General features: G+C 41.5%; 3 protein-coding genes across 3 annotated transcripts; 2 read left to right on the top strand and 1 right to left on the bottom strand.

The window, feature by feature from the left end:
- The first annotated feature begins 8,448 nt into the window (after positions 1–8,448).
- si:dkey-191m6.4 (rho GTPase-activating protein 22) lies at positions 8,449–41,876 on the top strand. Its single transcript, XM_056365714.1, has 10 exons — positions 8,449–8,574; positions 15,961–16,160; positions 20,315–20,402; positions 31,877–32,005; positions 35,243–35,450; positions 35,546–35,678; positions 35,810–35,883; positions 36,212–36,333; positions 36,490–37,528; positions 38,186–41,876. The coding sequence occupies exons 1-10, from the start codon at positions 8,532–8,534 to the stop codon at positions 38,406–38,408; spliced, it is 2,259 nt and encodes a 752-aa protein (XP_056221689.1). The 5' UTR covers positions 8,449–8,531; the 3' UTR covers positions 38,409–41,876.
- A 1,675-nt stretch (positions 41,877–43,551) lies between these two features.
- On the bottom strand, positions 43,552–71,903 carry mapk8b (mitogen-activated protein kinase 8b). The gene is given in 13 exon segments (XM_056365715.1): positions 43,552–48,327; positions 48,330–48,415; positions 49,979–50,056; positions 51,091–51,154; positions 53,009–53,133; positions 54,492–54,674; positions 57,693–57,764; positions 58,775–58,940; positions 60,756–60,894; positions 63,014–63,072; positions 63,514–63,643; positions 64,804–64,985; positions 71,603–71,903. Coding segments are annotated over 12 exon segments (1,326 nt in total). The 5' UTR covers positions 64,926–64,985; positions 71,603–71,903; the 3' UTR covers positions 43,552–48,225.
- Positions 71,904–76,052: 4,149 nt separating this feature from the next.
- frmpd2 (FERM and PDZ domain containing 2) lies at positions 76,053–91,735 on the top strand. Its single transcript, XM_056366642.1, has 30 exons — positions 76,053–76,183; positions 76,515–76,678; positions 77,139–77,204; positions 77,309–77,488; positions 77,630–77,705; positions 78,360–78,447; positions 78,796–78,952; positions 79,180–79,251; positions 79,889–80,063; positions 80,159–80,294; positions 80,404–80,542; positions 81,209–81,361; positions 81,474–81,659; positions 81,779–81,938; positions 82,040–82,238; positions 82,441–82,541; positions 82,855–82,935; positions 83,024–83,131; positions 83,609–83,725; positions 84,771–84,952; positions 85,189–85,287; positions 86,291–86,384; positions 86,656–86,741; positions 86,931–87,126; positions 88,415–88,629; positions 89,475–89,541; positions 89,634–89,771; positions 89,902–90,007; positions 90,211–90,313; positions 91,401–91,735. The coding sequence occupies exons 1-27, from the start codon at positions 76,063–76,065 to the stop codon at positions 89,669–89,671; spliced, it is 3,456 nt and encodes a 1,151-aa protein (XP_056222617.1). The 5' UTR covers positions 76,053–76,062; the 3' UTR covers positions 89,672–89,771; positions 89,902–90,007; positions 90,211–90,313; positions 91,401–91,735.
- Positions 91,736–112,681: the final 20,946 nt, after the last annotated feature.

The following is a 112,681-nucleotide window of genomic DNA, read 5'->3' as shown; positions in this document are numbered from 1 at the left end:
CATGTGCAAGAAAAACAAGGAATTTTATGAACAAACCACAAAACACAACTACATGTGCTGGTTTGTAAACAGACTAAACAACCAGGTTTTTACTAATGAAACAAATACCTTTAAAAGGTCAGTGGGAGAACAAAAAGAACAGGTAGGTTAGATCAATCAACACCCTCCTTCCCGCCCACAGCTCATACGCTGCCATGCACCGACCCACTGCCCCGCCCCCCGACTGGGCTCCCTCTCTCCACCTTCATGGGCTACGACTGTTGATCAGTGGGTGGAATCACCCCGTTTAACTTATTACCAGCTCAAGATCAATCCTTTCTCACTCTGCTGTCATCTGCCTTCCTGCGTCCACGAAAAAAAAAAAAAAACAGTCAATACAATCTGAAAACAGAATAACCTCAGAGGTCCGTGTCGTTCGGTTTTTACCACTGAGCTGAGCTGAAGAGTGCTGAGTGGACTGGATTAAGATCTCAGTAGATAGACTCATTAAGAGGCGAGCTGCCTGGTATTGACTCGGCCGCACTGTGAGACTGAGCAGAGACACAGTAAAACATGAAGGACAGCGAGCAGAGGCCTGGAGTAAGTAGCAGTACGCTCCCTCTTAAAAAAAACAAAACAAACCTATAGAGTTTAGATTATGATGGATGTGACAAGTCGACCACGCTGCCGAAAATAAGATGTTACAGAACTTGCTGTACCCACTTTTATATTTATAGCAGTGCAGCATCAATTGAATGGACTTTTCTGGTTTGTCTGTCACAGTTGAAAAATCTTTACACCACATTAATGCAGCTTCATGAATATTTCTGTGTTACCAAGTTTCAGGTTTAAAATCTAATATTTATGCATCTATTATCTTGACAGCACAAATTAAATAACCTGTACACCTTATATGTGTATTATTCATTTATTTTTCATGGTGCTTTTTCTGTTGTTAACCACCGCTTGGTTTATTATGTGATCTTTATTTAAATAGCTCCTGCAGCTAGCTGGAGGTCGGTCACAGCTGAGCAGTCTAATGCTCCTTGCCTAGCGCTCCCTTACAGACGGACACCGTCAGAGCTATTGAAAATCAATTCACACACATGCACGCACATATAGATGTGCTGTCTGTTTGTTTCGCCCTGCTTTTTCACTCAGCCATTCCTTCAGTCCCTCGACCCCACCCCCGTCTCTCTCTCTCTCTGGGCATCAATCAACCCCAAACACACAGAGGAAGGCTGAATGAATGCAATAGAAGTGCTGCAGAGGCAAAGCAATGTGGCCACGAACAGAATGCAATTCATTTTCATTGCATGGCCCTGGCTGTTATTGACTGAGATAGAGGGCACTTGGACCTTGTTACATTACAAGAAATGAAACGAGGAACTCAAATAGTCATTGTGGGGCTTTCAAGTCAAGTCAAGGTCCTTCCAACATTTACATTTTTATGTATCAAAGGTTCTATTTGTATCATTTGTATAATTGCAAGTCAAAATCAAATTGACGTAATAATGCAAATTTCTTAAACGTGCATTAATTGATTTTTTTTTGTTCACTTGGAAGCATCACAACTGACAGTGCACAGCTTGTGCTGGGCAGTTATTCTGTGGAAACAGATGAATGCAGCGTTGGGAATAAGGTTCATGAGAGAGAGAACAGTAAAGTTGTGGGCCATAAAACCAAAACAATGATCTGAAAGACACTAAAACACCATGTAGAGTCGGCAGGGATGGCAGAGACGGGTGGTAAGTTTCTCACTTTCACATTACAGCAACACTTTTCATATAGTCACTTGATGACCCAACAGCATATATGCTGGCAAGAAAATGTGAATGAACCTTTGGAAATATCTGAATTCATGTATAAATTTTCCCTAGATCATCATCCAAGTTATAATAATGATCTATTCTAACTAATAACACGCAAATCACTGTTTTGTTCTTGTCCATATTGAACACATCATTCAAACATTCAGTGTGGGCTGGAAAAAATAGTGAGCCCCTCAGCTAATCACATCAACAAAAGCTAACTGAAGTCAGGAGTTAGAAAACTGGGACACCAATCAATGAAATAAGATTGCAGATGTGGGTTCAAGTTAAATTGACTTATAAAAAGAAACTTTAAAAAATTTTGAGTCTGAAGAACACGGCTGAAATACTTTCTCTGTAGACATGCTGTTAGCTTCCTGACAATGACATTAAAGTCGACTAATTGCATTACGCCGTCAGAGCAGCTCTTGTTCCGAAAAACGCCTCTATGCTGCGACGGTGATGTGACAAAAAGACTGAGTAAGAAGATTCAGACAAAGAGACAGAAACACAGTCAGACAGGCAGAAGGCTGCCATCCATATTGCATACGCCGCAGTCCTGTCTGCTCCTCACATAACCATTAGCGGATGACATCATGGCCCCGTGCTAATTGTCAGTGACAGAGCAGGGAGGGAGGGTAATGGGGGCAGAGGGGGGGGTTAGAGGCAGAAAGGCAGAGGCAGACGGACAGACAGAACTCGAGGGAAAACACCTGTCTGCTGAATGTCTCTTCAGTCCGTCACACCACTCTCTGACCCAGCACCAATTTAATTCTCTTTCTCCTAATTAAAGAACAAGAGCTTCAGTCACTGGACTGTTACTTATTAGAGAGACGAGGTTTTAATGAGCAAAAATGTGTTTTAGCTTATTAGCTGAAGTACCATTAACACTGCAATGTAATTAAACATTTCTACTTTCAGGCTTCTGCTGCTCACACATTGTTATTTGGTTACTGCAAGTGGAACAGTTTACCTGAATTAAATATTTAACAGAATATAACTTGTCAGAACCTTGACATACGAGCAGCTGCATGATCTGATATTTTTAAACTAAAACACAATTTGTAGCATAAAATCTTTCATTCAGCTTTTTTAAGGTTCATCACATCACGGCATGCAGACACTTTATAATGTGTAATTAACATTCTGCTTCCTGCTGTAAGTTTCCCAGCACCGAGTGTAAATAAAGATTTCCTCATGCATTTCTTTTGAAATGTATGTATATTCAAAAATATAATAGGTTTGTGTTGAATAACACACACCAAAAACTTACAAACTCACCATGTGCTATAATTAACACACTCCATTTTGACACTATTTTAACATATTTCTAATATCTATATTTACATACTATACTGCCATACTATATTATTGTTAATTTATTAATTTTCTAACTATTTCTGAACTTTCTTTTGAATTTTCATCTTGCATTTCTTTTTACTGTCCACTTTGCTGCTTTAGCACCAACTTCCCCACTGCGGGACTAATAAAGGACTATCTTATCTCTTATATTAACAAAACCCTCTAACCCTTTCTATATATCTTTATCTATTGTCATGTTGATATCAAAATAAAGTCTGTTTTATGGAACATTCATCTAGAAAATGTTTATAGATACAACATGATACCAAGTATGTAACAAATGTAAGTCCATCACATTAATGGAAAATCTCCACCATATGTTGGTATAAATGTAGGAAGTCATACCCTTAAGTTATTTATATAAAATGTACTATGGAAATCAAATCTGATTATAATACATGTATGTAGAGAGGCAGAGCTAATGTCAGTACAACCCCTGTCACTGACTGAAGCGTCCCGTCACAGTCAGTTGCTGGCGATCAATAAATAATGCTAAATCAACAGTCACACCTTCAGCAGCCACCCACGGGTCCGTTTTAGTGTAGCCCATCCCTGCCAATATGAAACTTTAATCATCCTCGCTATCAATATTTCAAAGGGTTTTTTTAAACACTGTGGATCTTGAGGACTTGTTAGCATTCTGAGTGTGGTTCATCCTCTGCGACATTACTTGACCTCAACAGAGGTGACGGAGGAGCGAGAAACACAATAAGTAACGACAGAGAAACAGGATTGATTTCATTTTCAACATGGATGCCACATGAGTTCAGTTTATACATACAGGGTTTTGTTATTCTGCAGGCCAAACAGCGACTGTGTGATGACAGCAGAATGTGTGTCAGGAATCTTAAACCGTGGTCACACTGTAAGTGGCGGAACCGCGGTTCATGTGTGTGACCTTGTAAAACAGGTGGTGCATGAAGCTTCATGACAGGGCGATACTCGCAGGACTAGCTGGAGGACTGCTGCAGACAGGAGCACACGCCAAGCTAGCTGGCTTTTTCACCGACAACAAGCGCGGTTAGCTCGGCTGCTAACCGCACAATAGTCATATGTGCACCATTGACTCCTTCCTGTTTGTAAATCATCACTCTTTAATGGAGCAGTTTGGAACAGGATGGTGCAACACAGCAAGTACAATCTAGAGCATTATCACAGCAGGTGGTTTTGCTTTTCACACCAGGAAAATCACAAGTATAATACGACAATCATGTCATAAGGGATGGATGGAAGACATGGGAAAGATGTGGATTTCAACACCTTGTGAGCATTAGATCATCATGATGGTTGCATGATTATAAAGTTACTCATCTGAAGTGATGATACAGCACCACAACTAACGCTCTACTCACAAAAGCAAGAAACACAGCGAAGGTTTTAGGCACAGCCGCTCTTGTTACTGATTTCTAATTCAAGATCTACTGTTTTCTCACACTCACACTCTCTCACACAAACGTTTTTTGTTATAGCTGATCCAAAATTAATGTTTCTGGGTTATATTTGAGTCAATGCCATTTATCCGTCTCCCACATTCCATAGAGACTGCATGCATCACTTACACTAAGCTGTTCATTAGTCATAATGCAAGACACAATACGTAGAGAGATTTCAGTATTTTGTGTGACTTGCTCGAAGAAAAAAAAAAAAGACAGTGGAAAACTTATAATTAAGTAAAACTAATTTATTGATGTGATGTGTGATGAGTAATAGATGATATACAATAAATGGTAAATGTTGAACTCTTCAGGGCCTTTGGAGTCTATTAGAAAACTCTTGATTTGGACATCCAGATACATGTAAATATCAACCACCTTTGAAATTAAATTTGCATGGTTCCTATTTATCTTGTTTTTCGCCTGTCGTTGATGGTTACTCAGATACACACCTGTGTTCTGTTATACTGTCCAGTTTCTAAAAGTTAATCCACATCTTCCTACCTGAAGTCACCAGGTTTTACTCTTCACGGCTAATTCTGCTGCCAAAGTCCAGATAACTGTGGTCTTTGTTGAAGAAAAGGCATTCCACCTTACAATATATCACATCTGTCAGGATCCAATCAAGTTTTTATCTTGTGTAAGCAATTAAGTTATTGTCTTGTGTGCACAAGATAACAACTCAAGCAAACAAGATTGGTATTAGCTTGTGTGAAGAAAGGTGTTTGTGTGACTTAGATAAAAACTTGCGAACAAGATCAATATCTTGCGCGAGCTAACGTGCGGAGACAAGATTACACCCTGTGTAAACTAGATAATAACTTACGCACACAAAATGGTAACTTGTGTAAACTAGACAATAACATACAAACAAGATTTCAACTTGTGCACACTAGGAAAGATAATAACAAAAGAAGGTAAAAAGTTGGTGCACACAAGTTAAAATCTTTATACAAGATTTAAAAAAAATATTACCATCTTCTGGGGCTTCTGACAAAAGCCATTCTGGCAGACATAAGAATTCAACAACTTAGCTAGGACTAGAATACCAAAAGCAGATTTCACAAACACGAAAATTACAAACCTCAGTCACAGTGCTCCACCCTAACGGGGGACTTATTCTGATACGAGCTCTCTCCTTCACATCAAGCTGGAGAGAACAGCCTGACAATCGAGCAAGCTCTGAAATAGACGTGGAAGCTTATATATACAAGAGTTATGGTGTCAGTGAAGTGTATACAGAGAGCAACCCAATGTTTATGGCTAAACAAAAACAGGAAAGCTATGGTTGAGTACTGCTCTGGTGGTTTGCAACTCTGCCCCTCGTCTTGGTGTGTGGCTTCAAAAGTCCGTCCTCTGAGCCCGTGTTCCCTCCTTTTCTCACCTTCCTGTCTCCTTTGCTTTAGTTCAACATCCAGCTCTGTGATAACGGAACAAAATGATGATAATTTGGGCGATAAATTCAGAGTGGAACGACTCCCAGAGCCACACCCAGGCACGGTGTGGCCACATCGCTTTCACCCAACCTCAGGCTTAAACCAAACACTGGCACTGAATGCTTTTTTATTGCTGTCTCATTTTGGCTTCTTGGTGTGTTTGTGTATGTGTGTGTCGTCCGTCCCCCCCGCCCGCCCGCCCCTCGCTCTGCTTTAGCTTGGTTTCTTGTCAGCGTGGCCCTCCTATTTCACTCTTTCAGCTCATTTGACCCCAATCTCTGTTTCTGTCGGACTCATTTTGGCTCCACCTTGAACGGCTCCGTGTGCTCGCATTAAATCTATCTGTTCATTTGCTGCTTCATTTTAGCTGCTTGTTGCCTTCTGTGTGTATATGTGCTTGTATGATGTGTGAGGGCGCGCGCACACACACACACACACACACACACACACACACACACACACACTCCTCCACCCCCTTTGCGTCTCTTTCCCTCTTTGCTCTGTAATAAGAGCAGCTGTGGCTGACGTGAGGCCAGCTCTGATTCAATTGCAGTGCAGGACTTAAGGCTATTATCCTCTGCACACTGGAGGAGGAGGGAAACACAGCACAGCTGCTACAGCCACGACAGGTCTGATGCTGCCTTCCAGAGAGGCCTGAGAGTAAGAAATTCAGATGGGGGGGGGATGCAAAGAAGCTCCTTGAAGGCAGAATAATGTGTTAAAGTTTTGAAACAAAACATTATAATTATTCCAGGACGCATTTGGTGACATTCAGTGTTAACTTCATAAACCAAAACTAACCTCAACCACAACGAAAACATTAGAGGTGCTATTTGTAAGTTTTCTCTGCTGCCGAACGTGGTTTCTGTGGTGGTGATTGTCGCTTGACAAGCTCTTCAGCCATCGTACAGACCAAAAGGTTATAATAGCATCACACATTTCAGTAGTCTTTTTGTCTCTGCCGCTAATGTTAACGTTAGCTAACGTTAGCGGTTCAGTCAAACTGAAAACAGGCAGCAACCAAGCAGCTGGGACAAAATATGAAAACACACACACTCTAGTAGCCTTCATTTATTAAAAAAAAAAAAAAAAAAAAAGGGAAGTTAATGCTAACGTTAACATTGTTAATGGCTGTGGAGGTTGACAGGAGTGAGTGTAGGTTTTAATGTAGGATGTCAACCATTTAAATCTACCTCTACAGTAAAAGTTCACTATTAGATTATCCACTGAGTTAATGTTATCTGGCCATGCTATATGAGTATGTGTAGAGCACAGAGCTGCAGTAATGCTAGAACAACAAAGAGTAAATGGCTCTGGGAATGACAACTGGATTCACTCATATAAAAAAAAAAAAGGTATGAGAATTTAAATGTATGGAAAAATTTTGACTAAAACTTTACTGAAAACTAAATTAAAATATCTTTACCTTTATTGTATTGAAAAATGCATCGTGACATTTTTCCTCTTAGCTATAGATTTGTCTTGCTACCAGAGCCACTACACACTTTGTTGTGTCAGTTACAGGCCGCTGTAGATCAAGGCAACAGGACATGTTTGTTACTGGGGGAATTGTATGTTTTTCCTCTCCTGGTTTTTTCTGAGTTGTACCACTGGAATGCCTGGAGGATGTAATTCTAACCTACTGTACGAGTTGGGAAATTCCCACGTCTGACTTTGAATTGAATGCAGCATTATTCTTAGAAAGCCAAAGGGGATTAAGACAAAAATGGTTAAGGGAAGTGTTCAAAGTGAAATGAGAAGGGGAATTGATGTGAGAGATGTTGAGGAGAAAAGGAGATCAAATATTGATATGATATAGCAAGATAGAGATAGAGATAGAGAGAGGTGTGAAGAAAATGTGAGAGAAGGCAGAAGAAGGGTGGGGGAAATGAGTGATTAAGGGAAGGAGGTGGAGGCAAGCTGAGGACCTCGACAGCTTAATTAGGTGCAGAAGGAGGAGACACCTGCCAGATGAACACCCCCTCCCCCCTCACACACATGGAAATCTTTAAAAGCAGTCATTGTAAAAAACAATAAGGACACTTAAAATCAAGCATCTGTTAGTTGGTCAGATGTGCGTGCTGCTGGTGGGAGACCTTTCCCAAAAAACCTCCTCCTCCCATCTACACCAGGCGCATGTACCACTATGAATAATGTAACAGGGAGGGGTGGAGGCCACTGAGCGTGTGTGCACAGAGAGAGAGAGAGAGAGAGAGAGAGAGAGAGAGAGAAAAAAAGGGGGGAGTTCCTCCTCCTTTTTCCTTCACCACCCCCTTCTTTTTCCATTCTCCTCCCTTCCCCTGTTCACCCAACCCCCTAGCTGCCGGCCGCACTGCAGAAGGTCAGAGAGAGAGAGAGAGAGAGAGAGAGAGAGAGAGAGAGAGAGAGAGAGAGAGAGAGAGAGGAGGAAGAGGAGAGAGGCAGAGACTCAGAGAGAGGCAGAGGGAGAGACAGGGGTGGGGTGCTTGGATGTACATGAACATGCCGACAGGAGAGTGTGCGGACGAGCGATGACAGCAATGCTGAGCCCAAAGATCAGACAGACCAGGAGAGGTAGGACATGGTTTGCTCCCTCTACCTTCATATCTCCAGTACCTGGCAGCTGCATTAGCTGCCTATTCATCCTTAACTCTGACACATAATGTCACATCTGAAAGGGACTGAGATGTGAGTGTATCAGATTAAAGAATGTGTTAGTGATGCTGTGAATCTTGCAGAACACTGACCTGCACTTTTAAAAACACATAGTATTTTTTTAAAAAGTGCTTTTTTCCACTATAATTCTGATTTTACACAGGAATATGTCTACAGAAACACTTTTCCTCCACTCCTTCTGTTTTCCTGCATGCATTTCTGAATGATCTGCCCACGCAAGGAACCTCACGCGCACATTAGCATGCTACTACAGCTGGCCGATGCTGCCAGCGTGAATTCTATTAACAGGAGCGAGCAGCATCTCTAGTTTCATCACTGCAACGCTCAGCACTAACAGGCTGCCGTCAGCTGCTGCTGCGTGTGTGTGTGTGTGTGTGTGTGTATATGTGTGAATGGATATATTAATATGTCCATGTGTGCAAGTGTGTGCGTCCTTCCCTCCTTCCTTGACACTAATCTCCATGACTGCAATTATATACTGTAGCTGGATCTGATTAAAATGAAATGAATAGTTCCCAAGAATGGGAGAGTGATGTGTAAATCCTCCACTGGAGCAGATTGAAATTGGTAGCAAAGTGGATTACAGCTGCATTTGCATATATTAAGAAGGAAAAGCAGATTCAACTGACTTAATGAGTAAGACTGACTCACTGTGTGCATTTTGTGCATTGCACTTAATTGATCGCAATTAGGCTGCATAAAATAATTTTAAGAAACATGATGGCTTAGCATTAGCAGCATTAAGCTCCATTTTTGAGCTCATTAAGTGAGAAAGAAGGTCTCATGTGGATCTACAAGAGGCCCAAATACATAAAAGCAAAATGCAGCTGTCGTTTTGAAAAATCAAGGACGCGGGAAAACCACTCATCCCGCATTTCTGTTAAGAAAGTGGAAATTAAAGAGAGTAAAGCGACTCTGTGATTCTGCATGAGAAGCATTCTCCGCATACCTTCTGAATTATTGGTGCTTCACCGCTGACAGCATCACATTTGTTGCATGAAGCCCATGAATAAACGGGTATGTGACAGATGTAGTGGTGTAGTACGTACTCGTTTAGGGTCAGAGCGGGTCATAAAAGGGACACAACACTAACCAGCATGCACTGCGGGGGGACTGCTTGTGACGAACAAACTGGAATGTCAAAGAGTACAATCAAAGTATAAATTAATCATATAAGTTTCATTGACAATTTTTATTGATCTGTCATGGCTGTGACAATCATGATGCTAGAAGGACAGTTGACAAGCTAACTAGCTTACATATGCTGTGTATAAACTGATTTGCATGAATTTGGAAGGTTAGCTTGTCTTCTGTCACATCAGTCAGTTTCATAGCTTCATAAAAGAAAAATCTGACTGCTGTGCTTCAGTGACCACTACGAACATCGACATATTAAAACTATAATAGGGCTCTGGCTGAATTTTTCTTTTGGCTGGCATCAGAAATCTAGTAGCAGCTTTAATTGCCCACATGTCAGCTGCTTCATTCTCTTGCTGTGTCTTTTTGATCTGCGTTACCATGGTTTTATGATCAAAGTCCTGCAATGTAGCAACACCCTGACATTCTGCCTTTTTGAGGCATATGAATGAAACACACGCACCTCCACTAAGATACTGTGAGCAAGAGCACGCAGCATGGATAAAAATAAATAAATAAAAAAATGCACACACTGACACACTCGGATAATGTGCATGTGGAGATGATAACATGCACAGAAATGCACAGATATGCACACACCCGCTGCTGCTGGATCAGTTCCACTCCACTGCAGCTTTCACATACAGGCCGTATGTTATTGGCCACACCCCCCCACAGCCTGTCAAGGAAGGCTGCCACAGACACACACGTACACACACACACACAGAGATACACACACACACACACACACACGTATATAATGGTTAACACATTAATCAACAGTGATAGGCTAACTGGAAGTTACGCCCTGATGCACCTGTAACTCTCTGCTATTTTCCACGAGCCATAAATCATTATACAACAACCAAATTAATGAAATTGAATTCCTCCAACATGCTTGTGTGTGTGTGTGTGTGTGTGTGTGTGTGTGTGTGTGTGTGTGTGTGTGTGTGTATGTGATATAGCCATCAGTGTAGCACTGTCTAGCTATTGTGGAGTACCCGCCTTGCCATGCTAATGGATGGGCTTCTCTGTGATGTGCATAAGAGCCATAAATCCATTTCCTGCTGATGATAAATATATGGCTCCGAACTACTTTAAGTGACATCATAGTAGCCTAGAGTGTGTGTGCTTAGGCGCGTGTGTGTGTGTGTGTGCGGATAGAGCATCAAGTGTTCCCTTCATGTGCCATACCAGTTGTGTTTTGATTTGACAACCATTTGTTCACATTGTAACATTACTCTCATACTTGGACGTGACGTTGGTGAATCCAGCTTTTTATGGGCAGAGCTCTCTTCTGTGCCCTTTTTTACAAGACTGTCCCTTCCTGTTTTCAGCATTTCTCATTTGATTTGTCAATTCCTGTGACAGACCGAGCTTGGACATCACCTTCTTCAAATATTATTTGGGTGAAATGACTGACTCCCATCTCACAACTGTCTGAAAACAACGTCTCTCTGTTTAGATTCAGTAATACTGAATGGTGCAACACAGGTAATAAGCTATGATAGCTTTCCTGTGTTGAAGTTCACCAGAGCTGAACTCGATGTGAAAAATCCACACAGATTTACTTCACCCTCATGAGCTAATCCACTGATCACAATAACAACATTTTAAATTTTTGCCGTTTTAAATCTGGTGTGACTGGGGCTGTCAGGACCTCTGCGTATTTCTCTGCTGGTTCAATTTAAGTCATTTTTAAAAAACTTTTGCTGTAAATGATAGCTGAAGTTAAAAGTTTTATGAAGTGCTCTTACAATATACGGTCTGCTTGGCGCATGCCCCTCCCCACCGACACACACACACTCGTTCATGATATCATGTGTGAGCTCATGACTGAATGAGCAGCCAGTCCATCTGGTATTCCTGGATTTTCGGCTCCATGCTCAGAATTATTCAGCTATGATGCTAACATGACACATGGGCCAGTTTACATAGATTATCACTGGGGTGTGTCATGATAAACAAATGTGGGCAGGCTGCACATCTGCGCACACAGCCGGGCATGATGTTGAGCCCTATCATTGGACTCAGCCCTTCCGTAACTGCTAGCTACTCTAAATGAATGAGCCACAATTACGCTCCCTACAGCATTGAATTGCAGTGATTGTGCATAAAGTGCACATTTACAGTAAAAAAGCCTCTTTTCAGCGTTGCGGTTGATAGTTGTAGAAGTGACCACAGAGCAGCTCCACCCAAGCCAAGGAAGGTCTGAATCACTCTGAGCAGAAGGTCCAAATTGGCGCGGCGGGTCGTCTGTGCCTGGCACACACATTCACACACACTCAAAAATCAGTTGTTGTGACTCAGGCGTGAATCATCGGCCAGTGTACGTTCCACTCAGTCTGTGATCCAGGCAGCTGATGTGTTGAACAGCGGTGCTCTTTTATGCCAACGCTGCGGCCAGGACGGATGGAAAGACGCGAGGGACATGATGGGGTGAGGAAAAACAGAGGGGTGAAGGAGGACAGGGAAGGTGACCGACACGTTTAGCAGCAATGTGACAGAAAGAGCAAGACCCCGAGAAGCTGAGAGGTCGTGACAATTCACTGTTTTGCCACCTCAGTAAATATCATTTTAAAATGATGAATTGTTTCAGAAGTCAGCTACAGATAAAGGACACATTACTTCTATCCAGGGTCTCAGAGACTCCAGCTGTATAACATGTTTAAATACCATGGATTTTAATATGTACGATTGGTGTTTGTAGTTTTTACACAGGACTATCCATCTCTAGTATTATAACAGCTTATTCATAGGAGATCTACAAAAGGAGATGCAGCTTCAAAAATAAGTAAACAATAAAATATTGTACATTTCTTTTTATATGAATGCACTTCTTGTAAAAGCACTATATATTTGTTTATTCATAGCCAATGTAAAACATAAATCATCAAATATTTCCTTATTTGGTGTAATACCAATGCTTTATGCTCGTTTCTATAGTTTGTCACCTTAATCAAATGAATTCAAAGGGATATAATAACACTTTTCACATATTCTTTTTTTTCCCCAAAGTCAGGGGAAAAAAATAACTTGTTTATTTTGCAATTAGTATTCTTACATTACACATTTACAAGTTGGTCTGCTGGACTCTTACGATTCAGTCTGGTTTTATTAAATGGTGAATTTAAAGATGTAGTATTTAGGTTTGGATTTCTTGAGGAAAATCAAACAGAAGAAAATTGTAGCCTCATACATCACTAACAGCTGACAGACTATTGACAATGGTAGAGTGCGTAAGCATGCACTAGGGACGAGTCCGTACCACAGAGGTCTGGGTTCGAGTTTAGCCCAGGCCCTTTGCTGCAAGTCATTCCCTCTCTCTCTCTTCCCCGTCTATCTCAACTGTTGCTATAAACATAAAGCAGAAATGCAAAAAAAAATAGCTCTATTGCAATACCTAAATTACCCATGTCCTCAAAAACAATAGAAATTATTATATTTTTAAAAATAGCCAATGAAAATGCGCCTCTAATCCAAGAACTAATTTATGAGACAAAATCTGCTTTAATTAGCTGCCAGTGGTGAGAACAATGATCTTCTTTTGTGTGTGCGTGTGTGGTGTGTGTTTTTGCATGTGTGCATGTGCCCTGAGTGCTCTCGGTAATGACAGAGCTTTGATTCAATGGGACCAGCAGTGCTGAACGTCAGGAGGGGGAGAAGAATTAGAGCGAGTCAAAGTAAGAGAAACGGAGGGAGACGAGGCCGAGGAGTGAAAATACAGAGCTGGAAAAGACTGGAATTAGCACAAGATGGATAAATGAGAAAAACCAAGGTAGTGGAGACAGAGGTAAATAGAGACAGAGAGCAGGAGAGGGGAACAAAACACAAAGGAAGAATGTCTGGCTTGTTCCATCAAATGTTTTAATATTTTTTTTCCATGTTTGGCGTCATCTCACTCAGCTCAGAGCGGTAGCCCTAAACCAAACATCAGACATCAAGAATTTCCAATTCAAAACAACAGAGGACGTCATGGACACTACTCCCACTGTTTTTTGACTGTCTAAACACACACACACACACACACACAACACACACACACACACACACACACACACACCATGTCCTTAAAGGAACAACGTACTATGACAGCGTGGACCAGGGAAAACCAGGGAACTTGAATAATGCTTAACCACTAGCAAGACACATAAAGAAGAAATTTAAACATGAACGTGAAATGGAAAAAAGCAAAACGATAATGAAATCACACTGAAAACTACACACTGAAATTGAGAAAGTCTACAACCAAACACATTATAAACTCTGACAAATATTATTCTTTACATTCCTCAGTAAAGATTTAAGGAACTACTGGATTTATAGAGATTTAGATTGAGACTTATTAGTTGCACTAATAAATATCTCTACATCAGCAATGGATGAGATGATTGTGTGACAGATGTTGCTCATGGTGACCGGGAATTATCACTTTGCAGTTCCCCTCAACTCTACAGAGCATTTTAGCATCTTTAAGCTCTTTGTTTTGGTTTTACAACTCACAGCTTCACCCACAGCTCTCACCACTGTAGCAGGCAGTTGTTTTCAGCAAAAAGCTCTGATAAATCCACTGTAAGCTACCTGCCCAGCACCAAACAGCTGGCAGGCAAAACCAAAGACCAAAACAGAGCAAAAGAAAAAAAAAAAGTTAACATTGTTAACAACAACCAATTTTATCTTATTTTCATTTACTTTCTGAGGTGGCACTTTTTACTTTGGGTATTGATATGTTTATCCTGATATTCCTTTCATTAATAAAAAATAATATTCATATATCAAAAACCAACTCACAATAAAATAAATGGTTCACAACCATAGAAAAATTATGCTGGCCAAAGAATTCTCCACCTTTTCTTCATTTAACACATTTCTGAAGAGCAACAGGCTTTGCAGACTGACAGGTTGCGACATGAAATAAAAATGAGCCGTGTCCTTTAAGCTCAATGTATGCCGGAGAGAGAGAGAGAGAGAGATGAGACAATAGAATGGTATAAACATTGATTTTCTTCCCCCTTCCCATTCATCCACCCCCTTCCTCTCCCATGCGCCATCTGAACATTGATCATATGTGTGTGTGTGCGTGCACGTGTTAGTGTGTGTGCGCGCGCGTGTGGCACAAAATGCACACCAGCAGGGAGGATGTCTGCACAATTGATTTCTATAAATTATACATGATCATCAAATGGCATTGCCTTGTTTGCCTGACCAGAATAGAGCCCTATGGCGAGAGCTTAAAACCTTCAGCCATGTTCTGTGAGTGTGTCACTAAATATATCTTCTTAAAAAAGAATGAAAGGAAAAAAAAAAAAGACACATGCTTGATGGTCATGTAGTTTTGAAGAAATCATGCTTAAGTGTCAGCTGTTGTAAGAAATGTCAAAAATTATACGTGTCATTGTAATCGATTTTTTCCCCCAAAGCTGATGTCATGCAAGGACGGAGTGAGAGGCTCAAACCTGTCACACAGCCATCCCTTCCCTTTTAAACCTGTCCTCGACTGAGTTCAGGTTACACACGTTTGTTGAGAGTAATTCAGTCCACCGGCCAGTCAGCCAGTCAGCCAGCCAGCCAGCCAGCCAGTCAGTCAATCAGCCGATCAGTCAGTCCCATGTGGTCCTATTATCTCTGCTCAAAAGCCTCCCTTATTCTGTTGGCAACACACAATAAGTCTCTTCCAAGGACCTCCGAATGCGACGGGGGATCCCTGTCACCTGAGGCTATGTGTTCTGTATGAGGGTGCGTAAATGTGTACGTGTGTGTGTCTGTATGTGTGTGTGCATTGCACCCCCTCTTTCACAGTCTCTACGTTATCTGCTTTCTGTTATTATTCGTGCCTGTAGTCCCTCTCCCCCTTCATCTAAAGGGGCGTAGCAGCCCGGGGGACAGGAGGTTGTGCGTGTTCATGACTGAGGATGCTGGCAAGAGCATGTGTGCGCATACAGCATACAGAATGAGGGTTAACACGACCTTCTATTAGAGAGAAAATGAAAAGACACGAGCCAGACAAATGGAAGATATATAGTAAATCAGGCAGAACAACCCATTCAATCCTCTTTGACCTACACGACCCTTTTGCTTTCTGACTGCTTGTATGTACGCAGAATAAAAAAAAATACTGTATATGTGTGTTTGTATGTGTGTTCGCAGCCCGGTCCAAGAGCATGGTGATGGGCGAGGTGTCGCGGGGCTCATGCCGGCCGGCCTCCCCCAGCCTCCAGGAGGGGGCCCTGAAGGCTGGCTGGCTGAAGAAGCAGCGCAGCATCATGAAGAACTGGCAGCTGCGATGGTTTGTGCTGCGCTCGGATCAGCTCTTCTTCTACAAAGACGAGGAAGAAACCAAACCACAGGTAACGGCCATGTTTGCACACAGCAAAGCACACCGACAGGACAGTGAGAAAAAAAAAAAAAAAGAACTGGGAAAGGAAATGTGGATTATTATTTTATCAATGTGTCTGTTAGAACCAGGTGTAAAATCTGCAGCTGCTCTCAGCTGATATCTATTTTATTTTGGATGAGACATCAATAGGGTCAGATTAGAGTGTGAAAACGTTTCGGGGTGGCTGTAGCTCAGGTGGCAGAGCAGGCCGTCCATTAATCATAGTCATTGGTTTTGATCCCAAGTGTGTGTCCTCAGGCAAGATCCTGAGCCCTGTTTTTTTTTTTTTTTTTTTTAATTTCTTCCATCCAAATATCTTTTTTCTAGTTGGAAGACGAGTCACAAAAGTTAATACGGAGATTTAAAGCTCAGTAGCAGAAAACATGAATTATCTGTTGCCCTCCATTCATTGCCATATGCAGTATGTGGCATGGCTCTGTCTGTTGGGCAATCCACCACTCTGGTCCAATATCTCAACAAATAGCTTGACAGCTATTGAATGGATGGTCTGAATTTGGTCCAGACATTCATGGTCCCCAGAGGATAACACCTACTGACTTGAGTGATCCCCTGATTTTTCTCCTGGCACCACCATGAGATTGATGTATTTAAATGAGGCTATAACAGTGATATTTTTGGCACTGAAAAGGGTTCAAGCTTTGGTTTTCAATGTCAAATTTTATTTTCAATTCCAAAATATGTCACTATTCTAGCCCCAGACATTTGTGGTTTTGATTTAAATTTATTCATTTCCCCCTCAGGATGAACTTTAATAACTTAGACGATGCTTTAACCTCTAATTCAGCAACTGCACCAGTTCTCCTCGGTACACTTGCACACAGTTATTCAAGATACTCGGCAGGTATCTTGAATAATTCTCTGAAAATTTGCCACAGTTCTTCTGTGGATTTAGGCTGCCTCACTGTCTGTTCACGCAATGATGTTGAGACCAGGGCTCTGTGGGGGCCAGACCATCTGCTGAAGGACTCCTTCTTCTCATCTCTTAAAATAGTTCTTTATGACTGTGTGTGTTTGGGCTCATTGTCCCGGTGCAGAATTAATGTAAGAGCGATGCTTGATGCCTCCCTGATGGTACTGAGTGATGGATAAGAATCTTAAACCTTTGCACAGTATTGTAAATGCATCTAATACATAATATGTAAAAAGTGTATTTCTTAAATGCTAATCAGTGTTATGTTTGAGTGTTACTTTTGCTGAGGTGGCAAAGACTTGCTGTGTATTTGAAGAGTCAGCAGGTTTCAGGCGGTTAAGGGAGCTACCTGAGCCATGGCCACAGGCGGCACGATTTAACAATAATCGAGTTACAATAATACAATTATGCAATTTTACCTAACTACTCAGCATTGCCCGAAGTCACAAAGAAATATTGCCAAGTTTAGAAAAGTCCCACTTGTGACCTTTGAAATGTAAATATGATGTTGACAGCTGGAGCAGCAGCAGCACACCGACATGTCAGTCACTGCTGGAGCCCAGATTTAATATCCTCCATCTGCAGACTAAAACAGGCCCTTCATTCATTCCTGTCAGCGGTAATGATGACTCACCACACTCTCAGGACATTTCAGTGCATCAGTACAAATAGAAGGATGTGACGCTTGGTTTCCCCCTCCATTAGTACACCATCGTAAAAATATTTACAGTGTAAATCTCTAATCAATCCCATTGCTTCTCTGATGAGACGAGCACATCGTTTGTGGCCAGGTGCTGACTCATATTTTCCGATCACAATTGTTACTGAAGTGTTCAAAAGCAGTGCGGTAGCTGGCCGGGACTGACCTCACACACACACACACACACACACACACACACACACACAAACAAAACAAATAATATTGGGATGGGCAGTCAATGTAGATGACAGGCTTGTATCGTTGTGATAAGAAGCAATGATGTAATCCAACAAAAGACAGCAGGGGCAACCATGACACACACACACACACACACACACACACAGAGAGAGCATAATAATCATCTCTTTACATTCCTTGTTGAAATCATGACACTTGTATTGATTTCCTCAGTTTTCACTCTGTGTGACGGCCAATCATTTAATGCAGGCAGCATCCGTCTGCCATCACTGTCTTTTAGTCCCCGTCATTGCATGCCTGCGGACACACACACACAGACACACACATACTACATACACACAGAATGACATGTCCTCCTCGCAGTCTCCATTCTGTGGAGAACAAATGACTGAAGGCTTCGACAGACTGTCTTTAATCAGAGGCTGTCAATACTCATTCAGCCTGCATTGATTTGCAACTCCCAATGGATTCAAGTAAAACACAGGGCTGAATGCACTATACACATACACTCAGAGGAACGCACGCTAATGTACACACACACACACACACACACACACACACACACACACACACACACACCCACACACCCCCTCTGAGAGCAGGATGTGTGAGAAAGTGTCATTCTGGCCTTTTTTCTCCCTCTCATCTTCTAATCGATTGGAAATTCGAGGCTGGGAGTGGTGGTGGGGCTTGAAGGGGGGGGGGGGGGGGGCAAATCATTGCGATAGAACAAGACACCCCCCCATTCCCTCCTCCCTCTGTACCAAGATGAAAGGATGTGATAATTGGTGGAAGGAAAGGCAAAACTGATGCAGGATCCATACAGGTTTTCTTTTTCCCCTTTCATCACACAGGGATAAATCCACAACAGAACAAATGGACTTCATTTGTCAGATGTTAGATTTCCGTAGCTCCAAGACAAACACATGGGCGGTGGTGATGGTGGAGGAGGAGGGGATCGTTAGTTCTCCGAATACAAAATTAATCTTCATGACACACATAAAAAAAAGCATGGCGTAGTAATTTATAAAAAGTGATAAGTGGATGCTCGCAGTGTGGAAGGTAATTTCTCTCCCTTTGATTTATCTGTTGATTTAGTTTGAGGTAGTTTCATGCTAACTAATGAATTCCAGTTTCAGTTGTTTCATGGAAAAGACCAAAGCAACTCCAGCAGCCAGATGCATTGTTCATGGCTTTTTGCGACACATATAGTGCTTTTTTACCATGCGCTTACTACAAAATAATTAATTCATGGTGACATTTTCATGGGATTTCTCAACAGAAAATAAACTAATACTTTCATATATGCACCATTTTATGTTTGCTGCTCGCAACCTGACCTTGACTTCCTAGTTAACGCTAGCAAACATGGTTAAATAACATCAGTTGACATTTCTCTGGTGACGCTAGGTACCGCTGTGTGTTTCAGTCAACCAAATGCTAACATGCCTGAATCGGTTGTCTTGGAGATGTAGCTTCTTGGAGGGCACATTGGAATGATCTAATGACTTCCCTCCAAACATAGTGCGAATGAGTTCACTCAAATATTGGCAGGGGACGATTCTGTCCTCCCAAAATAACTGACATTTATGAGCAAACCATGTGAAACCAGCTGGTTGAAGTCTCATAGTTTTATAACGATTGTAAGAAAACGTGAGCTTTACATCAGAGTCATTATGTCTCCGTGCTAAAATACAGAATAAGACAAACTATCCTACATTTTCATCTCCCACAGCTTGACCGTGTGATTTCTGTTCTCGGGTTACGTGTTGCTTTTTCTTATCCATTCATCCCCGGCCAGCTACTCCTGTGATTCCAAGCACACAGCACCCTTGGGAGCCCCCCCCCCCCCCGGTTCCTGCCCTGCCCCTGTGCTCCATCCATCCCCAGCACCCGCCCCTTCCATTTGTTGCCATGGCGACTAATGCTGGCGACAGCCCGGCCCTACAGCTGAGGCGGTTTTGGCAGACTCCTCTCCCTATTTAATGGAGGATGCCAGTGCGCAGATTAACAGGGCCGACCTACAGACGCTGGCATCCCTTCACAGCTCACTTGGCCTCAGTTCTCAGGGCTAAATAGGTATTGATCTGGATAATGTATTCTAATAATCTGTGCGGGTCCCTGTTCAGTCCTGTTCGGTTTTAGAGGAGTTAAGAGTGGAGCGATAGGAAGGAAGGAAGGAAAGAGGGAAGGAAGGAAGGTCAAAAATGTCGAAGGAAATGAAGACAGAGCAGAAGGAAGAACAAAATTACATTTGTCCAATTTCAGTATTTAAACACCTCTACCTCTTTTTCAGGGCTGCATTACTCTGCAGGGATGCCAGGTGAATGAACTCACAGCGAACCCAGATGAACCAGGAAGACATCTATTTGAGATTGTACCGGGTAAGATCCACTAGCTCCTCCTCTTCCTCCATCCTCCACCATATCTTCCTCCCAGATTCTCTTCTCAATACCTTGCAATCTTACTAAATACAGATCTCACTTGTTCCCAATCTTTGTTGTCATGGTAACAATAATACAACCTAAAGATGCATACAAGATACAAGTGGCAGGTATAAAGGGACCTTCATAAGCATAATAAACATGTTGTTAAGGTTGTGAAACAGTTGGTTATGTTTAAGCACAAAAACTACTTGGTTAGGTTTCGGAAAAGATCATGGTTTGGGTTAAAATAAGTTCTTCCTTAAGGTTAGAGGACCTTTTTCCCGCTGGTTACAATAATGAACACCCAGTTGAGGGTGTGGATCAGATCAGCAATAAGCTCCTGCACAGAAAATATAGGCTTGTGTTTTGTTTAGTTTTTTTTTTTTAAAGGATGATGCACTACAAACAAAATCATGGCTTATCATTCTGATGTTTGATGTTTGATGTTTGATGATGATGACGACTGAGATGTAATAAACACACAAATCTGATGAATTACTGATATGGGCAATGTACTGGAAGTAGCCACAGCAATGGTCAAGCATGATGACTGCTACTCTACTGTTGTTGTTGTTGTTGTTGTTGAACCTCGCCATTGTGGCACAACGCAGGAGAAAGCAGGGCGGGAAGATGTTTTAAGTTGGGTGTGCTGTAGTGGAGCCTTTTACCCAAACAAATACAACATAGGCCTACAACGATACTAGTGCAGCACAGACTAAAAAAGCAGCAGCAGTAACAGCAGCAGCAGAAGTCAGGTCTATAAAAGTCAGACTCAGTAATGTAAATATGGCACAATAATGGCTCACAATAATGCCATGACATTGCAATACACATGTCCAAAAGCCCATTGCTCATGGCACACAAGAACATATCCAAATATGCACATTGTTTACAACAAAGGTATATCAGTGTGATGTTAAAAGTAATTGACAACTGAATATTAAACTGCTCGGCGGCAGTTTATAATAAACCAAATATCTTACCTTGAGCTGCAGGTCAGGTGCTCCAGTAGTTATAATAATCCAAAAGGTGTTGTGAAAATGAAGTCTCTCATAAGGGCATGGGTATCCAATGAGTTCAAAATGTCAGTGTGGACATGGATCAGGGAGAGGTCAGTCAGTCTCTTCTGGGTCATGGTGTTGCTGGAGCCATGTTTTCACGTGATACAAGGTGGAGAAGGTCCCCCTGGATGAGCCCACAGAGATGAACAGGCCCAGAAATAACTGAGTTGTTCAGCTTCTGTAAACAGAGCTCTTGTTTGTGGATGGAGATTAGGTAGACATGTTGTTTCATCTTGAACTGTGACAGGAGACTCTCCGTTGAACCGCCTCGCATCTTGAGCTGGAGATCAGGCCGGCCTGGGTCCAGCTCCTCGGGAAGGTGAAGTGGCACCAAATCAACCGTTTTCCCCTTTGCTGCCTCTTCACGCAACCAAAACACACAACCTGACCACACTCCGCCACGTGATGAAGACACTTACAGGTAGCAAACCAAGATGGTGGCTGGAAGTTTCTTTCCCAAAACATCTGGCCGGAAAATTAAAGTTATGTGGCTGTAAAAGCTCCTCAAATGCCGCAAAATCAGTCTTAGCTTGACACCTGTTAGCAGGCTCCTCAACGGTGGCGGTGCTAGCGCTGATACTTCGGTGGGTCTCCGTCTTCGAGGAAAAACTACAACCAAACGGAAACGATGTAGTGCAGGTGGAGCTGCTCTCCTGGGAAGGCTGGACTTCACCTGTGCTCTCTTTAGCTGGTCTATTTTTTTCCTCCATTGTGACTTAATCCTTCGGTTAGCTGTCAATGCTACAGCAGCCGGATGTAAATTTACGAAACCTAACTGGAGTTCACAAGCCCCGCCCTACGCCGCCTCTGATTGGCTAACGATCGTTGCCTTCGCTGGTTGGATTGGTTGCTGAGTGGAGTTTGCGTGTTCCTTCTGTGTGCAGCTCTCCTACTTCCCGCGGCCATGAAAAGTATTCATATTCAAACAGGTGATTGTGGGCGTTGTCCCCATTTATTGATAAGTGTGGCAGTGGAAATGAGGCTCGGGCACGTGGAGCCAGTTCAACAGTGTTAGAGATTTATAGAGTGGAGTCATGTGTACGCAAAGTTTTATATGAAAACAACTTCGTACGTCATAAAGTGAGTAAAAATGATAATGAATCCAATGTTTTCAACATGCATCTCAATGTAACGTGGAGTTTAAAGTCAAACATAGACAATGTTTATTAAGCAGAAATTAAAAAAAAAAAAAAGTTTTTGTTTGCACTTCCTCAGTGTTGAACAAAAAAGGAAAAACTGCAGTACAATCACCTCCATTCTCTAGTTGCTATTCACTTTTCAGACAGCAGGGAGCACTATTAACCAAGGATTAAATGCTGTAGATCTGGTGACATGTCTGGTACCAGTGTTGCATTTCTAGCTCCTGGAGTGTGAACGTCAATTCCTGCAGCAAGCAACATAAAGTAAAAGGAAAAACAAAATGGCATCTCCATCAGTGCGAGCTTACTGTGACTGTACATCTCTGGACTGTTTGTGAGCCGTCATGCTCCACATGTTCGACCTACACAGAAGCTTCGCCTGTGGCTGAGCAGTCGAGCGATTAGATTGACCTCATGTGACCTTTCATGGTTTTACTCAATCAATACAACACTCACTTTTGGATGTCTTTAAATGCATATTTGTCAGTGTGCATTTAACCGTCTGTGGAATATAATATCTAGTAAGAACTGTACAGTACAGTGATAGTATGGACTGTACTAAGCGTTACTGTAGTCCACCCCTCTGGTTCTCTATATCACTCATTCCGTGAGTGTTTGCTTGGAGGTCTCTCTTTGTGTTTAGAATGGCTGCTAGGCTTGTAAGTCTCTGTGTGTTTTGTTTATGGCCCGTCAACATAGCAGAGGGGTGCGAACCCCAATGAGCTTCTAATTTATAGCTTCTTGCGGGCAGGCCCTGAACCCTGGGAGCAAAAGCGAAAGGCAGATAAAAAATACAGACAGTTAGAGTTGCCAGGTGGGGAAGACATAAAGAGAAAGGTAAATTGGAGACTTGACAGGAGGAGAGATGGGCTTCAGACAAATACAGTTTCTAAGACATTTAATAAAATTGCATTGATTAGATTAAGACTTTAGGGTTTAAATGTTATATCACATACAATTTTAACAGATTAGCTGTTCTTTTCAGTGCAGATGTCCCTTAGTTCAGATCAAAAGCAGGAGTCTGATTGTATTTCAGAACAACCCAAGTTACATTCTTCTTCTTGTAACAACTCGATGCCGACTTCATCTGATGTTTACAGCATATTAGATTTGTCGGCTCCTGGGGGAGAAACACATGAGTTGCTCTCCTCTTTCTGTGGTCTATAATCGGCTTAAGAGCGATGAGGGCTTTATTCGCTCCTGTTGTATGAAATGAATAGACTTGGAGATTTCAGACTTCACAGTAACGCTTCAAGGAGGATAGTGCTTCTTTACAAACAGTCATTATGGTGTCCAGTCAGGAACAATGCAGCTTCAAACAGAGAGGCTTATTGGTAAAAAAATCACCTGATGCAGTGACTCAAGATCTTGCTCTGGCAAAACACTGATCAGCTATTGGCACAATGAGCACCGATGCTTTTCCGTCAACTATGAACTTCTCAGAGGAGACGCGTCACTGTAGTCTTTACTGTTGGCCAGTGAAAAAACTTACACTCGAGGACACTTCAGACATCATGGACTACACAAGTACTCGAGTCCTTAACTCTTCATGGTTTAATCAACTAGGGATGTTATTTGTATGCAAATACAAGAATTAAGCAATGGGATTTTGGTTCGCTCATCTTCGTCAGGATTAGTTACAGGTTCTCAAATTACATTACACACATCATAGTAAATTTAATATTTTTGGGTTTTTGGATGGTGATAACATTTTAATTTCCCACTAATACCTTGACTACTTAAAGAACTTGTTCATTTTCATTAGGGTAAGTTAAACATTTCCTCTCCTGGAAAGGTTTATAAGTGCACCATTGTACAGGCCTGCAACAGAGGGTTATGAGCAGTAGTAGCTTTGCTTTTGCTGCCACATAAATGGTATAAAACCACACATCTGAAAACATCTATGAGGACTCCCAGGCGGATAAACCCTCAATTTGAGGTCAAGCCAGCCCAGAAATGAAGGGTTTTTTTTTTTTTTTTTTATCAGGGCTGATAAATCAGCTGCTGGCTCTCTCTCACTTTCAACTCTCCATTGTCCACTGTAATAGTAGCTTTGTCCTTCAAAGGAGCCCGGGGACCTTGACCGTTCATCTGGGTCACGTCATTGACTGATGGACTTTGCTTTTCTGAGACTGTGTGTGTGTGTGTGTGTGTGTGTGTGAGAATTCAGCCACAGGGTAAATCCATTGGTCATGTTTATTGTGCAGATATGTTGTATTGAGCCCTGTTGGAGAAGGTAGATACAAGACAGATAGCAGCTACAAGTTGATGAACCCCTCACACACACTCTCACACACCCACTCGATATATAGTGTGTTTGTCAAATGTCTTATTTATCCATGTCTATGGGTAAAAAAAAACTAAAAAAAAAAACTATTAAAGCAGACTGGGAATATTTTCTCATAAAGTGAAGTTGGAAAAAATTAAATCATCATTCGGTAAACGTCTTGTGGGCACACGATCTCAAGGTCAAAGCCACATTAAAATCTCCTTGTGTGCGGTACCTTTATCCTGCAGAAATCTTTCTTGAACATTGCTTAGTGGAAGCAGAAGGAACACAAAACTCAACTTGCCAGTACTTGTAATTTCCTCTTGGCTTTTGAGTGAAACAACAGCAGTAGTTCAGTGTGCAAGCAATTAAAAATTGGACTCCCACCATGGTTTTTTATCAGTATGTACTGCAGACAGAGGGAGCAGGGCACCCAAACAAAGCTGATTCCACAGTCATGTGGCTGAGTCTGAATTGAGCTTGTCCTAAAGCCTGGAGGAATTAAGGAAATGGGCAAATAATTGGTTATTTTAAAATATTCTTTGTATTTAATGGCTGACTCAAGGCTATAAGCCCTCTGTTGTGGTAGTGTGAAGCAATTAAGCCATCTGGAAAACAGCACACACACACCCACAAAACACACTTGTGCCTGTGCAAACGTGACAGCTTCTGCTAATTCATTATTGTGGGCTAGGCCACACACTCGTCCATGCACGTCCCAGAAATACAATTTTCCCAAGGTACAGCAACAAACCCACATCAGAGTTCAGAGTCCTGTTTTCTGACCTGGAACACAAAAACACATCGTTAACTTTAGCCTTTGACCTTTGTAACATTAACTCAACTGTACGTGTTGGCCATTATGTTAATCCTAACAACATTGCAGGGTACACAAAAGAGGGTGTAAAGGAAAATTTCACAATGAGATCCTGTGGCTGGATATCATGAATCTGAGATGTACCAAAGGAATAAGTTTTTGTTCTTCTGTTAAGGAATAGTTTGACATTTTGGGAAATACACTTATTCGCTCGATGAGAAGATTGACACCACCCTCATGTCTGTATGCTAAATTTGAAACTAGAGCCAGATTAGTATAGCCTAGCTTAAAGACTGGAAATGGAAGGAAACATCTAACAGCAGCTTACATTTCGGTTTGTATACAAATAATAAAAACAAATAACGTATTCAAAAGTAAAATTTAGATAGAAAGACGGATACTACCCATGTCTCTAAGCTAAATAGAAAGCTAGTGCCAGAAAGCAAGTAGCTTAGCCTAGCATAAAGACTGATAACAGCTAGTAGCATATTACATTTTGGTTTGTGCACAAATTATACAACATATTAAAAAATGTAGAGGAAATACACTTAATGGCTTTCTTGCTGAGCATTTGATGAGAAGACAGACACCACTCTCATCTCTGTAAGCTAAATACAAAGCTAGACCCAGCAGGGTTAGGGTTAGCTTAGCCTAGCATAAAGACTGGAAAGAGATGGGAAACAGTTAGTAGCAGCTCACATTTTGCTTTTGTGAAGCTACAGATTAAACAGACAAGATGTAACATGATAATGAGTAAAATTGAGATGTTTTTTTTGCTAACTTAGTTTGGACAGAGCCAGGCTAGCTGTTGTTTCCAGTCTTTGTGCTAAACTAAGCTCAAGCTTCAAATGACCGTACAGCAATGTAGTAATTTTTTTCCCAACCTGTCAGACTATTACTTGACTTGACTGACATGTTAAGATCTTTTTTTACAGTGTATACACAAACACTGACAGTAATGCTTTAACCACATTCTAAATATGAGTTAGTGGGATAATAAACATACAGTTCTGTAAATACAAACACTTTCAAGAATGTCATGTAATGAATGTCACATACTGACTGCACAGCACATTGTATACACTAAATTTGCAAGCGAAGAAGTTAAACTAAACCAAAGGCCTATGAACCTCTTAGGTGGCACGTGTTTCTTTGTACTGTATGTTCAGCTGTTGTGGTTTTTGCTGCTTTTTTTTATAACAACCTAGTTTTTCTTGAGTTTATTCCCAACGTCACTGCTTGTTGCAACCATTTACAAAAAAACCAACCTCAGACAGCTTCTGCTTGTGATTGGTAAATATTTAGAAAAGTTATGACTGTGCTTGTTTATCAATTTAGATAAAGCTATGACGATCGGAGAGTACGGTCTTTGGCAGTGTTTGACGTGCTGTTATCATCATAAGATAAAATAAAAATAAGATACTCAACCCACTGTCTTCATGAACTGGTTACAGGTTGAATCCCTTTTAGGTTATACTGCAGCAATCTGTGATAGAAAGCAGAAAATTAGATTTTTAAATACAGAAAGTCACAGATTATTGCGCTCACGCAGGTCTATATGAGCCTAGATCCTATCTGACTGAAGGAAGAATCCGAAGTCTGTACTGCCTGTATCTCACAGAGATTGATTGGCATTGTGTGTGTGTGTGTGTGTGTGTGTGTGTGTGTGTGTGTGTGTGTACAAGTTTGTTTGGCAAAGATTGGAGGACAGCCCATCTCCAAGTTGCTGCACACACACACACACACACTCAGGGAGAGAGAGAGAGAGAGAGAGAGAGGGACAGACAGAGAGAGAGAAAGCCTTGTTACACTCCTCCTCAGGGATTTGCTTCTCCCCAGGGGAGCTGAGGGAACGGACCTGCTGCCCACACTGTTGAATGAGAAAGAGACAGGAAGAGAAGAGTGAATGAATGGACAGAATAAACGAGTGAGGAGCAAGAAGTGGGACTCGTTTGACGGGTTTTGTTTCCGCTGGCATCGAGCATGCCTCACTGGCAGGTTCTGGCCGTCAGTGCTACCTGCGTACTGATCTGCTTCCAAACGGGCTTTGTGCCGGCGGAGAAGCCGCTTCTTCATGCTGCAGCTTTAGGCCAGAGCCAGTCCCAGCTCCAGCCTGCACCGCTCACTCAGACATGGGGCCGGTCTGCTGCAAGCCGGACAGACTGAAGAAACAACATCTCCAAGGTAACGGGAAACAGATGCTGGAGATTTTTTACAAGAGTAGCAGAGACTGAAGTGGAGCGCCTGAGTAGCTTTGAGACTGATGGGATCTACAGCTTAGAACAAACTCTTATTTATGGCTTCTTTTTTTTTTTTTTGCATAGTATTAAGGTACCGACTCCTGTTGCTTATATGCAAAATACATCATATATTGAGATTATTACACATTTGAATAAAATGTACTCTTAAAAGATGTATTTTCAGATGTTATGTGGATTAGTGCAGATAGAAACAGACTGCAGAGTGAATTTTTGTGCAAAGTTTTGCTGCAAAATGAGTTTTACCAGAAACCTATCTACTTCTGCAAAATGTTTGAATGTGCAAATATTTGGTTGATCCCTATCTAGCAACTTTATTATGTTCTGGTTTACTCTTCTATTTCTCCTTCCCCTTTTTGCTTGAGTCTTATATCAAATTAATGTCATCTGTTCACAATATCCTTTTTAAACAGTCAACAGCTACTTTACTTGGCAGTTATTTGCATGATTGACAGGTCACTTATACACACAGCTACTGGTACAATATAACTGTGGTTCAGTGTCTACTGTGCTGTGTGTCACACTAACAGTAGAAATATTGTGGTGGGAGCTTGTTTTGTCCACAGCAGTGCATGCTGGATGAAAAACGTGAGGTTAGATCTTAGTGACAGCAAGGTCAGGAAGTATTGGGTCCGTGGCTGTTTTCACTAGGAGGATATCCACAAGCATCACTGGTCTGGTTAATGTGTATTTTTCAAGTTTATCAGGTATTTTTTATGATTTCATACTTTTGCCTCCCCTCCTTTTTTATTGTTCCATCCACAGCTTTTAATACAAAAATCATATTACCACCACTGTCCTGCAAAGCTAATCCAATCTGGTCAATGCTATACCAACAGCTCGTCATACTACCTACTCAACATAAGTGATTCCTGTAAACTGATATATAAGATAAGATGGTGTGCATTTGCAGATCATGCGTCATGAAAACATGAGACTGAACATGAAGTTATACGTGACTGCATATTGAGTATCATCAGTGCTACTGGCTGCACCTCAGTTGTCTCTCTCTCTCTCCCTGTTGATATGTCTCTCTGTCTTGTTCATTAACTTTCCCTGTATCTCTATATCTGTCTCAGTCTCATTCTCTCATATATACCAATAACAAGCTGCGCAGAGGTCGTATAAAGTTAATCCCCAACCAATTCACAGAGCCCAATCATCAGTCACATTATTAATACAGGACGAAGCCTGAGGGACAAGACACACCAACACACTCAATAGTGTAGAATAACTGCACGGCTGTTTGCTAGGTCAGTAGTGCTTGAATAGACCTGTTCATTATGATTTGAAATTTAGTAAGTACGGCGACTTATTCTGGTAACACCCTGTTACTTTGATGTGTTTTGAGAGGGAGGGGTGGGTCGATGTCTGATCTGATATTATGGTATTCTGTTTTTAGGGAGGGTTGATGGTCCATGACGTGTTAGCTTGGCACAGGCGATTGAGGTAATGAGAAATTAGCCTCCTGGTCCCTCTGTACATGTTGCGTGTTGTTAGCCAACTTGCTAATGTTAGCCATGGGTAAAGCTACGTTCAGGAATCACCTGGTTTTGTTCAGAGTTGGACGGATACGAACAGTGTCGCTTTTGAGGACGGGACTTTGACAGTGCGTCATGTAGTCGACAGGGCTAACGTTTAGCTAGCTGTTGATGGTTAGTAAATAGCTCCAACATGTAGGCTTGCTGCTAACGAAACAAAGGTAACAAATGTCTTTCTGTGTGGCATAAACAATTGAGTAACGTAATTACTTTTTCAATGATAGCCTAATATTTGTAATAAACTATATTTAATGCTATTCATTAGTATAGGCATGATAGCAACGCGTCATGGTTTTGAATGCTAACTAACATATTTCATACTTGTTGAAATAAAGTTGACAGCAATGACTAAAATTAAAATGTGATTGAAATGTAGTTCGTTAGTGCTCAAATCAGCTCCATGGAGACAGTTAAGGTTTTATGTGAAAATTACCCAGACTGCCCTAGTAAGACCTCACCTAACTGCTCTCTCATGTCGACTCCAAATATCCCATCCCATACTGACAATTTAATAAGTTCAAACATCAGTAAGAAAATGGCTCTTCCTCTGCACTTTTAAAAACTACCTGTCCCCTCCTCCCTCCCTTTCCACTCCTAATCTCCCATTCAACAGTGTCTATGAGCCGTCTGACATTTAAGAACTGCAGCTATAATTATCAAGAATATATCTTCAATAAACAGACACTCAAAAGGCAGCAGCTTTATGCAGCCATGCTGTAAACACTTCCACCTCCTCGCAGACTCAAATGTCAACCTCCGTCTCATCGGCGTGAGGAGGAGCTAAAATCAAATTCATCACTGGGACTTTGAGAGGACAACTCAGTTTAATGTTTGTGTCTGTAAACCCTGCAGACACCGTTATCTTAATTGGCTCCAAAAGGGACCTTTGTAATGCTCATCCATCCAGGCTTGGATGTTCCAATGATTTTGGTGTCTGTCAGCTATGTTGAGATTGATTTTAAATGGCTCTGCGTGCGTGTGTCTTATCAGGTCATGATTCACTGAAGAGGAAGTATTGGATGTGCTCAGGCTCCTTGATGTCTGAGTCTCCTCTGTTTTTGTTATTCACACATTTAAATGCCTCTTTTCCTGGGGATGAATTAAAGGACTCTATTCTCTATTCTACATATGAATTAACGAGGCCAAAATATCAAATAATTATAAATCCTCGGTTCAGTATTTCAAGACAGTGGAGCACATGTGAGGAGAGGTTGCAGTGTGTTGTTCATCATGACAGTGTGAGTTTGCAAAGCTGGGTGACAATGGCACTTAACTTTATGGCACCACTGTTTATATTTGGATTCCCTTCTCAGAGCTAAATGACTGTGACAACACTGACTGTGACTGTGGCAACAACACCATCCAACACTAATGGATGGGCCAGAAAACGCAGTTCATTCCCTCCAGATTATTTAAATGTATAACAGAGGAACACAGTGTACGGTATACACAGTGGTGTGGGATTATAAAGTGTATTTAGTGTCTGTTGTGGTTTCTGTGTAGCAGCTGATCATGTGTCACACCTTTTTGTTTTAAAAGAAAAAGATGTCTAATTTTCCAACATCACTCTGAAATGTTTTGTGTCATGTGTTGGCGGGCAGCTGTGAGCTTTGCTAATGTTTATGAGTCAAAAAAATATATATACATCAGGCACAACATATTCTTAGTGTCAGCTAAATGCCTTACAGGAAAATGTGAACTGCATTTACTGGTGCCGTAATTACAGATTACAGGACAGGAGGGTTAGAGTACAAATCTAGAGCATTTAACGTGCAGCAAATGTGCCATCTAGTGGTGAGAAGCCCCTATAGCACATAGGATTTAACCTGGTGTCAATCTCAGACCAATCCAGCTGGGTGGGCATTAGATTAATTTATTTTTTTTCTTTCTTCTTCTGTCTCAAAACATTAATTATACATTCATTAAAACCATTTTTTTTTTCCATTTAAATTCATTGTCTGGTGAAATTCAGGCATCTATATGTGAATTAATTGGTGGTTTTCTAATCTTATCAACCACTCAAAGCGCTTTACATGTCAAGCCACATTCACCTATTCATGTATTGATTTTTCTCTGTGCCAGACAAAAGTTTGGACAAACTTTAACATTTTGAAGAACTGGTACTTTAAATCCAACGCTTCTCTATCACACACAGAAAGTGCAAACACAAACTAGCTGCCACAGTGGCAACCTGCAATCCTGCTTATCCAATAAGGTCCCTGAAACATAATTAATACAGGTATATAACATAGATTGATGCTTATAGGCTGTAGTAAAAAAAAAAATTAGGACTCTACTTACCTTTACTTTTTTCAATCTCATTTTCTCCCCTTGTTTGTCCCTGTAGGTGGAACAGGAGACAAGGACCGGGCACCAATCAGCCATGAATCCTTCCTGCTCATGGCAAACTCCCAGACAGACATGGATGACTGGGTCAAGGCCATACGGCGGGTCATCTGGGCGCCGTTTGGAGGAGGTAAACCCAAACCTTTGACCTGAAACATGAGAAATATGATCACAGATTCTCATCCTTGAACACGCTTGACCTCATGAGAATGAATGACATGGTGGAACATATAGTAAAAGGCAGAATAAAACCAACAAAAGTAAAGGCCAGAGTTTTTCCTCAGTGAGGTTGAAAAGGATAACCAGCAGTTTCTGATGATATATTACTCAGTTTTCCTCATCAGTAACCATTTAAACATCTCTTTAACTTGGACTGAGGCAGTTCCTTCCGAGCCCTAGCCAGGAAGTATTTGCATTTCTTTGCAGCAGTTCCTGCAACAAGATATTGCTGCTGATATAAGAAAAGATCTCCCTGGTGTATCTTCATTATACTGTATAAGTTACAAACACGAGCCCGGTCGTGCAGAGTATCCCCTTAGCCCCCCGTACTGTGTTTCATTTATTTAGCCTGCAGTTTATTCTCACCCTGATGTCTCTATTCCTGGTGTCAAACCACTGTACCTGATTGGAGCAATGTGGTCAGAGTTTTCTTTCTATTCCAGTGTAGTGATGGTTTAAATTCAAAAATAGAGGAGCAGGTGCTTCTCTTAGGTTTCTGTCTGTGGTGGCATCTGTTGAGGTGAGCTTGATAAAGGAGCAGCACAGTATATGTACTGAATGCAGTCTAGCCTTTGCACTGTGATCCAGTCAAGAAGAGGTTTTTTTTTTTTCCTACAAAGTCTCTTTTCCGTCTCCAAGGAGCGCTGAGCCTGTGGTTAATTCTCACCCTGTCTGCTCCAGTCTGGATGTCTAACGAGTGTACTTGACAGGGGGCCAGAAATATAACCTGGCCTGTCTGGGTGTGAAGTGGGACACAAGGAGCAGCTGAACAGCATGGTGTTGGGTTACAAAGGAGCAGTATATTAATAGGGGTATAAATGTAGAATAACACACCGATGATATAGTGTATGATGTCACTGGTCTCATTTTAAACTTCATTTTTTAGTCAGCCGGGTTTAAGCTCTGCTGGCACGGCAACAGCCAGCTACTAGAGCTACGACTAATGATGAATCAAATTCATCATTAGTCAAATCACATTTTCACAATTAAGAAAAATGTCATGTATTTTTTATTGAAATTAGTAGTTATAAAAAATGTCTGTTGGTCAACTAATGGACAGACTAACTGGACTCCAAGGTGAGATCCAGTCCCTAAAGTGAAAGGTGAAAGATTTTTTGCTGAATTAAATGACAAGAATCATCATCCAGCTCTGTAGCTGCATAACAATCCTAATAAACTAACTGTGGCTTGTGCCCGTCATGTATTACTGTTGGATTTCACAGAGCTGCACATTTGCCATTTCCGAAAAATACCCAGAGTTCCTTGAAAACCTAGAAGGTTGTTTAACACTTATCTATATCCTGGAGGTATTTCCACAATCCCCACAGACCGCTGTGATCATCTGGATGAAAAAAATATTCTGTCCAGTGCATAATAATAATTTAAAGAAAGATTTTTAACCTGTTTCCCAAGTTGCAACTCTTTTTTTCTTATACAAACAAAAATGACATATCTCCATGCTCAACATTTGTATATTAAAATCAAAATTCAGTTTGTCTGTATTTATTTATTTTTTTTTACAAACAAGTTAAAACTATTTCTTATCATGCAGTGGACTGAATATTTTTTTATTCAAATGGTTAGAAGACGAAGACGACTTGGCTCATTGCCATGAATATAATAAGAGGCAGAAACAGGAACCAGGTTAACGCAGTGCGTCTCCTCTTTTGGCCTCTAGTGACCAAAATGTGTTCATTCATGCGTCTTTACATTTGTAAACACCTGCAGGCTAAAGTATTATTTCACATAATTCCCCAGTTTCACATTACCGGGTTAAAAGAATATTGGATTTACATTCACCAGGCAGATAAATAGGCAGCTCTTATATCATGTCCTGTCTGTGTTGTGTTCTGCTTGTTTCCGCTGCTTAAAGTTTAAAATGTAGAAAACTACGAATATGATTAATTCTGGCCCAGCTGTGGCACAGATGATGGGAGGCGGGGGGGCGAAGGTAAGGGTCCCTAAATCCTACCTACACCTGTTTAACAGATGCAATACATTTGAAAAAAATGATTTCACAGTGAGACAGAAACATCACAATCAGTAACATTCATCTATAAAGTGTAGTAGTACTCTGTTATCAGTCACTCGGCTCGGTCATATTTCTGTCTGCCCTCTCAGATTCTCAGGGTAGGGGGGTGTCCGTCTCTCAGCTCTCGGTCCAGAATAGATCTGTCGCCAACATATAGACCTGTCGTTAACGGCAGCACTGTGGTCACAGCACACTGACCCTCGTCTGCCAGTCACATTGCTCTGCTCTGTCAGCTGCCGCTTGCTTCAGCCACGGTCGAGTAAGAGGACGGAGGAGTTGGTCTCTTTGCCGCGGGACTTTGTAAATGCAGGGTTAATCTACCAGAGGAAGTCAAATGCCTGAGCCAGAATGGATGAACTTGGTGAAATGTGGATTTGGGATTTATGAGAAACGCTCTCTTCTGCTCTGCAGCTCTTGCTCTGTGAATTACCACGATTATTGTGAGCTGTCTGCCAGCTGCGACTGCTGCAGCCAGTCACCGGGTAACAAACAACTGTGATTAATTGGCCAATTAACCAGGCTTAACCTTATGTTGTCTAATATGTTTTAAATGGCTTAATTAGTGTGTAGTGTTTACCCATTTCTTCTTCTGTTATGGCCAATTCAAAATAAGAGTCTTTTGAGGATCTTTAATGAGGAATAACACTGAGGTTCAGTTCACAGTCACAGGTAATCAGGCTTTGACATTCTCCTCAACCACTTCAAATTCTACACAAAGGTCGTATCTGCCTGCAAAGGACAGGACAGTTTCATTCATGCTGTGATTGGAGGAGCTTTATGTGAGACACTGGGCCACAACTGAGACTGCTTTGACTTTGAGACACACAGATTCAAGATTCTCTTAGGAATGAGAGCGACAATATTTTTGTGTCAGCTTCATTGTTAAAGGCCTGTTGTAAAAATAAGAGTATAAAATATAGGGGAGACCAGGGATGGTTGTCTTGGAGCCAGTGCGTTCAAAATGTAATAAAAACTGTTTACATGTGTCTGCTATTAAAGGGTGAAGGTGTTATCTCTGCAACACAAACAGAAAATGTCTCAAATACAAGGAGTGAAATGTTACAATACACCCCATTAAATGCAAAGATATTTTTTGTTTCCTCCATCTCTCACCAGGGATATTTGGCCAGCGTCTTGAGGACACGGTGCAGTATGAGAAGAAGTTTGGCCCCCGGCTGGCACCCCTGCTGGTGGAGCAGTGTGTGGACTTCATCAGGGAGAGGGGTCTGGACGAGGAGGGTCTCTTTAGGATGCCAGGACAGGCCAATCTTGTCAAAGAACTGCAGGAGGCCTTCGACTGCGGTGACAAGCCCCTGTTTGACAGGTAGACATGGGGGAGTGTTACAAGGGTACAACAGCTTTTTGAGAGTTAAATGAAAGAGCATGCAGTAAACAGCGTTTTTCTGTGCTCCCTTGCAGTAACACAGACGTCCACACAGTGGCGTCCTTACTGAAGTTGTACCTGCGAGAGCTGCCTGAACCAGTCATTCCCTTCTCCAAATATGAAGACTTTCTAACCTGTGCACAGATTTTGGCCAAAGATGAGGAGGAGGTATGTGCAGTATCCCACCTCTCAGAGAGAGAGAGTGTGTGTGTGTGTGTGTGTGTGTGTGTGTGGTGTGTGTGTGTGTGTGTGTGTGTATTATTGTGTGTCTAAAACTGACACAATCTGCCTTTTATCAGGGGGTCCAGGAGCTTGGAAATCAAGTTAGCACTCTACCTCTACCTAACTACAATCTCCTCAAGTACATATGCAAGTAAGTCCACAGCCTTTTTTGTCTTTTGATATTCTCATTTCAGTTAAATGTGTGATATCTGAAATACACACCCAGGCATAAAAGGGATAAGAACAGGGCCACTGACATATTCACACATGTATAATTTTTTATGCCTCCCTGCCAGCGACAGCCGGGGCCGGAGGCACCATGTTTTCGGGTTGTCTGTCCCATTCTCGTGAACGCGATATATCTCAGTAACACCTTAAAGGACTTTCTTCAATTTTGGCACAAACAACTCAGGAAGGGGAGATTGTGACTATGTTTCCTGCAACTTGGCTCTGGTATTTAACTCTGTATCTCTCTTTAGATTCCTTGATGAGGTCCAGTCCCACTGTAATGAGAACAAGATGAGCGTCCAGAACCTCGCCACAGTATTTGGACCAAATATCCTTCGACCCAAGATGGAGGACCCAGTCACTATCATGGAAGGTATGGACAATGTTCAGTGACTTGGGAAAAAGTCAACACAAACTAGATAGAAATGAATCATCATCATCAAATGTAGCATAAAAACTTGAAAAAAATAAAAATAAAAATCTTTGTAAATTAATAGTTTTCTGTATGAATGTGGTCCATGTCATCCAGGCACCTCTCTGGTCCAGCACCTGATGACAGTGCTCATTAGGGAACACAACCGTTTGTACTCAGGGAGGGACCAGGAGGGACCCACCATACCGCAAACAGAACTCCCTGTCCAGGGACATCAGCTCCAACATCGTAGCCTGGGAGCCTGGATCTCTGAGGAGGACCTTCAGAGCTGCCCAGTCTCTAACCCCGACCAAGAGCTGCACAGCAGTGCCTCTTCTCTGGATGCCAAACTGTGTGCAGCCGTCACCCCGACCCAGACCCCGAACCCTCTACCAAAACTGGGGTCTTCATCAGGGAAGGGAGACACAGTGGTCAGCCCAAGTAAACAAGCCAAGACCATGCCTTCCTGGAAGTACTCATTCAAAAGCTCCTCAGCGCCACGTTCACAGACACAAGGAAAGCAAAGCGGAGGCGGCGGCAGCTCTGTGGCAGATACAACTAGTGTATCTTCTGGTGGGGGAGGAGGTGGAGGTGGAAGTGGCGGGGGAGGTAACTGGCTCATGAATGGTTTGTCCTCTTTGAGGGGACACCGACGCACTTCTTCAGGCGAGCGGTCTGCCCGTGACCGCGACTCCACTGGCTCCTCACAGAGACTGTCCACGTACGACAACGTCACCTCCTCCTCCAGCATGGGGAGTGTACCGAGCGTGTCCAGCACACCGTGGTCCACCTCCTCCTGCGAGATCTCCGTCCCCGACTCTGGAAGTGAGCCTTCGGCGAACCAGAACTGTGGAGCAGGGAGTGAAAGTGGGGAAAAGGGCGAGTGGATGGAGAGCCAGAGGGAGCTTGACAGAGGAAGGGATGGAGGGATGATGACGGACCCGAGCTCTGAGCAGGACAGCTGCGAGGCCATGGAGCTGTGCAGCAGCAGTGCAGCCTGCAGTGAGAATGGAAACATGGCCGTGGCAGCTGGTGTGCCGTCTATTATCATGTCTGAGGATGGGGACGGAATAAATTTAACACTCAGCAGTCTGGTGGAAGGACTGAAGGATGAGCTGAGGAAACAGAAGACTGTCTACGAGACAAGGATACAAAAGTAAGTCTGTGTACTAGGATCTCCTAGTACTATAAATGAAAGGGTCAAATTTAAAAAAAAAATGCTCACAAAACCGCTTTATACCACCTTCTTTGTTGTATTGGTAAAATTCACCTATAGACTAGATCCTACATTTCCCATAATGCAACTCAGTAGCATCTTTTTATTAGACCCTCTCTGCCTGGTAAATGCTCACATTGCTCCACACGCTCGGCTGGCTGGACCCGAACAACAGGGCTACAATCCCAAATGTCCATGACTGACTGACTGACTGACTGACTGAGTGATCATAGTTGTACCATTGTTGAGCCGAATGCCACATGACTGAGTTGGAGTTTCCCCATTGCTGCCAACTTGGTGCATATGTCTTGACTTCTTTCCTAAAAAGCACCTAGCGAGAAATCTAGTGAGCTTTTGGACGAACCAAAAAAGAGGGTCTTTAAAAAGTAAATGAGATGTAAAACATGGGGCTTGTTTGTGGTGGTCTAAGAGCAGCACCATGTAACTGCAGTACATTTAATCTGGGAACCTTTGTTGTGCTTTTCTCTGTGAGCAGTTGTAGTATCTAATGTTTTAAGGTAGAAAGTACTGTACAAAGAGTAAAGGTGAATTTCAATGACCTTTCCTTTCTCTCTGTGTTGTGCTGCATCTCCTCAGACTGGAAGAGTCCAGTGCTGCTCTGTGTGCACAGATGGAGCGTTTGGAACAAGAGATGGAGCAGGAGAAGAAGAAGCAACGCATGCTGGAGATCAAACTACGAAACTCTGACCGAGCAAGGGAGGATGCGGAGAACCGCAACCGGCTCCTGGAGAAGGAGATGGAGGATTTCTTTTCCACACTGGGAGATCTGGCCCTGGGTGCAAGGACTAGCGACATTTGACATGTCAAGGCCACTCGTCCGTCTGTGGCCAAAACTGTGGCCGTCATCAGGGTTTATACTTTGGGGGTTGAGTGTCTTTTAACGTCCTCTTCAGTGCATCAGGGCATTCCTTCAAAAGAAGAACAAAACAAGAAAATAAAGGCCATATTTGTGTACATTCAGGACAAAACTCAAAAGAAACTGAGATATGAAGATGACAGAAGAAATTCTGAAGGAAGTAAATATCAAACTGGGACTGACGTGTGTGGTCCATCATCTACATTATGCACCAGGCGGTTTTGACTTTGTTACGCATGCGTGAAATGGGAACGTTAAGACAGCACTCCTGTGATTACACTCCTTGTTGACGAGTTCAGGGTTTGTCTTGTGAAGGCAGTATTTTAACAGTTCAGATGCCCGTATGTGACTGGTGGAACTTAATGTAATTTCTCTGACATTCTCTGCACTGGAGAGCACTGACCACTACTTTACAAGGACACTAAATGAATAAATATAGTGCTGAAACTGTACGACCTGTTAAGAGATGTTGATGTTGAATGCAGACAGCTGACTGATATTTATCTTTATCTGATATTTATCTTGAAGGAATACTTAAAACATTTTGGGAAATATTCTTATTCGCTTTTTTGCCTACAGGTAACCGCCACTGCTAACACCGCTGCTGTTGAATGGCGTGCATCCATGTGCCACCCGGCAACGTCACTGTCCTAGTTCCAGCCACACCCCCCCCCCCCCCCCGCCCCCCAAATAAAAGTAACACTTTTTTTTTCCAGAGAAGGATATTTTGTATTTCCCAGCTCCCATAGAAGCTCAGGTTCTCTCACACTTTGTGGCATATGATGCACCATGTTGCTGCAGTGTGTTTTTCAGCAGTGTTGCCAACTTAGTAACTTTGTTGCCCGATTGCCTAGCAACAGGTGTGGCTACTTTTTGGACAAACTTTAGCTACTTTCAATGGAAGACAGTCGGCAGAATTGGCCCGTGAGTCAGCGGCACACCTCTCTGCGAGCAGCACGTTCAGTGTGAAGGCTGTCCACCATGATAGGAAAAATAAGAAAGGTATTCTGTATTCTTTCTCTCTGAGCGATCATTTTACAACATAGCCAGACAAATTTAACTTGTGGTTTTGGTGATTTTGTCGGACAGTTATAAAATCGGGGTTTTTTGCACAAGCAGAGCAGCATTTTTGAAGTGGCTGCTGGTTAACATTTATCTCAATGGGCCACGTTTCAGTCACTATTTCATACTTGTTCCGTTGTCTGACAACAGAAACTTAAAAACATGTAAATGAGAACAGCTTTACTGGAATTTCGGCTGTATCAAAACACTGTATATGTGAGCGCAAAGAGTAGGAGAGAAGCAAACACATAAAGGGCTGAAACCGGCTGACACTAAAAAATATTTAGCATACATACATAAGAGCAGTTTCAATCTTTTCATCTTACTCTCAGCAAGAAAGCGAATAAAATTGGTTCCCAAATGTTTTTCAAAATTGTTTTCTCAACTGTACAGTGAGTTTACCCAAATTACAACAAAAACATATTTTTAACTTGCCTGTAGTGGTAGCTAGCTAGCAAATTGCTTTTTCCTTTGGCTGGGTTTTAAGATACAAAAGAGTTCTGTAATTATCCAGAGTCACAAGTTTACTGTTTCTGGAAAGAGATGTTGCTAAATTGAAATATTTTTAAATCTGATTTTTTTTTTTCTTTTTCTTGTCAGAACCAAAAATTTAACCAAAAATTGAATTCAAATTATCTCAATTTTTTGGCCAGAATCTCAGACGAATATCTAAAAATCTAGGAAAATTACACCAAAGCTATTAGCATGGCTAGACAGTACTAATTAGGGTTTTAAAAATAAATATTTTTTGTAATTTGGGCAAACTGACTCTTTAACAACAGTGAAAGCTTTAGCAGAGGCTCCTCCACTTTTATTCACTGCAGACATTTCTTGCTGTTTTACCATAGAATTAACAGAAAAGCATTTTCAGGAAACTGTTTTCCCCAATTCCTTCTGGTAACAGAGCAAAACTGAAGCAGTGAAGTTGGACCTTTTCTGTAGCTGCCTCTGTACTCCTCTTTGTCCTCAGGCCTTTCCAGTGCCTCTCTCGTCACCATCTACATGGTTTCCATGTCCATTTGATGACAAAGTCTCAGTCTGCGGTTCACTCCGAACTTAATAGATGTCAATATACCTTTAATGTACAGATGATACGACAGGGACAATGAAAACAATTACTCAAGCATTGTCGACTTAGCGCATGCTGCCTCGTACACAGGGCGATGTGGCTCAGTAGGTGAAGACCATTTACGGTACACAGTAAATACCAAAGCTGGACTGCCTCAGCTGTTCACTCACTAAAAAATCAGAATGGCCTGCCTGGAAGCCATGTTGATTTTGGCACATGAAGCTGAACACTGCCCTCAAAAAAAAAAAAAAAAACAAACAATGGAATTTCCTGGTCGTGCCTTCAGGGAAGTGTTGTTAAATAGGAAAAATGTAGTGTTGCTTGCTTGTCCAGAGATGTAGTGCATATATTCGCCCATAGTACACACAGTGGCTGCATTGTTGTTGTTTTTTTTATTTTATCTTTTATTTCTAATGTAGCAACAAACTGCTGAAGATGAATAACTTGATCTCCCTATAGAAGGTGCCAATTCTTGTGAAAGTGAATTGAATGGAAGTTTTGAATTAAGAATGTAAACTTGTAGTGAATGTAATGTGTTGTTGATGAAACCAGCCTGATGAAAAAAAAATATGGAAACGATTAACAAAGAGAAAAAAAAAAAAGATAACTTCTTCCAGTTCTTCAAACCGCATTTCTGATTCCAGTCGTCTTACTTTGACTCCAGCTCTTGGCAAGGCTGAACATGTGATGCATTATGGGATACATCACAAAGACCCACATCACATCAGGTCACTGTGATGCGCTTTACAGATCTGGTCCATTGGATTATTCATTTTGTGTTTCCAAAAATGAAAAGTTGCAGATATCTGTTTTGTGAGAATTGCATGTGGTTACATTGCTGAAAATGTCTTTTTTTTAAGCATCTTATTTCCAATCAGAAGAATGTCCTCAAGAAGTTGAAGTGACAGTATAAGTGAAAGTGTGCTTTCGGTTGAACAATGTGACTGTATTTTTCTTTTTCTTTTTTATTTACATTTTTATAAAGAAACATAAAATCAATGGAATTACATTACCCTTTTTAATTGCACAGGTTTACAAGGTAATTGTCTTTTACGGCCTTATGCCTATAAACTACCACAGTCCACAATATGATGGTCTAAATCTATAGCAGGTTCTTTGATTTCAAAAGAGACATTTATTTTCCTGTTCTGTATGTCTCATGATTAAGTGAGTGTTTCTTATTTCTCTGCTGATCATCTATGGTGCTTATTTATTATGGATTTCCACTATTGTAATGAATGGACATGTATGGGAATAAAGGTGACAAAGATCATCTGTAAGACATTATGAACTTGGAGTATTTCATCTAAACCCGTCTGTCTTTACTTGTCTTTTCATTTCATGTAAATTTATCTATTGTTGAAACAGATCAAAGAAATCAAAGATCTTTTTAGAGGCTCCTTTAAAAAAAAGGTAGCCAAGTATTCCACAACACACTGTGCCCTGGTCAGTTCTTTGGGATGTACAGTATTGATCACAATTTATATTAACAGATACTTGCATTCAGTGGGTCATCTGTAATATTTAGTCTGGAGTTATTTTATATATTTCCGACTGTCAACAAATCCCATTATAATACTAAAACCAACAATGTATTGATTGTACTAAAAAGTATTTCCTATAGGCACAATCAGTCTGGACAGTTACATGTTTTGTTCCTCAGGCTCTGTGCTTCAGCACGTTCAATAAAATAATGACTACTACAATAAAGAGAGAGCAGCCGTTTAGTTTGAGGTGGAATTTATCTTACATATATATATATATATATATATATATATGTATGAGGAGTAAAGAGGTGCCCATGCAAGTGAAGAAGAAAATAATATGGCTATCAGAGAGATATCAAAGGAAGTCGGTTTGCCAAAATCAACAGTTGGATAGTTTCTAGAAGTAGGTGCACACAGAAATCAACCTGCATCAAAATGATGGACAGAGGAAAGTGTGGAGATAAAAAAGGAACCGCTCATGACCGACAGCATTATGGGCAAATGGGCCACACTGGGTTTTAGAAATTGAAAAAGAGGAGCCACTAATACAAGTTGGTGAGGATGGAAAAATGAACAAGCATAAATTCACATGAATGTGAAATCTGTTTCCCAAAAAGTAATGAAAATAAACTCACCCTTGAGTGCTTGATTTAATGGGAACGGTGCTCCTGGTCACGCGGTGTCATTTTTTGTTGTTGTGGCACTTCCCAGGACACAGCTCACGTGCTCATCAATAAGCTTAAATAAAGCTTAAATCCAAAATGTCCACAGCAAACACAGTCTGGGGCTCAGCTCAGGAAAATGATTGTTTGTTTCATGATAAAGTCCCTTCGCCCGCGTGAAGTTCACGAGTTTTAACGACTTGCTTCACTACAGTCTTGCACGAGGCTTCCTGGCGGAGAATACAATGAAGGGAAAATTACCTCCAACATCGAGGTAGCAGTCTGACATTTTTTTCCCCTGTTAAATTTGGCGATCCAACCAAGGTTGCTTCCGCCTCTCAATGCAACCAGACTCTGCCTTCATCCAGTGCTAACAAATAAAACTTTCGCTTTCGTTAATTTATGTGCCAGTGTGTAACTTGCCCTTAGTGCTAGCCTCCTGCTAACCTCGAAGCTAGCGTAGTTAGCATGTTTGGTGGAAAAGTCCCGGCTGATATTGTAATCTTTGAATACCGCAACGTTTTCTTGACAAATCCGAGACATGGCCTTTGATCGGACTTCAGTGGGAAAAACTCTGGTGTCTTTGCATTAAAATGGCTGTATCTCCCACGCAGTTCTTTCTAAATTGATGTGACCCCACTGCAATTAAATAACAAAAATGTGTAACTGCCCAAATACTTACAGTCTGGGTTGTATATCACATTAAAGAAGTATTATATTCATATATACATTTATTGTCCTGTGTACACAGCAAAAAATGTTTGGCAACTTGTCATGACAGAAAGAAGAAGACATACAACCAGAAATCAAAGTGTATTTTCTTTTATTTGCAGTACATGTTTTTTTATTTTTTAATATTTTTTTTAAGAGGTGGCATCATCAGATCCCAGTGCGTGTATTCTAGTAGTGCACTTCTTTGTTGGTTGCGGTTTTTGGGACGCATAGATCCAGGAATTCTTAAAACTACTTGCATGGCTGGATTCACTAGCAAACATTACAAACCAGCACCATACATATAATGATTTATAATGATCTTTTTTGTGTTTATTAACATTATTGTCCTTACCACATCCCAAATTAAAATCTGTCCGCCATCTTGTGACTTAAAAGAGCTTCCTGTCTCTAAATCAAACCCTGGCTGACAGATTTGTTTGGTGGGTAAGACTGATTACGTAACATTATGACTATAAACAAGTCACAGAAATAAAAATTGATCTTATTCATAAAAAAGGAAAACATGGATTGACAGTACCAAACATTTTCTTTACCTTCAGGAGACAGCTAACAAAGGCTAGGCCCATCACATACTACTAGCACAGTTTTCTGAAGGTATTGCACATTTAGTTTAAAAACAAAAAAACAACAAAAAAAAAACAAAAGAACAAAAAATACATATAACAATTCTCTTACTTCTAGGTGAAGTATACATAATGTACAAAACTAGAAGTCTGTTGAAACCGACAAATAGTACACTTTCAAATAAATAAATAATGGAATCTGTTATTCACACGTCTTCAATAGCTAATTCTGCAGGCGACTAAATATATGCAAGAACTGGCAGAAATTCAGCGTGAGGTAGTTCATCAAAGCCGACTTAAATCAGAATGACATAGTTTGGAGAGATGCAGTAATAATAAAAAAAAAAAAAAGCAACAACAACCTAAGAAGAAAAACAACAAAAACAAAACAAAAAAACCTCAAATTAAAGCCCCTAATGTTGGGCAAGAAAATTAAGAGCACTTTCGACAACAAAGTGTTTTTTCTGATTGATTCTTTTAGCTAATTCGACAAATGGACTAATATGACGAATGGATACATGTCACTTTTTCTCCCTGCTATTGCTGCCTTCTTGCTGATGTGACACTGTTTAAGTCCTTGTTTTTTTACTCCATGTCTGTCAAAACACTGCTGCACATTTACAACTGGACAGTTTCATTTTTTGCTCTTGTAATCTTCAATAAGACTGAATTAAGTGTTGCCCTGTACTAATAAGGCTTTGCTGCTGCTGCTGCTGCTGCTAACACGGTACCTCGCTAGCAAACCCTTGATGCTCAATAACTATTCTTTTCCTTTCTGCTGAAAAGAGAGTAGGAGCTATTGCACCAGCTGTTCGTAAGTTCAAACTTTGCCTAGTTGTAGCATATATTGTGTTTCGAAAGTGAGAGATTTACGCATCACAAAATTAAAATGGGTTGCACCACATAAACTTGCTTTTATATAGAGTTGTTACTAAATATTTAAACCCAACTGCCAGGTTAACTGTTGTGTAGCTAACTGTCAAAGCTAACATTAGCTTGCTAACGTATTAAATATTACCTGTTATGTAGCTACTGTAACTGACAAGGCTAACATTAGCTTGCCAATATATTAAATATTAATTCTTGAGTAGCTCAGTGGCTACGCTAACGTTTGTTTGCGTTGTTACCCGTTAACAATGAAAAGAAAAAGAGGTAATGCAATATGATCGACGCTCCTGTCCGCACTGGAAATGCTGTTAAATATGAATGTAAACTGGGAAGTTTTTGAAATTTGAAATAAATTTCACAAAAATAACTCAAATCAAATTACAAAACATAACGCTAATAATTTTAGACTAAGTAAATTAAACAAATTAAGTTAAAGCTATATTTCCCACTTATTCTAAGCTAAACATTATCATTATGTTACAGCTTGTGACGCTACAATTCCAGTTTAGATTTTGTTTTGACAGTGCTACAGATCATTTCGGCAGCCAGTTTACTCATTGCTCCGGCTTTTACTAACAAAAGACATTCTTTTAAGTTTTAATGGTGCAACCCGGTTTTGTAAATCACTAGTTTGAAACTAGCAAGTTGTTGCTAAGAACTTAGGAAGGACACACACACTTGGTAATGGATTTACGAATAGCCGTTTCGGACTGAAACAGAGAATGAGCCATAGTGTGACAGTATTTGAGAAATCATGCCGTTAAATGAATGGTTATGTCAGTGTTTAGCCATACATAGTTGGCAGACAATAACAAGGTGCCTAAGCAGAGCGCAGCACAGAGCTACGGCGCATGCTACAGTCTAAAGACAACCTTTTTTTTTTTTGCCACTTTGCTTTGAGCTTACTAGATAAATGTCCCAGTGCCGTTTCTGCCAACACCCACAACACCTGCTCGTGATCCATGACAGAGTACAACCCATCCAGACTCTTGCCTCTTGCAGAAAATCATGCAAACATTTCTAGCTGGCAGAACGGCTGCTTGAAACCTCAACCATCAAATCCTCAAGCAACTTACCTCGATAGATTTGAGCTAATACAGCTAGTTGACTTTTCGGCTTCTAATTTAAAAATTAATTAGCCAGAAACGCTATGTTTGTTTGGCTCTGCCTCTCAGAAATATGTTTGTGCATCAATCTGCTTTTTTAACCATAAACATTATCCAAAACCATTTGCAAAATACTGACGATAATGCAGAGTTCACTCGTTTAGTTTGCTCCAGTAGTTGAACTTACTCACTTAAAACTTTAACTTTTCAGTTCGTTTTTCTCACTTACAATCATCACATTGGATTAGTACTCAAAAAAAGCCAAAAAACTGTTATTAACCTATACTTCGGTTGCTGTCACTGCAAAGAAATACTTCTTTTTACTTTGATGAAAGACCTTGATAAAACTGCCTCTTCTTCTGAAATGACTCAAACACATGCCTAAACATCTCGCTGCATACATCATCACCTTCTTACCCTGCAAGACACCACAGTCTCCCGCCCAAGGGTCAAAACCAAAACAAGTAGAAAAATATACAATACATTTGTGAGAACTACAACCCCATCATACATTATTGGTTTGATGTGGACACTACTGCTGTTATCCAGACGCCGTTAAAACCTACACATAACGAATACACTTCCTCCCATGTACTCAGGAATGAATGACAAACAACAGGCACTTTTCCTTTCAAAATAAATCAAAATCACTTAAAAAGGGCACTATTATTGCATACAGTAGAATAATTTGTTTCATTTTACTCGGCTTGTTTGTGCTGCTGTTTAACATGCTAAGTGTTAGGTTCTTTTATTCACAATTGTAGGCAAGTCCGGTACGCAAAGTGTTTGGCCAATTTTTAGAGAAAAACAAAAAGAAAAATCACTTTAAAATTTCCAAATTCAGTACAGTACATTACTAATAACAGGATCTGGTAGTAGGAAGCAGACATTTTCTCACACGGTTCCATCAGGTTTCCGAATCATTATCCCTCCAAGACGCCGAACATCAACACGTTCATCACTCGCGTTCTCAATATCACAATTCCCTACTTGACTGAAGCACATTCTACTTACACCGTCACCGATTTTACAACCTCACGCAACTCTACGTCTCGACAAACCTTTCCTAACCACGACGAAAAACATTCTAAAAGTCCTGAACTGTTAACAATACCTCACTGTCAAAGCAAGCCAGAGGAGAACGTGAAACAGCTCTGCATTCAGTCCTCCAAAGCAAAACCACCGCTCTAGTTCCATAACGTCAAGCTGCCTGTTGCAGACAAGAGAAGAGGTACTTTAAAGCACTTAAAAATACAGAAGACAGTCTTCACAATGCTCCGAGTTATCCTGCGGGATGTCACTGTTCTGTTATCAATCCCATAGTTTAATTGTAGATCATAAAATAAATCATATGGTGAAAGTGAAACTCACTATTTTGTAGTTTTGACTGAACAGGAAGTGAAGAAAAATTATAAAGCTTTCATTAGGTTGAAATTTACAATGTAGGCTGTAGTAGTGACTCACAAGAAAAAAATCTTTTTACAAACGCATCTAAAATGACCTCGGTTGAAATAAATGGATATGTCATGTGAATTTAAAACAATATCCATATGGTGAGAGATAAAACAGGTAAGGGGAGTACTAAGACCGTACATTTGTCAATTAAATTATGTTTCAATGGCTCACTGCAAACTCATATCGAAGATAAAACTACATCTACCATAAAATCTGTACAAACTATATTTATATGGCAAGTTGTAAAAGCGAGTGAAAACAAATGACTTTCAACAGAAAAATAGATCACATTAAACATTTTACACATATTTCTTTAAATTCTCACTGTCGGTTAATACAAACCGGAACATAGTGAAATCATAAAAATTCTCTTATCGTCATCTTAGGTTTCTGAAAAATTAAGAAATGCCACAATAAATTACAGCTAGGACTCAAATGAAAATAAATCCTAATTTTTAAAAAAAAAAAAAAAGAAAAGACTATTACTGTCATAAAAAAAGGAAAAAAGATCTGTCCTTTCAGAAATATTTCTCAAACAGCTAGCTGGCTAATCGCTAAACTACTGAAGACAAGCACATAGAGGAGGTGGGAGGAGGCAGATGCAGGGGGCGGGGCCAAGAGCCAGTGTCAGGCTGGTGGTCTCAAAGGTGACCAGGGAGAGTGGCCCAGCCCAGCCCAGCCCAGGACCAGGACCAGGACCAGGACCAGGACCAGGAGGAGGAGTAGATGATAGTCATCTGCAGCAGCCCAGGGGGCCAGCGGTGGTAGCAGCGGCGGTGGCGACAGCGGCGGCGGTGCTGGCTGTCTCCAGGCTGCTGTCGGTGTCGGTCAGGGTCGGGTCGGGTCGGTGGACATGGAGGCGGAGGAGGACGTGGAGGGGTGGTGCTGGTGGTGCTGGTCGGAGCTGCTGCTCACTGTTGCACCTGTGCTGTGAGGAACAGGAGAGAAAGCCTGTGGTCAGCCATCGAATGCTATTGTGTAGCTGTAGTTGAGCTAAAAGAGAGAAAAGTCTGGGCAGTGCTGGTGAGATGGAGCTCTTTCACACGGTATTCAAAGACATCTGCGCCAACTTTCACAGTCTAATCTAACATTGTAAAGTTTATTGTTGATCAATGACAAAGAAAGAAGATAAAATGCTTGCTGAACGGTTCCATGATAAACTTTTCAGCCCCTTTTCTCTGCTGTTTTTCTGCCTGACAAACGTCCAGCTGGCTTCGTGCCTCTGACCACAGAATCTACATGTGAACTCCTACTAGAGCATTAACATCAGTATCAGCGAGTCAATAACTTGTGTTCATAAGTGATTTATGTGAAACTTATGACCCACTTGTCTTTGGACAATGAAAACTAATATTAATTCTGGATGGGCCAAATAATGAGCTCACTTTTGTATTAATGTTACTGCTTCGTGATTTCATATGTTCACAGAAAAAAAGTGGCTTTGAACCTGGGATGATTGTTGGTGGCGTGTTAGAGTATTTGTGAAACTGCTGATCTTCGGTAAGCATCATTTCTGCAGACAGAAAGGCCTTGTTGATGAGGTCAGAGGAGAATGGCCAGACGCTACGGAAGACCACGTCCGTCTTCACTCTGTCAACCATGAACAGAAATGTGAGGCTGCGGTGAGCACAGGCCAAAAACGGGACAGCTGAAGACTGAAAAACGTAGCCTGGTCGGATGAATATGGAGTTCTGCTGAGGCAGCAGATGGTAGGGTCAGAATTTGGCTTCAACCGCATGAATCCATGGACCCAACCTGCCTTGTGTCGACAGTCCAGACCGGAGGTGGCGGTGGTGGTGTAATGCTGTAGTGCTGTGAGGAATGTTTTCTTGACACACTTTGGCCCCTTAATACCAATCAATCATGGTTTGCATGCCACAGTCTGAGTAATGTTGCTGACCATGTGCATCCCTTTATGGCCATGATTTACCATCATGGTAAACTTCCAGCAGGACAACGCTCCGTGTCACAGAGCTAAAGTCTCACACTGGCTTCATGAACATGACGGTGAGTTTCAGTGAACTTCAGTGACCTCCTCCCCGGTCAACACATCTGAATCCAGTAGAACCCCTTTTGCAATGTGGTAGAGGGAGAATCACAGCGTGAACGTGCAGCAGACAAATCTGCAGAGACGATGTGATGCAATCATGTCAGCATGGAGCAGGATCTCAAAGGAAAGTTTCTAACAGCTTGTGGAATCCACGCCCCGAACCGAGCGGCTGAGAGACCAACAACTGAGGCTGTTTGGAGAGTGAAGGAGGCCCTGCGCAGAGTTAGCGAGGTGCTTTTTTAATAAAGTGCTGTGTGAGTCTATGTGCACAGGCATGCTGAGCAGCACAATCCTGATCCATTTCCCATCTCTGGGAGGTAAAAGCTCACATGAAACAGGCTCACGAGCACACACTCGAACACACACACTCAAACACACAGACTCAAACACACACACTCAGACAAACAGACTCAAACACACAGGAAACTCCACTAACCTATGGACGCTGGCTGTCCCCTGATGACGCCGTTCTTTGTCCTTTCTTCCCAGTCCAACACTTCTTTATATATCAATTCTGCAACAAACAAAGTACAATCATTTAGTTCAGTGAAGAGGTGAGAAAACATGTGTATGCTACATCTAATTTTTAAGTCCTAAACAGCAGTTTGTCCCATGAAAGCTGTGCTAACGAACACAAGATGTTTTTCATAAATCTCATCTCTGGGTTTTGGTGTGAACAATTGCAGACTAACTAGAGGCAGGTAAATATGAGCAAGCTGTTTCCAGTTCACAGATTTCCCCTTACAGGTTTTCAGGATTACATAACCGTGTGATCTGGTTCTATTTTAATATTAATGTTGAGCAGTTTTACTTTCGCCTGGCAAAGTGAACACAAACCCATTTTTTACAGGATAAACTAATTCTAAGGAGACAGACATGGGATGACATGTCCTCCAGCAGTGTGTGGGGAATTGGGAAACACCAACCTGTCACACCCCAGGTGTGAATCTCCTGCTGTCATTATCAATCTGGCAGCACTGAAAAGAGCATCGAGACAGAGGAAACACCTTCTCCTCCAAAGTTTCACCAGTCATTTGAATTCAAGTCTTGACCCCCTGTGATCTGGGTATAAGTCTATAATTCTGACCTTTCCTTTGACTGACTTACATCGTAAAGTCATCTCTTCAGTTTCATCAGTTTTCTTCCAGTGGAGGAACTGGGTCACTTTTGTCTTTTACTGACTTTAAATGTGCAATCTACGCTTCTATTTCATCACAGCTTGATTCTTTATTTATATGAAAATACCAGTAATTGATACGTTACAGTGTAAAATACAATTTTACACAAGCAAAGATTTGGCTGCAGATAATCTGTGATTAAATGTATGTGAAACAGGAAACCAAGAGGAGATGTACAGTTCATTAGTACATTTACTAACTCAGACAGATTATGCAGAGGAACATTCACCTCAGTTTGAGAATGAAGATTAAACATCCCACAGGCTGCAAAAGCACGAAGCCAGACCGACCTTATGCAACACACTGCAAAAAGCTAAGCACTTATGACAGTTTATCAAAGAGGAGAGGAGAAACGGAGGATCTTTCCTACCTTTCCACTCCTCCACTGTGTGCTCTCTCTCATCCAGCTGCTTGTCTGTGATCACTGGTGGTGGCTGCAGAAAGACAGACGGACACATGTTTTCAATATTTCAGTCCTTTTACCAGATGTTCATTCTAAACACGAAGCCCACAAACATCACAGACGCGGTGAGATCAAAATAACAATCCGAAAATAATAAAATTACATTCCTCCTGAGAATAGTAACTTTTACTTGTGTGTGTGCAACATTGAATTATTATTTTTTGTCCTTTGCCTTCTTGCCTCAATGTATTTACTCGCGCTGTGACCATTTTCATTATCGATTAATCTGCCCATTAGATGACGTCTTGTTTTTGCCCGACCAACAGGCAAAAGCCCCAAAATGATTCAGTTTAACATCATGTACGAAAAGGACGAGCATCCCTTTTAAAAAGCTGGAGTCAGCAAATATTTGGCATTTTTGATTTGAAAATGACTAAAACGATTATTCGATAATCAAAATGATAGCCGATTCATTTTCTGTCAATGAACTAATTGATCAACCAACTAATTATTTTTCCCAACCAACACTGGCTGTTAATCGGGATCAAACTCATGTGATTCAAGTTATAAGACTTTCTAACTGATGAACTGTTTCCATCATTTGCTTCTCTTTTCAATCACTGACACTGGCAGTTCATCATTCTGCCCAACTACCACACCTGAACTTTTCAATCACCACGGTGAGCCTCAGTTTTCATTCCAAGCAAACATCACAGCAGCTGAAAACTGTGATGAGCGGCACTTGAACTAGAGAAGAGAAACTCAGCTGCTGCAGCTTCCAGCTCGAACTGAAAACCTCCAGACTCAGCTAATGACGGCACGAGATAGAAAACCGCTGCATTAAATCTTCCTCACATTAAACCCATTTTATGCAGATTCTTTTTCTGCTTTGGTGTGCACAAACCTTTCCAGCAAAATACCACAAACTCCTAAATTCAAATTTATAGCAGCACTGACAGAGTTTGGATAAACTACGCCAAAGCCAGCCGTGAGATGGAGTTATCCGTCCTCCCCAGAGTCAAACTGAGATTTGATGTATTTGTGCAGTGTCAGAGCGAACTCTATACAAATCTGCACTTTTCAAGGCTGAACTGTCAGTTCTAAGGAATCCTTTCATGCCACAGAGGAGAGCGGAGGAAAGAAAGCAACAATTCACTTCATCTCCCAATCCGCCTGATCACAGGCAAAATCAATTTTCACTGGCTGAGTCATTGTGTTTCCAAGGAGAGCACAAGGGATTGTCACCAGACTTGAAGTCTCAACTTTGGAAACATTTTCTCAGAGTTTCTGAGGGGTGTGGACATCCCAGCACAAACACACATTTTGCATGCAGACAACATTTTTAGAGGGAAGAGTTTCTAGTCTTCAGACCTAAAATTGAGCTTTTATTTCTGAGATAAAGGGATTCAGAGGGTGAGCAACATTGCTTTACTCTCTACTAATGTTGTTAGAAATGACAAAAGTGTGATGAACAAAGCAACATTTGAATCAAAATCTAATGAGAGTTGAGGATTTGCTTATGTTACAAGGCAAATGTCGTTTAAATCTGATCGAACCAGGGCTGCAACTTAATTTCCACTATTGATTAATCTGCCTACTATTTTCTTGATTTATTAATCATTGCCAGAAAAAGGTGAAAAATACCCATCACAGATTCCCAAAACCCAAGGTGATGATATTCAGTTTAATCAGAGAAGACTAGAAAACATTTGCATGAGAGCAGATGGAACCACAAAATACAGTTGCTAATTAATCTTCTGTCAATCCACTAATTGATCAATCGACAAATCGTTGCAGCTCTAGATCAAACAGTCATGCGAATGCCAATTAGCTCCATTTTTGAGCATAAATTGAACATACTAGTAATTAAAATACTAGCGCTTACCGCCTCCACTTCAGTGGGGTCATACCACACATTGATATACGGGTGCTGGAGAGCCTCATCCACTGAGATCCGTTTTGACGCATCGATCACCAGCATCTTGGATAGTAGGTCTCGGGCTTGGCTCGCTGAAAAGAAAATTGTGGAAGAAAATAAGATAAAAATAGTGACTGTTTAGCCAAACAAAACAGATTTCCATTCTGCAATTTGTTCCAGTTGGGAGTGACTGGCTTCGTTAATGTGACACATTTCCTGTTGAAACAGGATGTTGGTGCAGGGAACAGTACAGGGGCAGGTCGTTCGGAGGTGTAAATTAATTGAGCATCTCTGAGGGAGGAAACAGTTTAATCTCATAGAATGCGGTAAAATAATAGTTTCATTGGTTGGAACTTATGTGCACCAGCTAAGGTTTCCAGACAGTGAAGGCTTATACAAACGTGCCCTGTGGAATTTCTTGTAAACAAACAAAGTTACGTTTACCACTAAAACACTTTATGCGCGCCCCTCATGCATGATACAAATACAATGGGGACCCAGTCATAAAGAAAAACTACACTATAGTGCTGCTAGTGGTTAAAAACAAAACAAAAGATCATTTTGTGTCTGTATTTCGGTTTGTCAAGAACTTCCACCTTGATTATCACAAGTTCTGCCTGAAAGCCTTGTGCCAGTGTGGACTATCACAGCTCCGATACATGCAGTTAAACCAGACTTCTTCAGGGGAAATACACTGCTGTCAAATATTCCTGCCTGTGTAAATTAATGAGGGCAGAGAAGGATGAGCTACTTTTTTCCTCGCAACACACTGCAGCAGCTCGGCGGGCGTTTGCTGTGAGTGTTCCTGTCATCTTCTCTCCATTTACACATGAAGACACGCTTGAGGTAAATTCCTCTTCACAGTAAACAACTTGCTCCTGAGCTGTCAGCTTCCGTAATAAGTGCTTAATCTTAGGCAGCCACTGAAAATGCATCCGTCACTCGGGCTTTGCTGTCAGCAGATGTTATTAACATTGTAAACACATGATCCAACATAAACACACATAAAACTGATGCTATATGGAGAAAGAGTTTTATATTCCTGCTTTATAAGTGGTTGGTTCCAAAAATCCAAATCCAAAAATCACACATGGTAAATTCTACCTGCCCAAAAAAGAGCTTCAAAATAGTCTTTTATTCAAATTTCAAGCAGCGAAATTGAAGCTCACTGTGGCATTAAACTCATGGCTCTCCAAACACTGATTGCCTCATTATTACCGTCACCTTCTGGTACTGGTGCGATAAAACAGCAATTTGAATTTTCCAAATGGTTCCCCTTCAGGCTGGACAATCGCTGCACCTGTAATAGAGCGACTATGCACCAAAATGGTTTTAACTCTTAGCAGGAAATACATTTATGACCTTGAAACCAATTTTCTTGTGCTTCAGCGAGCCTTTAAAAAACAATTTTACATGACATGAGCATTGAGAGAAACTGCGCTCTCTTTACCTTTCAGTTTGTTGTGTTCAGAGTCTGCAGGAAACAGGACGTCGGGGAAGAGCTTCTCGAAGCTGTAGCCAGCATACCGTGGCCGGTTCTCCACGTAGGTCCTCACTGACTGGTTGAGTTTCATCAGGAACTCCTGGGATGGCGTCCCCAGCTGTTCGATCACCTTATTCCACTGGTCGATATCTTATGGTTAAAGTATTAAGAAAAGCCCTAGGCTGGGTTTGGACAAAAGGAGCGCCCACTCCAGAGTTGGTCTGGCTCATTTTGAGGAATATTCTGAACTGATGAATAATAAAAAAGAGAGCTATCTGGAGTGGCTATGTTTTGTACGGCATTGCTCCGACTTGTTCCTAAAACACTTGTGTAACTGTAATTGGGCTGAAAAGAAAATGTCAAATCTGTTATTTGGCACAGGACGCAGGAAACCCACAGCAGATAATATCCCCTGCTGTAAAGTGATGGATTAAGATTATACGCTGTGTCATTGGATAAACTTGGGGAAATTTCTCAACACAAACAGCTGTGAAAGGCTGTTTTAGGAAAAGGACATACACTATGAACTGTGTTGCAAAAATTATTTCAAACATCTGTACTGTAAAATACCTTATGTTGGGTGAGGCAGGTGATGCTCACCTTAGATAGTCCAGTCCAGATGCTGGAAATATGTATGCAACTTTTTTTTGTTTTCTGCGACAACAACACACACATACATAGAGATGTAACATGAACAGATCTACCTGTAGGACACACAGAAATTCTTGTTCACATCTTTGTTCATCCTTAACGATGAAGGAACAACAAGGAGAAGCCAAGCCTGGTTGGAAAAATAGCAAAGCCGGAAGGAACTTTTTAGGTGGGATTACCTTTTCTGTGTCAGAGCCAGAACACAAGAACTGTCACAGAAAGGCAGCAGCTACTCGGGTTGTTGTAAGTCGACTGACAGACATAACGACTCTTAAATTGGCATATTTCATTGAGCGTCCTGAAAATCATTAAGCTAACCGCTCCTGTCATCACTACCACAGTTTCCGTGTCAACTGAAAATTATATCTGTAGGAAAGATTAGTCATTCACCACTAATTGTTTAGGGGAGGAAAAACCTCCATAACAGAAAACAGCTGACAGACTGAATAACGAGGAGAAACAAAATGGCAGTTAAGTCTGATTGTTAGGCTAGGAGTAGCCTGATTAGCTGTTTAAAGCTATGTTGACCGGTTATACAAAAAATGAATTATACAATAACATGACATGAATATTTTCATGATAGAATAATAGTCAAATACAGGGTTTGACTAAACTTATGTTTTCCAAACCACTTAGTTAGAGTAAATGTTAACTTGCCTGTGTTTCATTAGCTTTGCTAATGAAAAGTATTTTTCAGGTGCCCTCTGTCAATGTAACCTCTCTTGTTGAGCACTTAACACAACAAACAAAGTGCAATGCCCAATACACAGCTTCAATTATCAAGCTGATGCTATATCAACCTTTAGTTAATCATTAGCATATTATAACAACAACTATTAACTTCATAGGAAAAAGTGATAAATCAGTAATAGGGCACAAAAAGTTTCTCAAATATTTACATACACCACAAGGTTTCAGTGCTAACAGTTATACCACACTATTAGCAAGAACAAATGAATCCTTAATGCTCTGCATGCTATGCTAATTAAGTCATTAATTAACAAGCCAACTGTAGCTACTTCACTATCACCAAGGATAATGATGTAGGTTTACCAGTTTCAGTCTTTACTATTCGGCTTGGTTAGCTAACTGGTGTAGCTTACTGGGTCACTTAAATGGAGCGGAGGCATCACTGGTGTTATTAACTACACCTGTGCTTTACCTGCTATGGGGAGTCAAAACTTCTGCCATGAGACGGCTGTATTCTCTTCCACTCAGTTACTAAGAGAAAGACGATTACGTCATCGCTCATTAAACGCCTACAGCTGCTTGGAAAGTTTTTCTCTCAATAATTATAATAACAGGAACAGCAGTGGTAACAACAATATTGCTAGTAATAGTTATTATATTTCATTTTAGCTGCAAATGACTTCTGGCCTCCTGTTGTGTGCAAAGATATGAACAAGATGTCAGACAAAGGATGACACAGGATTTTTGGGGTTTGGATGGAAGTTCAACTCAAGGATACGATCAGTGCCTGGAAACAACACACTACCCCGGACCATTTCAGCCATGATGCAGCCAACAGACCAGACATCAACTGAAAAATGAAATGACAACCACCGAATTAGCATGCAGGACGGAAAAAAAACAAACCAAAAAAACAAACATAAATCAAAAGAACAGAGGGGTAAAATAAAATAACAAAACATGATGTACATGCCAGGTGATGTGTGTGATTCGTGACAAAAAATTAATTGCATGCAGCTGAGTGCACTCTCAAACCTGGGTCAGCGTCCCACAAGGCTAAAGGAAAGTTATTATTCTCTTTGGCTAGCATTAACTGCATTAACTGCATATTTCTGTAGGAACAGCAATATTTCTATTCAGAAGAAACATTTAATATTCCTTGTACTTCAGGTGCAGTGAATCATTAGTTTAGAATCGTGAGACTCTAACTTTCAAGGTCCTCTGAAATGCATTTTAACACCCTCTTGTGTCCTCACTGCATGTCTTATGTGTTAAACTGGAATATTCTGATTAATAACAGCAGGTATTATTAATTTTGAGCTTTACTGTCACACCCATGTGAGTGACATTTCAGACTGAGAGCATCACAAATGTTTGGCACCAAATTATTCAGTATTATATTCTATATAAAAACCTAGCAATTGATCTTTTTGTGAGACTGCTGCCATGGTATCTACAAAGACATATAGAAAGCAGCTTCAGGATAGAAGAGGGTATTTTCTTTTGCAGTTCAGTTCTCTGTTATGGAAGAGCAAACTATTAAATTCTATTTCGGGTTTTTCATGTGACTGTCACATAGCATGAAGCAACAGTGCTGCTGCTTAGGTGAGTGAGGAGGGAGACATGTGAGGTTGTGTATCTGTTCGGAGAGCAGGTGGGTGGATGCAAGCTGAGGTGTCAGGCAAATCCAAGAAATAGAATTTCTATAGTTGCTCACAGGATGTGATCTCCGTGCGATCCGTTTGATGAAAAATAATGGGTATGAAGAGACTTTTTTTTGTGCTGTTTGTTGTGTGCCAGACACTGCTGCAAGCAGCTCAAGGATACAATCCCTTCCTGGAAAAAGGATTTTGTGGCGAACCATTTCTGCCATAATGCAGCCCACAGCCCAAATATCCACTAAATATGCGCAGCATAAAAGGAGGGAGAAGAGAATAAGCAAAAAAATGCAACAAGTCAGCAGGAAAAATTAGTGTCAATGCTTTTGGTCAAAAGGACTAAGGATGAGAAAGCATTAGTGTTTAAAATTCACCTCATGATGCCTGTGCTAAGGAGAAATCTTTATCTAAAAATTTGCTATTATGCATCTGAACTTAATACCTGAAAGTCTGATCATTTGCTAAGCAACTGGAACCCCAGTCACGTTTCTATCAAAAGAATAGTTAAATATTTCAGGAAATATGCTTGTTAGCTTCCTTGTCGAGGATTACATGGGTGCATTGATACCACTCTCAAGTCAGTGCACTAAAGACAAAGCTACAGCCAGGAAATGGTTAGCTTACCTTAGCATAAAGACTGGAAACAGGAGGAAACAGCTAGCCTGTTTCCCTATGCTACATGTCTTTATGCTAAGCTAACTATATCCTGGCTGTGGCTTCTATCAGACAGATGTGAGAGTGGAATCCATCTTCCCATCTAACACTCAGTGAATAAGCATATTTCCCAAAATGCCGAACTATCCCTTTAAGACCGTCTTGCATAAACTGTGATATGTTCCAAGCTGGAGCGCTAAGTGAAACTGTTGAAACATGCACAAGTGCCTGTGTCCACACTGGCGTTCTTTTTGTTTTTTCAGCCGGGCTATAACGAGCTCAGGACAGGCAACCTCATAATAAAACATCAAACACATGCTAAAGCACTGAGTCCCTTGACAAGAAGTTTCCCACAAAGCACTGATGCCCGACATGCCAGCTTCCCCCGAGTGTGACCTTTACAGGAACAGGGAGAGTGTGTGTGAGTGTGTGTGTGTGTGTGTGTGTGTGTGTGTGTGTGTGTGTGTGTGTGTGGGAAAGAGAGTGTGTTTGGGAGGTGCTGTTGAAACATCTCAAAAAAGGGGAGGGCCATGCAGCAGGCCAGGCAGCAGCTCCTCATTGGCCAGTCGCTGTCAAGAAGCCACTTCTTCCACTCACCATTGGCCTGGTAGCCCATGCCCAGGATGACTTCAGGGGCGCGGTAGTAGCGGGTGACCACATAGGGCGTCATGAGGAGGCCGGTGGCGGCTGTCCTGGCCAGGCCAAAGTCCAGGATCTTTAGAGTACAGTCAGACTTCACCACGATGTTACTGGGCTTCAGGTCCTGGACGGAAAACACAACACAGAGTTGTGATTTAGACTGAGATTAAAACTTGAGCTTGAGTTGTTTGTTTTTTTGTACCAATTGCATAAATTTCTTTCACCTGGTTTGACTGAATATGTGGCAGCTAATAGGGTTTACTGCAGCCTGAAACTTTATTTTCTGTTTTGTTTGGTCCAACTTATTTAGCTTTTCCCTGACACCTACAGGAAGAAACTGAAGCCTCGGCCAACAAGTAAGACATGTATGGAGCTACAATACTGACAAACTAACAAACACATCCTGTCATAAACAATACTCATTGCCTGTGGTTATAATCTACAAATGACTATCCGCCAGTTGATTTAATTCCACAATTAATTCGCCAGCAATGACAGGTTTGGCTAATTACTATTCGGCATGATTTGCATAGCCACAATTACACTGGAGAATACTGTAATGACTATTACGGCAGCTCCCATCGAAGTGGCCAAAAGCGTCAAGGTGGCCGCTCACTAGCAAACAATACACTCATTCTGTAAAACGTCAATGCATTTGAGGTACAAATCCTCATCATCATAATCGGTGCCATCACTTCCTGACAATGAGACTATCAAACTACTGTACAGTCGACTGTGCTCGACTACCTGGATTGGTAGGAGGATTTATTCTAGAGCGAGTGCTTCGCAGTTGTGAGCGTCTTAAAGAGGACCAGAGAGCTTTTCGTCACAGAGACAATGGGAACAAAAACAAGAGAGCTGAATCTTTGGCAACCATGACTCATATTGCATCTGTTCACCTTATGAGAGCTTTGCGTGCCGAGCCGTGCCAAAGCGAGCGAGGCTGGTTAGCTCCGCCTGTGGCTAAATTAGTTCTGCCTGGCAGAGCAAGAGGAGCTCCGCTAATCTACTGCTGCTTCTTTCACTGAGGGTGATTGACAGTGTGTGTGTTAGTGACTCTGTGTGTGTGTGTGTGTGTGTGTGTGTGTGTGTGTGTGTGTGGTACAAGAGGGATTCTTTGTATATTGCTGCTGGTGCTTCAGGGTGTGTGTGTCATACTGTGTCTGCTGTTTCAAGGTGAATATGAGCACCTGTGTGTGTGTGTGTGTGTGTGTGTGTGTGTGTTTGTATCGTTTTAGTCATTTTTGAAGGAGCTATTTGTGGGTTTTGCTATTGCTACATAGCCGACGTTGCATTAACAGCTGTTTACTTACCAGTCGAGAAGAAATGTTGTGAGTTTAGCAGCTTCATTCCTTCGATTGCCAAGAGTTGTCTCCAGCGGTGGAAACCAACGCCAATGTTAACTCTTGCTTTGCTTCTGTTCCAATCATTTCTTTTTCTTCTACTGAAATTACCATGCTAACCAGCTAGCACCAGCCGGTTCAGCCTGTCTCGTGACTTTCCAGGCTGGCCTTGAATAAGTAGGGCTGCTCAGAGGCCGTATTATTGCTGTTTCTAGCTTCTACAATCTAAGGATTTGATGCTTCCCTTTGACACACATGATAGTAAATTGAATATCTTTGGATTTCGGACTGTTGGTCGAACTAAAGTAGACAAACGAAGATGTGACCTTGGGCTCTGGGAAATTATAATAGGCATTTTTCACAATTTTTTAGTATTGTACAGACACAACAATGAATAGATTAATTGAAAAAGTCTTGACAATGCTTAAAAATAACAGCTTGTTTTTTTTTGGCTGGGTGGAGTGACTTCTACACACAACCAAAAAATTTGTTGTTATGTAACTCATCTCTCATAAGGAAAACAAATTAGATTTTGGTAAGAACTGGTTTGATCCACTGTTCTGCGGGTATAACTGCAGTGTATTAGTGAGCCTCACCCTGTGTATGATGCCTGCGGCGTGTAGGTGTTTGATTCCACACAGCATCTGGTAGAGCAGGTAGGAAAGCCTCTCGTGGTCCAGCTCCATCTGAATCACCTGGCAGAGGTTGGCATCCATCAGCTCCATCACAAGATACCTGCGAGGAAACCACAGAGTGTAAGGCAAACATGCGCAGAGAATAACATATATGGATGAAAAAGGAATGGGAATGAATCATTCCTATGCAAATGCTGTTCAAATTATTCGCTTTTCATAAATCAAGCAGTCTCCTTACAGTTTTCATTTTGTCTCTTTTCATACTTATACATCATATTGAAAAAGAATTCAAAACATGACCAGTGCCATGAAGGCTGGAGAAGCTGCGCCAGTTAAAACAGAAACACTCCAGATCCAGATAAGACAGCATCTGGGTCTGGACTGAGACACCAGTCTGCTCATTAGTGACCTCGGGCAACGGCAAACATTACGCTGTTTACTAGAAATCAATTCTTCTTCACCGCTCAATAACAGCAGCTGCCAGTGGCTGCACAGGGCAATTTCCTGTGTAGGTTACTATTTTAGAGTGGTGAAGAAGTTATTTTAACTGGGTGTGAAACTATAACGTTTATCAATACATTACGGGGTATCGGCTCTGTGCATATACTCCTGTTAAACTCGCCCATTCCTGATCCAGTACGTTAGGCAGTTCTAATACTAGTCTGCATACATTGGCTTATAATGTAGGTATTTTACATTAGCAAGTAATTATTTCTGAAACACATTAAAAATGCAATACAATCAAAGTCATTAGACAAATTAGATGACTCATCATTCTCCAGATAGACCTGAATCTACAGTACATGCATGGACAGGCTTAAGTTTCTGGGCTGTGTCAATAATGAAAAAAGGAGTGTGTTACTCAGCATTAACCAAGCAAAAATTAAAAGTTAAAGTAGATTTCGGACTGTTATTTCCTCGCCCACGCAGCACTTGCTCTGCATGGCATTTAGAAAGTGACAGCAAGGTTTCTCTTTTTCTAAACACTGATGATGTTATGTTATCTGGCAGCTGTTATATCATCCATCCCTTCAAACCTCCTACATGGAGTAATGAAACTGAGACAGATTTTTTTTTTTTTTTTGACAAAAAGCAACACCTTGGTGTCACAGTGTGCGGTTTACACTGTGGAAACTAGGACGCTATTTGTTCATTATTTTAAAACTATACCCAGACTGACAGTGGTTAAATACACCATCACACTATGTTTCTGCTCATGTGGGAGCGTAAATACACATTCATACATATGCACATGCTGAAATCCATATTTCTTTTATTCGTCTATGCACCTTCATACACCCTGTAATACAAGTATGCGTCCAAGTATACAAACACCCAGACAAATGGAGTGTTCTCCTTCATCCTCTAACTGCGTTCGTCCTGCAACCCTCCGGCTATGATTTGTCCAGTTTCCTTTTTAGCTCCAATCAAGCAGACACAGCACTGCAGACACACACACACACACACACACACACACAACACACACACACACAGACACACACACACACACACACACACACACACACACACACACACAAACACAGCTTCTTGAAGATGGCATTAATCATGCTTGTTCCCTTCATACTCTGTGAAACCATCACTTCCCCCACATTTGGGTCTCGTATTCCCCTCCCAGCGATTCTACAGCCAGTTTACACAGTAATCTTGTCGAAACACATCCAGGACCCTGTTGTAGCTCTTATTAAAAAGGCAGAGGTCACACAAACGTAGAATTTATGAATGTCAGGTTATACAAAGGGATATGACTGAGGTAATTGGAGAGACTGGGCAATCTGCACTCCACCAGAACCATCAGAGAGAAAGTCGTTAGTATGTCGTACATGTGTGTGTGCGTTTTACCAGAACTCAATCTCAAATATAATCATTTAATCTAATTTAATTTAATTTTCATATCCATCAGTGTTCGTAGATGTCTCAAGATGAAAAATTTCTACCTCAAAATCAACGTTGTGAATCTAATTTCTAGACTTTTATTTCAAGAATCTAAAGGATCTAAAAAGAGACTAAAAAACAATCCAAAATATCCACTGGGCTACAGCTCCCTGCATTATGTACGGCACGATAACACACTAACCAGAGATTCGGCTAAGCTGCACAACCCCTTAGAAGAAGATCATCTAAGCCCCCAGCATGCCATATCCTGTATTGATTTTACAAACACTTGGAGCACAAATGTTATTTGGCTCAGTTATACTCACACATCTTGGAATTCTTCCAGTGTCTTCTGTGGTGTGAACACGTTTAATAGGCCGATTATCTGGAATAGAAAACATTTTTTAAAAAACAGTTATTGTGCTGCCTCACCGGAGGAGAGACGACCAGGTTGTAATGAATGACATTATCTCCACTTGTGCATCCCCGAACAAGCAGGGCCAACTGTTCATCTGAAAGGCCCAGACTGCAGCAGCCTGAGCATCAATAATGAATAACAACAAGACAATCTCTAATTCAAAAGAAAGAAAAAAAAAAAAAAAACATGACACAGCAGGGAAGCATTGTGGTAATCCTCAGGAAACCTGTTTTTAAGATCAACTGTCAATCAAACATGGTGGGCAGATTTTTGGATCACTAATGACCGCAGCAGAGAGCCGCAAGATGGTAAAGTACGTCTGTAAAAATGACACAGATTGTGAATTTTAAACTGTGAGCCTATTAGACAGTTTAGTACACAGAAACATAAAAAAATAATGGCTCTTACGTTCTTATGGTTGACACATTTCATGAGCACCAGTTCTCTGTAGGCCCGTTTTGCGTGAGTTTGATTCTGAAAGGGTCGGCTCAGCTTCTTGATGGCAACGTTCCTCTCCAAATTGTGGTCATACGCTGAACTGGAGGAGATGAAGAGGAAAGCAGCAGCAACTCAGTCAACAGTAATGCATGTTCGAATAAAACCTTAATTCGAAAGGTTTCTTGAGGTCTCTTGAGGATTCTGCACAAAGGCAACGTAAGAGAAACACGGGAGATGTTGATATTTAAAGGCCAGCAGTTCCTCACATAACAAACTGAAGTCTTGACTGATGCTCATGTGCATCAGTTTCTTGGTGTTCCTACCTGGTATGGGGACCAGAGAAGGTTAATGACAGCACAGAACTCTGGTGAGTTCATCTTTGCTGAGCTTATGTTACAAGAACTGGCTGTGCATTACTTTGGATCCCCACTTTTAGATATTAATTATGATATGTTGATGTGATAGAATATCATCGTCACATAAATGAACCAATCCCAATCCTGGGATTCAGATTCAAATCTTTCAACACTCACTCTTCCCTTAATCCTCTCACGTCGACAGAAATCCACAGGGAACACAATACCACGCTGCACTGTCAACAAATACTACATTATGCATTGATTTCTGTGTTGCATGCAACCGCTCATCTAACATCTGATGTCATCAACTTTCAGAGCCAACAGCTGGCGAAGCCTGCGCGCTGCATCAGCAGCGTTCGTCAAATGTTTGCCCGGCCGACAGCTTCTACGTGGAAAGTTTAATTCTAAAGTTGAACAATCAATATAAGGAGGGAAAGGTTACTGTAGGTCAGAAGCAAAGGTTACTGTGCAGGAAACCGATGCAATATAAAAACACTATGAGTGATATCTTTGATATTAAAATATCACATTATATCATCATCATATCATCATAATCTTAATCCAATGTAAATTAATAACAAAATAGTTTGACAAAATAACTCAGTGTCTACTTACTGGTGTTTGTCGGAGCTTTCAACCAGATCTAATGGTGGTCGGCAGCAGATGGAATGGATAGCTGTCATCACATGATCTAAGTGTGCGACCTTAGCTATGTCCAAGACAACTGAGCTCACTTCTATTTGCTAATGAAAACCATGAGATGGAGTTGAAAGCACCAAACATAGTAAGTAGACCTCGACTCAAGATTAATTTGCCTTACTACTATTTCGATCATCAAGAATGGATTTTTACACTGAATATTTTTAGAATACAGGGTTTTTTTTTTTCCCCTTTGACTCACCAGACAATTCCCTGTGCTCCGGATCCGATGGGTCTGAGGTTCTGGTAGCGCTTTAAAACCATAAAAGTTGAATCGCCCACATCTATACTGTAGTACTCCTTTTCACGCTTGTTCCGGTTCATGGTGAAGCCTTGGGACGAACACTGTGACTGGGCATCCAAGTGGAGCTCTCCTCTCAAGACCTGCAGAACACGAGGAGCAAGAGATGTTTTGTCATTTTTTTTTCACCCATTGTAAAACCTTTGGTTTAACACTTTCCATCCAGCAGCCAAAACAAACACACTGGACTAACATATAGGACTGAATAATATGCAAAAAAATATATTTTGGCATACATTGCGATTGTGATATAAGTCACGATTTCAGTTGCAAAGGTAATTTTTTGCAGTTCATTTTAACCAACTCTTAACACTACAATGCTTCATTTACGGTCTGTTGTGACACATTTTACTTTCATTAAAAACATCGCAGCTCCTGTGATTTGGATATTCACCTGGCCACATTTGTGATTTCAATAATACTCCGATTCATTCAGCCCCACTAAGATATAAGGGTTTCAAAAAGTACTTCAAATGCCTTTTAGCACATAGCTCCCATCTGCAAAACATTTTGTCAATTCGGTCAAAGGATTTACGAGAACCATTCTACCTGTAAGTGTAGGATATCTTTCATTATTTAACATGGCAAGTGAACAGGCATGGTACCAGCACCAGAGCCAGTGAAGCTTTCAGACTGCTGTTGAACTGCTCAGATAGTAGATCTGTCCATCACACCGCAGGCTGTCTGGCACAGCGTATTACCTCATCACTGCAACCAGTTAATTGAAATTAAACACTCCTAGGGTTTGTATTATCCAGGTACCTTGTGTAATTAATGTTTAACACCATTATCTACATTTCCTCAAATGCAAACAAGTTGTATTTATTTCTTAAATAGAACTGTGGAGCTGCAGAGTCCTGCTCATTTGTGCAATAGCACAGTTTAAATCTCAACCAATTACAGCCTCGGTTCACCACCAAGAGAATTCATTAATCAGAAATTCAAACCAGCCACTCTTCCAAAAGTGAGGTTAATCAATTATAATGACTACTAGGCTTCTGAAATACATAATATAGCCCAGAGGAGGAGTGCATACAGTATATCAGACCCAAAGGTCAGAGTGATGGAGCGATGATCCAGGCAGAGAGGGACAGAGAGGAAGCTGGGTTAAATGCTACTAAGACGACAAAATCATTAGTGGAATTTAGAACATTGTGGTGAGGAGGTCGGCTTTGTGATGATAGCTGTACGTTCCACGGACCATGACCCGACCTCTGGAAGTCTCCGACTACTGCCGGCCCACCCCCAACCTTTCAGTATCAGTTAGCATTTCCTTCTCTTTGCTCTCCTCTCCACTACATTGTTTCGTCTCTTCTTGGTGGAAGCTGCCCTTCAAACCTTTGCTCTTTTATTCTATTCTGCTTTCTCTTCGCCTCATGCGGCTGCAGTCCCGACACCAGGTCCGGCTGGGTTCAGACCAGAGAGAGTAGAATTCAAATCCTATTCAGAACATCACTAAACACATCAATTTCTCTGTTATGATACAGGTTTTTTACTCAGGAAAAAGTAAAATCAAATTTCAAGAATAGCTGAAATACTGACAAGATCAAGAAACCAGATAGTGATCTTTATATCGGACTCAAACTCTGCAGCCATGCCACCTCCGCTGTCTTCCCCTGTGCCTCTTCCTCTCCTCGCCTTCCTGTTTCATCCTTCCTGCTTCTCCTCATCTTTGTCTCCTCTCCTCGCTGCTGCCTTCTTCCCTTTGACTCTGATCATAACGTCATCTTCTCTCTCCTGCTGGAGAACCTTGTCGACAGCCTGCAGCGGAGCCAGGCGGTGCAGAGGTACAGGGATGAATAAAAGGTTCACAAAAGAGCCTGAACTCAGTTATTTTGTCTGACAGAAAGAGACGCGCTGCCAAACGTTTGATAAAAAGATACATGCACGCCAGCAGAGACTCACACACTTGCACATGCAGAAACACAAACAACATTTATGACCTTTCTATGGAATCAAAAGCTTACTGAACAAATTCAGACTCAGTCACTCATTTAGATCTGGATTGTGATGGTTACAGTCATTGTTATGTGGCACTATGCGACTTTGTTAGCCTGTTTCTCTGTCGATACGTTTCCCCTTACCTTAACCTACACCCAATCTTAGTCCTTACCCTCAATCAGTCACCTACTGAGATGCTTCGCCTGACCCCCACCCAACCATGTCACACCTGAGGCTTAACTAAAAGAAACACGATCTGAAGGGAAAACAGACCTGGTTGGACACAAGACCGGTTTGTGCCAGCAGGGCATGACTTTCACTCCATTTGAATTTGGCATACACACACACACACACACACACACACACACACACACTTTGCAGCTTATACCGACATGAACCAACAGCTCTTTGCAGCACATAACCAAAATACCATGCATACTAACAGCATCATAAATAATACAGTCTTAGGAGTGGCAGTCTTTGCAATCTCATGATTTGATTCAGTTCCAATTCTCTGTGTCGCGATTCGACTCAGGATCGATACTCGATTCAATGAAAAGAAAAAAAAAGAAAGAAAGAGGGGAGCTGCATTTTGGCTCTTCCTCCTGTGCACTGTGTGCCACACCACTGACTCCTGTCCTTTACCCACTGAGCTGCAAATGAAACCGGCCTTCATGAGGGTCATTGTCTGACAGCTGAGAAAGGTGTGTGAGAGGATGCTGCGTTATTTTTCAAAGTTATTCGTTTAGGTTAACTGCATTATCATGGAAGGATCTTACAGAAGCAGTCTTCTGTCTATATGAAAATAATGAAATGATGATTGTTTTGTAGAAAAACAGAAGTTGGTGTGTGTGTGTGTGTGTGTGTGTGTGTGTTCTGTAGTAAATGGGTGAAAAGGGAAAAAGCAGAGTGCTCTTCTGTGTTGTTATTAACATTATGTCTCCAGCAGTGGAGAACAGGCTCTCTGCTCTGACATTAGTACGGGGGGGGAAAGCCATTTTTATCCAAGTGGCTGTACAGATGCAGGGCTATTGAAATAAAACAGACGATGGACTGAGTTCATTTCCTCGCCCTGCTGCAGTTGGTTGTAGATTCGCAAAGTGCTGCAGTGTGTGTTGGTCAGCTGGTCTTAGATTATAGTTTTTGTGCTCCACTGCACTGACATCAGTCTGTAGGTGATAGGGCACAAAGTATTCACATAATACTTCTCCTTTGTCTTACGAAGATAATTATGAAGTCATTAAACACAAAATGCATCCAAACGCTTGTCCCATTATGTTGAAGATGAACTACTAGATTATTTTAGTAGGTGTTTGCTGTACACCGTCCGGTACTGCACCGCGTCATCATGAGTTCCTCTTTTGTCTAATGTTATTACAAAGATCAATTTTCTGCATTTGTGAATCGACTCAGAATCAGAGACGGTAAAAATCACAATTGTTATATGAATACATTTTTTCACCCACCCCTAATACAGACTATTAAAAACATATTTCACACAGGTTATCATGACTGACTCCAAACTGAAACTGTAATGTCAAAAAAAAATTGCAAGCTGTAAAAAGACTGAATTAAAGTTTAAAGTATCTCCACCACCTGCTGCTGTTTCATTATCACGTCATAGAGATTAAACCTCACACCTTCCACCTCATATGTCGCCTGCATTCATTTTAACCATGTTCCACCCAATTAACCCTTGCTGATTTGTAAGTACCCACACCTTACAGAAAATAACTTAAACCCTTTTTTAAATTACCTGTAGGCTCACCCACCCAGCAGCAAAAATGTCAGCCTCATTTGCCAGTGGTGTATGGCTGCAAAGCGATCAGAAATAACATCTGAGCACTACTAACATGCTTTTCCGAAAATGTCATTTGGTAAATCAAATATAGGCCACATTGGAGGAGAGGGAGTGTACTCATGCTGTACCAAGTACACGCAGGTCTATCTATAACCTGCAGAATATGTCTAAACTGATGTTAGGCTTCAGCATATGGTGTGACATGATATTCTCTCCCATGTGAAGACAGAGTCGCACATATCAGGGTTACTGTGAGACCGGAGGATCTGTAGCTGCATGTGCAAACGGGGCTGAGCAATATGACAGAGTGTGTTGGGCTGTCAACCCAATTCAGCGGTTGTCGGATGCAGAGAATCGTGTACGTGTGGCCCTCCATCACACTATGTTATACCGCCAGGGCTGCACACGGATAAATGAGTGGATGTGTGAAAGCTGTTGGCGCAGTAATCAAGTGTGTTCTGTGTGTTTGTACATTGGTTACAGCAATATTTTATCCATCTGATGAATACATGACACTGTCGGGGCTTCAGATCTATTGGCAATCCCTCAGAAATGCTGCAGCTCTTACACATATGTACACATTGACGCATCACAACTGCAGCTACATCACAGACTGATGCTTTTTACTGAAATAAATGACTGTGAGCAACTAATACCTCTGACAACCAGACAGAAAAAGACAGATAACTATGTCAAAAAGTGTCAAATGAGGCTTTTGCAGGCCTTGGCAGTCCTGTCCAGATTTACACTACCCTCTCCCCCACAGCTGTCCATCACACCGTCTCTGCTGGGAGCTGATCTGTCTTTCACTGGCTATTACAGGTCTGCTCCTCTTTCACTCAAGTCACTCTACCATGCAGATTCTTGCAAATATCAAACAGATTTGTTTTATCTGGGCAACCATGATTGAGTCCACTAGCTATTTAGGACAGTTGGATTTTATCAGTGAACCACTCGCATTCAGCCAAAGAACTGCTGCTGATAAGAGACCATAAGGGCACATTCTGCGCCTCACACTGGTACCAGCAAAGGCCATAAACCACATTTCTCTCCTGATTGTCTGGAGGGGAAAAACCAGGGGTGTTTCAGCTCAAAGTACCTATAATCTTAGCTAAAATGCTAATCATGAAAGAAGACGCAGCAATTAGGAAATATATTAGCTACCTAACATTCAGACATGCAGTCATACCAGAGTCGCCAAAAGCATAATATTGCTTTGGCATCAAACCTCAGATAGTTAGACGTGAAAGACGAGCACTCGGAATGGAGAGCGAAAGCTCGACAATCACATCCTCAAACGTAATAGGCTGCTGCGGATAAAAGGGTGATCACAAACTACACAGACCTTGTCAACATGACTTATTTGAACAGCTTTGTGAGAGGCATAAAACATATTTGCAGAAGGACAGATAAGACAACAAATGAAACATCACATCTTTCAGGAGAGAATCTGAACATGTTCCAAAGGTGAGGAAAGACAGGGATGATTATTTCTCAAGGAAACTGTCTTTGCCCTCACCCGTGACTGTTTGTACTGTGGCATGCTGTTCTGTTTGTTTTACGTGTGTCAGGGCTGATCTTGGCCGCCAGGTCAGAGTCGGTCAACCAGCACATTCCAGAGAAAAGCCTGTTTTTTTTTTTTTATATCAGGTAATAACTCTACCTACTAAGGCAAATAATGACATACACCTGTGGGTACTATAAACTGACCTGTTAATGGAGTTTGGACACAAATAGTAACACAGCTCATTCAATTTATCATGAAGGGACTGAGAAATCGACTGCCACTGTCGCACAGTGTTTCAGTCATTGAGTAAAATGAAAGTCAAATTGTTCATCATCCTGCCCTTCTCTGCAGGCCACCGCACACGTTTGGTGCAGGAATCAGATTTCTTGGTGCTTTTGGCTGACCGTCGCTCTCCTCTTGGCAGGTTGTTCGGTGAACCTAGCTAGCAATGTGCAGTGCAGTCTGTGAGCTCCATCACCCGAATATGTGAGATAGTATGACCAGGATGCACACTTCTGACACTGTCAGCCAAGCGCACCTTTGACCAGACAATTACGACAACCGGACCAAGCTGTAAATATCACAGATAATTTGATGGATTATAAAACTTCACAGTTGATCTTCTGGCCTGATAAAGATAGCTGATGTTATTATACTGTAGAGGTAGAGACTATAACCTGCCCATTTGATTGCAGAAGAAAGATAGACCTAAACTGCAACATTATGCAACTGCCATGCAAGGATATTCACACTGATCTTTCAATTGTTAAATCAGTGAGAGATTAGCATCCGTGTAAATCACATAAGCACCACACAAACAGAAAGACTGCAGCCTTGTGTGTAGCCTTTTGTGTTGTTAATGAATTAACAGTGATGCTGCCACAGTATAATAACCAGTGTAAACCCGCCTATGCCCAGTGTACAGTGCAGGAATTGAGTTTATTCACCTTCCAAGCGAATATGAATATGTATGAGAGCTTTTCACAGCAGTGAGTATCCGCAAACGGATGCTAGCTTAAAAAAAAAAAAAGAAAAACATGCTGTATTCATGGTTTGTGTTTACATGCTGAATATTACTGTCTTTTAGTGACCACAGACTGGGGGGTCACCGCGTTTTAGTTGCACCTCTCACTAGTCGTATGACTGGCAACACCACCCGGTTCGCAGTTTACAGTGTGAAAAGCACGGCTAACGTGTGTAGCACCGATATCACAGGTTACAGTAGTGTGCTTCCCAGTGTAGCCCCTCAGTCTGGTTGCCTTTTACCAGTTAGGCCAGACCTGTCCTGCCTGCTGTGGTGCTTACCATGTATGTTATAGTAACACCTATTCACCGTAACGTGTGTGTGTGACCCGAATTTGGCTGTTCCCATCCCCCCCCCCGCCCCCCGCCCCAACGGTTGACAATAACACGTCAAACATGGAGAAAAAAAATCCATATGTCGAGCTCACCCCTCTCCGGTTAATTCCAACAGTGTCGACCCGCAGTCGCCGTTCGCTGCCCGCTGCTGGAGACACAACCCGGCCGTTTTTTTCTTTTGGTTGTTCGGTGAAAAACAGCACTTTAATCCCTTTTTTTTTCTCCTCCGGGTATAGTTCCGTTTCCCTCAGTCTAGCAGGTCTGGATCATCGCAAAATACATGTGTAGCTCCTACGTAACCTAATCTTTGTGCTTCCGTGACACAAGCAGTTTCTGCCATTTCATACCGACGTCGTCGGAAGCTTGCGATGTTTCCTCGGCTGCACAATGAGCACCAGGGGCACGTTCAAGACCGCCTGCGCGTTCCCGGCAGCAGCACCGGGAAAGCGGAAGCGACGGTTTCGCAACGCTTTGAAATGACACTGCATATAACGGGGAAATAGCAATATTTTACACATATTTTTATGTGTATTTCCGAAAATGTTTTCAAATATATAATACACATATGTAATGTATACATAAACACGTGTATACATGTTTTGCAACTGAGATAACATTTAAGACAGTATGTAAAGGTTTATTTTTTCTTTTTGATGTTAACAGTTAGCTAACAAATTAAATTGGGAAATCAAACTTTTATATATGTTCATTTGAATAAGGTATAGGTTGGCTTATATAGCATATAACTTATTCATATAAAATCTGGAATGAATAATAGGAAGGCCTTGTTTTATTTCGTAGATATAGATTAGTTCCCAGTTTGCAGTACATTCTACTCTAATGAAGGATTTGACATTCAGTTTTTGTTTAAACTGTATCAGGAAGTACAAGAAAATATTTTTTATTTTTTAAAAATAATTAAAATTAATATTCTCTGATGTGTCCTTCTGGTGGCCCTAAAACTCATAATACTTCTTACTTAATACTGGAAAATAAATATGTACTCAAGTAGGCTACTATACTTGTACAGTAGATGTACTTTACTTGGATATATTCTTTTTATGCTACTTCATATTTCTGCTGCACTACATTTATTAGACAGCTATGGGTTTGTGTGTTTACCTGGGCAGGAACAGCAGCCTGTTGCTGTAAGTTTTGAGAATGAACAGAATGAATTTATACTTGTTATTTGCATGTTTTTAAATGGAAAATATACACTAAGAAATCACATAAAAGATGAGAAATTTCTAGTTTATATTACACAACAGACATCAGGCGTAGTTACACCCATCTATATGACCTGAAACATATTACATATATGTTAACACATCAGTGTTACATCTCATCAAGATCCATTTTTGAAAATAGTACTTTGACCATTGATACTTAATTACATTTGACATTTAAATTTAAATTCATACTTTTACGTCCATCTAATTTTTAAATGCACAACACTATGGTTATTCTTACTTTAATATAAATAATATAAATGTGTAGCATGTTCCTTGAAATCTAGATATTTAGAGAGCCATATGTATTAGCCAGTCAGCTGTGTGTTAATCTATGCAAGGCGCTAATAGAAAGTGGGACAATTATTGTGTCACTTGTGGCTGAAACATCAGATTACCACAGTGCCGCCTACAATGGATTGGTCCTTTGCTGCCCCATCTGCCGTTAGCCTGCCCTGCAAATCCAATTATGTTCTTATGGTCCCCAGTCTAAAAATAGTTGAAAATGACGGAAAACGCAGAAACAACACGTCATTAGTTGGTAGCACAGACGAAATTATGTTATGGAGCTGATGTGTTCTTTCTGTAGAGACAATTGATCTGTCTTGTGTGACAAGCTGCCATGAGAGACAATAGCACTCGGACCAGGGAGAGGTGGGTGCAATGGCAGCACGGGATGTATAAGAGGACGGATTAGAGTGGCGGATGTCTGAAGCAACTTAAGAAGAATCTCTTCAGATACTGGATGAAATAAGGTAGGCCACATAATTTGTAAAAACCAAGTTATACTCTTTTTAGTCTGAACATTACTCGTCAAACCACCTGTAGGCCTAGAATCCACTGACTGTAACCAATACATGTTACCAATAGTCAGCATGTTTTTTGTTCTCTTCTCTTTATGTCAACTGCTGTAACAACTCAATTTCCCTCTGGAATCAAAACTGACAGTGGTTAGTTTGCAGGGTCGCATGGTGAGATTGAGCAAAATCCTCAAACTCATACGTGAGTGAGAAGCAGGATGCTGGTTAAAAAGAGCGCATGTGCTCAAATCAGATTTCCCTGGATGAATTAAAGAATTCCACTGAGTCGACCCTTAGTTTTGCTTTGTTTCTCTACAACTGAGTTAACATGTGTTTCACGACTAAAATCACTGTCAGACGCTCCGTGTGAAGGGGGTGGCAGTGGAATTTGGCATACACACTTACACCTGGTCAGTCACACTACTGTGTTTATCTAGCATTTTTTAGTTAGTTTTCAATTGACATCATTATTGCCTAATTAGCTAAATATTGTAATTTCAAACAACTTGTAGATCTATATTATATGTGATCATAAACACAGATTATTTCAGCTACAGACACCTCGCCCGTGGCTAAATTGGTTGAATTAAATCAGAGTACACATAACCTGATTAACAGAGCTGGGTTATTTGGCAACGTCTCAAATTACAGTGGCAAGCGTGGTCTCTGTCAGTGATGTAATTCTGTGCTGTGTGTGTCAGAATGAATGCAAAGCAATGTCTAAACAGCAGAAATACCAACAGCAGTAATTAAAACTGTACATCTAATTAAGTTGAAATAGATTAAAGTGATATAAAGAAGTAAAATACTCAAGATGGACATGCACACTAACAACATTCTGCATTTTCCTCCTCTTATCCTCCTAAAAGAGAAGGAATAAGGTGATGAGTAAGAGACTTCCTGGAGGCTTCCACACCAACATCCGGACATTAATCTGATAGTCAAACACATGATGAAAACCCAAGTTACTGGGGTTAATGAGAATCATGTTAATACAAAGTGTTGTGTTGTATAATCTAGTTATTCATCAGATTTAGATCTTTATCTAAAGCCACCAGGGATGTTAGTTACAGCGAAGTAACACCACAAACTGCAACGGCTCATCAGTCAAAAGTTTTTCTTTTTCTTGTTGTTACTGGAGTCTCCGCTTATATTCACCATCGTGAGAGAGTGACTTCAGTTTGGTCTTCTGTCTGTTTTGTGCCACGCAATCTGAGCAAAGATAAGTGGGGCTGAACATGGCGCCTTGTCATGGCACAGTGTGGTGATTCTTGTATTGCAAAGTTACTAGAAGTATTTGCCCATCTGGTGATTGTTCTTATTTCAAAAGGTTCAAGCCACTAAGAATTCTGTGAGTAATCTTTCTAATCTAAACGTCTCCTGACAAGAGCAACTGTCAAGTTACGGGAACAGATGCATAAAACGGTTGATGTGGTAAAATTAGATTGCAGATGTTTCTCCTCCCATGGTGATGTTAAATAATCAATCATCAACAGGACTCTGTATATTTTTACAAGAGAAAACATTCAACATTCTTTTCCCGTAGCCAATGTATCAATCAATTAATCAATGTATTATTTTCTTAAATGGACAAAAATACTAATAAATGGAAAAATGAAAAAAGCCACATTTATTGATTTTTACTGGCAAACAAATAAAACAGAAAAAAAACTTGAAGCACTGTAAGGAATTAATACACCTAGTTGATAAAAACAAATACGTTCTAAAATATCCTAATAACTCTGTATGCAAATCAAGAAATGCGCTTTAACAACTTGTTGAAGTAATTAATTTCATCTGAACTAATGATGTGTAGTCAATTACTGAAATCCTCTCAAGGTAATTTATAATGTCAGAGGTCCTTTAACGTAAGAACATGAGAGCTTTAAAACTACTCAACACCAGACTCAAACTCAGGCTGATACAGTAAGTAGAGAAAAAATACAATTTAACAAACAAGAAAGACACAATTTAGAAATAAATATCTTTTGAAAACTAAAACTGCAGCTTCTTGGAGTCTTTTAATCGATTTACTTTAGTCAAACCAAAAAGGAAATTGAATCCACTGAAGCTCAGACCTCTATATTCTGTATTTTTATTTTATTTCATGTCAAGCGAGATGTTGACATCCTTTCATTTTATTTCCCCTTTATTTTATTTTGATAGGGAAAGTATGAAAGCAGTTAGCATTGTTGGAGAGTTGGATTTGTTTCTTATTAGATCTAATTCCTCTTAACCCTAAGCTTGTCTGTCTGAAACTCTGACCTCTGACCTCTAAGCTGTGTCTGATGTAGCCTATAACTCAATGGGACTCTTGTCACTGGGTAATTCTTGCTATCAACCCTTTCCTTTAAATAAACATGTAGTAATGGACGTATAACTTGTATTCTTCCCTTACAGAAAACATTTTTGTTCTGAAGAAAAATTTTTGGTGTCACCTGCAAATCAAAAATTGCTCAGTCAATGTAAATGTCGTGTGTGTGTGTGTGTGTGTGTGTGTGTGTGTGTGTGTGTCCTGGCAGGATGGGTACGTTTGTGACCCTGGCAGAAGTGTTGGAGGCCCGGGGTTCACCGCTGGATGAGGATGAGGTCTGGTGTCTGCTGCTCGCCACCACTGAGGCTCTGCTGGACATCTCCAAAAAAGGTAACCACTCACCAACTTCAATTTCCTCCCAGATCCAGCTGTTACCTGGCTACCAGTGTGGTTCAAAGGCAGCGTTCAAGAGCATCCAAACCGAATGAGTTTAAAATGTATCACCACGAATCTTTGTATTCATATGACCGTATGAAAGCTCTTTAACCTCTTCATCCCTCTCTGCTCTCTTTTAATGATAGTCTCATACTTGCTTTCACCAAACTCATTTTCCCATCTGGCATGCTTTCACAGAATGTGCAACCCTATATGACGAAGGCGAAAGTTATCAAATCCTCGGAGTTGGTAAATGTCACCGGCTTCTGTTCTGCTCTCTGGTCAGGTTCAGGCAACATGTGCAGTGTGCTAAGCCCAGGCTCGATGCTGCTGTCAGCCAATGGGAGTCTGGCCTTCAAGAGCTGCGTGCGATACGAAGACGTGGCCTCCTTCACGGCTCCTGAGGTCCAGCACTCTCACGCAGCCTCCACCAGGACTGCACTTGAAAAGGTCAGAAAACTCCGACTTGCATAGTTGTTTTGAGGACATCTCGTATTCACTTTTCATCTTTTCTACATGTAATTGCATGTTTTGTTGTGAAACACTGGCTGGTTTTATCCCTTTAGGCTTCTAAAAACTCATTAAAATGAATCACTCATAGACTGATGATTGATGTATTGAACCTATAACAGGATCACACTATAAAGGTTTATAAAGGTGAAATTGATTTGTTTTAAGACGACAAAAAGTAAAGAAATAAGAAGAAATCAGGTCCATAAACAAGTTATATTTAAATGATTATTTTTACTTTTCTCTATCTGTCTTTGCGTATGTGCTCTAATTATTCAAAACATTTTGGTGACCTTTTAATCACAAAATGCAAAAATTGTTAGGCATCAGTTAATAGCATGAGCTACGCACATACAGTAGAACTCGAGACAAAGTGTTTACTTGTTCTGCTTTCCATCAGATGGTCGTGTACTCACTGGGGATGACTCTGTACTGGTGCGTTGATTATCATCTACCTCATAATCAGGTACTTTCTTCCTTCTTATCTTCTACCTCTTGCTCAAACTCACTCTTGCATATTCTTTGTACTTCAGTGCATCATCTGTTGTCCTGTCACTTGTGTCCATGCAGCCGGTCCAGCTGAGTGCAGAGCTGGATGGTTTGCTGTTGAGTATGTGTGAGGACATGGTGGTGAGGAGGACCAACCTCCTGACGGTGCTGGAGATCTGTGAGCTTCACCACAAGGCCGCGATGCTGCCTCCTGCTGAACGCCTCATTAGACAGCTGGTTGAAGATGTTTACAGAAACTCGGTGAGTTTGCGCCAAGTGGGCGGCGGTTGATTGATTTGGTTTGGTTTAAGCTAAGGTCATGTTTGGTTTTGAGTAGTTTTAATTTAGTTAATTTAGTTAGCACCTATTCTCTGCTTGCTGCTTGAGCTGATATCTTTGCAGGTTGATCATGTGTCCCTGGCTGAAAATGGATCCCAGCTAACAGACCGCAGTCAAATGGTCAGGGACAGATTACACAGTAAGATACTGATCCCTTCTGTCAGATTTGAGGCCTTAGTTTCACATTTTAAGAAACACACTTACTCGCTTTCTTGCTGAGAGTTAGACGATGAGATGAATACCACTCTCTGTTCGATCAATAACATGTTATACCGTATATAGTTTTTCAAAAAGTCTGGCACTAATCCCCTAAACATGTTTTTATATACTTAAAAAATGATATAAAAGAGATATATTGTGTAGAGTAATGAGCTTTAGCTTTCAAGGTGCTGGTGGGCAGATTTCTCACCTTTGGACAGGCCAAGAATAGCCCCATTTCCAGTCTTGTGCTAAGCTAGGCTAACTGGCTGCTGGCTGTAGCTTCATATAGCACTCTCATGTCTGTATGGTAAATTTGAAGCAACTGCCAGCGGTCAGTTAGCTTTAGCTTAACATAGAGACTGAAAGCATGGGGTAACAGCTAGCCCGACTCTGTCCATAGGAAACAAAATCCAACTACCAGCACCAGTACCAGTCGCCCACTCTTGCTTCTAGCTTTTATTTTTTCTACGCTAAGCTAAGCTAAGCTAACCAATGGCATCAATGTTCTCATCTAACTATCAGCAAGAAAGAGAGTAGGTAGGTGTAATATTATAATGTGGATATAAGTTTTACATACCAATTTGTTTTCCAGGGGGCTCCTTCAGTTACTCATCATGGGCGCTGAAGAAGAAGATTTCTAGAACATTCTCAGGAGCGTGTTATCCCTCCGATCCCACAGGGTATGAAGTCTGTGTCCAAATATATTTTACACACCTCGTAACAGACATGTTTTAGCGCCTCATACATTGGCATAAACCCATTTTGCACGCTTGAATCAAAGTAGCTACGAATAAAATGCTCTAAAATCATATGTTGTTTATGTCACAGTTGAGTAGTTGATTAAATGCTAAAAACAGTGTGGAAAAAGAGACAGAAACTGTGCTGGGAAGACAACCACCACCCAAAGGACTCTTTGACAAAGCGAATGCAATTAAAAGATATATTGTCTGGTTGCAAGCCATCTTTTCATGAGTGACAGATCTCGACTCCCATCAGACTGAAAATGGAAAACTCAATTTTTTTCCCAGGATTCCCTCGGGAGGTCGACACAGAGAGAGTTACGGCAGCTGGCAGCAGCTGAACCGCAGCCCTTGTAGTCCATACATGGATGGTAATCGTAACGCCAACTTCAGATCCCTCGCGCAGTTTGAGTCCACAATGAGTCTGAATGACAAGAAAGCCAAGGTGCGTAATTTAATTTAATATGCTGACATTGACGCTTATATGAAATTACATAAAGGGTAAAGGAAATAAGGTAACGTTGTGCATTTTGTCTGCAATTCTTCTGGCTAATTCTTCACATCTCGTTGCGTTGCAGCATTTTAAACAACAGATACAAACCTGATTATGTGACCAAGACTGGTTTGGCAGCATATTCACTTTTTCTCTTTCCCATTTCCATTCTGTCACAGGACGTGGGCCCGGAGTTTATCAGAATGTTAGATGAGCCGCTAGTTGTCTTAGAGCTGCCTGGATCCATCGTGGTGAGTTCTTGAGAAGAAACAAAACAAAACAAAAAAAACAGACTAATTTCTGTCATTGTGAATTTTTGGAGAGGTTTATATTAATTTAAAGTGACTTTTTTTGATGTGTGTGGAGGACATCCACTGCGACTGTTCTCTCTCTCTCTCTCTGAGACGGTCAGTGGGAAGTTGGACTGACCAGGGAAATATGAGGAGTGGTTTAGATGATGTGACTCACTTCTTGAATCTCCCCTTCACCAATTTAAATCAGTCTTTGTAAATATAGAATACAGCATGACTCCTCAACTGCGTGACATGAATTTCTTTAGAAACGAATTTTCTTTCATACTTAGCAAAACAACAGCCAAGCAAATGGTGTGTTTGTCCATTCAGATATGGGAAGGGTTCACCTTGACCTTTCAGTCAAGGAGAGTGTTTGTGATTCATCTTTTTGTACAACCTCCTCGAGTCCTTGAGAACCTAGTTTTTAAATGTCGTACCTTATGCTTATTAATCTGAAACAGCAGCATTTTCCATTTTATGCATCACCTTCCAAACCAAGGGTAGGGTTTTTTACTGACTACCAAAAACAATGAACCACAAATTCTTTCTTTAAATGTGTTGTTGTTGTTGTTGTTGTTGTTGTTGTTTTTGGCAGTCAAAGAAAGGGAAATCTCCAACCACCCAGAGAGAGTTGAGTGTGGTGATGCCAAACAGTCAAAGGATCCTAGTCAAGTGTGAAGTGAAATCCAGAGGAGGAGACGTCTTTGACATGATTGTGGCTCACTCCAACCTGATGGAACATTTCTACTTTGGCCTTGCTTATATTGATGGTAAAGAAGCAGACAGATTTAAGACAGATGAGTCAGTGAGTGAATGACTGAATGGATGTATCTGACTGACTCGGATGTTTCTCTTCTCCGGTCAGATAATGAGTTTTTCTTCGTGGACAATGACACCAAGATTTCCAAAGTTGCTCCAGATAGCTGGAAGAAAGTGCCTACAGCCACCTTTGTTCTTTTCTTCAGGGTCAAATTCTTTGTCAACGACATTTCACTTCTTCTGTGAGTATCTTTCTTTCTTTCTCATGTCATTATCAAAAACAAGCAGTTACAAAACGTGTCTTGTAAAGCCGTCTAGAATCGTTGAAATGTGTGCTGTCTTCTCCATCAGGCAGAGACAGACCCGCCACCAGTATTACCTGCAGCTCAGGAGAGACCTTTTGGAGGACAGGCTGTCCTGCCACGAGGAGACAGCTTTGTACCTGGGGGCTCTGGCCCTGCAGACGGAGTATGGAGACTGCATGCCTGAGGTCGCGCACACTAAAGCCATTTTCAAAACTGTCTCCTCAAGAACTGTCCAGCAACGTAGTATTGCACTTCCATTAGCTGGGTGATTCACAATATGGATGATGAAGCAGCAGAGTCTGAGAAATCCTGACATTTAGAGGTCCAGGTCCAGACGCACTGAATCCTGTATTTCCCATAAATAGCATCTTCCGTCTTTGCCATGGGAATGTCCGAATATTTGAAACTCCATACTCTTAGTTTCCAGTGAAGTTAGTTAATTATACATTTCTTGTCCCCAAGCCCAGACTGAGATAACCCTGTTGACATCACTGTGACATCATCAGGGATCATTTCCTTACACACAGAAGACATTATACGACTGTTTTCACAGGTGGATTGCACCTTTAAAGACAGAAACAATCTAAAGGTTGTCAGATTATAATTGTCTCTTCAGTTGTAATAGCATGACAAGTGGTCACCTAATACCACTGTATCTTTAAGACTACATTTCCCATAAGCCCGGTTGCTTTTTGAGGGAAAAAACAGATGATAACTCTTCTGTTGCCCTATCTATATGCATTTTACAATTCTCCATCATTAAAATGCAATTTTAAAATCATATCCTGCTAATCTGTATGAATATATTCATTGGATTATATAAATAAATCGTTTTGATCTGTTGTGTTTAGGTGTATGGTAGGAACTACTACCGCCCTGACCAGTATGTCTCCAAAAGTGTGATGGAGAAACGTGCCTTGCCTTACGTTCAGGAGGAGCTGCTACGACTTCATACCAACAACGCTCAGATGCTCAGTGACGAATCAGAGCTCGAGTTCCTCAAGGTGGCAAAGAAGCGAAATTTCATCTAATGATGTTGAACAGGCTGTACTTATTACCATCACTACAATTAGTATCATATGAAGCACTGTTTCCTCTTTCTGTTTCTATTGTTAGGGGTGTCAGCAGTTGCCTGAATACGGCGTGTTGTTCCACCGTGTGATGCGTGAGAAAAAGCCTTCAGAGGGAGAGATTATCCTCGGGGTTTGTGCCAAAGGACTCATCGTCTTTGAGATTAAAGATGGCTGCAGATCCACCAGTCAGACTTTCTACTGGAGGGAGACGGCAACCATCTCCTCTAACGTGAGTGGAATGAAGAAATTGTCATTTCAATCCGTTTGTGTATGAAACTCAAATTAGTTGCAAAATAAAATCGGATCCAAAATAAAAAACGTGGAACTTTTTCTTCCCTTTTCCTGCAGAGGCGTAAATTTGTAGTCGAGAGCCGTGGCAGCAAGAAGAAGTACACCTTCATCACAGAAAGGTCGAAGATAGCCAAATACCTGTGTAACCTGTGTTCAGCCCAGCACAAGTTCAACAATGAGATGAACTCTCGCCAGCTCAGCCAGAGCCTGGTCTCAGGTCAGTCACTCCTCAACAAGGAGAGGACATTCACGAAAAAGCAAAACCGACATCCAGTTACTGAAGACTAAATATTTCTCTGCTTTTGCTTTTTTTTCCAGTGTCGAACATCGTGCAGTACGCAGCTGTGTGTCGTGCTCAGAGCAGCCGGCGCAAGTCCTTCTCGTGCTCGGAGACACCACAGGATGACAGCGGTCTGAACACGCCTCAGGATGAGTCCCTAACCAAACTGTGTGACGACATCGCAGCCAGGATCGAGGCTCGCGTCAAACAGCAGCGCCAGAGCCTCAACGAGCAGAGGTACACAGTTCATCCGGCGGTTTCCACAACCACAAACTACAGCAAAGAAAAACAAGAACGTCTTACATTTGAAGTTGTTTCACTTTGATGCTGTTGGCAACATGAACAACTTTATTTATTCATAGAGAAACAATTTGTTCCAGACTTTCCGAAAGATACAACAAATTCACTGAAGATAGTTTTCTCACTGTGTCTTCTGCAGCACCTGCTCCAGCAGTCAGCGCAGCAGCACTGGTATGCGTTCCCCAGCGTTCTCTCAGAGGAGCGGATCTGAAGCCCCGTCTGGTTCTCCAGCAGCTCGAGGTCTAGTATAACCCAGAGTACTGCTCACCTTCCTTAACCGATAACCCGCACATGCCAGATAGTGTACCATAAGTACTCTAGTAAGCATCACATTACATGGCATGTATTCATTTGGCAGACGCTATTATCTAGTGAGGGAAAACACTCAAGCTTCCCTCCCAAAAGCATTTAATTTGGTTGCCTATTATTCTTTGCTCCATCATAAACAAAACTGTTGGTGGTGCCTCATGCTTTAGGGGATTGCCCCAGTTGACTGTCACATGTCTACAGTGTGAGTTAATGTTGATGTTTTCTTTCAATATGTATCTCACAGAAACCCCAACTAAAACGGGGTCATCGTCAGAGAGAGAAGTCTTATGTGTTTCCTTAAAGAAAGACCCAAAGTTTGGCCTCGGTAAGCTGATCACACTTTATCACATGATTTTTTACTAAATCATGATATTATAGAAAAGTGATGACTGAAGGGTTTTGTGCCCACCCAGGTATAGTGATAGTGGGAGAGGACACTGTGGGCCGTTATGATTTGGGCATCTTTGTTGCTTCCATTGTGCCTGGTGGACCAGCTGATAAGGACGGACGCATCAAACCAGGTAGATAATCACGTGGATCATTTGCGCTTTGTCCGCCACAACACTGTGTTCACTGAAGTTCCACTTTTCACCGTCTGCAGAACTTTGCTTTTTGCTTTGTCTTCATCACATATTAATATAAATAAAGTTTTTCTTGCTTTCTAAAAACAGCTCTAATTTGTTCTACTTCAGTGCTTTCAATTATTCTGCAAGTGTAGGTGTCACTTTTACCTAATTTTGGAGCAAACTCCAAACTTATACCGTGAAGAGGGGTTAATTTTGAATTCATCTAACACCTCCTGCTGTTTTAAGACAGTGGATGCAGAAGCCGTGTAGTGGGAGAGCGCAAATGAGGACAGAGAGGGTGCAGGGAGGTGTCTATGGGACTCAATCACAGGCCATCGGGGTCACACGCGGGTACAGAAGTGGTGGTGGGGGTCTTCGCTTCCCCACTGTTACTGGACACCAGCATCATTTGACTATGACCTTTGCCCTCAGGTGGTCGTCTGATCTCTCTGAACCACATCAGCCTGGAGGGCGTCACTTTTAGCGAGGCAACAGAGGTCATGCAGAGCAGCCCAGAGGAGGTGCAGCTCATTATCTCACAGCCAAAAGGTGCTCTCTCTCTCTGTGTATGAGCGTGTGGTTACTGTATGCGTGTGAGGATAGTGTGGCTGTGACCTTTACCCTTCTTTGTTTGCATGAGTAATGGGTGATTTAGTAATTAGCTCATTCTACTGATGCACCTGCTCTGAATGAATAAAATGTAAAAATTAGATCTGCATTCATTCCTCTTCTGAGCGGTGAACAGTGTCTTTTTTGTTCTTTTAGCATGTGTTCCTAGTTGTACTGTTTAGCTGTTCATTGTCTTATACATTAATATGTCAATAATGTATTTCATTGCGCTTTTACATTGTTTTTTTCTCGCCTTTTTTGTCCTCCTGCAAAAAGTCTGCTTTTATGAACTCATTTTACCCTCAAGGGTGCAGACAATTCCATCATAAAAATACAAATGTTTAACAGTATTAACATAAATTGTCTATATGGTGATACGAAGCTACAGCCTGTTAGCTTAGCTTAGCTTATTTTAGCTTACAGTATCATTAAAGCTGGAAACAGGGGCTTCTGGTGAAGCTTGACTCCAGCGGCAACTAAACGCTAAATTCCCGTTGGACCAGTGTCACCTGCGAACTGCGGGTCACATGACTGATGGAGAGCTAAAGGTGTCAGAAGGCTAGTTTTCTGTAGCATGTCTACTCCTTCCTTTAAAAAATGAATAAAACTCTATACAGCAAACTCTCTTCGGGTCTTTTAGACTCAGATCAATTCTCAAATAAATTCTGGGAAAGAATTAGCTCAATACCACTCTGGTATCCATACGCTAAAGCTTGAAGCGACAACAAACATAGCTGAGCTTAGCACAAAGACTGAAAACAAGGGGAAACAGCTAGCTAATTTGTGCTAAGCTAAGCTAACTGGCTGGTGGCAGCGGTATAAGTCTTCTCATCTAACTCACAGCAAGACTGTTCATTTAACGCACGTCAGACAACAAAAGAGGAAGAATAGTTGGTTACTCTTACAGCGTATGAACACTTTAAAGATTTCCTACTTTCCTACTATTTTTGAGGTATAACATTAACGTTGTTATTTCTGCCTCCAGTCTCCCTCAGTCCCAACAGTGTGCGCTCCCCTGTGCTGAGGAATTACGAATCCCAGGCCACGCTGATGACATATGCCCAATCAGGGGAGGACAACCTTGATGAGATGGTTTCAGTCCTGATGACGCCGAAGACCGGCAACAGGCTGAACGTCCCCTGTGAAGTCCGAGGCCTCAGCGCCCAGGTAGAATCATGGTGGTGGTTCAGGTGTTTTTTGGGGTTTTTTTTTAAACCCAGGATTAAAACTCAGAGGTCAGTATTAATGTTAACAATACAAAGAACCTACTGTATCTCCAATAACTCCTGTGTTTTATTCAGTGGCGGTGGCCTGTCAAATATAACAAGGTTACAAGCTTCCTTTTTTAAATTATTTTTTCTGTTCAGGCCTGAACTATCTGTTTCTGTCTGTGCTGGTTTCAGGACAGCTGCTCTCTGTCTCCCCCTGTAAACTGTGTGAAGCTGGAGGAGATCACTGTGGAGCTCAGCAAGGTCGCAGGAAGTCTGGGCATCAGCATCACTGTGAGTTTATGAAATATTTGTAATCGCATTGACTGATAAGTGATAGTGCACCAGTTGTATTCATTGTAAAATCTCCCTTCTTGGCTTGATATTTGATTACTGAAACAAACTACACTTATTGTTAATGTTGTCAAAGGTAGAATGAAGAAATCTGCCATTGCTCAGACATTATTGTCCCCCACTGATGTCACTGCATTTAACAGTATCTGGGCAGGTAGGAACTCCTTATGTGCCATAAAGCTGCTAACCTACACAAATCAAACTTATACTGGAAGCTTGACTTTATGGTGAAAGCCTCTATGGGTTTCAGACGTCTTTTCATCTTGAAGATAATATGACAATGAGGGAAGCGGAACAAATTATGTTTTCTGTTCACAAAATTATCGGTTAGGCATCCAAGCCTGCAAAATTGAAAATCGCAATTAGAAGAGCAACTCCTCTTCAGCAGTGGGTCACAAAGTCTGACCCTCTCAATCTGATTAAGATCTGTGGTATGACAAGATTAGAGAGCGAGAGAGAGCGAGAGAGAGAGAGAGAGGGAGAGAGAGGTATGTATTACTCCACTGATCACCATTGCGTTATGAGCTGTAGCGCAACCTGTGTTTGGATGGAGCCCTACTGAATGATTTAATATCTATAAAGCCATTTCAGCTCATAAACCATTTATCACGTGTGGCCTTATTCAAAAATAGCTGACTTTGACAACCTCATACATCTTTGGGCAGTTTGATCTGTAACAGTGCATCGGATTCTGTGTGTAAAGTGTCACCTGACCTGCAAAATAACCAGTAAATATTGATGTCAGAGAGATGCAACTCAGTGAGAAGTGCAATAATTCCCTGCAGTAGAAGTTTAAAATAGCGGGAAAAAGTAAAGTACCTCAAAAAAAAAAAAAAAGTACTTGAGTAAAAGTACACTGCATTAAACACCGTGTTTTTCCTCCCTACCATGAGTATATCACTGATGAAAGTTGAACTAAAAGCCTCCGTCATTGATTGTTCAGGGTGGCGTCAACACTAACCTTCCTAATGGAGGAATCTACATCAAGAGCCTCGTCCCCGGAGGAGCTGCTGAGAGAGACGGACGTGTACATACAGGTATTACAGCTCCAATATCAATATCAGCCTGCGTGTGTCCTTGTGGAAATAAATCTGGTACGGTAATGGTGTGTTTGATTTGTAGACAGCTTTTTTTAACACTCACTTATGATGGGAAATTTGGTGTGTTGGCGTTTACCCGACGCTTTCAAAGCAGAATGAACGATAAGAGCGAAGCAGGAATCTAAGCATTCAGATAAATACACATTAAATCGTTAAAGCTAATGAATCTTTTTGTTTGTCTATTTGTCCCCATCTTTTTCTGTTGCAGGTGACAGAGTGTTGGAGGTGGATGGGTTCAGCTTCCAGGGCTTCACCTATCAGCAGGCTGTGGACTGTCTGAGTAAAACCGGAGAGGTAAAGTGAGAGGACCATTAGAAACCCATGATTACTTATTTCAGGCGATGATAATGTTTAATTAACCGTAACTTCCTGCTCAGACTGTTTCCTGCCTCCTCCCAATCACATCCTCGTCTCCCCCTCTCCTCTCCTCTCCTCTCCTCTCCTCTCCTCTCCTCTCCTCTCCTCTCCTCTCCTCTCCTCTAGGTGGTATGCTTGGTTGTGGAGAGGGAGCTGATGAACGTGCGTCGGGTTTCTCTCGGTGCAGACAACAGAGGCGGCGTGTTCAGTCAGAGCCCCGGTCCAGCCAGCAGCCAGCCGAGACAAAACAGCTGCTCGTCCGTCAGCACCCCTCCAAACGCCAACAGTGAGCGGGCCAGGGAATACAGCTTTGTCACTGATGGTAGGACACCTTAGCTAGACCACTGGGTTTTAACTTAAGTGCACAAAACACAAAAAGAAAGCCCATTATCTCTTTCTGGGAAACTTCACGTCACACTATACTGGGGGAGTTCGTGAGAGAACCTGTCAACTCTAAGCTGTTTGGTCTTTAAGAGCCGACCAGGCAGTCAGGCTAGTCTCGACTGCTTCAAGGTGAACTCTCACACACTTCCCTCCTCTTTCATCCTGATCTCCCTTTACTGACCCCGCCCTTCCTCTTCTTATCCCCCTGGCCTTCCTTATCCTTCGGCCCTTCTTTCTATATCTGTCATCCCACATCTCTCCCCCTGTCCTTTCCGCTGAAAATCACACAGTGGATCAAGAGTTCGAACGTGATACGGAGTCGATTTCCTCCTGCGTAGAGGTTGACATCTTTAACATCATCAACCATTAACACAAGATACGTGAGGCAGAAGTACTCCGTATCTGTTGACATCTAGATTTTCAAAATGTCCCTCCTGCCTAATTCTGCACAGACCCGTATTGTCGCTCATTTTTCTGTACCATAACGCAGTGTGTGTATTTTTTTATTGAACAGTTGAACTGGATAATTTTCTATTCAGCACAATGACATTAAACTGATTCTACTGTTCTTTTTCAGTTCATCCTCGCATGTCCTCTTCGGGAGGCTGAAGAGGACATGCGAGTGACAATTGGCTTTACTTTGACGAGCGAATATTTTTCATTTACTCTTGAAAAAACAAACCTTGATTTCATGATGTCCCTATGATGACAACATCTTTTTCTCTGGGGACAAAAATACTGAAACCCCAAACTGCACCTCGCTTGTGTGGTTGCTTCCAATACGGGGTCCGGCATCTCTAAATCTCACTGATTAACATGATATTCGCTTTGTTTAGTCCTCACACAAAACAACACGCTGCAGCTTTATGGGTTTTAAGGGAAGCTCGACGAAGCTAAGACGGGGAAGAGTCTAACTTTCCCATTGGGAAAGTTATTATCGTCACTCCCCCAATCCCCTGTTGTGTTGACCTTGTTGCATCCTTGTGTGGAGTAACAAGGTCCAAGACTATACACCGAATGCCAATTCTGCATTCATTTAATAAGACATTTCTCAAGCTGGATGACTGAACAGTACATTTTCTGTTTTTTTTTGCAGTTTATTCGTTTTTATATTTAAGTTTAAACCTCACATAATCAGATTTATCTTTCCTTTTCCCTCCCTTCCACTCCCTCCCTCCATCCACCCCTTTATCTCCATGTACACTTCATCACTACCAAACCGTCAGACAACATCCAGGAGGTGACCCTGACCAAGAACGCCAATGGGCTAGGCTTCAGCTTCCTGATGTGCGAGCTAGATCCACCCACTCGGGACTTTGGCAGCCTGGTCCGGATAAAGCAGCTTTTCCCGGGCCAGCCGGCTCAGCAGAGCGGCAGGATCCAGGAGGGAGACGTCCTGTTGGCCGTGAACGGCCAGTCAGTCAAGGAGCTGTCCTATCCGGTATGTGCCGATTTCAAACAGTTCACGTCAGGTTTTCACCTTAGAAAATCATCTTACCTTTGGAACTGGAATAAGTATCCTGTCGGACTCTGCTGTTCTAAATCAGGTTAAGCCTCGTAAAGGTCTTGGTTACAATGCATACTGTAATAATGTGATTACGCTGCAAGGAGCTGGAGTTGCTCTAGAGTTGTAAAGGGCAAAATAGAGCTACGCATTGTTGCTCGGTTGCTGTCTGGTCACTGTGCAGGCAAAAGGCTGAAAATAGTACGAACAGATTAATTAACATGACTGATAATAGATTTACTAAACCAATCTTTTATTGGTATTATAAATAATTTTTATTATTAATAATTTTCCATGGGCAAGGGATGCAGAGTTGTTTAAAGTTGCCTTGTAGTATTATTGTATGACTCAGATGAATGTAGATTACGGTTTATGTTTACACTGAAGACATTTGACGTAGCTCATCAGCGTATGAGAGCTCAGTATGTGACGTCTTGTGTTTGATACGTACACAGTTCAATGTGTTGGCTTGCTTTCGAATTTGATTTCTTCCGGCCGCTGAAGTTAACATGAAGATAATCTGTATCTGGCACCTTTATGACACTTGAATATAAATACTCGTTCATATAGCAGGAATCAGTGCACCAGTTCTTTATCCCGAACTGATCCAATATTCTGACCATATTCTACATAAATATGGATGGAAATACACAATTTCTACTAAATGTTTGTAATTTCCTGAGCATGAAAATCATGCATTTTAAAGATATTAAATACCCAGTACAAACAGCAGCTTCATTATAATCTAAAGCTCTGTTAACAGTTATTTCTTATCTCTGCAGAAGGTGCTGAGGCTGTTCAAGACTTCACCACCTGAGGTTCGACTGACTCTCTATCGGCCTGCCCCCGGTAAAGACACACACACACACACACACACACACACACACACACACATACACACATTCTCTACTCTACTCATCTGTCCGTGTGTTTTTCTGTAGGGATCCTGCCTTCCATCGATCAGCTCACTGGCACATGAGTGATGTTGGACCGACGGAGAAGCGGCCGATGAGGCTGTTCCGATCAGAGCGCAGGAGCATTAAGCTGATCTAATCAATCGATGCAAACCCTGCAGAAAGGTCAGTGATGTTCCACCATGTGACATGATGTGATGTGATTTGACAGGACATGTTGTGATGGGTCTGTATACTGCGTGTGTGTGTTGTCACGTCTGATCCTATTTTCACCTTTTTTGTCTTTGTCACAAAGACACTGGGACGTCTAGTTAATGCTGTGCAGCAAAACAGAGGGATAAATCTTACTCAACATGCTGAGACCTGACATGATGCGACTCAGGGCGACACAGCAAGACGTGGTACACAACAAAATATTAATATTAAATATTACTAATAAGATTATGAGAGGATACATAACATTATCAGAAACAAATGGAAATCAGATTCTGTCCTGTGTTAGTGCTTCGCTCTCACTAACAAACTAGACAGGGACACACACACACACACACACACACACACACACACACACACATTCACACGTTTTGTCCTTTTGGTTTTACAGGCAGACTGAAGAAACCAACATGGACCAGGAACGCACTGAGGGTGAATGTGGTAGTAGTTTGTGAAACCCTGAAGGTTTGTGAAGAGACTAGCTGGATAAAAAGGTGAGTGGCTGGATAACAAGAAAATATAATGACAATTCTGGATATGAGGTGGTTTTTTCTTTAATCATTTTCTTTGATTTCGTTCATTTCATGTAGAAAACAAACCTTTGATCTGATTTGACTTCACCTCGTTACGATGTCTTACAGCACATACATAACAAAACACAGCATGTAGTCAGGCAACCAGACACTACATTACATCAGACATTATCCTGCAACTAAGCAGCATCAATGCTATTAGTTTTATCACTTGCCTTCATAATCAGTACTTCCTGTTCAGCCTTCACAGATCTTAAAAGAGAAAAAAAAGGCACATTAGCTGGGTGTGTAATCTGACTCCTGTCCTGTCAACACACCAAACTCTGGTTTAACAGTTTGACAGACTGGGGAACAAAAGAGTCCTGTACTCTGTTCAGTCTAGCCTGCAGGACTTCTTCTTCTGTTTGATGTCGAAAGCTGATACTCTCCAGATAAAACATGGGAGGGGTCTGATGTAATATCACTAGCCGGAGCCCAGTATTTGCAGTATGAAAAAAATGACACAACGTCTTGCAATTCCCACACAACTGCAGAAAGATTTAACAGCGTTTTATTTTAAAATATTTACTGTGTCAGGAAGACCTGTGCTGCTACACCCAAACCAGATCACAGTTTTCATAGAGACAAAACAGCACAGCAGCAACAGCACCTGCTTTACTGAGGACTTCTGTGTTTCGCTGATGAAAATAGGAAAATCTGTCACACTGGCTCTTGGTGTGTTCAGTTACATTAAAACAGTATCAATGAATGAATGAACGGGATCCTTCCACATTTATGAGCAGAGAAAGAAATCCAGTCCACACCAGAAGCTCACCTGATCCCAACCACATCTGAACCACAACATAACCATTTTCTCAATTCAATTTAACCACATCAAGGCAGCAACAACCTTCAATGACTTCTAATGACTCTTCCTATGTTAACCACAAGGTGGCAGCATAACGCTGCAAGTAACAACACTGGTCCTCTCTGTTCTGCAATCAGCAACAGTTAGTTAGTGTTGGGTCTAATTCCACAATTAACAGCATTTCATGTTTTTCCTCCACAGGAAAGCAAAACTAAAGAAATTCGGATGACAATAAAAGAGGAAGAAAGAGTTTTGCAAGGACACAGGAACATTACAGATATGCAGAATACCACCCAGAATGCACTTGTTTACTAAATAAGCACTTCACTTGTATGTAGAAATACATGACATAGCAAAAATTGTGAATGCCATTTTTATATCATTAAAAGGTTTTTTCTGTATGGTAACTTCTTTCTCTTTTAATTTCCTGTCATTTTCTCAAAAAAACAAATGCCATTAAACCGCGTCTGAGTCAGAGACCTGAATATGGATGATCCACACATCCAAACATTCATTTAGTATCTGGACAAAACAAGAAGTACGTACAAGTACAGTCACACACACACACACACACACACACACACACCTCCCTGGGTGAGGAGCCAGTAATGGCCCCTCGTAAATAAGGGTTCCTGTATTTCGGTGAAACCTAGTAGTGCATCTGGATCCCATCAGAGCTCGTGTTCCTTTTGCAAATGATCCCAAATGTTTCTAATTATGCCAGAGGAGTCGGCACGAGGCTGTGCGTGTGCGCATGTGTGTATGTGTGTGTTGTTCCGTGTGCGTGTAATCGCCCTGACGGACCTGCACACCCATACACTGGCCTGTGTTTATGCATGAACGTGGTAACAGAGATGGACAGCGTGGTCGTGACCTCTACAGCCTCTGCTAAGGTCGCTGCACGTGGTGATGACTGATGAGTGTAAGACAGGGTGGGGACAGATTTTCTGCTGACATCACTGTCGCCCTGTTGTCCTCAAGTCCGACGTGGGGGGGGTGGGAGGTTACAGGTTGCAGGATGAGTTGTGGAATATGCAAAAAGTTAAAAGAATTTAAATCACACTACTACATATTGTGTGTGTGAGAAAAGACCTTCCTCACATTTGGATCTGTGCAATCTACATACTTTAAAGCCAGCACTCAGTGTGTAAGGCCTGAATCATGTTTAATATATGTAAATTGTTTGGATCGGAGGGTGTGGATCGCCCTTTTCACCGTCGGACTTAGCATACAGAACATGCAAATGTGATTGTTTGCAGTTGCATTGTGTTGTTACAGCCTTGTAGGTGCGTGACTGCACACACCGGGGAACATTTCATCGAGCGCTAACCGGTCCTTCACCACAGATGAACATGCTGGAGTCGAGCCATTGTTAACGGTGCCAAGTGTTGTGTTGAGTCAATAACGGGTTGCAACGAAAAGCATGATTTTAAGAAAAGAGACTTTTGTTGTTATATTAGTGAAAAACTTATCAGAGATGTTTCTTCTTCATGGCAGGTGTGGAGTCGTTACGGTTTTTTAAAGTAATTTTTATCACAGTTTGTTTGGACAATTTCTCCAAATTTCAATGAACATAATAAAACAGCGCTCTGGCTACCTTTGATTAGTCGCCTGCTTCAGACACTGTGACATTATTCATCTGTATTTATCTGTCACTACTTAGCAATAAAATTTGCTACTAATTAAAGCTGTGTTAATCAATATTTTTCATGTTTACAATGGGTCACATGATTTATTATAATGTTGAAGGACTCACTTATAGAAATGAACCAGCAGTTCTACAGAGTGTTTTAGCATCTCTCAGCTATTTGTTTTACAGCCTGCAGCTTTATTGGTTTGGTTCACTCTCAGCAGCTCGTTTCCAACGGTAGTAGGCTGTTGTTTTTTTTTTTAGCTCCAATAAACCAACTGTCGGCTGTGCTGTCACAACATTAGCTAGCAGCTGACGAAGATAGTGTAGAATTAGCAGCTAAAGCACCAGATATATTTCTGTGAAGTTGGTGGAGAACAAAACAGAGGGACAAGAAGAGTGGCTCACATTTTAGACACATCAGCTGTGTAACTGTGTGCTTACAGCTTGTCCTGCTGCCCAAAACAATGAATACTGCTTGGTTTACCTCACCAATCATTTCTTACTCCAGATCAACTCTGCTTTCTGCAAAACATAAAAAGCTCCAGTACCTCTCAAAAGGGGTTACAGGCAGAGGGCACGAACAAGGTGTGACCCATAGACGCGTGTTACATGGCAGTGTGTGTATTGTATAGATTTACAAAGAACGGCATTATACAGTAATTGGGACTCAAACCTGGGGTCTGGTCTGACCTTGTCCTAACCTGGATGTAAGAAAGGAGAATGTGACACAAGAGAATCTGGCTGGTAAAACCATAAAAGCTGCAGATTGTTTCATACTGTGTCCAACCACATGGATGTGGATAAACATCTCTGCTCCTGATGTGGAGTCACATGCTGGAGCTCAATGACCCCCAAAGTAACATGAAAAACACCACCAAGACAAATGGGCACAGTGATGCAGTCTGGCAGGCCTCAAAGACCTCTCTCTACATTACAAGGCATTGTGAACGATTCACATTTTCCACTGCAGCCACCGTGACGCACAGCCCTGTCCAGGGGCAGCAATGGATGCTGGGTGATTGCATGCGTCGGGCTGTTCGCCTGCGTCTTTGATGTCACCTCTCGTTCAGCTATTTCCCCAATTAAATTGATTGTGCTAATGTGTAAAGTGGACTGCCACGATTAAAGGTAAGCCATGTTGTTTTTGAGAAGGGCCTCAAATCCATCACCATGGCTGCGATGCCAAACATCCACTGACATAAACTCTGGGCTCGGAAAAAGCCTTCCAGCTCTGTTTGAAACGTGAAGGGGAAATCATCAAATTTGACTTATTACTGGCAAGTGCCAAAGGATATCCTAATTATAATTGTATCCTGACCAAAATGAGTCGATATTTAAAAATGAAAACAATGGTAATTGCACATTTTAAGGGAGCAGTAAGCCAAAGAATTCCAGGTTTCTGAGGGAGTTGAAAAGGCAGAGGAGATTGAAAAGGTAATTGAAGGGACGTCAATGAAAAGGAAGTGGTCAAAAGAGAATAAAAGTTCAATATGTCGAATAGATGAATGGAGGGTGAGGGGGTAAGTGGGCGCATATTGGCATGTGAGACACACAGACACAGTTTAAGGGAAAGTGAGGGAATCAAAGGAAATATCTCATAACGTGTCAACATTGTTCAGTGTGGGAGGTCGCCCCCAGGGGGGATGCCGCCCAACTCACAGGGGAGAAATTCAACAGCTCTTTCAGCGGAAATCCTCATCAAGACATCTCCACCGCTTTAGGAAAGCAAAACATCAAGGACCATGGAGCCTTGAGTTGGAGCCAGACCTGTGGTCGTCTCAGTCCACGGGGTTTGGAAAGGATCGTGAAAGATTTACTCATTTTGACGACAGGAATCTGATGCTTAATTTGTCGGAAAGGTGAAAGAGATACAATATTTAAACGTTAAAGGGATAGTTTGGCATGTGCTAACCTCCCCCACAAAAATCATCATAAGAAGGCAGGTGTGCCAGAGTTTTATACATTTTTTCTGATTGATGACAAAGGTTTAGCGATTACTTCATTAGATGAGATTTACAGCTTTCCTGCTCTCTGTGAAATAAATACTGAGTTCCCCCCTCAGGGCGACTTTAAGACATACTGACAGGATCCACATATCCGGGGAAAGGTGACTGTAATGTGTCTCAGGCACATGCTCTTTCTCAGTAACACCCCACTTCACACGTGGTTACACCCATTTACATCTGGGAGTTACACACTGCATCAATAGTCTGCTGGCAGCTGAGGATCTCCAATTAAAGCTAAAAGCTCTTGATTGTTGTGGTTGTGAGACTGTTACAACCACAAACAATCTGTTGGCAGAATCTACCACCAAGTCTTTGTCTGGGGAAACTCTGGCACCAGATAAGCTTATCACACTCAAAAAAAGGTCATATAAATAATTAATAGGATGAATGTCATTGTCGCACATTTATCTATCACCATATATCCCTGTGGTAATCTGTTTTTATCAATTCCTTTGACCTCTGTTCTTATGTTCTTAGCTAGCGAGCTAACTGACTTGAAAGAATAATTGGTTAAAGGAGTGTCAGTCCTAAAAAAGAAAGAACAGTATGTGGAACTAATGAAGATAAATGTAGAGGTAATAATCTCTTAAACAGAGGTTTGTCGTTATTTAATAGTTACACCCAGTAACTGCCAGGTGCAGCTGTTTCGTAGCTAACTGAACCAACAGAACATTAGCTTGTACTGCTATGACCCCATTAAATGACTAAATAACATTAAATAACTCACATAAAAAACATATATTATGCATATGCAAAACAAAGTCCTTTCTACATTTGCAAAGGACTGTCATTTCATATATTGCTTGACCTGCTAAAACTACTGGAAACTATACTACAGCTTTTGATGCTACAGTGACATTAAGTTTTTGCTAGCTAAGACATTAGCACTACTAGCTAGTAGCTAAAGTAGCTACTTAGGAAGGAGTTTACACAAAAAACATTGTTTACATATTACATATTTTTGGGCAGACCTTTTATAATTACACTTTAAGTGAGGAGTACATTAGATAAATTTAATTAAAGCACATGGTTTTAACATTACCATAGCCTGGAGCAGACAGGCATCTCTTTGTTGTTGTCCTGATATGCTAGCATTATCGTCTCATGAAAGTCCAGCCAATAAGATGAAGTAATATGATGCGGAGGTGACCACCGCCTGCACTGGCGTCTGGGCTGCATCTTGGGCGGGAATGGTTGAAATGTCACTCATCATTCATAATTAATGACACCAACTTCGTTGTGGGAGTTCTGGAGGTTGACACCGTGACATCACACTCACACTCTTATAAATGGCGAGAGGTAAAGGACTTCTTGTCTGGTTTGATCTTCAAGTGCTCAGTCAGCTCATCACCGCATGAGGCATGAGGTCCAGATGTAGTTTAAGAGAAAGGAAATAAATAATTGCGATGAGTGACGGGATATGAGTAAAACACCATGTGAGGAAATTATATCTTAATAAATCAAGCATAAGGGGAAAAAAGCCCAGGTCTGAACCAAGACCCATCTTGTAGTTTGTAGTGTGCTGTCATGAGTGCTGTTTGGTTTGGATCCTCAGGAATGGGCCGGTTCTCAAGATAAAACCCATAGTGGCCTTTAGTTAGCTGCTTAGTTTGCCTGTTGACCACCCAGTACCACGAATATCACATTCATGGATGAAAGATTAAGAATTCTTTTTTTTTTTAAATTCAGTATTTATGAAATATAAATAATGGTTATAATATATAATTACCATCATTTGCTTCAAATAAACTACAAATTTTCCTCCACTGTTGTCACTTGTGAGTAGCACTTGGAAAATTTAAAGCTCGTGAACTGCATAAAAACCATTTTATATGCCATTATGGCTCAGGTCTCTCAATAAAAACAATTATCCTTACCTCTAGTTAGAATCTTTTGGTTTGCTCATTCCCCCGTTAGCTAGAGACATTCTTGGCAGTGCGACACGAACGGTGCGTATTCTTTTGATATCATAAATCTGTTTTTTCATCTCTCACTCAGCACCTTCTCCTGAAGAAAACCATCTGTGCAAAGGATCAAACAGCCAAAAGGAAAGAGGCTCAGTCTCCCTGCAGCAGAGGTTAGGCCAGGGCCCGATGTTCTCTATGGTTCAAGGCCAAAAACTCTGGTTATGGACTTACAATAAGAGAGGCATTTTACTTGTAACAGACATGGACAGAGGAGAGATGGGACTTAAATTTCCCTGAATCCCTTTACAGTGATGATAAGACCAGAAGGATGAGGTATTGTTCTACAAATTAAGTCATTTTTCCGAAAGCCTTAATGAGACTTACATAAAGGGAATGGAGCTCAGTGTTGCCAAAAACTAGAATCACACAGGAACCTGCCACTGTTCAATGTAAGAGTACAAAGATTTAGGTATTTTACAGATTAATGTGCTGATTTTTCATACCAATGCCAGTTACTGTCCTTTCTCTCTTACTGCTGTCATACAACAGCTATTCACTCCTAACCATTAATGCTTTTTCATTCAGCTGGATTCATTTTGTTCTACCTGGAACTACACATGTGGCCTGTCAAGCTATGGATCTCTGCAGTGAAATTGCTGTGCATGAGGCTGCAAAGCGTTTTGATGTTTATTTTTTTTATTTCCCTATCCAAAACCCAAATTACAAGGCAAAACTATTGATTAAATAATGTGTTTGTCTGCGTTAACAAAAGCTGCAAATGTTAGCATGTCCGGCTAAGTGTTTACAGTTACGGTAACGGTGACCTCATGAGGCTGAAAAGGTTAAAAAGCTAGCAAGCTGCTAGCCGCTACATTTGTCAACCACCAAAATCGATGCTTCCCAGCTAGAAATGAGCTGGTGTTTTTGTCCACCTCTGTCACTGAAGCTGGTCAGCAGCCAACTAGGGTTGAGTATCGGTATGATCTATAGTATGCAGAAGAAGGACTGAGCTGGAAACAAGAGCAAAAGTCAACTCTCCCTGGACGATTATCTTAATAAAACACACATAAAGACACACCACTCAGCGTCTGATCGCTAAAGCGCTCAACCCTCGGTGAAACATTTCAGTCGAGTGTGAGATCAGAAAGTTGATTCTCCACAGGAAATCAGGAATCTCCACACAGGCCCATCCGGCGTGGGGACACTGAAGCGGGGGTGTGTTAATGGGCCGAATGTACAGTGCTGTTGAATGAAACACGCTCCATTGAAACTTTATGGTTCGAATCCTGATGTAATGCGCCACCCAGATATGCATGAGAAAGTGAGAGACGGAAATAAATCAAGGTGAGGATTGTTGTTTTACAGTAGGAGGAGGCAAACTGTATGTACCGCACTTATCCTGCACAGCGTAAGACTTCATACAAAGATGTCAGAGAGTTGTGAGAACTTCTCAGACAGCGGACAGAACCGGGCTTCGGGTTTGCATCCAGCTGCGACGAAGAAAGTGTGTTTATGTACAACGCAGACGACATTGTAAATGATGGATTTTATGGCGCAGGAGGAGAGTTACTTCCTATGCGAAGGTCCCATATGGATGTGAAGGTAATAATCGTTCTGTCCGTCGGGTAGCATGAGCATCTGCCTCATGAGCGCATGTGCGGTGTAACTCTCACACGTACTGTAAAGCCCACCCATCTGCACTCGGAGCCTGGATCATCCAGAGTCATCTCTCTCTCTCTCCTCATGCACCCAGCTACCTTCCTGTCCAGGATAAACAGACTGAACTTGGACCCTCCACCTCGCTGCAGTAGTTAACATCAGCCTCTGTGAAACGCAGCGAGACCGCATCAACCCCAGACAAGTTTTACAAGCCCTACGTTCCCTGTCCTGCCCCCAATCAGCCCCTCCCCCCCCTTAAAAGGCCCTGTTCCCCATCCCAAACCTCTCCCCCACGTCCCATTAACACTCACAGCTTGAGATTTTGCTAGAAGAAAATGTTCTCTTAGGCAGAGCTGCACCAGAGGCAGGAATCATCTCACTGGGCAGGAGCCACAGATCAGCAGTATTTTGAAGCGTGAAATTTTAACCAACAAAGAAGGAACTCTGGTCTAATGGTGACCACATCATAAATATAAAGTGTCTGTTTTCGATTTATAATTTGAGCTTTTCTGGCTCTGTTCTTTAGAGAATTGGTCAAATCTTTTTCTTTTTCTTTCTAGAGCCTCGATTTCGCACAGATTCAAAAATCATACAGTGAATAATCCATCCTAGAAGCAGCAGCTGCATTAGTGGAAAACAAACAAATAACTGTGGCAAAGGACCGCAGCTTTGCTGCATAGAAAAACATCTTTTTCAGATTTAGATATAGATTCAGATTCATTAAATCAAAACCAATTTAAGATATGGAAAAAAAATGGCATGTAGCAGCAACTAAACAACATAAATTACTAAAAACAAGGTGAACTATTCTTCAATAATTATTATTTAGCTTTTGTCTTGTATGAATGTAATAAGGACATTAAACAAGACTGCACTATTCAGTATTTTGGATGGAAAAATGCAGTGTTGAAGTTATATCCTCCTCAGTATAACAATGTAATGTTTTGGCGTCTTTGAGCTCACTGTTTTGATTCTTCTATTTTACAGTTTTTGCTTCACTCTCCTTTTGTATCTTCCAGTTACTATTATATTGTTATTATTTTTTTATTCATTGATGGAAGGGTATCAATCATGTCGGAAGGTTTGCAGAAATTTAATTTGTCTAGAATTCATCTTTCAATAAGTTGCAAAATTCCCAGCTGACCTGCATTATTTTATTTTTTTTAACTATGTCTAGCCAAGCCAATAAGATCATTTCTGCTTTTACAGCAGCTCTGCTCCAGACATGTTTGCTTGCAACTATAAAAAATCCAGTGTGCTTCCCACTTCCTCTTAAAACGGATGGATGTCCACATTCCTTGTGATCACAGCCCGGTTCAATCCAGCAGAGATGTGTAACAGAGAGAAAGAACAAGGGTCCAATAATTTCCAACTGCAGAATGTGGAAATGTAATATGTAGGATGTGTTTCGGTGCAAGGTCCAACAGCGGCATCAGCGTCAACTGATCAAGGGCAAGTTGAAGATGTTGATAGTGCTTCTAGTCTGCAGAGGAATGCACCGTGACCTCGCCTCACTGTTCTTTTATTTGACATTAAGATAATAGCAGTGAGTGAAAGGAATCCCCCACAGCACTCTCTTTCTCCTTTGTCTCTCGCCTGTTCTAGTTTTCCCCTCTTCCTCCCCTTCACCCTTTACTCTTCCTCCTCATTTATCTCTTCTTCCCATCTTTTCCTTAATGTATCCCCGTGGACAGGCAGGCCCACGCCAGAGTCGTAAATCTCAGCTCTGTATCTGTCCATCACATCTCATAAAAGTCTTATTCGTGCCAGTAAAAACTCAAGCTTTTTTCCCTGTAAATGGGTTTTTTGGGTGGCACGGATCCCTGTAAATAATTTGTTGCCATGTATTTTACAAATCATCCTCCCGGTGCGATGTCCATCTTGTTTCAATCACCGCTTGGAACGGACAATTTGATGCACAGCATGCACAGATTGTTACAAGGTGCAGTGGAGCTTGAATCAAGGATGGACGCACGCACGCAAGTATAGAATTCTGTGTGCATAATGCATTTTGACCCGACGGGGTCAAATTGTCTCCACCTGTTTATTTTGTGTCTATAGTCATTCCTGTTGCTTTTCTTTTTTTTTGGCAAATTTAAGGCTACAAAGAATCTTTTCAGCATGTTGTGAATCATTTATGGGTCTTGACCTCAGTCCCTGTAAATACAACCCTGGAGAGGAACTTGGATGAAAGAGTATGAAATCCTGCTGAAAGATCAGTGAAGTGGTACGTCCATAATGTGGATCTATCTGCAGGAATTACACTTATATACAGTGTATTTTCAAGGAAATGTTGGCATTGGAGAGTGCGGTTCACATCCCACGAGTCTTGACTGTGGTTAGGTTTAGGCAACAAAGGCACTTTGGCGAACATTAGGTGAGGGAAAGATTTGGATTTTAGTGTAAGTTGCCATAGTTTTTTTTTTAAATAACAATGTTTCAACTGACAACGTGACAATGTGAAAGGAAAAGAACCTTCAGCTTTACGTAAGTAAGTTAGCATCTTTCAGCTAATTAGTTGTAAACCCGTGGAGAAGCAACAGCAGCGCCCAAAACATGCAGGGGGAGGGGAGGGGGGCTTCTGGCGACAGCTCGGGACCGGCGGCCGAAGGTCCGATCTGAGGAGACAGCTCAAATTCCCAGAGTCCATTGCAGACCGTATTTGGCTGAGGCCTGATCAACCCCGGCTGGGTCGTCTGGGTTGTCTGGGCGAGGGTGTTAGCGTTTCCCTATCACCGCTCTTATACTATTGTCTTTGTTTCACAGCAGGAAAATGTTTTCATTGAACCCAACGGACACGACCTGCTCTGCACCAAACTACATTTGGATATTTGGCTAGAAACACATTAAAATTTTAATTTGATTTAAACGTTTGCGAGAAGTTCATTTAAACAGTGTATTGCGTTTTCTCTTCACAACTTATTTCTGCTCCACCCAAGTGCCCAGAATTATTAAACTCATGCTTTGAGTTACTTTCTCAATATTTTTTGCCAGACCACAGTCTTTCCCCTAATCGTAACCATGTCCTGCGAGTGCCTAAAACTAACCACACAAAACATTACACTTTAGCTGCTGTTGTACTGCATGTGCAGGTACTGGTCGGAAAACATTAAAATTATGAGGGGACTCATATTGTGCAAACAATATGCAGATGTTTTCATTATCGTTTCCTCATTAGGTTGTTGCCATTACATGTAATCATGTTGCCAAGTACGTTCATCTAAAACCGTCTTTAGTAGTATGTAAACACACTTTCCAGCACAAGGGGCAGCTATGAGCGATCGGCTTGCTGAGTTAACCTTCCTTTGATTAATACTGCTAATGTTTGCACAGTAAAAGTGATTGATAAGATTAGGATGCAGCCTCTCTCAACGTCTCTTTAACTTCATGTTTTTCTTTTTCCCAAATGCATTCGCTGAGATTGTGCACATTTTTTATGCTTTTAAATATTTTCCCATAGGCTGTATTAGCAGTATTAGTATGTATTAGTCTGTGCAGAATATTCTCTACTGCATGCTTGAATATATACTAAAGAGGTGAACATTCAGCCACTGATGGTGCATGATAACACTGTTGTTTATGTTGCTTCTCATGACTTTGTGGATACATGCTATTGCTGTACCTTGATGCAAAGATGTAAATGTTCTATAAATCTGCTCTTTCCCCACTTTTTACTATTTGTTACTTTTGCTTTCTGTGATCTAAATGCACTTTCTTATCCCGGTATGTGATAATCCAGAAGATGGCAGTGCAGAGCTTAGATTGGTGTCACTATTACACCCTGTCGTTCTGCTGCATGTCCCGCAGATTGAAGTGCAGATCGGTGGCTCTCAGCCTGGGGTCGGAGCCAACGAGAAGTCATGAGATACGCTGCCTTCAGGATTTGAGACGGATATAATTGCACCTTTTGTACTAACTGCACTTGACCTGATGAAAAATATATATCTATACACAGGCTTTGCAATTATTTCCAGAACAAATCCAAGTGGAAAAAAAGCAAAACCACAGTGGATTAATCTGTACGTGAGTTCATCTGTATAGGACAAGGGCTGTAGCTTGTTCACAAATTCAGAAATACTTTATGAATCCTACAGTGTGTGTGTGTGTGTGTGTGTGTGTGTGTGTGTGTGTGTGTGTGTGTGTGTGTGTGTGTGTGTGTGTGGTCACCATTAAAGATAAATGCAACTATCCGTCTAACTCTGTCTTTGTCTGCTTGGCCGTTACCAGAGCAGACAGACCATCAGATTGCTCAAATTTGTCCTATTAGTGTGTGTCTGTGTTTGTGTGTGTGTTTGTGTGTGTGTGTGTGTGTGTGTGTTTGTGTGTGTGTGTTTTCATGAATATATTTATGGTTGTGTGCAAGTGCATATGCGGCAGACACACAGACAGTCTGACATTATTAGTGCCCTGCTGTAATTGTGTGTATCCACGGAGCGAACCAGAGTTGCATCTGTTTTTCTGGTTCACTGACTCGGGCCAATTCAACATCTGTTCACAACAAAATACACACACTGCTGAAAGCTACCTTATAAAGTTATACAGCTCAACATTAAAAGTTATGACACGGGTATCCATGTCATCATTTTTGTTGGTTTGCGGGGGTAAGATTGCGAATTCGCTTCCCTGAATCTCAACGACTCAATCTGAGGATGTGCGGTTAAAACAAGCCGGTCGGTTGATTCAAACTCATGTCAGCACTTGGGTCCAAACGGAAACGTACAGAATCCCACACACAAACCTGCAGCCTGCAGAAGTATGATGTCAGTTTAAAATGGCGGGCGATGCTCATGTCTGAATACACAGCTTTTGCTGCAAGAAAAAAAAAAAAAAACCCACCAACATACGAATTACAAATCATCCTCACAGCATCTGTCACATTACCTGTGAGCTAAAACTACCTGTTGGTTCAGATTCAACATCACACCTGTCACTGTTCCCCGCTGCCCTCGCCCTCCACTGAACGTGCAGCGCGTCAACGCGTCAGCCAGCAAAACCAGATTGCGGCCATGTGGTTGTATGGCGTCACCCACTGAGGTTCAGCCTCACATGTGTCAATATCTGCGGCTCTGCAGTCGTTTTTTTTTTGGGGGGGGGTTAAATTCTTCCAAAAGCAACACAAATAAGTCTAGAGTAATGACAGCGCGGTGAGTGGAACTCAGCGTCTGTCACATTTACACTCGGCTCTGCTTCCTGCAGGGGAGCGGAAGAGCAGCAGTTCTCAAGGGGAGTTCCACAAAACGGTGAGTGTGTAATGTTTTATTTCCATTGCAACCTCTGTGTGTGTGTGTGTGTGTGTGTGTGTGTGTGTGTGTGTGTGTGTGTGTGTGTGTGTGTATAGAAAGGTGTTTAAGTGTAAGTTGTGTGTGTATTGCTGTTTAGTTTGAGTTTTAGGGCGAGTGTGTGGATCCTGTCTATGTGAACAGGTGTATAGTGGCTTAGAGTGTGTTCTTATGTGTGTGTGTGTGTGTGTGTGTGTGTGTGTGTGTGTGTGTGACATTGCCTTATCCACCTGCCATTACCTCACTGTAATAACAACTCCATAATTCTCACTAACTAGGAATCCATCCTCAACTTTCGATGACAGTTGAAGCTCCTCCAGCTCCTGTGTGTGTGTGTGTGTGTGTGTGTGTGTGTGTGTGTGTGTGTGTGTTTCCCTGCCAAAGACAAATGCCCCAGGACACACAGCTGAGCTGGCTGGTGAGAGCTAACATTTCACTTCAGAAAACGTGTCATCTTTTCTCACTGTGATGGATATTATATTCATACCTCCTCCTCCAGGTGCCCGGGCTCTGTTTGACTGTGCATGAGTGTGTGTGTGTGTGTGTGTGTGTGTGTGTGTTTAGTGTGTGCGTGGAAGCATGTTTCCTGACTTACTGTACCCTCGCCATAATTTCATTAATCACAACCCTCAGACATTCTTTTTCCTGTCAAAGGAGAATAGACGAGAGACAGATGATCTTTGTTTCCACAAAGACACTTCTTTGATTTCCGCCAGCGTCTTTCCTCTCCCAAACCGCTAAATGGGACACAAAACATGATCTCTTTTGACCGCCATTCAAAAGCTCTATTGGCGCTCCAGTCAGGAGGCAGGCCTGTATTGTTTTTAGATATGGGCTAGATCGTATAGGCTGCGCATGTGGTTTTCCTGGCTGGGTAAAAATGCAGCAGAGGGAGAGGAAGAGAAATGTTGAATAGACATTACCGGAGCCATTTATTTTACATTGCAGACGGATATCAGTGTCAGTGAGGGTTACAGCCCATTTACTCAACTTCTGCTTTCCTAAGTTTGATTCACTTATTCTGCACACAGATTTTTGTTCATGCACTTCTTTTTCATTATTTTGAAATCTAAACATTACAGACCTTGGATTATATTTCTGCGCTGGCTGAAGAGAGACGCTCTAAAAAAATTTAAAAGAAAAGAAAAGAAAAAAAATTGTAGAAAAAACATAAGTGTGGATGGGAGGCTTAGACAATGGTTAATGTGTGTAGGTTATAATGCATTAATAAAAATAAATGGACGTCAACCAAGCGGGTGACACTGACAATATTCCCATCAGCCTCAGCTGTGCTTTGTGTTTAGTGCTATATAGCATAATAATATACTCGTATATGCAGTATGTGCTGAACTATTACCTGCTGTCAGAGTGCACACATATTTACATTTAGAAACAGTCCAGCTCTGGGCTTAACGTGGTTTACGTTTTGTATAATAAAGTTATAAAACATTTTTAAGAAACCACTCTACACTGTTGTCTTAGGGAGCAAACATCTGTATGTTACAAACGTCACTGTGTGTATATCTTAGGATGTAGCCGTTAGCATGGCTGTAGATTCATAAGCTGTCGTTGACGTTATGTAGCGTCGGAGCCTGTGCACACGGCGGCCGAAGGTACAACACAGATCTCAGAAGAGGATCTATATCAACTACAGAGACTGTCATTAAAGGAGGTGCGGAAAGCAGCAGAGCAGTTGCCAGATGTAGCCCCCGATCTCACAGAGGTGCTGGTTGTGTTAGCAGCGGCAAAGCCTGAAGAAATAGTGTCATACAAGAAGAGAATTTACTCCTGCTGTAGTGGCAGTAAACACAACACATGGGCCTGCTGATAACTGTGCTGCATTCAAGATATTTAGGGCTGATGAACAGTAACTATGTGGGATACGACTTCGTAGCGAGCAGGAACAGATAAAGGACGATGATGATGATGATGAACTACAACTACCATTAACCCCTCGCATCAAATATAAAACGAGGTTCAGTCTTTTTGTCCAGTCCTCATGAATAACCTCTCCCATTGCCTATTTCATCTCCACAGCATCTGCACCATGACCCATTTGACCGAGACCCAAGGCCAGACAACATCTGCAGCGTTATTCTAAAGAAGAAAAATCCCACTTTCAGATCCTTGACGTGCCAAAGTCCATAACGTTCCACATTTTTGAGGGATTATTTCCTGCAGAGCTTCTGTTTTTTCTCCTGTGGGCATCAGGTGATTGGCAGGAAGCAGAGTATAATGTCATGCAGCGCTGATATGAAAACACAACTCAGCACAGTGAAGTAAGGATAAACAAGCTCTCTGGTTATTGTGATGGATTATCCCTCTCTTACGTTATTCTTCAGAGCGGACAAAAATCAAAAAAGAGCAAGAAGAGCTTCTTCTGACGGAGGGAAAGCGAACTGTTCACAGAAAAAAAAAATTACTGGAACAATATAAGGATTATGCATTGTTCAAAAAGCTGCGTTCACAAACACGGGGGGATTCCAAGTTTTTTTGGGGTGTGTCTTCCTCTCAGTATGGTCAGCATTGTTGTGTATGTGAGTGAACTCATGCGGTTTTTGATTCGTGCTTTTCATGTCTTGGAGCAAGAGCGACCTTGGGCCATGGGTTTGGACACATCCAATAAACATACACAAACTCACACACACACACACACACACACACACACATTCAGAATACACACAATCAGAGGTTACTCATGTCAAGTGGGAAGCAGAAACAGGCCATTCCTGTAAAAGGTTTGAACTTATTGACTGAGGAAGACACACATTTCCGATAGGCGGTTATTTATTTCTCCACTTCAGAAACAGAGTGGTGGTTAGTGAGATCGCTGGGCCGGGTTCCCAGGGAAAGACTGACTGACTGACCCGGATCATTTCCAACGGAGACGTTCGAGTGAAAAGTCCTTTCTCAGAGAGGATCAGGCCTTATCAGGAAGTAGAAAAACATCAAGTGTGCAGTTCATGGTTTGGACGACACGGTACAAATTCTCTGTGGTTGGAGGCGAGTGTTATCCACATCCATTCCTGGGTTGGTGTATCTAATCATGCTAAATAGTGTTTATATGTTCAGTGTGGAACTGATTTAAATGCATATTTTCTCCAAGTTCCTGGCTGCAACGGCAGTAGCTGTTTATTCAAGTTTATTTATTTCTGCAGGTCGTCATTCCAAACCTGTCTCAAATCAAACTCATCAACAACCAATTACAGAACAAAATGAAGCTATACAGTTTGAAAAGGACAGTGTGGAAGACAAAACAAGCCCCCCCCCTCTAATCTACAGAAGCCAGCCCAGGAGACCTGGCACCACAACTCCCCAGACCTTTCAATGTGTTTAAGGAAAAACTGCCATGAAAACCGTCATACATTTATTTATCCTGCATCGTACATAAGCACTGGAACAAAAAGAAATACAGTCTCCTGTAAATCTCCCTGCCAAAAGCCCTGCTATTATTTAGTAATTGCAGCGGTCGTTTATGATTTTAATCCAGTGCAAATCTGCCTTATTTATTATTTGTTCTGTGGCCCTCCACACTTTGTTAAAGACAGATGTCCCTTGTTACAGGTAATCGCACAAAAATTGAAAACATGATTTCTTATTTAGTTCTGTTTGAAACAAGAGCGTTTCTATTTTTCTTGGTGTCTTAAAAATAGCTGCAGAGAAAGTTTTAGAACGAATTTTAAGGGGCAAAATATGAAACTGGGACATGACTAATGACATGTCCCAGGACAATTTTCTTGTCTTTTCTTGTGCAAATGCATTTCACAAATTAGGTTGGAGTTTACTTGAAATCCAAGGATATAGGGGAAATAATAGCTATTCCAAATACAGCGATATAAGGCAATCTAATATAATAAGAGTAATTTCTGCTGTCATCTCTGCTGTAGTTTGAAAGTTACAGATTGCAGCTCTGAGTCTCTGACGGGGGTTTATGTGGTGTTGTATTGGATTACATTTCCTGGTGTTTATGTTACAGCCAAGTATCTCTAGGAATTACATCCATATTGGACATTTCTGCATTTGACTATTTATGCCAACTTGCTGTGGTAATCCTGTAAGGTGTGTGCAGACAGACAGATCTCATGGTAACACTGCAGGATGCGTGTGCAGCAGGGGGTAGAAAACCTGTGGCCACAATGTCAGAGTAGTTTAAAGGTCCCATATTGTGTAAAGTGAGATTTCCATTTCTTCTTCTTTGATTATAAAGCAGGTCTAGGTTCTATATTAATACTGTGAAAGTATCAAAGCCTCAGTCCACAGAGAAATGCACACAGCCTGTACTCAGAAACCGAGCCTTAAAACCAGCCGTCAGGTCTTCTGTAACTTTGTGATGTCACAACAAAGCAGTCATGGCCCTCAGCCATGATCAGTTCGAAAACAGTCAGAAGAGGTTCTGAGCCTCTCTTCTGATTGGCTTACGGGGGTGTTGTTGCTAGAGCTCCAGAGAGAAGCCTGAGAGAGGAGATGTAAAACTATACATATGGTTCTAGGTCCTTAAAACCACAAGTACATCTTCTTCTTCTTCTTCCTCGAATAAAACTGTAAAATATTGGACCTTTAAGTATGGAAATTTACACAACTTAGAAAAATGACAGTGTCTGAACACAGCACAGACACTGTAAACACACCTGTCACCTGCCCAGCACGATGCTGTTTGACCAGAAACACCGCGGCCACACTGCGCTACAGGATTGAGCTTCAGCCCTGTAATAGGTTTTAAAAACACACAATCGCCAATGGGAGCGTCTCACACGGAGGCCCCAGCATTTACAGCAGCACCAACCCGGGGATGATTAGCAGCAGTTAGCAGCTCACTCCTTCTCCCCTGCAGTGGTGTGTCTCCTTTCAGGTAGACAAACTCAGCTGGGTCTTAAAGGAGTAAATCGCCCTTTAAAAAACCTGCTTCACTCGCTAATTTTGTCCTAAAACATCAACCTGCAACACGAGTTAAAAGCACAAAGTCCAGTAGTGTGGGAGGGGCACCCCAGCTCATCTGACTCCAGAGCAGAAGTTAGTCAAATCGGGGTCAATTTCCCACAGAGACCATTTATTCTCCGGTCCTCCTTCACGCACAAGTTCTCATTATTAATAACATTCTTCTGAATTGAAGACACAAGTGTCAAAGCAGGATAGATGCACGAAGACGGACTTACACAATGGTTGCTACTGTGTGTTGAACCGTGCGTTTGTGAGCTGTTAGTACTCTCAGGACGGGACCATTAACTGGCTCCTTACAGGGAAACTCAGCAGGGTTCAAATGTGTTTTGTCTCGCTGTTGATTCAAGCTGTGTTACTTTGAGGCGCCACAATCATCATGGGTGGCCACACTGGGCCCTTGGCACAGCAGATACGGACATTCATACACACTTACTCATAAATGCTATAGCATGCCAAATATACAGTTTAATCTCACACACACACACACACACACACACACTTGGACTACACAAAACATTTTTTGTCTTTATAATCGCAGTCTTGCGTGTACATACACACACACGCACACTGCAGTCTGACATACACAAATATACAGTTACCTTTCTCTCACTTCTACGAAAACACACACAAAATGTCTCTCTCTCACACTCACACACACACACACACACACACACACACACCACTCTTAATTTGCAACACACCTGTTCAAGTTCACATAATGTAAATGCACAAAAAATGAGAAAAATATACTGCATGCATGTTTATATAAGTCTAGCACAAATTCAAAGGAGCATACACACTCATTCACGCTACTTCACAAACACACACACACACTCAACCCCCCCACCCATCCCCCCACCCCCCCGCTGTGCCGTAAAAACAAACTGCTCAAAATATGGCGTTTGTCTTCTGATTAAACACACGCATTCCAGCAGACTGTGTTTGGCCGGCCCGGCAACAGCCGTCATATTGACAGTCGGACGTGCGGTTTGTCCGGGGCGATCTCTCATGAAGGGACGCTTTATGGAACAGCCAGCTCCATATAATCAGCTTTAAATGGCCCCAGTGCTAACGAGAACGACGGCACCCTCCCCTCCCTTCGTTCCAGCCAGGCGGGCCCCAGGAGTCAGGAAAGACAACAGCCACAGAGGCCGTTAAGGAATGAGGAATGTTAAAGGGTGCAAAGACCCCCCCCCCCCAAAAAAAGTCAAACTTTTGCAAATATAACTGTGATTAAGTTTTAGTTTCCATAACCGTGTCTGGAAATTGTTAATCTGGAATGACGATTTGCTCTTCGATGCTATGTTGCTACAGCTATGCAGATGGGACAGTAAAGTTAGCAGCCAAAGTATTTGAGGTTACTTCAAATAAAAAAAAAACTATCTTAATTATAGGCTCACAGTAGTGCATCACTTATTTGAAGAGATGTTTGTAGTAAATCTCTTCCTTATTTCTACAGAACAGTGTATTACCTGCAGTAGATTCAGTGTGGAGAAGCAGGGAGGAGTGACGTCGGGGGCAGCAGATAAAATGTCCACCTGTTGCCCCCCCACACACACAGCAGCACATCACTCAGCTTCTGTGCTCCTGCCTGCCGGGAGTGTGCTAACCTGAATCTACTGCAGGTAATACACTTGACTATCAATAAATATCTCACACAACCCCATCTGAAATAACCCGGACTATCACAGCAAAATATTTTTTGGCCAGATTATTTATAATTAAGAAAAGTTAGGATGAACAGACTCCTCCTCCTCTGATTTGCTGTGAGATTGACAGGATGCAAAGTTCAGTAAACTCATCTTAACACACAACAAATGATCATTGATTAACATTAAGCCAAACGTAATTTTAGTTCCTACTGAAATTTCAGTCGAATCTCTGATCTTCCAGTCCCCACGATAAGCTGACACTCCTCACCACTGAGAGCCAATATCTAAAGCAGTAAAATGACTCTATTTACAAGTACGGTTCATCTTCAAAGACGTATGAAGAGCTGATAAGTGAAGGGAAAAGTAATTTCAGATAATATTAAATGTAACCTGATCATTCACATATGTGCAGTACTTCGATATCATATTTTATTGTCTCATTAATCTCTAATTCATCTTTGTCTGTTTGGCACAGTGAGCGTCATGAGCAACGTAGAAATCAACAGACAGAGCGGCGATAACTGATCACAGTTACAGCTTCTTGTTCTCCCAGAGAAGGTCAGACGCTGTTATTACTGCGTCAAAGGCTCCGCTGTCGAACTGAAAACCTTCCACGTCCTTGAGGGACACGTCTTATCTATCGGATGATTCAGACAGAATGCCTTTACGGTTATGTAGCGGCTCCATCTCAAGAGTCTGAGGTGGAGTAAGAAAACAGTCTGGTGAATGTCAAGCTGATGTCAGGTCTGTCCTGCAAGAGAAGAGAAGAGAAGAGGAGAGGAGAGGAGGAGAATTTGGGTGTTTTAACTTTATGCTCATCTACAAGTTTTTAAAAGTTATTCATTACAATAGAAGCTAGCAAGCTAGGCCGCCATCTGTCAATTGCTAAGTGCAAGTTACCTCAGCTAGCTTTGCTAAGCTTAGCACTGACTGCAAGTAGAATCGGTGGTTTCCAACCTGTGGGTCACAGCGCACAAGTGGGACGACAAATCATTTTCGAGAGGCTGATTTATAAAGTAAAACTTCTACCTGGGATTAAAAAAAGCACGGGAAAACTAAATCCACCTTGAGGTTGGATTCCCCACAGACAGTAACAAGAGCAGAGAAGTGCATTTTGACTCTGGAGGGGAAATTTATTTGACAGTAAATATGATAAATTTACAGTTTACAGGCAATTTTATTCAGACATGATTAAAATCACAAACAATAGTTTAGTTTAGGTCATTTACCTCAAACAATGCAGGATCTGGCAACGCAGATCTGGCTCCAGAGTCAAGAGCCACAGGGCATTTAAAGGCAACTGCAGTATCACATGAGCCAAAAATGATACGTTATAAACAACACACACATACACACTCATACAACAAAAGCACTAAACTACAAGATAACCTGTACCTCAATGGGGTTTTGATCTTCCAACTCCTCTCTGTGGTGAGCTCCAGCACAACAGCTACCAATACAAACGCTCACATTACCTGATGCCATGTGTTTCCCCAGGACTCAGATTCAGCCACAAGTCACACCTTCAAAAACAGGTCGTCCGGCCTGCAAGGCCTGGGCAACAGGTCGTTTAAAGCGCCTGTAGTAAAAAGGGGAAAACTCAACAGTAAAAGTCTTTTAAAAAAAAAAAAAGTTTGTCAAAGATAAAAACAAACTGCTCCCAGGAGACGACCCTGTTGCCTTTAGCCACATGGCCCAAAAGGCATCACGACTGAGATCTGAATGTTTCCTCCCTATATCAGCTCCTCAGGAGGCAATAGTCACCTGGTGTGTGTGTGTGTGCGCCTGTGAAAGAGGCCTTTTTTATATATATATATATATATATATATATATATATATATATATATATATATATATATATATATGTATATATAACTGGAGTATCAAAACGAGTAGCTGCTTAGAAACAGGAGGTCACATAAAAATGTCTCTCTCTGTTTCTAAATATGCACCATGTTTTTATTATGTGTTAATTATGTGTTTTCTAACGTGTCTCCGTCACTCTCCCTGACCAGTATCTGTATGCAAAGTGTATATTATGGAAGTGATGAATAAATCTGATTCAGTACGCAGCGCAGAGGCAGCTCAGTGTTAAGTTCCCCAGGCTTATGCACATGAGACTTTCAGTCCATATAGAAGAAGACGATAGCTGCAGGAGCTGCGGTGAGGAAGAGTCTTCAGCGAATAAGAACTCACCACGCACAGCTTGCAGGTCGCCTCCTGAATTGTTGACTTCACGTTCAGCCACGCAAATCTTATTAAACAAGCGGATCCACAATGGGACAAATGAGCTGAAGTTAACGAGGCAGAGAGCATCTGGTAAAAGTAAATCTTTACAAGCGTCACACACACAGACAAGGCAAGGCTGTGAAAATGGCGCATTATACAGAGATAGGAAGAGGATGTCT

This window comes from Seriola aureovittata, chromosome 21 (genome assembly GCF_021018895.1).
Source record: "Seriola aureovittata isolate HTS-2021-v1 ecotype China chromosome 21, ASM2101889v1, whole genome shotgun sequence".
NCBI classification, from domain to species: Eukaryota; Metazoa; Chordata; class Actinopteri; order Carangiformes; family Carangidae; genus Seriola; species Seriola aureovittata.
This window is presented reverse-complemented; position numbering and strand designations above follow the sequence as displayed.

Excerpts from the sequence above, each read along its gene's own strand:
- si:dkey-191m6.4 (XM_056365714.1), top strand. The coding sequence starts at position 8,532 with ATGACAGCAATGCTGAGCCCAAAGATCAGACAGACCAGGAGAG. Across the intron at positions 35,884-36,211 it reads CTCCTCAAGTACATATGCAA|ATTCCTTGATGAGGTCCAGT; the intron begins GTAAGTCCACAG and ends ATCTCTCTTTAG. Across the intron at positions 37,529-38,185 it reads TACGAGACAAGGATACAAAA|ACTGGAAGAGTCCAGTGCTG; the intron begins GTAAGTCTGTGT and ends GCATCTCCTCAG.
- frmpd2 (XM_056366642.1), top strand. The coding sequence starts at position 76,063 with ATGGGTACGTTTGTGACCCTGGCAGAAGTGTTGGAGGCCCGGGGTTCA. Across the intron at positions 76,679-77,138 it reads CCAGGACTGCACTTGAAAAG|ATGGTCGTGTACTCACTGGG; the intron begins GTCAGAAAACTC and ends GCTTTCCATCAG. Across the intron at positions 80,295-80,403 it reads AACGACATTTCACTTCTTCT|GCAGAGACAGACCCGCCACC; the intron begins GTGAGTATCTTT and ends CTTCTCCATCAG.